This window comes from Styela clava, chromosome 8 (genome assembly GCF_964204865.1).
Source record: "Styela clava chromosome 8, kaStyClav1.hap1.2, whole genome shotgun sequence".
NCBI lineage: Eukaryota > Metazoa > Chordata > Ascidiacea > Stolidobranchia > Styelidae > Styela > Styela clava.
This window is the reverse complement of record NC_135257.1, coordinates 21,698,859-21,826,017: the sequence shown is the minus strand read 5'-3', so window position 1 is coordinate 21,826,017 and position 127,159 is coordinate 21,698,859. Positions and strand designations below refer to the sequence as shown.

The 127,159-nt window shown below is 36.6% G+C and overlaps 6 protein-coding genes and 2 long non-coding RNA genes across 8 annotated transcripts; 7 read left to right on the top strand and 1 right to left on the bottom strand.

Moving 5' to 3' along the window:
* Positions 1-16,713: 16,713 nt before the first annotated feature.
* On the bottom strand, positions 16,714-24,123 carry LOC120345562 (uncharacterized). The gene is made up of 4 exons (XM_039415053.2): positions 23,785-24,123; positions 20,324-20,416; positions 18,507-18,733; positions 16,714-17,769 (listed from the first exon to the last, which is right to left on the bottom strand). The coding sequence occupies exons 1-4, from the start codon at positions 24,062-24,064 to the stop codon at positions 17,602-17,604; spliced, it is 768 nt and encodes a 255-aa protein (XP_039270987.2). The 5' UTR covers positions 24,065-24,123; the 3' UTR covers positions 16,714-17,601.
* Positions 24,124-32,530: 8,407 nt separating this feature from the next.
* Positions 32,531-44,396, top strand: LOC144425865 (uncharacterized). The gene is made up of 7 exons (XM_078115615.1): positions 32,531-32,654; positions 34,122-34,192; positions 34,550-34,586; positions 35,037-35,165; positions 42,207-42,395; positions 42,907-43,121; positions 43,867-44,396. The coding sequence occupies exons 1-7, from the start codon at positions 32,585-32,587 to the stop codon at positions 44,062-44,064; spliced, it is 909 nt and encodes a 302-aa protein (XP_077971741.1). The 5' UTR covers positions 32,531-32,584; the 3' UTR covers positions 44,065-44,396.
* Positions 44,397-53,019: 8,623 nt separating this feature from the next.
* LOC120348409 (uncharacterized) lies at positions 53,020-63,520 on the top strand. Its single transcript, XM_039418525.2, has 2 exons — positions 53,020-53,352; positions 56,287-63,520. Exons 1-2 carry the CDS (start codon positions 53,108-53,110, stop codon positions 58,373-58,375), a joined length of 2,334 nt encoding a protein of 777 aa, XP_039274459.2. The 5' UTR covers positions 53,020-53,107; the 3' UTR covers positions 58,376-63,520.
* LOC120348419 (uncharacterized) lies at positions 63,507-67,587 on the top strand. The gene has a single exon (XM_039418536.2). The coding sequence runs from the start codon at positions 63,640-63,642 to the stop codon at positions 64,567-64,569; it is 930 nt and encodes a 309-aa protein (XP_039274470.2). The 5' UTR covers positions 63,507-63,639; the 3' UTR covers positions 64,570-67,587.
* An 11,722-nt stretch (positions 67,588-79,309) lies between these two features.
* On the top strand, positions 79,310-84,301 carry LOC144425884 (uncharacterized). The gene has a single exon (XM_078115654.1). It carries the CDS (start codon positions 79,310-79,312, stop codon positions 84,299-84,301), a length of 4,992 nt encoding a protein of 1,663 aa, XP_077971780.1.
* Positions 84,302-90,875: 6,574 nt separating this feature from the next.
* Positions 90,876-93,351, top strand: LOC144425883 (uncharacterized). The gene has a single exon (XM_078115653.1). It carries the CDS (start codon positions 90,883-90,885, stop codon positions 93,349-93,351), a length of 2,469 nt encoding a protein of 822 aa, XP_077971779.1. The 5' UTR covers positions 90,876-90,882.
* A 5,913-nt stretch (positions 93,352-99,264) lies between these two features.
* On the top strand, positions 99,265-108,920 carry LOC120325392 (uncharacterized). The gene is made up of 6 exons (XR_013477684.1): positions 99,265-99,367; positions 99,710-99,798; positions 104,938-105,059; positions 106,797-106,906; positions 107,086-107,180; positions 108,071-108,920. It is a non-coding gene; the product is annotated as an uncharacterized LOC120325392 (long non-coding RNA).
* A 6,073-nt stretch (positions 108,921-114,993) lies between these two features.
* Positions 114,994-117,614, top strand: LOC144425822 (uncharacterized). The gene is made up of 4 exons (XR_013477678.1): positions 114,994-115,408; positions 115,706-115,883; positions 116,645-116,867; positions 117,344-117,614. It is a non-coding gene; the product is annotated as an uncharacterized LOC144425822 (long non-coding RNA).
* The last annotated feature ends 9,545 nt before the right edge of the window (positions 117,615-127,159 follow it).

The following is a 127,159-nucleotide window of genomic DNA, read 5'->3' as shown; positions in this document are numbered from 1 at the left end:
AATAACCATGTTATTGTGATTGGTATCTGAGATCCTACAAAACGAGTTCGATTGTTACGACGAACTTTGACCTTTCTAAACTATGAATTGGTTGCAATAAGGAAGTGGTACTGTTTTTTATTTGTTCCACTCCAGAGAGTATATCACTTATTGGGTCTAGCGGCAGTTCTAACTAATTTAAATAATTCTGTATTTAATAAAGTTATCGGCTATCATATAGCGACTGCTGTTAACATGATCGGGAAGGAAATTTGTTATGTATTTGCGATATTCTTTAGTTCTATATTAATACTATAATACTTATTTATGCACACATTATAAACTATACTTAAACTGTACAAAAGTTAGGATGCGACTTGCGCGTATCACTGGCTAAGAATCCTTTAAAGATTGAATAAATAAAGTACTTTTTATGCATGGTGGGGAATGATTAAAGGGGAATTTAAAGAAAAAGGTTGGAAATACTGTTCTATTAGTGTGTTGGGCCTTATTATATAAGTAATAGATTCTAGGCCATGGTTTATTAATTTGATTTTTAAAGAAAAAACTTTGCTGAAAGAGATCGTGTATGAAACCCCACACTGCAAGAGAGCATTGCTCTAAATGCAGACACAAAGGTAAAATGACTATCGAGATGCAAGGTGAATTTTATCCAAATTTTAAAGGATTGTAGTAAATGTCATATGAAGGAATGGACCAGATGTCATAGAAAGGTGTGCCTGTCAATCGTGGAAAAACAGCAAAATTTTGCGTAAAATATCGAGCCTCGTGTCAAAAATGAAAGTAGTAACCTTGTAGCGAATTCTTCCCATCTTAGAATACAGAAAATTTGTAATCGATTAGTATATTAGCTGCGGTGACTATCAATTTTTCCCAAGAACAACACTTCGTGTCACCTGTGTTCACTGATATGGCCCGTTCATCGCGATGTTAGGCGAACTCGTTGAGCGCTTCAGACCTGCGCAGCGTAGCATGATATCAATTTACCCCGACCTACAAAGCTGTTCAATAGCGCCATGCAGTGTTATATTCAGTGAGGAAAAATTATCGTCAAAATATGTCAGTACGAAATGTGCTATTACATTTTGTTTTATGACACCTTAATTTTCCAGATATAGTTTCACAGATATTGTTACGTAAACTATAATATAGTTTGTGGATATAGAATATTTCCGGTTCTGCATAATATACCCTACTAAATTTTATTAAACTCTGGATGTGGTGTTACCGTGTTATGTATTTATTCGTTGATGCAAGGGGGAAAAACCAAAAAAAAATAAATTTACCTTTGATCTGCGATTTATTAATTATGAATTGAAAAATTTACTGCTAAATTTTATTAGTTTCTGGATGTGATTTATGTATTTATTCACTATCATGTAGGTTTACAGGTGTGAACTTTTAAAATCATATTTGATATGCGATTGATTATGTCTGACGAGTATGAAATACTGTAAGTGCTCATGATACAGAATTCAAAGCACGAGCAATATTAATACATATGGGGAAAATACACGTTTACATAGATATATTTGAATTCCTATTATTCTTTCAATAATTAAAAAAGGCGAATGGCCATAACTAAATAATGTGCTCTAAATGTATCGGCTCCTAATGTATATTGAAGTCAAAATATATTTAGGCTACAACGACAGAAGTATTCCTAGCCTTTCAACCATGACCCCAAATAACCCTCAATTTCCTCCTGAATCAATGATACAAAAATTTCCGGATCGTTCGGGTCGAATGAACAGAACATACAAAAACATTTGGTTTGCTGGCAACAGAGAGACTTTCAAAAAAGAGCCGACATTTTGTGAAATCTTACGCCATTATAGACATAACTGTGTTTAGATCGTTTGCACAAGGATCAGTAATAATCAGTAATAATAAAATATCCAGTCGGGTCGGAAATAATTTGGAAATCTGAATTTCAAGCGCAATCTACACCACTAAACCCTAACTGGATAAATACTCATCAAGTCATCATATATAACAAGTTATAACACATTATTATAAGCCGTCAAGTTTGGAGCCGATAGTTTCTCTCTCTGACTGAACTAGTGAAATGAGTTGCGAATCAGGGGTAAAAAAACGATTTCAAACAGAAAAATATTTATGACTGCCATAATGCATAATCGGTACATTTAGTTCATCGGCCGGGACGATTGCTAAAATCGATACTGTCCCGCTAAACCGGGACGTATGGTAAACATAGTTATTGGGCACCGTCCAAGCTGCGTGTGGAGCTGCCGAGCACACTGGCGCCCCGGGTACATCGTGCGATGCATATTGCACGCTTCTATCGCGCCACCCGACACGCTAGGAAGTTCATAATTTTGCTAGAAGTTGAGTCTAGTTTAATTTTGTGTGACCTTACTCTGGCAGGATTCTCTCGAAAAACACCAACGAATTTGTTAGATTCCTGTCAGAGACATCATCTAGTAACGTCTAGTATTCACAAAAAATAGTTCAAACATTTTCATCCATAAGCCGAAAACTACATATAACAATTTGTTATTCTATTGTTCCAATTTTAATTCCACAGTCGCGGTTTTTACGCAGTCAAATTCAACATAGCAAGCAGAAAAACACTCAATAAAATGAAACCTCGTTTATATTTTCCAAATTTATTTGTATGCTTTGTGTCAGTCATTTCAATGTTTTGTTGCTGGTCCGCGAGACCATTTTATTTGATGTAGCCCGTCCGCCGAGGTAAAAAGGTTGGGAAGCACTGATCTAATCACTGATCACGGAAGAGTCATCAGGCATTATTCTCGAAGTGTCAATAAAATCGGCACCTTCATCCACAGGCTAATACTTTACCTTTGAATAATTGTGCGCCAATGGGGCTACCTATGATCGTAAATCATGATATTCAGTCCCGTTGCTAGTCCATTTTGGATATGTAAATGAAAAGGGACTGTTTTCGACTAAAAGCGGTGAAACAAACGTTGGTGGGAAAATAATGCCTCGTTAACATTCCGATTATTCAATTGGTAAAAATTATTGGAGCGTGACTGGTCAGAATAATTTCATTCTAACATATTAGAGCTGGTGCTGCTTTGTTATTTCTCAAGATACCAAAGTTTGAGATCGCAACATACTTAGATTACGTAGACCAGAATGGCTTTTAGTTATATTTACGCCTTTGGCATTTTGTATCCACGCGGAAACATATTATACAGACAACAAGAAAAAACCTACTCACAGAGTGCAGGCCTCCATAACAGGAAATCTTCCAGATCTGCAATGTAACTTTAGACTGTAGCGTAGCCTACGCCTGTTTCCTGGCATTGCCGAGCCTATTGATCTAATGCATTGTCTTCTTCAACGCTACACCATGTTTGCGACAGTTATAAAGTATACAAAACATCTGCGAAAATTAACAGAACGACGTTAACTTTGCTTTAAAACACAGATGAATATTAGTTATTTCCAGACTCGCTGAGCCTGGCGAACCGTGCTTCACGGTTGATTGAACATCTGACAACCGTGTAATGTCATAATAAATTTATTCGATAGCATTGTTTGATCATAATCAATTTTTAGTGTCACTCGATTGTTTGCGTTTCTGGTTTAAATCCTTCAGGTTTTGTCCCCAAACACTTGATTTTTTAGGAAAAATCGTTTTTTATTCGAGAAATCGCTTCAACAACACTCTTTTAGGTTTGAATCAAAGGTATTGCGGTTTTCTGCTGTTGCCATAACAGAGGTTTTGCCCTAAAACCTCTTTGACTGCGGAAATATTAGGTTTAAGCAGATGCATCGAGACTAAGCCAGACGAAATTACTTTATTCTAGCATATAACAAAATATAGCACATTTGGTTGAAAATAAACAAAACACTGCGTACAAAAATGTCTTTAAATAGCCCCGTTAAACATTAACTTCTGGACCAATGTGCTACACACGAATTAACAGAAAATAGAGTGGGAGGAAGACATTTGAATTGTCCTAAAAAAACGTCAAGGGCACTTGGTATATTCAACATAATCCTGCATGATTTCAGTCGCTCTCGGCATTTGAGAGATCGCCCGTAACTTTGCTCGGTGATGAGTCTCGTTTACTTCTTTGTAAGTGTTTGTAACTTTGCTCTGGGATAAGTATCGTTTACTTCTTTGTGAGTGTGCCATTCATTATATCTCCTATAAATATTGAGTAGCTCTCTCAGCAACAAAACTATGGAGAGTCTTTGTAAACGAAGCTGTGGAGCCTAAAAGTTCAGAAACCACTTGCTAAGTGTCGAGGGTGTGCCAAACTTTTTCTTCTGCCCGGAATGATGACCCTTATACTTAACATAAAAAATAATTCGGGCGGTAAGCAAATTATGGATGTTAAAGGTCAGGTAAGTGTCAAATGTTTGGATTATTAATAAAATCATTTAACTAGGCAAAAAAATCACACGTATAAGATCAAGCTAATTTATTAATAAAATACCCCATACAACGTGCTGCCCGGGGCGACTGCCTTGATGGCCCTCCACTCGCTACACCACTGTGTACGGACCCATTATCGATCAAAGAATTAATTAAATTACAGGCAAAGATGTGAAGCAACTTTACACCAATTTCTAAATTTAGCAATAATCACAACCGGCTCCCACGGATAAAACCCGCAACACATGTATATATATACAAAACACCTGTCCATGTCGGGAGGTTTAAAATGATTGTATCTCTACCTAAGGCTTATCAAGTGTTAGGCTTAACGTAACACAGCTTTTAATCGGTGACAGTTATGGTGACGGATGCCTGCTACAAGACACGCAGACGTGAAACAAAATTCATCTTTAGTAGAATGGAATTCGAGTGTGTGATTATCACTAGAGCTGGGAATAGTTAACTGGTTACCCGTTCAGTAACTATTGTGCCCTCTATTTTTCAAAAAAATATGTAGTTCTATAAAATACCTAATAATGTTAATGGGTTTCATAAGTTATTCTATAATTGCATTTGATAAATAATACCAATGAACGTAAATGAAAGAATAAATGCATTGCAGTCAAAATATAAAACAAATCATATATTCGATCCGGACCGCACCTGATTCTATATGTTGAAGCATTGGCCCCGTTAAGTTAGGATATATGTAAGTTTCCTTCTAATAAATTTTTTTTTTTTTTAATTTTGGAAGTTATGTTATTATTTGCACCAAACTTATATGAAAAGAATTCTGACGCCGCAACATTTAGAATAGCGTTGTCTGGATTAATAAACAATCACAAGCCGGAAACTAAGTTATGAATGTTCGAGTTTTTGCCCAGTTTCCCACGAATCGATTTTATGCTCGAACCCAGGGGTGGCAAAGTTTTTTAACTAGGGGCCAAAAATTTTGATCACCTAGACTGGCGGGCCATGTAAGTGTGACGTAAAAATTTACATTTTATGAACAATGTTACAAAAGCAACAGTAAACAAGAGAGCTATGCTCAAATATATGGACACGTAGCGCCACCCAATGGCAATAATTTTGATGACGTCATAGCAAAAAAAAAAGTAATAGCCTTCTGGAGAAAAATTTTATCTTCAACCACTGAAAATTTCAAAGCAATTGGTCCAGTATTCGAAGAGAAAAGCGACTTTTTAAAAACGTGTCAAAGAACAACAACAACAACATAATATTGAAACGATCGTTATGTCCACTACGTGTCCAAAAACAATAAGCTTCGTGCCTAAACTAAATGTAACCGCAATCTCAAAAAATTCCTTTGAGTTATTTTTTGCTGAAACATCAAAATTTTATTTCAGTTTGGTTGTGACAGCATCAGGCGGGCCAGATTGAATCACCCAACGGGCCGGATTTGGCCCGCGGGCCGTACTTTGCCCATGTCTGCTCTAACCTCAAAGTTAAGCGCACCGTGAAATAAATTTTCTGGAAAGACCGGACGCCAATAATTATAAAATTATGTATGAAGATCTCCGGTTAAAGTAGTTGAGTAGCTCTGCCCTAGGTTTCGATAGCTGACGTGAGTAAACTCGTTTTTTAATGTACATTACACCAAAAAATGTAACAAATAATCGAAAAATTGATAGTCACACCGCGCTGGAAAATTTAAGATCAGATTCCAGTCAGAATATATTGCCATGCTTACATACGATATCGTTATATGCTGTGCCTTTTGCACCAACGGCGGTCAACCGGTAATTGTTTTTTGGCTAATGATTAAAGTTTCGCTCTATATAAAAATCTACGAATGTCCCGAAATTTATTCTTTCTGTCCGATGGTATCTTGCTCTAACTTCTTCCACTCTAAATTAAAGTCTTTTAATCTCTGACAATCATTGTGACGCATAATTAGCCGAACAATGGCTGAGACAACGCAGACGAAAAGCTTATTTGTTCAGCACTTAGATTGTTGTTATTGTGTGAATGAAATCGGAGTTTGACCGAAGCAAGGGTTCTCAACCGAGGGAAATTAATCGCCAGGGGTGGAGTTCGCAGGGAAATAGTTCACACTATTGTCTATTACAGTATATGCGAATAATTACTACACCGGTTACATTTTTTATTTCATAAAAATATATACCATAAGCTCTTCGCAGTAAATGCATTTTGTGCAAAACGAATTCATCACATTTTTAATATTTTACATTTACATTTCAGTACATGACCAAATATAGATGTTGATCACATAGCACAGTGGTTACCAACTGTCTTCAATACATTCCTCATCGCCTATTTTGGCTCTTTATTCTTCTCACACTATGTATAAAAACGCCCGCGCTTTCAGTCTTTTACTCAATTTGATTTAGTTAAATAGCTTGAAATATTATTAATACTCCACCTAATGCAAGAAAAAGGTATGACTCATTCGCAAAAACGGGTGTCACTTTATTCCCTACTAGAAACGGGTATATTGATGTTGCGTTGTTGAGACCCTGACCTACTTGAGATTCTCAACTAGATTGTAAATAATTTTATAAATACAAAGCTCATTCACGATTATTGATATCTAGCGATATGTGAGGAGCGATTACTCTTTTCACATAGACCGGAATCTTTTCATTCCGACATTTCCAACTCAAGATATTACACTCAGGGTAAGATGATGAGCATGAGAGTTCAGTCCGATATTTTAACATGCTATGCCAACACTGCTAAGTTATATTCGATCAATGTTGGAAACATTCTAATTCGGATATTTTGTACAAAGAAACCCCCCATCCCCCCTCCCAAAAATAAAACGACACCGCTCAGAATGATAATAAAAAAATTGTTGATTATCCAGTTAAAGCTAGGCATGCAAGTTGCGATGGGAATTCAAATTATTCCTAGCTCGAACCCTATACCTTGATAACTACTATTTTGAGCAATGGCGGCGGTGTTTTTTCTTTGGAGGTGTTTTTGTACAAAATATCCGAATTTGAATGTTTCCAACGGGGGAATTTTTCTCAAATCTCACATTAATTCAATTCATGGTCCGTATCAAATAACACACACAAATCAATAATCACAGGAAATTAGAAAAATGCATTATGCATCAGTGGCAGGGGCTTTGTACAAAAGACCTTCAAATTCAAATATTGTCAAGACAAAGCGATTAATCATCCTAGGACATTCATGACACTGTCATTTACAAAACATTATATTGACATAGCTGTAATATGACCACCATGGAATACTTGTAATATGAGACCCTGGATACTTGAAATTATCACGTATAAACGAAATGAGGTCACGACTCGTGGAGGGAAAAAGGGGTGTCCGAACGAATCAATACATTTCAATTGGAAATTTTTTTTATCCGATCATATGAAAAAATTAAATTTTTCATTTTGTGCCCTTGACATATCTTGGCCGGCAAATATAAACTGTTTTCGGATTTATTGTTACTGAATTAGAATTTTTACGAATTTGTGACAATGTGTTGAGAGAAAATAACCCAATTCAGAATAAATTCGTACTCGTACCGATAATACTATTTCAGAATGTATTCGAAAACACTATCACTTATACACGCGAGCAGATTTTTAAGTGCGAATTTACAATATGTTGTTTGGCGAATATAACCCAATTTCGAATGGATTCATGTTCGAAAATATTAATTGTGTATGATTTCGGAAAAGATGTACACGGCTCTGATACTTATATTTTATTACGCAATGCGATTTCGCAATGAATATTTGGAGAAGTAAACTACGCGGACGCTGTAATGCAACGACTCGTGCAAGGCGGCGCTATTTTTATTCATTTTGCAAACCGTGGAGCACGTACATATTCAGTTACAAATATGTCATTTATGCTACCGCTAATGGTGACCAGATGTTTTAAAAATGTTTACACAGTAGGCTGTGGTTCAGATATCTGTGTTAGATTAGGATCAGCTGATGGAACAGTCGGATTGCGAAACGTTTGCGCAATTTTTATTACGGCAGTGAACCGCGATCACGAAGGCGGTTCTGCCTAGGTTAAGGTATAGTCCAGTGTTTCTTAACCTGGGTTGGATTGAACCCCTGGTGCTCGGTAGAGTTGCTCAAGGTATTTGTTGAAAGTCCTCTAAAACATTTGTATATCATTAAGTTATTTTTATTATCCAGCTTAATCCGATGACCATGTGGAGTTAATAGTTCTTTTGTTGCAATTGGGGGGCTGCGTTCGCGGTATTCCTGATCATAAACGAGGCAATTTTTGCCGAGTTGCATGAATGGATGAGCTTTTAAGGTCGGGTTCGGGAATGAGTCTAAAATCATTGTCAGAATGACTTTAAAATACCATATTTAGTCTTTTATCACTCACTATCCAATGACATATCTGTCTCACGTACAAACGAATATATGCTTCTTATACCAATCCACGCCCGTCCGCCCTTTGGCCGAGGTTAAATTCCGACTCTTCCGCCTGTCTGCGCGTAATGTATTATACTCATGTATTAAACCTAACTTATTTTTTCTAAGCCATGAAAAAAACTTTAGATTCTTTTTATGTCGAATATAAAAAAGTCATCATATTCATGGCATCCTCATTAGCGACTTCGAGGATAAGCTAACCAGTTGGGCCTTAATTAACTGCATGATCTCTGCTTGCCATGACAATGCTTGCAGTTTGTGCACAAGAGAGCCATCTCGAGAAGATGACGACATTACATTACGTCACTTTTAGAAAGCGGCCGTACCGGTTTTGGTGTTTTTTGAAAACGAATATTTCAGCATTATTTCATCTCGGTGAAAAGGACCCGATTTGATTGCCCACTCATATAACAAAATCGGCTACCAGTCTGTCAGGGCACGGGAAAGCTGACTTTGTGGATTACAGATGCAAGGAATTTGCTTGCCACGGCGATGTCATTTTATCAAAAGCTTTTTCTCTGAGAAGATGGCGACGCTGTGCTACGTCACTTTCACGTAGCCATATAATAAATGATCACAGAGAATATACCCGCGTTCCCGAAGAAAAGAAAGTTGATAAAATGGCTGAACCATATGGCAAACCCACTGTCGTTCGTACGGAGTTACCAGTTTGCAAGGAATGAATAATGTAACTTTGAAGATCTTAAATGCACAGATTTGGCTTGCCATGACGATGCTCGTAGCTTGAGAAAAACATAACCTTTCTCGACAACATGGCGGCGCTAATATAACCCGGAAATAACTCCAACGCTTTCATAAAGTGGTTATGGCGACGTTTATTTCCGCATAGACACGCTATGTTTGATTTCAGGGCGCGGAAAATTAACAGCCTCTTGGGAGCCATAAGTAGAACGGTTTTTCGTGATGTCTCGCACATTTTCTCTCTGACTAAGGCTCTGGACTAGCAGTTTTTTTTTTTGCTCCAAAAAGCATTGAAAAATCTGAGTGAAACGTACGCTTATATGTTTTTGAAGAAAACGTTTGGTTTCAGAGCGCGGAAAATTTGATGTTAGACTCTTGTGACGTTTGAATAAGTCTTTAAGACAGAAATTTCTGATATGTAACAGGCTTTAACATTTTTGAAGGATATTTTCCTAGCAATACGAAGCCCACGCAAATTATTCCATCCATGTTAAAACTGGCATGGAGGTTTGAAACCGAGATTTCAACTTGTTACGTCATCCTAACTACACCCAGTGTGGTAACCAATTCACTAAGATAAGGAATGTCGCGAAATATCAAATCCTTTTTTAAGATGGTATATTTTTATCCGTCCACATTCAAAACTTGACATAAAATTGTGAAAATCAATATACAGAGTGAAGTCACGTTCACGTACGTAAAACAAGGACACACATCAAATTCAATAAATATATTTGCATTTAAAGAACTCTTGCTTGGTATAATATTAAAAAAATTAAAATCTTTCCGATTCATAGTGACTTGTATTGCAGAAATAAATGCGCCGTGAGTTTGAAAAAGTTGGATACCTCCATTTCAAGACAATCACATTATAATTATTAAATTCAATATTATTGGACACGAAGTGACATATGGATGTTTTTGTTATTATGTTGGTATTCTTATTGGTATTTTTTCTTGTTCTTAAGGGAAAATCGCTTTTCTCATTAAATACTGGATCAATTGCTGTGAAATTTTCATTGGTAAAAGATTGTATTTTTCGCTGGGAGGCTATTACTTTTATTTATTCCCTGACCTTCCTGTGGGCTTTATGTGATTCGTTTTTCACTCCGAAAATATGTGTGTTACCTCTTCAAAATCAATAGAAATCATTTGTAGCGGTTCACTGACCTCCTTCACCGTGCTACGCAAAAGTCGTGACGTTTTTGAGTGTATCGTACAGTAGAGTAGGTAAGCTACTGTAAAAGGTAATGTATTGTAGACTACATCTCTGTTTTGGTCTTCGTGCCCTTATATTTGAGCATCGCTCTCTTGTCTTATCTCAACTTTCTCTGTCTGTGTATAATTAAACTCAAAGGTTTCAGGAATTTAGGACGTTTTGCACAAAAGCATCCGTGTACTCGAGAATCTATTCGAAATAGCAGAAAACACAGGGTGGAGATCCACGGCTTCCACTCACAGGTAAATCGCATTAACTTTACCACATTTTTTGTGATTCAAATTTCTCCTTAATGTGTGGTCTGAGTTCTTGATTTCCGATTCCACTTTCTCTTATGAAAACAATTTTCCTAACGTTACATGATTTTGCTCACCCGTGACGCCCTGGCACAAGCGAAATAGGGTTTATGTGACCGATTTCAATGTGTTTAGTTTCCTTTACAAGAATATTGGGTATTGTTAGTTTATGCCAGTGATTTTCAACCTGGATCTATATTATTGTCGTGGTCTATCACCGAGATTTTATATTATTACATATATATTGTACCTGTATTATATAATCATGTAATAGGTGCGTTTCGCCAGTGTTCTGTTGAAGACCTTCAAGCGTTCTGCGTGAAATTGTTGTTTGACATTTATTTGATCAGCATATTTTATGATAACAAATATAATCAAATATTCTAATAATCAATTACACACAGGATTCTCAAGCTTCTGGAATATTTATTGAGGTTCCGCCACATCTGGTATATAAAAAGGCAATATATTTTAACGTAATATTGTTGGATTAGGATATTCAAATTGCTCTGAGAGAAGAGGAACGCTGATAAGATAAAACCTCCTAATCTTATGGCGATTCATTGTCCTTGGTCCGTTTACCGGTTGGGTATGAAAACGACCGTTACATGACACAGGGCAAGTGTTGAAATTTCGAAAAAAAAAAGACTTGGATAAAATTTTTCTATTTGTCACACCAGTGATAAATTAAAACTTGTTTATCACTACTCTTCTAATTTCAGTTCAGGGCTTGCTTCAGTTGTTACATTGCTTTAGCAAAACTTGTACAAAATTGCAATGGCAATGAAATCTAACCCCTTTGCGGACAGATTCTCATACATTAGGCGTTGTTTGCGGCGCCAAGGACGACACTGAGTAAATAACGGCGAGATAACAACACAGACACACATATTGTCCTTGGAACTGATAATGGAAAACGATTTATACTTATTGGAATGATATAATCCAACTTTTCATGTGAATCTGTTCAAAGTAAGGTCTTGCAAGATGTAGCTAAAATAGAAGAATTACTGATAAATGAGTTGAAACGATAAAATGGGTTTCAAGTTACACATAGACAGTAAAGGCGACAAAGATGTTGACATTTCCGACTGGATTTACTTGTTAAATCCAAGATTTTTAAACTGAGTTGTAAACAAGACTAGAACGCGGTAATTACTGAATACAGATTTGATATTACAGTATCAAAATTAGGCAAAAAAAAAATATTCGATTTTGGTTGTAGATCCCTCGCTCGAATTATTTCATCAGATTTTGTCTTGCTCTCTGGCGCCAAAGCGCGGATTGGTTCAATTTGTTACTAATAGCAACACACTGAATATGACATCATAATACGATTTGTTGTTGTCATTAACCACCAACAAATGTGCGAAAAAAATGATATATTTTTTGTCTCTAGTTGGCGATGGCGGGCCGTATAAATAAAATTTATATATCGAAGCGCTTTTTGGCCTTAGGCGTCTTATCGAAAAAACGTGATTAAAGATTATGCGTCTTGTTGTAAAGTTAGAACGTTCTGTTAAAAATATTCCTGACGCGTTTAGTGGTAAGTTTATTCACATTATATTGATCAGAATGACAGAGGCTCGAACCCAGTTGCAGGTGATCGAAACTAGACGAGCATAATTTGGAATTATTTGCTGAATTGCCGTTGAGAATCGTCTTCTCTACAACTAATCGACCAACTGATTTTGAATTTTCAGTAATTAAAGAAGTCATTGAAATGCTGTCACTCATTTGCAAATTTTTATCTGAGTCGTAAACTACCCGATATTCCGCCCAAAAAAGTTGCAAAAACAAAAGGGAAGTTTTGGATCTTATTTACAAAGTCCCCGGGAAACAATCAATCAATCAATCGTTTATTTTGTCATCACAAAAAAACACGTTCAAACATAAAGTGACACAATGAATAAATTACAGTACTAATCATGTTTTTGCGTGACCGGAGTCGCGAGGGACTCCACTCCACTCCAATTCTAAAATTAGTAATTATCCAGTTAGGGTTAGGAATGCTAATTGCGCTGAAAATTCAAATCATTCCTGTTTGTTTTAGACGTTTATTCTCTTTTGGCTCATTTTCGTTGCACAAAACATTCTGTGACCACACTTTTCTCTCATTCTAAAATTATATGTGAAAATTCTTACCAATCCCCCCGTTTTTTTGAATGACTAATATTCTCTTGGTGGCGCGGCGGTGTGGCTCAACGGGCTAAGCGTTAGGAATACGCTCGCCACCGCACCTCTAATTACTCTGCGTGGGTTCGCAGGTTCGAATCCCATGCAGGGATGGTTATGTGCGAGAGGATTGCTGGACTCCTCGCCGTCGTTGGGTGGTTCACGTAACCGCTGGTCGGTTACGGCTTCCTCCACCACCAAGTCCATGCTTCCGAAAACAAACAATACAGTAAAACTAATCCCATACCCGACTTGGAATGGTAACCGGACGAGAGGCCGTGGTTCGCCATATGGATAAGCCGTCTTATCGGCTTTCCTCTCCCTCGGGATAAATATGTAAATCCTATCCTATCCTCTTCAGTTGCCTTTTTTATTATTTCAATTTTTGACTCATTTCAAATGATGGTGTCGTGGACTTATGATGACCACTTCTAGTCCTTGTGATGAAAGCCACATGTTGCCAATTGCGATGAAATCTTTTGCTGTATTGTATAATAAGCTGTGCCTTGAATTTGTGTATGGTTTCTTGCATGACGAAATAAACGTAGATAAAAAAAATTAATCGCTGCAATTGTACAGAAGGACAGCTCATTAATGTGGTGGAATAATTTTAAAATTTTAGTGTATAAATTGAATTTTCTCGACTTATATTTTTCTCTATCTCTCAAATGCTACCGTATATGAAGATTTATATCATTCCCTGCTTTGTTGGTAATTATTTGAATGTTTTTTTTTTTGTATTTATTGCTTCCTTTTATCGCAATTTTTAATTTTGACTTGTCTCAAATCTATGTGTCGCTGACTTATGATGACCATTTCTGGTCCTTTGCGACTTCCTATCAATGGATCTTTCCCCGAGCATCGACTTCCTTGTTTACTTTGTGACATTGGCCAATCAGCAAGATGCAAAAAGTGACGTAACAATGCCCCCTTTTGGCTTCCGCTCAGACACTTTTCTCACTCAGACAGATTTTCAAGCGTGGTTGTAAACATTACCTCGTTTTCGCGTTTTTGAACTCTATTCTTTAGTTTTCAGTTGTGTATCGGAAACTTAAATAAAAATCAGATAATTTAATGATCACTCTGTCTTCCTGGGAGTTTTAATTAAATTGCAGTAATAAAAATGAGTGGAGAAATAGCTGTGATAGACTAGCCTGAAACTCTTTACCGGTACTTTTAAAAAACAGATTGTTGTGTGCGATGAATCATAATGATGGTTTGAAACACATACCCCATTTCACAGGCACCAACTCGCAAAAGCACTCCTAAAATAGCCTTGAAAATTTTGCAATGGTAAAGTATAGGAAGAATTTTCCGGGGGTCAAAGGTCGGGGAAAGGTCCATTGCAATGAAATTTGTTATTGTAATACATGATTTTTTTTTATCTGTTGTGAATTTGTGTTGTGATTTCTTGCACGGCGAAATAAACGTATTGTCTATTATTAACGTTTTCAGGCGAGGGGAAAAGCAAATTCTTCCACTTTAATAATTACAATGAAAATTACTATTTAGTAGCAAAAAAACATTCATTTCCAATACAGTCAAATTTAACTAATTCATCAATAACAATTTTTAATAACCCACCTAAAAATGTTTCTGTGGGGATAGCCCATTGGTTGAGAACCGGTGTTTTTGTAGAAGAAATTTTGAATTTGTATAATTGTGTATAATATTACTAATATTCGTGACTTATTTGACATAACTGTTATTTATATTCATGCACACATGATGAGCAATTGGAACTGCACGAAATACAGAAATTTGCGAATGATCAATCAATCAATGACTGAACAGTAAACGGAAACAACCTTTTCATGCATAGTGACGTAATAAAATAACTATGAAAGCAGTTTATGCCTGTCTCGACCACTGGAATACAATTCAATGAAAATTTTGGTTTAGTGTTTGCTAAATAGGACTACATGTAAAACGAGACATGCAAAACAACAAAATTTGTTGTTGATTCCTCACTCTGACTGTGTATACGCATGGCCGTGCTACCACGTTACCCCACCATCAATGTTGAAAAAGTGCCGATAAAGACATTGATGTTAATGTTTTGTTGAAGTACAAAACGTAATCTTTTATAAAATTGTCCCAATTGCCACACGAGTCCACTTGTCCATTGGGAAATAAATGGTATGCTGTTCCATCCCATCCGATGGACAAGCCCGACAAACTTAATTTCCATCATTAGAAATTCAATTAGATATTGAACTTTGGGTATCGTTGCTCGATAACCATTCTTGGTTCCTTGTGGCTTCCCTTCCCCAGTAAAATGTGTGTTCAATTTTATTTTTTTGTCAATTTCGTTTATTATTTACTGAATGGAAAAAATAAAATTGACTATGACATCCTTGGTATCGTTGCCGACGTGGTGGGATCTTTCAACTGTGACGCTAACATAATTAAGTCCAACGCTCTAGCGCTAGCCACTAAGGGGTTCCCAACCTTTTCTCTATATTAATCATTCCGTTGCTCATTTTGCGATATCTGCATTCCCCCCTGCCCTAGTGTTACACTCAACTCGCACACGGTTATCGACATGATAAAGTCCAACGTTTTTCTTTCGCCAAAATAGATTGATTGCTTAAATCATGACAAGGAAAATTTTTGTGACATATGCACATTCAATCAATGCGATGCATGAGCTTGTCCTGCCTATAAACTATCATACTGTGGCTGTCGTACTTCTTTTTCAGCGTTAAATTTAACAGATTTGATTATTGGACACGGAGTGAACCTACGGATCGTTTGGTATTTTAGTTCGCATTGAAACTGAATTATGAAGAATGGATCAGCTCCCCGGGACCTGGAAAAGCTATGACAGTTCCTTTACCGTCACGGTACCCCGATGATGATAAAATATTTTGTTTTGCCCTCTGTGTCCCCATATTTGAGGATAGTTCTCTTATTTTTTTTTTGGACACGTTTGGTGGACATAACGATCGTTTTGTTGTTATGTTGTTCTTTGACACGTTTTGAAGAAATCGCTTTTCTCTTTGATTGCTGGACCAATTGCTTTGAAATTTTCAGTGGTTAAAGATAAAAATATTCTTCAGAAGGCTATTACTTTTTTTGCTATGACGTCATCAAAATTATTGCCATTAGGTGGCGCTACGTGTCCATATATTTGAGCATAGCTCTTTTGTTCAAGTTCTAATCGTAGGCAGATGAGAACCAATGTTTTAGTAAATGAATTCTAATTCGCGATGCACTCGAAGTCGTCTTGCAAACCTGTTTTGTACACATAAACGATCAAAACGAGGATGTTCAATATAGTACCATTTCAATGTTCCAATTCAATAAGATTAAATCATTTTATGTTAAATTCTGAATATAAAGTAAACAAAAGCTAATAAAAAGTCTTTTTTTTAGGAAATAATATTTGATAATTAGATTCGTCCGGTTGGGAACCACTGATCGGTAAACGAGAATATCGGTCGGAGACCGAAGACTTATCGATCGAAACTGCGGTTTCGATTCATGACCTTATAGTGACACCGCGTGTCCCATCACTAATTAATTAATAACTCGCTAATTATACGTTATAATTAATTCAAAATCAATAGGCTTCTGGTCCGAGATATGATGATTGCACATGCAAAATTTGGAGCAGATTCAACCACGCATTCGTGAGATATCGCGTGCATCTAACAGACAGACAGACAAACAGACAAATACCTATCAACATACTTACCGATCGAAAGATCGATAAGTAAAAAAGTAAAAAAAAATTTCAGTAATAATATGCAATTTATTAAAACGATCAATACTTTCAGTCCCGACAAGTGGAGAAAGTAAAAATGGAAAATGCATATTTTTATAATTTTCTCAAATCAGATTTTTCAAATTTTGCTATTTTGGATTAAAACCGCTCTCAATATATGGATATTATATTTTATTCATCCGACGTGTGGATTGAATATCAACACATTGGGGCCATGTTCACAACACAACGTAAGTATCTTCTAATTGGCGTGGCACAACCATTTTTGCACATGTTATTCTTAATCACAACCTGACTACGTCATTCAAAAATACGTCACTACGACGTCACAGTAACGTAAAAAGGCCCTCCAACCTATACTTACTATCATCCAAGACGCGCAGACGATCACCCGAAATCGAGCATACTATTTCTCTCGTTTTCTCATCGTAACGATCCCGATACGAGAGAGATCGCTGGCGTTAGGGTGAGTTCGTTATCGTTGGTGAAGATGCCATTTCGGGCGATCGTAGCTATACTTTGGCAAGCTATTTGACGTGATTGTGAGGTCGTAGTGACGTAATTTTTGGATGACGTAACCAAGTGGGAGTGACAAATAACATGTGCAAAAATGGTTGTGCCACGCCTAATAGAAGTACTTACGTCGCTTAGTGAACATGTACCACACATTGTATGTGACCCAGCCGAGGTGACTAATTTCCTATAAATTTGCAAATAACGTCGCTGAAGGCGGCTGAGTTTGGGTGGTTTCTCATCCCTTGTTTAGAGTCTTTCTTGTCTTTCCTGATGCGGATCGAGATATTTGGCGATTCAGAGCGATCAGACGGGTACTTGGGATACCAGTTCCAGAATGTGATTCCCTGTGAATGTGGAAAATAAATGTTTATATATCGAAGTGATTAGATAGAAAATTTAGGTCGGAATGTAATAAGTTTTAGTAAATCAGTAATTCTAAGTTTTAATAGTTTAAGTGTTTTTTCAACACCGAAATTATTATCATCATTAATCGAAGTTACGATTCAAAATTCTGATTGTCACAGGAGTTCGGAAATACGACTCCGGCTCCAATACTACCAAGCTTCGAGTACAGATTTATGATATCTCATAAACCAGGGTTGTGCAACCTGCGACCACAAGAAAAAATTGTGCGGCGCGCGGAGAAGTGTTAACTTTGAATGCTGTGCCCGCGAAACGAGTTTACAGTTTAGTTTAATGAGGTACGTGCGAGCAATTTCAATCCATTTGTGTCGCAAAGTCTATACATGAGTGCCACTGTCATATTGGCAAAACGCTAGTAAAATACACGATGTCATAAAATGTATTTCTCACTGAATTCGTTTAAAGTGGTGTTATAATATCAATTTGAATAGCAGTTTCCATCAGGAATTTATGCGTCTTAATTAACTCATCATTTTTACGAGGACCCCTAAGAATGCCGTAAGATCAATAACAAAAAGAAACAACTTTCTGTACCTGCACCTACTAGAGAGTTTATGTTAAATAAAGATGCTTCTCGTGGCTTCACACAGTTATTTGTATCTGGTTCTTCTGTATTAAAGGTAGCACACAAATGTGACACAAACAACTATTTACTTACAGTCTGATCCAGCTGTGTACCGATCCATACATCAACAGATGAGCGGTTTTTCGGCAATATAGATCGAACTTTTTCCATTAGTAAAGTGTAGTGATCTTCGTCCAATATGTCAGCTATCGAGGAGTGTCTTTCTTCACAAAAAGTAGAGGCTTGATTAATATCCATAGACCGGGTGCCGAGGTAAATCCAATAACAAGAATTCTGGTATTCAACATTGCAAAACCCGTCTGAATATAAACAAGAAGGCGGTGCTTAAATATATGGACACGAATTGATCAAGGTGTTCCCGAATGATGTGCACCAAAATGGCGCACAACCTGAACATAGTGTGTGTACCAGGTTACGGTTCAGGTCGTGCGCCATCTTGATGATAAGGGTATGCAATTTGTCACAGTTAGGGATGCCACTTTTGGACTTACGAATCGGATCGATTCGAATCGCATCTTTTCCGAATCGATTTGAATTAGATTTACGCGATTCGGAAAAAGAGAACGATTTACCGAAAATAAAACATTGAACGTTTGTTAAATCGTTGTTTTCGGCGGCTTTAAATCTGCCGAATGAGTTTATGCGGCACTCCAAATAACACCAAGTTACGGGACTAAAAAAAAACATTGAACGTTTGTAATCGTTGTTTTCGGCGGCGTTAAAACTGTCAAATGCGTTTATGCGCACTCCAAATAACACCAAATTACGGGACCGAGAGAAAAAACATTGAAGGTTGGTTAATCGTTGTTTTCGGCGGCGTTAAAACTGCCGAATGCGTTTATGCGGCACTCCAAATTACGGGACCGAAAGAAAAAACATTGAACGTTTGTTAATCGTTGTTTTCGGCGGCGTTAAAACTGCCGAATGCGTTTACGCGGCACTCCAAATAACACCAAATTACCGGACGGAAATGAATGAAAATGAATTTTTCGTGATTGACTATTTTCATTATCTGCCGTCATTTGTTTCAAGTTCGGCACAACACACTCTTTTACGCATCACTCGAAATAATGTGTGGCGTAATTTCCACCGAACTGCGAGTTCAGTTTTCCACCGAATGGTCTAGGTTTCTATTATGCGCAAATTTAAATGGATCGTATACCTGAAAATTCGTGACACAAAGATACTTTCGCCGTTTCCCCTAAACCAGAGCGTATGCTACATTTTATGTATGTGGGCCATATGACCAACTTCGGGCATCCAGCCGGGCCACACATAAAATTCAGTTTTCCGTGCGCGAAAGGCAAGAGAAGACAAGAGAGCTGTGCTCAAATATATGGACACGTCACAAGGCGTTGCTATTTTTTATTCTGACACATAAAAAACGAATCTCTTGAAGTCCGCAGAAATTTTCGATATAAGTAAAAGTAATAGCCTTCTGGCAAAAAAAATCAATCTTAAACCACTGGAAATTCCAAAGCAATTGGTCTAGTATTCGAAAAGAAAAGCAATTTCATCATGACGAAAGAGAAGAATAATAACAAGAACAATAATATAATATTGAAACGATCGTTATGTACACTGACGTGTCCAAAAATGCGGGTATCGCTCAGTCTTACAGTAATGAACGCACCGGGCAAATCAACGAATGATTTAACACAGCGACAACGGCAAAAAACATTTGTATTTTTATCCACATGAGCGACTTTTTAAACACGAATGTCGGTTTAGGATTTTATGCTTGATGGGGAAAATCTGAGAGTTGACAATGGCCCCACTGAATGTCTTGGTACACACCCCTGTCCTAAACAGATTTCTCGAGTTTTCCCATTTGGTTGAATTTCTTAATATTAAATACATATTTTCTGGAGGCAAAGAACAAAACTTACCTATTTTGGCTTTAAGGATTTTATTCTCCTGTAGTAACTTGTCTTCAATCTTTTTCATGTCTCGTTTCATTTCTGACCGGACTTTGCGAATTGCTGAAAAAGAGAAGACAGCTTTACTCAGGCTTGATCCAAACCATTGCTTTAATTAGATATAAGTTTTACCGCGTTTCAGAAAAATTTGCAAATGTACAGTGATAACGATATTCTTCATAAGTTTTAAAAAAAAAGAATTCGACAAATTCTTATACCTAATTCAAGGTAAGACCAACAATTCGTAAGCTGGATCTTCGTACTTGGTATCGCATAATGAAGTTGAACATGAAAACGAGACATAACAACACAAAATGTGCTGCTATATAGTTACAATTAAACCTAGACTTACCATAATTTCTTGGGCATAATCCGGGACAAAATCAAAACTATGAATGAAATAAATGGACGAAAGGCCGAAGGCCTGAGCCTGGCAACTTTTTATTCCATATTTATATTTATAAGCTTTAATATTGCATTACTCTACAGAATCCCAAGTTCTATATTACTTGCAGTATAACATGACTCGAACAAAACCAAACGAAAGTTATTATGCCTTCTCCAACTCCAAGCATACCTAAAATGGCTTCTAATGCAGCAATTGCTGTAGTTTCATTGAAGTCAATAGAATAACGACGCAATAAACGTCACTCATTATTCCCTAACTAAAGAATTTCTCAAGCTATGCGCGATATTTTACTCAACCTAATAAGCTAAAAAAATTAAGATATTAAAATATGCCTCGAGTTAAAGCAAAGTTATGCCTTTTGGGACGGAATTATTTCATAACTTTGCATCAGGTTGGAGTTAATTTTGATAATTTCGCTAAAGTAAAATTCTGGGACATTGTGCGAACCGGGACAGACGTTTAAACCGGGACTGTCCCGGCCAAACCGGGACGTATTGTAGGTCTAATTCACTGGTTCTCAACCAGTGGGCCATGGCCCACTGCTGGGCCATAGAGACATTTTCAAGTGGGCCACAAGTCTATTAAAAACTACTATGGTTATTGAAAAGTTTGGTTTCATTTGTGTCATTATAGTCAAATTTTTATGGTAGTAGCATTGAATGATGCTGCTGCTTTTCATTCTAATTCTTAAAGTGAAAGAATTTATTTTTGCAAAAAGAGTCTTGTTTTTCTTGTAGTTTTTTCCTTGCATGAGAAAGTTAGTGGGCCACCGAATTTTTATGCAACGAAAGCGGGCCACGAAAGAAAAAAGGTTGAGAACCACTGGTCTAATTAAACCTTGCAAAAGGTGTAGGCAGGGGCGTAGACAGCAATTTTTTAAATTTCCAATTGCCAAATAAGGCCGTATCAGCTGGCGGAAAACATGTCTTTTTCAAGAGTCTGGAGGGTCTAAAAAGCGTTTCAAGCTACGGAAAATTGCTATGTATGATACAGAAAAATATACAGAAACGGAGGTTGGGAGTATGACCCTCAATTAGCTGGCTATGCCCCGGAAAGTATGTAAGCATGCCGAACCGACTTTCCTTCAAAAAGATATGGCCTTTACATATCAATTTATGTATATACAAAGACTCGTTCAGAAAAAAAAATGCAAGCAAAACGGCGTGTAGGAACTAAATATAATAACCTCGGGCGCTTTAATATTATGTAACTATTAAGTAAATTGTCAGTGCGGCAAACATGAGAGATCTGCATGATGTTGCGATGCTGCATAATAAATACTTCATATGGCTCTAACCGAATAACGTATGAAACGTCATACAAACAGTGAAGTTCTAGGCCCAGCAAATTTGCCTGACACATAGGCAGACGTTGACTAAACCATGTGTTGCACAGGATTTAAATTCGACATGTTAGGATGGCAATTTCAATATAATATAGCAGGTGCTGATAAAATCGCCTTTTGACTATTCTACCGTGTTTATTTGAAATAAGTCCTCCCCTCAATACAAGCCCTGGTCAATAACGCGAATTTTTCGACCTAGTCGATAGGATGAAATCTCCCCTATACGTTTTAAAATTTAAATGATTATTATTCTATGTTTTGCAGTTATTTTAAATAAAAGCATATTATTTATACGTAAATGGATATCGGTTTTTATATTTCGTATATTTGAAAATCTCGTAATTCTCTACAACAGGGGTCTCAAACTCAATTTACTTGGGGGCCGCTGATGCAGAGTCTGGATGAGTCCGGGCCGCATCAGGTTTTCCACAATAAAAGCTTAGCAACTCGTTTAAATTGTATTCCTTGTGCACTGCATTTAACTGTGTAGATAAAACATGTCGGGATGCTCCTATGCTCAACAAAGAAATATTGCATTTCCCAGTTTTTTGAAATTGTCTGTGCTCATCACCAACCTTTCTGTTTACTGAAACTTCACTTCCAACGACACGTTTAGGGATGTGCGAAATTATAAAATTTCCATCTTGTAATAACTGTTGCGCTGATGTTTCAATCAAGCATTTAGCCGATGGACAGTGATGTTTCGCCACATAGGAAACATGATTACAATGTATCGAGATAAGCGTTAGTGATTGTGACGTCAAAAATCATGGAATACTGTTTTAAAATTATTTCAGGCGGTCCCGCGATCAAATATTAGGCTTACAGTTATGGTACTGGTAGGTTACCGCACCGCATATTCCTTTCAGGGGATAGGTGGTAAAATATTTCGTTTTGCCCTACGTGACTATATCTTATATTACGGAGTTTCCCTTTTTCGGCCACGGAACACTTACACTTTTTATATCACCTCGCGGAACACCAAAAATTAAAGGGTTAAATTGATAAAGAAAAACGGTGCAATGTAGGGGTTCCCAATGGTGGCGAGTTGAAAATGCGCGACAAACTACAGCATTTCGAAGTAAAACCAGGTAGAGATGGAGGAAGAACGGTTGACTTTGTGCGTTTATTCTTTAGAATTACTTGTTTGTCTTTACCAAAACAAAAAGAAGTAATGTAAATTTGATAATGAAATTAACAGTCAAAAAGCTAAACCGACGGTTAACGAAAATGCCACTACCCTAACTCAGTTAGTCCACTTTAGGCCGACGTTAACGAGATTTTAAACGGTCAGTTGGGCAACAACTTCATGATTCTCAGATCGCCATGGCGACCAATTTAGATGTATTTTTGATTCTTTTTCCAAGCAACACTCGGAAGATGCTCGCGGAACATTAGTGTTCAGCGGAACACAATTTGGGAAGCGCTGTTATATTGAAAGCATTAATCATGCTAACTGAGCTAAGTGACTTGCGGGCCGCAATAACATTAATACCAAGGCGGGGGCCACAAACTATCATCCTGCGGGCCGCTATTGGCCCGCGGGCCGCGAGTTTGAGACCCCTGCTCTACATTGTAATTTTGTTTTTGGAAATATAAGCCCTGGTGTTATTTTTCGGAGGAAAATTGAAATAGACCCGGTCTTATTTTCGGGAAGACAGGGTAGCATGCGCCTACCTGCGTTAATCTTTTCGTCCATCACAAGATATTTCTTCTCATAATCGACATTTCCAGGCGGCCCTTTCGGGCCACGATTACCGGGTGGCCCAGCATCCCCTTTTGGTCCCTTTTTCCCAGGAGCTCCGTACACTCTTTGCAGTTGCTCTTGTTGGTTTGAAGGTCGTTCCAAGAAGTCGTTATTCTCTATATTTACGCAGAGCCGTTGAGAGCTGAGCGCTGCTCGCGGAGAAAATGTCATTAGCAACAGCGACGTGGCCAAAGCGGTTAGAAATGACATTTTGATTTATGAACAATAAAACTTACTCGAGATATGTGTTTGCTAAATGCACAGTTGAAGTTAATTTAATTAATAGCTTTGATAAACAATAAAAAAATATATTTCTGTAACGTTTTATCGGACTGAGGTCTCAAACAAACATAATTTAACTATAGTATACAGCAGTGCTTTCCAACCTTTTTCAGTTCGCGACCCACTTTTGTTGCTATGTTTTTATGTGCGATTCATAATGAGATGTCAATATTTGATCAAAGAAACAATGTATTCCCGTGCAATTTACTATTAATAGGAATTGCATATATCAGATCAATTCTAATAACGACGCATAATTCGGATTGTTACATTGTTACTTATCGATTTTTAATCGGTAAGTATGTTGATAATTATTTGTCTGTCTGTTTGTGTGTATGTCTGTTAGACGCACGCGATATCTCACGAAAGCGAGATTGTATCTGCTCCAGATTTTGCATGTGCATTCATCATATTTCGGACCAAAAGCCTACTGATTTTGGGTAAATCATGTCGTATAATTAGCAAGGTAAAAATTAATTAGTGATGGGACACAAGGTGTCACTATGGAGTAAGAGCGCTGTTTTGGGATCCTAACTTTCGATCGATAAGTCTTCGGTCTCTGACCGATATTCTCGTTACATAATTGTTACGTAATGATAATGCCACAATTTACCGATCTAATCGAAAACTGTATGTAACATTTTGAAATAATTCGCGACCGACTTTGAATAGCTTCGGGGGCAGCTAATAGGACTGGGAAGCACTGATATACTGTATTTGCGTCAACGGCAGCAAGAGAATTTTAACTTGTGAAATACTGCGACTTTGAAATATTTGTTTGATGATGATCAATATATATATAAAATAATTAATCCAAAAGTCTTTCTGCTCACTAACGCTGATATAATTCTGTAACGTTTTTGTCAAAGTAAAACAATAAATTACGTTTACCTGCGGAAATATGACTTTGGTCAGACGAGGCGTTACATAAATAAATTTGTGTTATTGTGCAGGTAGACTATTCAATCACTATAATACATAGTACAAATAGTTTACTATATACTTCAAAGTTTTCCAAGAGTTTTGCTGACGACTAACTGAAATCTATTTCTGTAGCGTTCTGTCTGGCCAAGGTTAGACTTCCCTATACACGCAAAATTCGACGCTCAGAAATATTGTCTTTATTCTTGCTGCAGTGTCATTGCATTATACATACACGGATCTAAGGATAATTATAGTTAGTCACTTAGAAACCCAATCGAATGCACAGTAGACTGTTGGACTTGCAGTTTTCGCATATATTTTGGCGCATTTGGTAAACTATACCTAACAACCGCCTGAACTCAATGCGTTGTTCAATAAAACACATTGGATTATAAATTATGATTGTTTGCCTTCCCGCCATCGCCACCCACGAATACCAAAAAAATGACGACCCGGTTATAAAACACCCACCCCCTTCTTTTCACTGAACGCAGAATTATTTTAAATCGCATTTTCGTGGAACAAAGTATTATTTTAAACACTCGCCTCCACATAAAATATTAATTGTTATGATTAAAGGACCACTCCTTTACAGTATTACAGTATTTAGACAATAACTACGCAGCATTTTTGCAAGTTTTATAAGCTTTCTCTCTCGTGTGGGCGGATTGGTCGAATGCTATCGTACTTTGTCAAATTTGAAAACCAAAAATATAAATAGTGGCTTATAGACCAAGGGTATGCAACAGGCACCCCGCGGGCCACAATCCGGCCCGAATAGCCCAAATTTTGGCGCTCCAGAAGTGTGTGTATCAATATGGAGGTAACTATTTTTGTTCGCCTACTTTACATCAAGTTGTGTGAAGAAACTGAAACCTATGAGCGGAGGTATATTCACTTGACTAACACAGACAGTCCCCGAACTCGTAATAGAACTAAAATAAGGAAAAAAATCTGAATAAAATTATGGCCTGACCCAAACCTGGTACACACACTACTAATCCGACGGTTTATGTTGACATGGTTAGGAATAGATGTTTTTTGCTCCTAAATCTTGCCCGCTGCGTTAAATCTTTCGCCGTTTCGCCCGGTGCCTTTATTACCTTAATTTTATTTATTTAATTCGTTTTATCATTCAATTAGGGAAAAATTCATTAGCGGGCTAAAACTAAAGATTGCAAGTCATATATTTTTAGAAAGTTAAAAACCGACGGAATGGCCAATGAATCACATTTTTTCACACAGATTTCAGTTAAATTTCAAGCAGCGCGCGAAGACTGATCATTTGAATATTTTCTGCGTCATTAAACCATTTGCACTCAGCATCAACTTTTTTACGTTCTGTTGTCATTTGTCTAATTATAGGCTCATTAAACGAGTGATTGTGAATTATATACTTTTAGGTTATAATATAATTTAGTGTCTCAAAACAAATTCTGTTACGTAAAGAATATAATCGTCAATACAGTTGTTTTGTGAATATAATTAGTGAAGCGTCGCGGGCCGGGTTATATTGTCTCGCGAGCCGGATCTGGTCCGCGGGCCGTAGTTTGCCGATCCCTGTTCCCACTCTTCTATTACTACCTTTACACTTCTAATACCGGCCCTGCTTCGAGCAAAATTCTATGTAACAAAACATGCGAACTTGAAGAATGCTTATCATTGTTTACATCATTCACTAGTTAGTGATAAAAATTCGCTAAAAATAATGATTATAAAATTGTAGTAAAATTGATGCAATTTCTCACAGTAGCGTGGGTTATCGGATGATCGTGACATTTATAGAAATAGTCAGTAACTTTAACTATATTTTGCATGTAAATAAAAAATCAAATAAAACTTGATAATATACGACGTAGTAGAAGTGATATCTTATTGTGATAACTATTCGGTGCTCCCGAAATATTCGTACCAAAATGGCGCACAACCTGAACAAAGTATGTGTATCAAGTCATGGTCCAGGTTGTGCGTTATTTTGGTACAAATACTTCCGGAGCGCCAACTTTCATTAGGAATATAACTGCATATTTGGTCTAAATCGTCCAGCGTAAAGGGCTATTTGGCTACCATATAGGCACAGACTGGAAATAGGGATGGATATGCTGCAGTGGCGTAGCCAGGGGAGTGGTTTTGCGGGTCGAACCCCACTTTTGAAATGTAAATAAAATAAAATCACTTTTCTGTATCATAGATAGCAATTTCCGTAGCTTGAAATGCTTTTTAGACCCCAAGACTAATAAAAACACGCGTATTCCAGCGTTCGATCGGACCCGCTAGCAGTTTCGATCTAACTTAGCAAAAAATAATTTCAGAACCCCGCTATCGCTATTTAAATGACCTCGTCTATAGAGAGCTGTTGGGCAATATAGTTAGCAGGATTTGGAAGGCATACTCCGTGGGGTAAATCTGAAAATCAAGGTAATTCCGCTCCCAATCGGAAAATCTAGAACTATTCTGTAAAACGGCGAAAATCAAGTTAATTTTACATGCTTATTTACAGTTAGGTGTAGCAGATTGAATCGCGATCTTATCTCGGAATGCGTTGGTGGCGTTCGGGTGTATTATCTGGGAAATCAGTATATAATACTACGCGCAAATATTTTCCTAGCGAAACGAATTGAGCATCAGTTATAGCTATCATTCATTATTACACCACCACTACCGTGTTTCCCCGAAAATAAGACCTAGCCCAAATTTTATTAATGATTTTCATATAAGCCCTTCACTAAAAAAAGACCTAGTCGATAGCGCGAAATAATTTTTTTGTCCAGTCGATAGCAAGAAATCACTCCTACACGTTTTAAATCAGGGGTTCCCGAACCGCGGCACGATTTAAAATGGCCCGCCGAGCTTGAATGAAATAGTGTGCAACAGATTTTGTTTCACCTTTTTGCATTCTAGATAGCGACAAGTGTTACGCCATTATCAAACTTTAAGGACGTGTTTATCGTAACAATTCAATTAAAGCGTTATCTCAATTATTCGTACCGGTATTATGAATACATAGGGCAGTAATTTAGTTATGAACCATAAGAGCTTAGACTTGTCACGCGCTTTCAGGCACTACACTCTTCCGGCCCGCGAACATCCCTCCGATTCAAGTTTTAGCCCGCGGCCAATAAAGTTTGGGAACCCCTGTTAATTAAATGATAAATCTAAAACGCGTGAGAGAGGGAAAGGTTAATTTTAAGTAAATGGATATCGGTTTTCAAATTTTGTATATTTGAAAATCTCGTAATTCTCTACTTCTTCTTGATAAATGAAAATAAAATACATCCCACCAAAATAAGCCCCGTGGTTATTTTTCGAAAGAAAATTGAAAGAGACATTGTCTTATTTTTGGGAAAACATGGTAATGTAATTTCGTCGCCAAATACAGTTCGTCCCAGCAGTACAGTTCATATTTCTTTATATATTTACTGCCATGTTTCGGTAATTGATATATATCTTCTAGTATAGTTGAAACCCACAGATTGATATCTTGTCAAAGTTAAAACTAGTAAATACAGCGATATCTGTCCCAACATGTATTTTAATATTTGATTCCCAGTGAGGATAGTTTAAGAAAAATTATTATTGAAAAAAACATTACATTTTTCGGCGCTCCAGAAGTGTGTTTACCAATATGGAGGTATCTAATTTTGTTCGCCTACATCAAGTTATGTAAGAGGACTGAGGGCGATGGGCAGGTGATATATTCACTTAGCTAACACAGACAGTTCTTGAACTCGAAACAAAACTAAAATAAGGAAAATTGGAATAAAATTATGGCCTAACCCTAACCTGGTACACATACTACGTTTTGGTGTCCGCCATCAAAGTGCAAATACACATAGTAAGAATTAACACGTAGTCATGGCCATTTTATTTTTTCCATCTAGTGAAAAATAACATGCAAAGTTCAAAGAAATAATGTTGAATACAAATTTCACTGAGAAAGGGAAGCTGTGAATAACCAAATCTGGTTATCTAGAAGCGACACTCAAGGGTCGAGTATCTAATTAAACATTTTAAATATCAGACATTTCGATTGACATTCAACATTTGATTATCATAGTACATATGTTATTGTTGAGCGAGCCTTTGGTAGAGGGTCCTGTCCTTTGAGTTATCAGTAAAGAATGTGTGTTAGAGGTAGGCTTACCATAGGTCCTGTTTTAGGCCGGGTACTTTTTAACGTCTTGTCCCGGCTGGTCAGAGAAAAGTCCCGCTTTGGCGTTTAGCCAGCCATGAACATTACCATTTATTAGCATGTTATCGTTACTGTTGTTGCTGTGTAACCTACTTAATGAAAGTGAATATGTGATTTCGTTTGTTTCGTTGTTTTCCGCTTACAATGTTACAATTGCTACATTTGGTTACGTGAATGCCCTGTACGCCAACCACTTTTGTAGTAACCTGGTAGGTGTAAAGTACAAGGTAACATGTTATCAGATTAGGCTTGCGGTGCTGTGGGCAAAGTGATTGTTTTGTATCGTTAACGTCAATTCCTTTCTATTTTTCGAGCTTAAACCGATATTTAGACGGAGAATATGCTCAATATGGCCAATAAAGACAGCCGGAATTGCATTAAATGTAGGTCTATGTGGTAAATTTGGAAATGTGAAGTTAAAAAAATAATAGATAAGGGGTCTTGGTCTTTGGAGGCGTCCCGCTTTGCAGTCACAAAAACATGATATGAACTCTAGTAAGAGGCCATGCGTTAATATAGACATCTGGGGAAATGTTGCAGAAAGACCTAATCCTGTGTTCTCAAACCTTTTTCCTACATGGCCGATAATAAGTTTGTGTGGACCCGTTGGGCGGGAAAAATTGAGTAAATGAACATGGTTGAAAATTCGGTGCTCCCGAAGTATGCGAACCAAGATGGCGGACATCGGAACGTAACATGGGTAACAGGTTAGGGTTAGGCTATAATTGTTTTCCAATTTTCCCTATTTTAGTCCTATTATCAGTTCGAAGACTAGCCAAGAGCCTCCCGTAGTATTTATACCTAAAATTATGGCCTAGCCCTAACCTAGTACACATATTACATTCCGATGTCCGCCATCTTGGTTCGCATACTTCGGGAGCCCCGAAAATTCAGTACTCCTGTAGTATGTGAACCAAGATGGATGACACCGGAACGTAGTATGTGTACCAGGTTAGAGTTGGGTCATGATTTCATTCCAATTTTTGCTTATTTTATTTAAATTACGAGTACAGGGACTAGTCAGGTGACTCTCGTAGTATTTGTACCTGAAATTATGGCCTAACCTGGTACACGTACTACGTTCCGTTCCGAACCGAGGTTGTGGATGAACTTTGTTCAATATTTTGAACTTCCGTAAACTCGTTCAGTGATTATGAATGTCTACGTAAATTCGTAGTTTTAAAAAATGATACCAGGCGACGTGTATCGTATCATATGTGAACAATATAACGGAAGTGTGCTAAGCACTTTGGGAGTTTGAAGGAAGCATTCATGACTGTTTGTTCCATATGTGCTATCAAAATATACAATACAAACACTAAATTCACCTTTTATAAAAAGTTTTGGATGTCCTTACTCAACTCGTAATATAACTAAAATAAGGAAAATCGGAATAAAAGTATGCCCTAGACCAGACATGGGCAAACTACGGCCCGCGGGCCAAATCCAGCCCGTTGGGTAAGGTAATCTTACCCACTTAATACGTCACACTTACATGGTCCCTGATTGGTCAAAATTTTCGGCCCCCGGTTCAAAAATCCCACCCCTGCCCTAAACTACGGGAGTATCAAAAGGTCGATACATCTCTGACTTTATATTGACTTCTCACTTTTTGACATCCTGATTCAAGTGGCAGGAATGGAATTTTAAACCAAAGAATTATATACCAAATGCGATATGGCTGTCCTATGGAATTTCAAAACAGGGTACTCCGTAGTATGTGTACCAGGTTAGGATTGGGCCGTAATTTTATTTTGATTTTCCTTATTTTAGTTTTATTACGAGTTCCGGGATTATCTGTGTTAGCTAAGTGAATATCCCCCTGCTCACAGGTTTCAGTCCCTTTTACACAACTTGATGTAAATTAGGCGAACAAAATTAGTTACCTCCATATTGGTACACATACTCACAGAGCGCCCAAAACTCATACATCGCGGTTATGTGTCGATCTCATCAATACTTCGCCTGCTGATCTCAGGATAACATCAAATTAGGAAAGAACAATGTCCTACTCAGATTTCCCTTCATCTTTAATGTTGAACCATGTTCAAAATGTTCTCGATTTTTCAATACAAGATGAAAAACTCTGTATCAGTTCAAATAGTTTAATGTCGCCCAACAGATAGTATTGCAGTGCTTGCATCATAGAACTCATAGCACAATTAGTCTTATACCTCATCCCAAGGCCTAAAAGGAATTCCTCCCGATGATGGAATTTTGTTTTTGGGAGGGAAATGCTCCCGAAGTATGTGCACCAAGATGGCGCACAACCTGAACATAGTATGTGTACCAGGTAAAGATTATCAGGTTGTGCGCCATCTTGGTGCACATACTTCTGGAGCGCCGAAAAGGTGCTCCTGAAGCATTCGTATCAAGATGGCGCACAACCTTAACATAGTATGTGTCCTCGGTCAGGGTTGTTCAGGTTGCGCGTCATCTTGGTACGAATACTTCCAAAGCGCCGTTCTTTATATATCTTGACCACGTATATTTATTTAAATCCGTGTTATTTCTTGTTTTTAAGACTTTATGAATACCCTGTGTTAGCGAATTAAAATTTATATATGCTATGTGTTATACTTAGTGAGTGTTATTGTTACAACTACGAATTTTGCATCGAGGGAAGAACGAATAAATCTAGAAATTTGAATATACAGTATTCCCATCTCTATTCTAATTTCCCCGTACATTGTTTCGATTTTCTATAATAAATTACCGATGTATTAGCACAGTGGACCCCAACCGGGGGCTCATAGCCCACTCATACTAGAAAAGTTCTCGTTCCTCCTAGTTTCATTGCTAACTTATTTTACAGTGTGTTTTCCCTTTGTTGTTTAGCACGAATTGCTTGAATATAATGGGATTTGGAATCTACAAATTAAAATAACATAATACATACCACTGGAATGATAAGCAGGGGGCGACGAGTACTGGAAGCCTCCGGAGAGGGGTCACGAGATATGAAAAGTTGGGAATCACTGTATTAGCATTTACAAATTCGTAAAAAATATTCATGGTAGCGACAATATTCTATATTGTGCCAAACGTTTATTAAACTTTCACCCGATTCTTTGTACGTGCGGAAATAAAGCATCAATCCCTGTGCTGTTTCATTGAGATAGAAAGCGAGACGCGTCCACTAATTTCTCTCTTTTGTTTCGCGACAAATTACGTTTTATCATTTTTTAAAAGAGAGAAAAATAAATCTTTTCTCTTCCGGTGACTAAGCTCGTTTAAAATATAATGCGATGCAAACAGTGTTAAGTATCACTCTATATAGCAAACTGTAAAAGGATCGACATTCAGGCAAAAAAAGGTTGGCAGACTTCAAAATGGAAATTCCTCTACGCGTACTTTTAACCAGACTTCTTCTGATTATCGAAGCTTTTTCATTGATTAAAGGTTGGTACTATTACAATTATAACGTGAATCATTTTTAATCTGGATTTTTAGAATATTGTATATTGGACTGCAAGTCTTGTGATTTCTTAATACTTCGGATTCATGGGTGGCCGTATGATTTAACGCTGACATGGGCAAACTACGGCCCGCGGGCTAAATTCGGCCCGTTTGGTAATTCAATCGGGCCAGCCTGTTGCTGCCAAAACCAAATTAAAACCAATCTTGATGTTTTATCCAAAAAATTGCTCGGGGAATTCAATGGGCTTGCGATTAATTTAATTGTGGCATCTATCCCATTTCGTTTTGTAACATTGTAAATATTGTTCATAAAATGTAACATTTTACGTCACACTTACATGGCCCGTTAGTCTAGATGGGCTAAACTTTTGGCCCATGGTCATGAAATCTTGTGCACCCCTGATTTAATGAGTTGGTATGAAGGTTTTAAATAAAATAAAATTCTTTTTTTGGGGACGAAATACCAAGTATATTGTTAAGCTTTCGATCATAGTGTACAGCAGGGATGGCCGGCCGATCGCCAAGTCTCGAGTAATCGATCGCGTCTGATGTTGAGTGAATTTAAGAACATGCCTCCAGAAATTAACTTGAACCGATTTCATACAGCGCTTGTTTTGTGTTTTAAAACAGAAAGAGCACAGTACTGTAGCATACACGTGCAAAATATGATATAAACATACCGTATTTAAGTCTGGGCAATCCCCATGAAGCATATTATTATTATTGCATAACAAATGCGAGTTTTGCCGCTGTGAGAGATCAACGTATTAAACTTGGCCAATTTGTAAATGCACCGTAAATCGCAGAATTTGCACTCAGTAGACAGACGGAAGCAACCCACTTGCTGTGTCAAACCTGGCCTACAAAGATTACATATTTGACCTATCAGCGACATACTACGCTTGATTGGTAGATAATGCATCATTGTCGAATATATCGAAAACAAACACGAATCGTTTTATTACAATCAGTTGTCATTCATTCTTGCATTTAAGCACTATAACTACGTCGCATCAGCAAGGAATTGAATATCAGATTCCGGCTATTGTCGTTTAGCTAAACATTCTTTATTACTGCAACGACCAATCTTTTCCTAGTTATTTGATAAGAATGTCATGGGTCATTTAACATCAATCATGACGTCACGTGACATGACCCCGCATTTGACCGACTCAGATTTAAGGCCAGCCCATCGTTTCAAGTTACGCTTCGCATTTGGCAGCGCCTTCAACAGTCATCAGGTCAAAGGGCGTCATTTACAATTACGTTTATTTCTTATGCAGCTATTACGTCACAGCTATAAGGAAGTAGGGAAATCGAACGATCGCGTACTATTAAAATATTTGTAAAATTACCTCCTTTTCACTATTAATATTTTGTTACATTTCTATGGCAAAGAATGTTCTTGATTTGTCGTTGTTCATCTAACTATACATCTTTCTTCAACAGGAGAGAAATGCTGGGCGCCAATGCTGTGTAACAATATACCTATGTGGAAAGTATTCCGGGAATGCGAAATGGTAAGATATTCATGGTAGCACCATATCACAGATTTATTTGTTTTTAAAAAAAGGTATGACTGGCGACATTGATAATATATTTAAAATTTATTTGCTTCACTTTGTTTATTTGAAAAACCGGTTCTCCTGAAGTATGCGCACCAAAACGTCGCACAACCTGAACCCTAACCTGGTACACATACTATGTTCAGGTTGTGCGCCATCATGGTGCGCATACTTCAGGAGGTCCAAAAATCCTATAAACATTATGCGCTCAACGACATTATGTTATCACATAATTTTTAAATTTTTCGCAAATTTACGAAGTCCCGGATAATTCATTTTCATTTGTCACTCTATAATCCTTTATGTTTTAAGAATGAGGAATTGAGGAACAGAGAAAAATCTTTGGAAGGTTCGTAACATAAAATACACTTTAACGATTTACCTGTGATCCCCATCGAAATTGGTTATTTTATATTTCTTCAAATTAGGTTGCCTGATTTATCAAACTAGGATCAGCACCTGTTGCGTAAAAAATATTTTTCCCAGAATTGTAGTCTGCCACGTTTGGTTACTTTATTGTTTTAATAACAAAATATTTTAAATCTTGAAGTTTTCTATTTTATTTATTCATATAATTGAAATAATTTAACATTTTAATTTCGTCGAATTGGCAACTTTAACAATAAAATAGTTTTAAATTAAGTTTCAATTTTGAGACCAAATATATTCAGTTTAAAATACATCATATTTGGATTTTTCTAAAAAAAAATTTGTTAATATAACGACTGACCAATGGATGATTAAATTAAAACGGATATATAAAAAGTTTGATAGTTAAATAATTCCTATTTATTTATAGAGCAAATCAACAAGTTGGCAAGCATGATAACCCTTCTAGAAGAAAAACTGAAAACCACCACAGCAAGAACAAAAAACAACGTAATACACACCTCTGTCACAGATGTAAAAGAAACGACCAAGCCACAGGGTAAACAAAACTTTTTTTTTTTTCATTTTCAGTTGTTTGTAGCCAGGGGTGTAGACTGTAGAGCATTATTTGTCGGTATGTAACCTTACCAAATTTAGATTTTTCATATGTACACGAATTAAAAAATTAATTCCAAACTAATTGAATGATAAAACGAATTAAAAAAATAAACTTACAGTAATAAGGGCACCGGGTGAAACATTTAACGCAGCGACAAAATCATATCAAGTATTTTACTCACGTTTACAAAGGCCACACTGAATTTCGAATTTACTCTTAATTTTCGCCAATTTATCGTAAACCAAGACGAAAATTAAAATTCCAGGAACGCTACCTCCTGCGGAAGCCTTGGGGATATTAGTGAACATTATTTCGATTATTGGCGTCAGTATATCACTCACGCGCGAACTTCAACGTAACGCGCAGTGCTCAAAATGAACTGGTAGTTCCGGTAACCCACTCACTTAAAATAACGCTGTTTTAGACCACTGTGAAGCTAGCAGCACTTTCAGCCAGAATATTTTTACACATTGAATATAGGTTCCACGCGCATATAGTGTTCACTTATAGTTACATATGAAAATTGAAAAGGCTGATCAAAATATAATTTTAGCACGGAAATACATGAAAAATCTTTAAACTGAATGAATACATTGAATTTAGCAAGAAAATAGTGTTTAAAAAAAGACTAACTGAGCGAAAATGAATTTTCAGGTATTCCTCAAATGCAAAGTTTCGAAAAATTATCCTTTTTGGAACCTCGATTCCTCGAAAACCGCCAATAAAGGCAGCACCACGACACATTTGAAGAAAAGCAGATACCCTATCAATTCGATTTTTTTTATAACAGAACAGTAGCAGCACGTTTTGGCTTGACCATATATGTTACCAAACATATCGTGTAATGTAAATTTTACAAACGGCATGGACGTAACAAATTTGAAATTGATTTTGTATTTCAACTAAATTTGCTAGATAATTGATCAAATATCTTTTTCTCTTTGTCGCACATCAATACTGTACGTCTATCAAACTTAGAATAAGTTTCAGAAAGTATAAAGTAATAATAAAAAAAATTTTGCGCATCCTCGTGAATTAGTTTGCGCACCTCAAAAATTATCGTTTTTGAAGTGGTGATTTCTCAAAAACCGCCAATAAAGGCAGCATCACGACACATTCAGAGTAAAGCACATACCTTATAGATTCGACTTCACTATACCGTAACAGTAGCAGCACGTTTTGACTTGGCCATTTATGATACCAAACATAGCGTATATTCTGAATTATTTAAATAGCGTAGATGTTCACATATTTTAAAAAGGTTTGGTATTTTAAATAAACTCACCTAATAACGTAATATTTCGTTTTCTTACTTTTTTAAACACCGATACTGTGTGTTAATTAAACTTGGAATAAGTTGCAAATTGTATAAAACAATGAAAAATGTCATACAACCTATATCAATTTTTTTTTTTTCAATTTCCCAAACATGCCGTTTTTGGTGTGACGATTTCTCGAAATCTGCCAAAGAGGCAACAATACGACACTTTCGGCGAATAGCAGATACATTAAAGATTCGATTTCACCAAACCAGAACAGTAGCAGCACGTTTCGATTTGGCCATATTTAATACTAAACATAGCGTGTATTCTAAATTCTATAAACAATGTGGGCGAAACAAATTTTAAAAGGGTTTATATTTCAACAAAATTTGCTACATAATTGATCAAATATCTTTTTCTCTTTGTCACACATTCATACTGTACGTCGGGTAGACTTGGAATACGTTACGAGAAGTATAAAACAACAAAAAAACATTTCCGACCTCTAGTGGATTCTTTCAAACATTTCAACCAAATATCGTTTACAAAATGGCTATTTCTCGAAAACTGCCAATAAAGGCAGCACTGCGACACATTCGGAGAAAATAAGATACCTTATAGATTCTATTACACTATACCAAAACAGTAGCAGGTCAAAACACGTTTTGACTTGACCATATATAATAACAAAAATAGCGTGTTTTTTCAAAATTTTACACTAACATGGACGTAACAAATTTCAAAAGATGTTGCACTTCAACTAAATTTGCTGGATAATTGATAAAATATATTTTCTTTTTGTCACAAATTAATACTGCACATCTATTAAACTAAGAATTAATTCGGAAAGTATAAAATACAGAAAAAACATTTTATGCCCTCTAGTGGACTATTTTCAAAATTTCCAAAAATTATCGTTTTTAAAAGGGCGATTTCTCGAAAACCGCCAATAAAGGCAGCACTACGACACATTCGAAGAAACGCAGATACCTTTTATATTCGATGTTATTATGTTAGAACCGTAGCAGCACGTTTTGACTTGGCCATATATAATACCAAATATAGCGCATATTCTCAATTATTTAAATAGCGTAGATGTTCACATATTTTAAAAAGATTTGGTATTTCAAGTAAATTCCCTAATAACGTATTATTCCGTTTTCTTACTTTTTCAAACACACACAAACTTGGAATAAGTTGCAAATTGTTAATATCAGATAAATTGAAGATTCGATTTGACTGAACCAGAACAGTAGCAGCTCGTTTTGATTTGACCATATATAATACCAAACATAGCGTGTATTCAAAATTTCAAAAAACAATGCAGACATAACATATTTAAAAAGAGTTTTATATTTAAACTAAATTTACTAGATAATTTATCAAACTTTCTTTGTCTTGCTAACACATCAATACTGTACGTTCATTAAAGTTGGAATAAGTTGCGGAAAGTATAAAATATCGAAATATTATTTTACGCCCTCTTGTGGATTATTTTCAAAATTTTGAAAATTATCGTTTTTGGAGTGGCTATTTTTCGAAAACTGCCAATAAAGGCAGAACCACGACACATATGGAGAAAATCATATACCTTACATATTCGACTTTACTATACCAGAACAGTAACAGCACGTTTTGACTTGGTCATATATATTACCAAACATAGCGTGTTTTTAAAATTTTACATCAAAATGGACGTAACGAATTTAAAAAGTTTGTATTTCAACTTAATTTGCTGGATAATTGATCAAATATATTTTTCGCCTTGTCCAGTATTGATGTGTGACTGAGAAAAAATTATATTTGAACAAGTATTCAGTAAATTCGTTTAAAATACGACAGCTTTTTGAATTTTTAACGTTAGCACTATTCAAAAATTGAAGAATATACTCTATGTTTGATGTTATATATGGCCAAATCAATTTGCAAATTATTCCAAGTATAATTAACACACAGTATCGGTGTTTGATAGAGTAAGCAAATGAAATAGGTGAATTTATTTGAAATACCGAACCTTTTTAGAATATGTGAACATCTACGCTATTTAAATGATTGGGAATATACGCTATGTTTGGCATTATATATGGCCAAGTCAAAACGTGCTTCTACTGTTCTGGTATAGTGAAATCGAATCTACAAGGAATTTGCTTTTATCCGAATGTGTCGTAGTGCTGCCTTTATTGGCGGTTTTCGAGAAATCGCTATTTCAAACACGATTAATTTTTTGAAAGTAAAAAAAATCCACCAGAGGGCTTAAATGAGTTTTGGTATTTTATTCTTTCCGCCACCCATTCCAAGTTTAGACGTACAGTAATAATGTGCGACAAAGAAAAAAAAAGGATATTTGATTAATTATCCAGCAAATTTGGTTGAAACTCAAACCCTTTTCAAATTGTTATACTTTTACGTTGTTTATAAAATTGAAGAATATAAGCTAAGTTTGGTGTTATATAGGACCAAGTCAAAACGTGCTGCTACTGTTCTGACATGATAAAATCGAATCTATAAGGTATGTGCTTTTCTCCGAATGTGTCGTGATGTTGCCTTTATTGACGGTTTTCGAGAAATCGCCACTCCATAAACCATAATTTTCGAAATTTTAAAACAAATTCACGAGGATGCGTAAAATGTTTTTTATTATTTTATACTTTCTGAAACTTATTCTAAGTTTAATGGACATATTGATGTTCGACAAGGAGAAAAATATATTTGATAATAATTCAGCAAATTTAGTTGAAATACAACCCCTTTTTAAATATGTTACGTCTGCATTGTTTATAACATTTTGAATACACGCTATGTTTGGTATTATATATGGCCGAGTCAAAACGTGCTGCTACTGTTCTGACACAATAAAATCAAATCTATAATGTATCTGATTTTCTCGGAATATATCGTGATGTTGCCTTTATTGGCGGTTTTCGAGAAATCGCCCCTTCAAAAACGATATATTTTTGAAATTCTGAAATTATCCACAAGAGGGCTTAAAATCATGATTTGTTATTTTAAGATTTGCCCACTTATTCCAAGTTTATTGAACGTACAATTTTGGTGTATGATCAAGAGATAAAAGTATTTGATGAATTATTTCGTAAATTTAGTTGAAATGCAAAGCACTTTCAAAAATGTTACGTCTGCATTGTTTATGAAATTTTGAATTCACGCTATGTTTGATATTATATTTGGTCAAGTCAAAACGTGCTGCTATTGTTCTGACATAATGAAATCAAAACTATAAGGTATCTGCTTTTCTCCGAATGTGTCGTAGTGCTGCCTTTATTGACGGTTTTTGAGAAATCGCCCTTTTAAAAACGGGAATTTTTTTGAAATTTTCAAAAGATCCACGACAGGACGTAAATGTTGTTTTGGTATTTTAGACTTTCCACAACTTATTCCAAGTTTAATAAAGTACATTATTGTTGTGTGGCGAAGAAAAAAATCTTTGATGAATTATCCAGGAAATTTAGTTGAAATACAAAATCAATTTTAGATTTGTTTGGTCTACATTGCTTTTAAAATTGAATAATATACGCTACGTTTGGTATTATTTATGGCCAATTCAAAACGTGCTGCTACTGTTCTGACATATTGAAATCAAATCCAACTGGTATCTGCTTTTTTCCGAATGTGTTGTAATGCTGCCTTTATTGGCGGTTTTCGGGAAATCTCTCTTTCAAAAACGATATTTTTATGAAATTATGAAAAGAAACCACAACATGACATAAAATGAATTCTATTATTTTATACTTGCCGCAACTTATTCTAAGTCCAATAAACGTACAGTATTGATGTGTGACAACGAGAAAAAAATATTTGATAAATTTTCTAGTAAATTTAGTTAAATACAAAACCCTCTTTAAATATGTTACTTGTACATAGTTCATAAAATTGAAAATTGTACGCTATGTTTGGTATTATATATGGCCAAGGCAAAACGTGCTGTTATTTGTCTGACATAATGAAATCGAATCTATAATGTATCTGCTTTTCTACGAATGTGTCGTAGTGCTGACTTTATTGGCGGTTTTCGAGAAATCGCCCTTTAAAAGCGATAATTTTTCGAAAGTTTGAAAATAATCCACAAGAGGGCTTAAAATGATTTCTTGGTATTTCATATTTTCCGCAACTTATTCCAAGTTTAATGAACGTAGAGTACTGATGTATATCCAATAGAAAAAGATGTTTGATGAACTATCTAGTAAATTTAGTTGAAATACAAAGCACTTTTTAAATATGTTACGTCTGCATTGTTTATGAAATTTTGAATTCACGCTATGTTTGGTATTATATATGGCCAAGTCAAAACGTGCTGCTATTGTTCTGATAAAATGAAATAAAAGCTATAAGGTATCTGCTTTTCTCCGAATGTGTCGTAGTGCTGCCTTTATTAGCGGTTTTTGAGAAATCGCTGTTTCAAAAAGGATAATTTTTCTCAAAAATTTGAAAATAATCAACAAGAGGGCGTAAAATGATTATTTCAATATTTCATACTTTCCGCAACTCATTCCAAGTTTAATGGACGTACAGTAGTACAGTATATATGTATGCCAAAAGAAAAAGATGTTTGATCATTTATCTAGTAAATTTAGTTGAAATACCAAACGTTTTTTTGAATATGTTACTTCTGCATTGTTTATACCATTTTGAATACACGCTATGTTTGGTATTATATATGGCCAAGTCAAAACGTGCTGCTACTGTTCTGACATAATGAAATCAAATCTATAAGGTATCTGCTTTTTTCCGAATGTGTCGTAGTGCTGCCTTTATTGGCGGTTTTTGAAAAATCGCCCTTTCAAAAACGATAATTTCGTGAAATTTATTAAAGAATCCACAAGGTAGCGTAATTTTTTTTTGGTATTTTAGACTTTCCTCAACTTATTCTAAGTTTAATGAAGTGCATTATTGTTGTGTGACAAAAAGAAAAATATCTTCTTTGATGAACTATCCAGTAAATTTAGTTGAAACACAAAATTAGTTTTAAATTTGTTGTATATACATTGTGCATACAATTGAAAATTATACGCTATGTTTACTATTATATATGGCCAAGTCAAAACGTGCTGAGACTGTTCTGACATAATGAAATCGAATCTTTGAGGTTTCTACTTTTTACCAATGGTGTTGCAATGCTGCCTTTATTGGAGGTTTTCATGAATCGACCGTCTTAATCGAGAAAATTCGGTCATTTTTAAACAACTCTCAAAAAAGTATAAAAAAATTTTATGCACTGTACCAGTCGCTTTAGCTTGTTTACTATGTATTAACAATACGAGGAGTGTAGTTAATGATTGTTTTGCTTTATTTGCTATTGTGAAACTAATCAAAATGTACACTTTCTTTTAAAAACCATTGGGAACTTTTAATTTTACGCGTGGGTATTTTCTGCGATTCTGTCAGTCACAATTTCGTGTTTTGCTGCTAGCTTCACAGAGGTCTGTTTTAGATACACAAGTTTCTGTGGGTAGTAACCGGTCGCCTGTGTGAGGGTCTCAACTATCAGCTGAGATCCTGGGCGCCTGTCGGCTCGTAAATATATTTCTTCCAGCTATAATAAGGAATAATACGTAGAGACACTGAATAAGTCGTTCGTTAATGATTGTGTAAAACAGAGAAATTTTGAATTTAATATTGCCGCCTTCGTACGAAAATCCGAAAAGTGCATAATAGTTTTACAACCTAGTTTTTGAAATGAATTCTATAATCTATTTTCACACAGAATTCAACAGCGTGGAGACTTCTTTAGTCCCCGCTCTGAATACGCCTGCAAAGTCTCCTTGGACAACTCGCACGGCGTTCTTTTCTACTGTAAACATAATAAAGACTCCTGATGAACCTCCTACTGTGAGACCACAAACTACATCTGAGCCATCCGTTCCAACAATTTTGCCTGGAATTACTGAACAAGGTCTGTTGCGTTAAGTAAATCTTTATGTCTAATTTCGTCTTGTAAGATTTTGTATTCAAGCGTATATAATAGAAATGGGCAAAGTACGTCCCGCGGGCCAAATTCGGCCCATCAGGTATTGCAATCTGGCCCGCCTGATACTGCCACAACCAAACCGAAATCAAATTTTGACGTTTTAGCTAAAAATAGCTCAAGGAATTTGTTGAGATTACGATCAAATTCAGATTGGCACGAGGCTTATTGTTTTTCACCTTTGCTTTGTAACGCTGTGAATATTGTTCATGAAATGTTATTTTTTACGTCACACTTCCATGGCCCGCCAGTCTAGGTGGGCAAAATATTTGGCCCCGGTTTCAAAAATCTTGCCCACCCCTGGTATATATATAACCCCCGATTTTTTTTTAATAAACTACAAACCGCAATCAGAAATGCAAATGTAGATGACACACTTAGATCAATCCTTATGATTTACCAATTGCTTATTATTTTTACCAATTGCTTATTATTACAGATATTGTGAGTTATGACGGACGTATATTCATACCATTGGCATCTGAAGAGGTTAATAAAGCATCAGCGATCGCCAAATGTCAACAGCTGGGCAGTAAATTGGCGAATATATACAGCCAAGAGCACATGGACAAGATAATGACATTCATTCGCGACAACAAGTTGGACGGGCAAGGATGGAAAAACTTCTACCTCGGCATGACATACGACCCTATCGTAAGTTGAAAATAAAAGAATTGTCGGTACTCATGTGGTATGTAAACCAAGATGGCGGACATCGGAACGTAGTATGTGTACCAGGTTAGGGTTAGGCCATAATTTCAGATACAAATACTACTGGAGTCATTTGGCTAGCCCCCGAACACGTAATAGAACTAAAATAAGGAAAATTAGAATCAAATTATGTCCTAACCCTAACCTGGTACACATACCACATTCCGGTGTCCACCATCTTGGTGCACATACTGCGGGGGTGCCGAATTGTCAGTATTTCTCCTAACTGCACATATCGTTTATCTATATTGTTTTTAAATTTAAAAAGGGAAGTTGAAACGTCATAATATCATACAGTTTGCAATTTTATGAGAATTTTTCATTGTCGCTTCTTATAAGGCATTTCATAAAACTTTAACTCAAACGTGAGGAGATTGGTAGAGCCGTCATCATTCAGATCGGACGTTTGTTTTGTTTATTTAATACTGGTTGAGATAACTTGATAAACCATGACTCGAAACCAAGATCTCCGACAAATAATACCAGTATAGTAAGGGGAAAATTAAGAGAATACATGAAATTGATTATATATATATATTTTATTAATAATTAACTTCCTACTTTTAGCATTCGTATTCTACGCTATCTTTGACATGGAACGGGAAAAGTTTTAATAAATTCCATAACTTTCGAATATAATCAAATTGTTCTAATAACTACTCAATATTGTTCCCCTTCCTTGTTTTAGAACCAGATTCTTCGTTTCCGCAATGGAACTGAGACATCACTCAGTGGTTTCAAATGGTACTTTGAGTCTCCATACAATGGACAGGGTTATTCTGATTGGACAAACATGTGTCTCGGGATTCGTGTAGAACCAGAAGTCGCACATCAATACATTTACAACTACCCAGATCGTAACAGATCCGTCTTGTGTGAAATTTAAACTTTCATCTAACTGTTATAGCAAACTCTCAGATAGAAAAATAAGATGGAGAAACTTTTTTCGTGTAATTAATGATATCAATATGAACTATCAACTATATATGTTTGTCAACTATGTTGGGAAATTAATGCAAAAATTCCTGCCAAAATCGTAAAAATGGAGAATACGTATTTCAGTTTAAAAATTTGTGGAATTTTTGTGAAAACATAATAATAATAAGCCACCCCGAAAGCCGTAATTGTTGTCGCTTCATTTCTTAACAATGCTTTGCCGAAGCTGTAACTCATACGTAGAAAAATAGAAATCCTCGTTCATTCAGCAAGAATACTCTGCTAGACCAGGGGTCACCAAACTACGGCCCGCGGCGTCATTTTATCCGGCCCGCGATAACACGCAAAAAGGGCGAAATATTTTTCCAAAGGAAATTTTCCCGAGCATCGTCTTCCTTGTTTATTTCGTAAAATTGGCCAATCAGCAAGATGCAAAAGAGTGACGTGTAATAGGCCTTTTCGCATTCGCTCAGACACTTTTGTCACCCTGACAGATTTTCAGTCGTGGTTGTGAACAATACTTTGTTAGTTTTAGGTTGTGTTTGGGAAATTTAAGTATGAATGAAACTAATTAAGTCAGTCATCATTTGCCTCCTTATGAGTTATAGTTTTATTAGTAGTAATGAAAAATTAGTCTAGAATTAGCAGTGACAAAATAGGTTTAAATTTTCTACCAGTATGCAACGTTTTCTGCGAAAGATACATTCGTACACTCGTGACGCGTGCTTTCGACGAAACTGTTTACGTTTCTTGTGCTAAAATGAACGTCGAATGTGCATTTTGCGCTAACAGTACTGTAATCCCTCGCGTACTGCTACAATTTTAAAAGTCACACTAATTTTTGTACTGCTTAAATGCGGATATTCATGTACGTATGTTACAAAAAAATTAATAGTTCATCCGATTTAAATGAAAACTGCACAATTAGATATATCTGAGTGAAAATAAGAAAATAATACCAAGCTTGTAAAAAACGGTCAAGAAATATTGGAATTTTAGTACCGCCCGACAGGCCAATTTTTTTCATAAGGATTGTATTACTTTTCTGATAAGAACTGTAATAAATACGAAAAAAAAACATATCAATCACTAATCTTTCGATCTGCGTCACATCTATGGAATATTGAGACTATTTCAGGATTTTATTCTGGCAATGGTGTTTTACACCGCCGAAAGATCGTGGCAAATAAACGCTGGAGTTGTGCATGTTAGTTTGTCAGTGGTTCATTGGTAAATTGGTAAGTATCAAGATAGGTAAGAAATACACACGTCTACATAAATTTTATTGGTGTCTATAGACAATACCATTAATTTGCACTAAGTATAACTTGAGCGTAATTTTTGAAAGTTCTGAATGATGGGAAATTTATGCGCTAATGAAAAAAATCAAATACCAGATAATAGTTGTTTATTTTATCTAAATTATGTCAAAATTTTATGGAATTCTATGCTACAGCAAGCAGTCCGTAGTCGTTGTTATGAGCGGTATTCCGACACGGCGTAACGGTACTTAGCAGACGTGATGCGGACATTTTTTGGCGCAAAAAGGCGAATTTTGTAACATTCCTAATTCATGACTGCAACGTTTTGATAACAGCTAAACTCAGGATAGTTGTCAAGATATGAAAATCTTGTATAATTGTTTTCCTAGGATGTTTGCGATCTATATCCTGCGATATAGATAGAATTTAAAATTCAAGTCTTCAGAAATGTAGAATATATATCGTTACCAAATTGAATGGATTTCCCAACTTTTGTGAATTTATTGTAGCCATATTGCATTGACAAAAATATTTGTCCGGCCCGTTTCAACATAGTTTGAGTCATACCCGGCCCGCGGTCAAAAAAGTTTGGTGACCCCTGTGCTAGACTAACCAGGGACACTTAATACACGATAGCAGCGTTAAATGGCACGAAGTACGGTCTTTTCGGCTTTTAATCCGCGGACTTCTTCAAATCCCTGTACATTTTAATCCGTCAATATGCATCCGCTTCCCCATTTTTACGATTTTAGATAACTGATTTTGTATAATTACTATTTATTATTTTGTTAATTCTACTCTTTAGTTGCGGAGAAAATTGCATATTTATGTCTGAAAAAGAAAAGCCGCTGCTGGAGATAACATGTTTGTTTATAAATTTCCGCGGATCTCCACTGAATTTACACTTTGATTACTTATTCTGTTTCTTAGATGTGTTCAACAAATCATTAATTTCTCAATTTTCTCCTCTATATAAGAACGAATAAATAAAATTAATAAAAAAACTCTTAAAAATATTACGTTAACATTGAGCATAATAATATATTCGATATTGTGTTTCCTTAAAGTTCATCAGATAATTTTTAAACTTTCTTGTAGAGTAAATTGGGTAAGCAAACTAGTGGGATTCTGGTCTCTGTCGAAATATTAACTGCTCCTGTATGAGTGCCTGCTTATACATCACTTAGAGTGAAAGTGTGAAAATATTCAATTTGACTTTATTCTCGATATAACTTATCCGCAAATTCAGTGTAATTTTACGTTTCGTTTTATAGTAGATATTCACATGACTCGACAACATTCATTGATTCGTTTCCTTCAGTTTTTATTATCGTATTCGGTATTGAATTCAGCGCTTGTTTTTTTTTCTTCAAAATACCATTAATCACCTGAAATTTCCCTCGATATAAATCTGAAATACCCACCTATTCTATGCAAAGCCATCACCCCTATGAAAGAACCTTCTTGCTATTTAAAATTGGGGGAAATTTGAAGTTGGATTTTAGTATTAGTCTCTGAAAATCCAAGTTTATTTGTGTCGCTGTTTGGTAGTTGAAACTGACAGAAAATTTTTGAATTGCCTTTCTCTCTTTATCTGTCGAAACAAGTTGAACATCTCTTTTATATTTTAGTTTTATCGAGTGAGAATCAATGTAATATATGATTTCTTTGTTTATTGTTTTCACCAGATAATTAAATTTTATGTCCTAGATGTGTTTAACAAATATTAATCATTTGGGGAAGATTGTCACAATCATTGGTGGAGCTTTTTTAGCAGCATAAGTAAGACGAACCCGTAAACAGTCACAGGGATGCAATAGAGTTACACCTCCGAAACAGTCTGGAAAGTCAGAACGCGGATGCGGATCAATTGTTGCATAGAACTGCACATACAGTGACCCTACCAGCCAGCCTTGCCAACATCTTCCGATAGCGCGGTCGCTCCCTGTGATAATCTTAGACTGAGATAAGTCAAGCTAGGTTATTGCCATAGACTCTAATTTTTGCTGACCTTATAAAAACACAAGAGAGCGATGCTCAAATATACGGACACGCAGGTCATAACGAAGTAGTACGAGTGTGCAAACTATCACAGCAGATTACCAGAAGTCTTCACGACCTTGCCTGACCACAAGATCACACGAGACACTAATTTATTTTAATATGAGCGGAATAAAAATATGGTCAGAATGGTGTCGTATCTTTGTGCAAATAATATGATATTACGTTTTTGACCGTGGTTTATTGCGATTTCGGGTTGTCCACATTTATACAATATTTCTAACATACTAGGCTTACCATATATATAAAACAAAAACCAGAACAGCGGGGAATTGACAAACCGTGGTCCGATTCCTAGTCTTAGTAATATTTAAGTTATGGAGAAACGTGCACTTTTTTGCATAGTAGTTCTCTCTCTCTCTCACTGAATTAGTGAGGTGAGTTGCAAATTAGTGATAAATGGACTACCCCCAATAACAAAAATTTTGTGTTGATATTGAAAAAAAATAAATATTTATGACTGCCATACTACATGACCGGGACATTTAAGTCTATGGGCTTGTCAAAACAGGGACTCTCCCGGATAACCGGGACGTATGGTGAGCCTAAAAAACATACCTAATTGTAAAAGAAAACACTAAATATATCTTGCCTTTTACTTTAATAATAATCAATTCCAAAGATTCAGGATTTTCTGATGCCCCACTTTTGTAAAACTATAAGTCGAACAGTTATATTTTAGTCGCTCTGGCATGAAACCAGAAGCAACCTAATAACAACGAACGGACAAACGCAATGAAAGATTACTTGGAAGGCCAATGCAACTTAGAATAAAGTTAATAGGGGTACACGGCCGTCCGCAGTAATAACACAGGGTAAAATATGACACATACAGTATATGAAATTAGCAATAAATCATCGATCTTTGAAATCATCGAAATAACGACAAAAAGGAAGGGTTTGGCTCAAAATATACGTCTTACCTTATTTGTCAGATGTTATGGGATAATACACGACAGTAATCAAGAGAAAGAAAGTTGCGTTCAATTATCAAGTGGGTAACGTGAACGAAGTATACAAAAAAGACGAAAGACTGCGTGATACTGAGGGGCCTGCCAAACTTTTCTGCTGTCTGGGGCGAGTTTCAGATAATTCTGATTATACCTAACTTCGAAAACAAATCGAAGGTTAAACAAATTATAGATGTTCTTATACTCGAGAATGATTAAACTCAAAGGTTAGGTAATAGTGGATGTTTGTATTATAACCACGGCTACCCGTGGTGATACCAACACTATCGTACGTTCAGCATAGCCGATTACCGCCCGTATCGTAAAGTGAATATTCAGAGTCGGTAAAGATATGTAAACGAATACGTAAGTTCGCCAGAACCTGGATCGATAACGTGGCTACCTACTTTAATTTCAGGAGCAGAGTAAAATAAGTTTTCCAGATATGCGGAGTTGAATTTTCTGTCAATTCGCCGTAACGTATTCAGAAGGCGAATATGAAGTTAAACTAACACAACTCACGAAAAATCAGCGTTTTTCAGTGTCAATGCTCACAGTTCAGTGCGTAATAAAGATGTCAAATGCCACAAAAAACAAGCCAAAAGTAAAATTGGTTTACTACCGACTACCGTGTTTCGCCGAAAATAACAAAAAAGATCTTATTTCAATTTCCCTTCGAAAAGTAACACTAGGGCTTATTTTGGTGTATGTCATTTATTTTCATTCATCAAAAACAAAATTACAAAGTAGAGAATTACGAGTTTTTCAAATATACAAAAAGTGAAACCGATATCTTTTTACTTATAAATAACACGGTTTTATTTAGAAGAAAAAAAAGTGCTAAACATAGATCATTCAAAAATGACCAATTTGTAGGAGAAACGTGTTCCTGTCGACTATGTAAAAAATAAGTGTTGCACTATCGAATAGGTCTTATTTTGAGCGGAGGGCTTATATTCGAATATTTAAAATTTAGGCTAGGTCTTATTTTCGGGGGAACACAGTAGTTACTAAAAAAGTAGCTACTAACATGGTGGTTTCCAGCTTTTTTGGATAAAATTCCCATTGCTTATTTCGGATCTTAATTTCTCCCTGGTTATGCATAAAAATTCCGTTTTCAATATTTGTTCAATTCATAAACGATGCTCAGCTGGTGTTACGCGTAGCTCACACTTAGGGTCTTAGTGAAACCACCGTGAATACAAAGTAATATTAACCGAATCTCCTCACCCAAAATAACAAAATTCCCCACCCGTTGCAAAACGCTGTACCGACATAATACCAAGAACTAAAGGAACCAACTATTTAACTAAATAATCTAACCTCCAACGGCTTCTTGTGATCTTTATATTTTCTCGTACTTTCCAACAGATTATGACTCTCGCCGGCTAGCTGTTTCGTTTATTAGAATGTTGATATTACATTGGGTTCGTAGTATCCAATTAGTCTTGCTGGCCAACGACTGCATTTTACCTTACTTATACTATGCTTGAATAAACAACTTTTATTATGCGGTGGCATTCATGAAATCTGACCTAGTCTTACTAACAAAAATTAAAAGTAAGGCGGTGAAGTGCACTGTTATGAATACGCTCACCATCGCAAAAATTAATGAAGGAAATCTGAATATATTTGTTGAAATTACACTTGGATCTTCCACTAATCGACACATGAAACATATTCATTTACTTGTGCTGGATATTTGGCACCGTTTTGTAGCGGTGAGAGATTCGATGTTTGGCTTCATTTTGCGTTGATTTGCTAGTCTTAAGACAGCATACAAACTCTAGTCCGTTAGTCGTATGCGAAAGGCTGTTGTTAACATTCATTGTTAAAACGAATTGCAGCTAATTACTTCACAAGCCTTCAACATACACTCTTTAATAACGTTTTCTTCAACAAAAGGGCACTTGCTTTCACCGAATCTTCACAAGTTTTATTCACGTCTGGGAAAAATATTCTCTGTTTCATCTGAATCTGAAATTTTAATTGCGACAACTTTTTGTGACGAATTGTTTCAGTAAAGACATGGTATTTTCCCTGTGTACTGGTAAAATGAGCCGTAATGTCGTGGGGTGTTGTATTATTTTCGAACAGCAATAATTGCAGAACATATGAGACACTCAACCTTGTTATTGTAATTTCACACAAAATACAGATCTTCTCACTTCTCATATAATATTCTGTGCTTTTTTTCTTGAAAAATCTCAGCCACGACGCTCAGTTTTTTGCGGGCCGCGTGTTGGAAACTCCTGCCCTATGATTGAACCGTCTTGTCGGCTTTCTTTTCCACGGGGATAAATATGTAAATTGTGTCCTTATGCCTCTATTTTCTTATTGGCCGAGATACGTATCAGTTCACGGTCGCACAAGTGTTAATCGTCGAACGGTCTCATCATCACAATTCTGATTACTCTACGCGGATTCGCAGAATCCAATTTCGTGGAAGAAAGAACTCCTAGCTCTGACAGAAAGTTTCTGGTAAGCGCTGGCGCATTTCCGAAAAAAATACCGGAGTCTGCTCAACTAATAGTAATACAGTGCCCGGCTTGAACTGATACCATTGACAGGGAGAAAAGTATTCTCTGCTTTTATTCTTAACGACGCATACCAGGCTAGCCGCCACAGTACTTCATCTGACTCGACTAAGATTTCAAATAATTATCGTAAACTCTTTAAAAATACCATTACACAGTCATGCGAGTAACGTTTTGCTCCATTCGAAACGGATATGGCCACTTGCTTGGATTTATTCTATTATGACATCAAAATGCATCCCTTTTTCCTTTCGTTTGTGACGCATGGATTAAGATTAATTGAAATTACATTATGCCATATGTAATTTATATTTCTTTGTGCTAAAATAGTTATTTTATCGCTGGATTGAACATAATTCTCCTAAATCAGTAAATATTAAAATTTTTTGATTTATTTTAAATGTTTCCAGTCGTTAAATTTCCGCAATTTAGTATGACCACTGAGTGTTTTGCAAATGAATCATTGGCATTTCCTCAAGGCGGCGAACAAACGAGGGCTAATTTACGGGTCGTTTCTCTTAACTAGTCTGGTTTAGGATTTTTCTTGGTTTGTTTTGTGGCTTAATTTCCTGGTAGTTATAGAGTTGTGGTTAATTTGTGTTTTGAAGTGCTTTATACCGGTTGTTATAATTCATATCGTACGGTAACATAATATCGGTAGCTTCAGTTATACCGGTACCTTCAGACCACTATTTTTATACCGTACCGGTACCGGTACCGTACTGGTAGTCAAGTACCGTACCGTAGACTAAATAGGTAGGGTACGATACCTCTGAATACCGTACCGGTATATTAAAAGTAAAATCAAGGCATGTTGAAATTCTGAAGGGTCAAAATCCACAAAAGCGATGTTATGATGAAAGTTTACATTCTGACATTTGACGCTGAAGATTTTTGGTTTATCGCAATATCACAAAATAAACATTAAATTAACAGCGCGTACGGTATTGCTGGCATATTCTGTGCATATTGAATTGGTCATTATTACTGCAATAGCTAAGGTGTTTCAAAAGTCAGAAAGTATACGGTAACAGCCCAGAAGTTCAATACATTCGAGTACCGGTATCTTTCGTTTGATTATTTCTTGCCCAAGCCTTGTTTAACTATGTTTGTGTTTTTTGTAATATATTTGTGTGTGTGTGTGTGCTGGTGGGCGGGCAAATGATATCTCTCATGTTTTAAACTTTTTTAAAGGTTTTGCTCGCCCTCCAGAATTCTCCATTTTAAATTTGTGTATATTATGGAGTATTCGAATAAACTATATCTATGAATGACCACATCTCTAAATCTGAAGCCAAATCGATACCGGTACAACGGTTTTTAAAATATCTGCTTTTTTTTAACATTTTATTATTCCACTAACTTATTAAAAATTGCCATCTGCTTTTTTTATTCTCTACACTTTCAATAGTTCACAGTTTCAAGACTAGCAACATGCCGTACCTCGATAACTGTCAATGTTTTCTGTGACATCCTTTGCTTATGGAATTTTATTTTTTATGAATAAATAATGTTCATTTTCTCACTTTATCACATCATGATGAAATAATTATTACATATATTATTATTTTATGTGTTTGAACTGTTTATGGACGCTAGATGCTTCCAGTCACTTCTTTCCGGTTTTTTATTGACCTTTGCCACTGCCTTGGTGTCTTACACATTCCTGGATTTTTCAGAGTTTTATTTAAATCTTTCTGTCTATTCAAAGTATTGGTTTGAGCAAATTTCCCTAAGGATAAAAATGTGCCGATTGTGTTACAAAACCTAGTGTTGTTCTTGTTGATCAATCGAAAAAATTCAAATCATATCAAATACCAACCCTTGAAGTATCATATCATAGTGGACTAGTGCTGTAGTGTTTTGGGCGAAAGTAACCTTAGTGCACCAGTGTAACACACATTTTTTTCACAAAAGCTGGGAACAAAATAAGTTTTTTTGTTACACAGTGTGTTATCAGTACCGTTTTGCTTTTCTTTGTGTATATATTCATTGGTATTTGTTATTCACCATATACTTTCTTTTCATACAGTGGGTAAATTATTGTTCAAGTAAATGAATTGTGATTTATGCTTAACTACGGTCTAAGCTTGTTATGTTTTTTCAGAAATATGGCTAACAATATTTCATTTAAGTAGTTTAGTTACATTCACTGTTTCTGGATATACTTGACCGGACCAAACATGAAGCCGAACGCTAAAAAACTGAAGCTCAAGCGCAAAACAGCTAGATCTAAACGAGAAGCAAAAGCTAAGCGGTTACATCAAGTTTCCTCTGATGAGCAAGAAGCACATGGGAAAGTTAGAAAGCGTCGAAAACTGAGACGTAAAAGACGGAAAGTTAAAACAAAACCTGCTCAAATTGTTCCCAAATTGGAACCTAAGACCAAGATCATTGATGCTGATGAAGATATAATAGATGGGTTCAGGTTGGATTCAAATTTTTCTGTTTTTCAATTTCATATAATTCTTGCTTGTCTTAGACTTGAGTTTTTATGGTCTCATTTCAACATAATTTGGACCAATATTGGTATAGTTAGTTTTGTAAAGAAATTTTTATAGAATTTGCACTACCAGCCTATGGCTAAATATTGTAAGATACCAACTTATTTCAATGTAGTTAGAAGCTTAGAACTAAAATTAAACAATGTAAAATAATTGAATTTTATCCTTTTGTGATGGAATTTTTATCGGATTCTGCATGCTAAGCCAAGGATAGATTTCTCCAATTGCAAAACATTCAAAATAGTTTGAACAAAAACTGCTACTTGAATAGCCCCTACCATTGAAACTAACTCATCCTGACCTACAACACAATGCAAAAGAATACCATTTCTAAATTTACGATTTGTGATATGTCATATAAATCTGGCTTGTATCTAGAAATAAAAGTATTTTATAGCAGAGTGGTTCCAAGGTTGTCAACAACTAAGGCCACAAAATTATTTTTGTAATGTTTGCGAGCCACACCTAGTGCAAGAATAGGTGAACAGCTCACCATAAAATGAAAATCTTTTTTGTACAAACAAATTTGGGGGCTCCCGAAGTATGCGAACCAAGATGGCAGACATCGGAATGTAATATGTGTAGTGTACTAGGTAAGGGTTTGGCCATAATTTTAAGTATAAATACTACGGGAGGCTCTTGGCTAGTCTTCGAACTGATAATAGGACTAAAATAAGGAAAATTGAAAAAAAATTATCGCCTAACCCTAACCTGTTACCCATGTTACGTTTCGATGTCCGCCATCTTGGTTCGCATACTTCGGGAGCACCCAAATTTGATTAGTGCGAATATCTGGTTGATTTGGTCGTGTTCAAAAAATACCTTACAAATCACTGCTAATGCATTGATTTCTGAATTTAGCCAAATGTGAGGTACAGGATGGTAATTACTACATACAATTTTCCTACAGCATTTTTTGTGTTGCTGTTCGGTGTTCAGGCTGGTTGTAAAAGACAGGGAGTATATTGTTATGCCATAATATATACCTACCTAACCTAGGATTATAGATTCCTCATTCTATTTTTAGTTTTTTATGAAGGCTATTGAAATATTGTTAACGGATATTAGTGACCGGTAAGGTAGAAATCAAGTTAACAATAACAACTCGGGAAATTGTGCTATGCTAACAATATTGTCTAGCAAAGCACACTATTCATTTTTGCTGGTTGCCTCGACTAGTCATTACACTAAGGGTTCTGAACCTTTTTTCTTTCGTGGCCCACTTTCGTTGCATAATAATACTGCGACCCACTAACTTTCTCGTGCAAGGGGAAAACTACAAGAAAATCATGATTTTTTTTTGCAAAAATGGGTACTTTTACTTTAATAATTAGAATGAAAAGCAGCAGCATCATTCATTGCTTAGTTACAATGAAAATTTGACTATAATGACACAAATGAAACTAAACTTTTCCATAACCATAGTAATTTTTAATAAGCTTGCGGCCCACTTGAAAATGCCCTAATGGCCCACCAGTGCACTAAGGAATTCAATGACATTAGTGATGTGGCAATGTCTCAAGTGATGAGGTATTTTTAAAACGAAACAACACCAAATGAGATCTTTGATTACTCTTCAGCAAATGTGACGCAGGCCACAGATAATGATGCTGCAGGTGTTGGTCTGGACCACTAAAAATTTTGACTAATTTTATAGTAATGACAATTGTCAGTTTAAATAAATTTTATTGTATGACAAATGAAAACGACATGCACACTAAGCAATTTTTAATTAACTTATTACTATAAAATCTGGCTGTGTGTTTTGGACACCCAGTATATGTCATTCTATTTCAAAAAAGTTCATCAAACACAAAATTATTCACTTTAATATGATTTTATCTCTTTCTGACCTGTAATACTCAAATTTCTTCTCACATTGTTTTTGTATCAAATTTCCAATTTCTAGGCCATGGCTTATTCTGTAATCCCAATTTATTCGAAAACATCAAACATAAAGTTGTGTATTTTAGCAAAATTTTCTCTCCACCTGACCGATGAAACAATTTAAAACAGTGGTTCCCAAACCGTGGCCCGCGGATCAATTACGGCCCACTTAACGATTTAATTTGGCCTGGCCTAACACTTTATGTTTAATATTGTTGTTACGTCACTATCACAGTTTAAGCATGTGTGTATTCGCAACAACTCAATTCGATATCTTAATTATATGTTCCGGTATTGGTATTAGAGTCCTGCGAGTGGTCCCTTCTCCTGGCCCGCAGATATTCTTCAGCTTCTAATTTTGGCCACCGGTCAATCAACTTTGGGAAACACTGATGATTGGAAATTAAAAATTCATGAGGGAATTGTTCATCAAATCCTGTTCGAATGTATGCTTGGTGTCGAAAAACAAACACTGATTAAAAAAAAAACTGGATATACTGCCAAATAATTTCATAACAAACTGAAATTATGAACAACTATTTTTAGGCGGCCTGTCAGAATTCACTGCATATAAGCAGACCCCCTGAAAACAACCCTAAAACAGTGACTTTTTAAAAATTTAAATGTAAGATGCCCTCTGCCCATAGGTTTCAGTCCCTTTACACAACTTGATTATTCGATATTGGCCATTCCGAAGTGCATTTGTTATTTCAGTTCAAATGTATATTTTATAAATGTCCATTTCAATAATCAAAGCAACCCATTAGCCACACTAACTGTACTGGGCACTCGACTCCAGAGAGCATTTGGTCACTTCAGCTTCACAGCTGGTTGGTCATACCATCACAGATCATGCTCAGCCATCTGGGAAAATGCTAGTTGCCAGAAGTACAATAAATATACATTTAACAAATACTATGTACAAAAAAAAAAATTACATTCGTCTCTAACTTTGCACCTTAATTTTTCAGTATTCGAAGTTTTTCAACCATGGAGGATATGCAGCTGGCTTTCAACTCATCTACTGCAAACGTTTGCGTCAACTCTTCTTCCTCCTCAAACATAGATACAAGGATTCCTAATTCAAGTAATGAATCTACTAACGGTGCTAGAGCACATACGAAGCGCAGCAGTTCTCGCGAGAGCGTTACGTCGCGATCAAGTGCCGGGGATGGCTATCTTGGCGAATCAGAAGTCAGTGAAGGGCCTGATCTGGAGAATTCTGATATGGATTTATTCAGGCCGGCTCCGAAAATATTTTTGAAGCCGAAAAACCAGACTTTCGCTGCATCATTACCTGGGTCAAGTAATAAACATTTACCTATTACATCTCAAAGGGTAGAAATATCTCGCCCACCCCCACCATTAGTGCAAGCTCCGCCACTTAGCAGTACGCAGCCAGCTCAACGCCATATACCTCAAGATGTAAAGCATGCTGTGCGGCACCACCAACAGCAAGCCCCACTACATCGCCACACTGGTTCAACTACCACTTATCCATCCCGTGACCCTACCCATACTGGTAAAATACCAAGCGCAATCTATGGAAGGCCGGTTACAGAAACACCAGATCGTGGTCGCCCTAGACTTAGTCCTCATTCTGGCAGAATATACCCTCGCAACAACTCAACTCCTCAACAGTCAACTCATAGCAGTAGTGGGAAACTGCGCAGCCCTCCGTCAAAATCATTACAACTCTATAACCCAATTGGTGCTCATGACCAACAGAACTATTTACGTGCGGAATTAAACAGTCGTTTCTTGGCATCAGCGAAAGGGGGTGAGTCGCCTCAGCCAGCTACAGTGCGTGCTGAGATACATCAACACCAACACACGCACCAGCATACCCACCAACATACAATTACTGCCCAGCCTTACCCAGAACAGCAACAATACCCATCCACGCCTTCCTACCCCAGTAGAGCCCCACAGTATCAACAAACATCATCTTTCCGTCCAGGACACGCCCTTCCCACACCCTACCACCATTTATTCAATCCACCTGTATACGGCCAACACGCACCTGCCCCATTTGTAGATCCTATGATGGCTCTCCCGTCCGCCGGTCCTAATTTGGGGTACCAAAATCTTGGAATTCCCCCATTTAACCCTCTTCTTAACCCTGGTACCTTTACCTCTAATTTGCATGGTGCGTTCCAGCCAAAACAGCTTGCCCCTCCACCTTTAATTAAAGCCCCAACAAGTTCGCTGTTTCGTCGACCGAATAAAGGTCGTTGGTGTGCTGCACATGCAGTTGTGGCTTGGCAGATCCTCAAGCACCAAAGGAGGCAAAGTAGTGATCCCTCTCAAAAATTGGATCTCGTGGCTCGTGGTGCTAATTCCTCACAGCGTACCGCGTTTCAATCTCACCCACAAGGTGGGAGTAAAGATCAGTCTTCTTCTAGCAAGTACGCAGCTTTCGGAGGTCTCGGACAATCTTCTCAAAGCGAGCATTGGGACAGGAAGAGGACGCATACAGAAGATAGGGACCGATACAGAGAAGTTCCAAGTTTGCGGGGGCGTTCTCCAACTAGTCATCGTTCGAGGAGTCCAGTTCAAGGTCATCCCCATGGTGATAGAGGTCATCAACAAAGCGACAGAAATCGCAGTCGTAGCCCGATGCGACGGCAAACGCAATCCATCCATGGTCATCATTCATCTCATGTTCCAAGTGTACAGCCTTCGTCATTACTCCCAAGTGGACACTCGATGTCACACTTACCGGGACATTCAAAGTTACCCCCACACCCAACTGCCCCACATATCCCTAGTGGGGCTGTACCCCACCCATTATCTGGATACCTGCAAGAACAATTACAGCCTCAGCACTCAAGAATGACCGAGCTTTCACGTCCACCTGACTTTTTACTCCCCGGGTTAGCAGCAGCGGCTTCTCCCTACACCCGCCCTCCAGTTATGTTCCCCCCTGACCATTTAGCTGCTGCTCTGTACCAGCAGCCCTTATATCGCTCTGGGCTTTATACTCACCAAGCCCCCATGTACCCCGGTTTTCCCCCTCAAATGGCGTTACATAACCCCTATCGCCCCGCAAACCCTTAGGAATTCACCCTATTAATTGAGGATTTGAGGTAATTGATTTTAAAATATGAAAAGTAAAATATAGTTTAAGGCAAGTCATTTATTACTCTAGAAGTATATTCAAAACACAAATAAATATATATAAAAACAAGAGGGTAAATATAAATGCGCAAAGCCAGTAAACCATTAAAAAATAGCAGAATTATAATTATGGCCCATATTTATAACTATTTAAATATGATCACCAGTTTTTCTCTAAAATAATATCACATATTTTAAATCTTTAAACTTGTTCAATGAGCCGTGTAATTATGGCACATTTTTGAAAACTGTTCAGCTATCAAATACAATTACAGTCGGAAAAAAAGTTGCCAATTTTTCGAATGAAACGTTTAAAACATGAGCCCAAAATGTGGCAGTAATTTCAAAACTTTGAACCTAACAATTATATTTGGGAATAAGGAAGTCCAACATAATTTGTTCTATTCTCAAAAAAAAAACTATTACTATTTTAATGTCATGGAGTAGTTTTTTTTGTTAAACTTGCCTTTTTTAATAAAATTATGAATTATTTTGTTTCTAAAAACTAAAATTGGCATTTTTTTAACTTTGTGAGAAATGTTCCATTCCGAATATCATTATATCAATTTTAATTGAGAATAAGGTCCTGAATACTAAATTCATAGATCTGATTCGGGTAGGAGTCCTCGAACTGAACCCTTGGTTAAGTTCAAGTCACACGTAATACAAGATTGGGTCTCAAGGTCATCCCCATGCTGATAGAGGTCATCAACAAAGCGACAGAAATCGCAGCCATAGCCCGATGCGACGGCAAACGAACGTAAAACATTCGTACATTTTCAACTCATGTATACTCTTCTGTCTATATTTTAACATAACATTAAGACTGCAGGCGTTTCTAAGAGCAGGGAACTCTCTGTGATATAAAGATACACATAGATGGGTGACTTGGAGACCTTTTCTGTAAGACAGGGGTGCACAACACAGGGCATGCGAACCAAATTTGGCACTTCATACTCTCAAACGTGGCACACGAACGGTTTTGTAACAAAAAATTATTTATGATATACATTAAAATCAGCAGTTTTTCAGTGCATTAAATTTTTTCAATATATAGATATTCGTTATTAAGTATTGTTATTGAAATTTCTTTAATGCGTGTTTTACAGGAGTTAATTTACAATACCAATGATTGTGCGTGGCACGCGACAAGATTATCTTGAAATATTTGGCACGAAACCTTATTTGAGTTGTGCACCCCTGCTGTAATATATCCGCAAATTTTGAATCCTGCATACTTACTATTTGTCTATAATCTAACATTAGGTCTGCATTATCTCTGGGAGCATCCGTAATTCTCTTTGAACCCCTTTCATAGTGATATAACTGCATATAGATGGGGGGGGGGGGGGGGGGGGGGCTAGATCTTCTTCATAAGCACACACTCAACTCTTGCATTCTTATGCTCTTATATCTATATTCAAACACTGAATCTACATAGCTCTCTGGGATCCCTCTAAGTGATATTTCTATAAATGAGCGGTCCTAAACCTTTTTTATTCGCATAAAGATGAGAGGCCTTGGATCTTTTTTTATGACCAATTCGCACACTCTATTCTTTTATGCTTATGCCCAGGGATGTTAAATTCAACATTCAAATATTGCTTTTCGTGTTTATAAGAATACCAAATATCGCGCACATGAATACAGAATATTACACACACATTCTAGAGCCGCCGCATGAAAACATTTTACAATTATTTAATGCATGTGCCCCTGGATTTTAAAACTGTGAATTCAATTTATGTAGGGGGTGTTAGAATGTAGTCAAGTATTCGGTTATGGCCATCCCAGCCTATGTCCGCTGCGTCAATAATTCATTATTAGCTCTAACTTTCATGTCTGGGAGCATCTTGTGCCCCTCTATCAGTTATATTCCCGCATATAGGGGGAAGGTTTTGACCTCTCCCATAAGAAATCCACTCTTGCATATTTATGCCTTTGTGTCTTAATTCAACCAACTATATTCAGCCATCTGTATACATTTTTAGAAACATCAATAGTTTCTTGGAACCCCCCTGATATTTCCACATATAGATGAGTTGTTTTGACTTTTCTATATGTAATTCACACACGCTCCTGCATACCTATGCCCTTGTGTAATCAGGAGTTTATTTTTGTTCACCAAACTGAAAGCACACAAGATGAACAAATTACAATAGAATATGAAAAAGCATTTCAGGGTGAAGGGGAGCCGTGGAAAATGAATTTTGGTTATTATTGAGTCCTAATGTGTCCCATGTGTCTTAATACAGCCTTACTTTATTCAACTATCCTTATACATTTTGAGGAGCATCAATAGTTCTTCTGGGGGCCTATATAAGTGATATTTTCCGCAAATAGATGAAGGAATGGACCATTTCTATAAGCAATCAAAAATACAATATAAGAACTGTTCCTTTTTCAACTTTAATCTGCTTAGTTTGTGTTTTAAATATTTTAAAGAACTATTTTTTCCTCATTTAATAATTCCGCAATGATCTTTCTTGTATATATTTTTTCACTATTTCCCTGTTTTTATTTGTTATTTCATAATCATTTTCACTTGTAAAGCTATGTTTGTTTATAATGGTATTCGATTCACAATCTTCGGTGGTGCATGAATGTAACCTCCCAGACACTCGAGGTTATATTTTAGTTGTTTATATTGTATAAACTAAAAATATATATGAAATCAAATCTAATGCCCTGGCAAACAGTTTATTAATAGTGGCAAATCTAATAGATATTTCATCATACAGAGTGTCTATAAAGTCCCTATACAATTTCAATTTTTTTATTATATCAGTTCTCAAAATATCTTAACCAGGTTTGTTGTTTTCAGTAATTGTTTAAATATTTTATTTCATTCAATACATCTGTGAGGGCCAAAACAATATATGGTATCGATAAATTCCCTTTGCAGTTTTAAATAATTTTGAGACTTAATGGACACCCTTTATTATAACAATATACATATAATAATATAGAATCCCTGATTGAAATGGAAATTGGAGAATCTGTTGACTGCACTGGCGAAACTCTCGAATTTGGAAGCTTGTTTAAAAACTACTCTTTTGGAAGAATATTAGGAGCTCGATTTATTCCATTTAGATGATGGGAGTCACTTTGTGAGTCTGATAGTTGCCACTGAGTTTTTTTTATTAGATTGGCTGATTGTCATTTTATTAATGAATTTTTTGAGTCTCTGCCAGTGCTGCCTCACCATTTTAAGAGATTAATTACGCACATTTGAAAATGAACTTTTTTGTTTGTGTATTTTTATGCTGAATATTTATGAAATGAACTCATGGACACTCTGGTAATTTCATTTTTTGCGATGAAGTTTTATCTTTATAGTTTTGGGTACTCTTGTAGTATGTGCACCGGTTGTTCTATTACATGTTGGGGACTTCCTGTTTTAGCCAAGTATACCCCCTGCCCATAGGTTTTAGTCCCTTTACACAACTTGATGTAAAATAGGAGAACAAAATTAGTTACCTCCATGGTACACATACTTCTGGAGCGCCTAATTTTGTCTTTATTCTCGATATATGTGAATGCCATTTTCAAGTAGTTCTGGATTCCAGACCAAAAATTTTGCAAATTTTCAATTAATATTGTGGATTATACCAAATCTAATTCTCAAAATTCGAGAGATATATTATTTTCATCAAAAATGCTATAATAATTTTAGAAAATTTTTGCTTTTTGCAATGAAATGTCATTTCTGAGATCTGGTTTTGTATTTGAGAACTAGGGTCTTGGATACTTTTTTTTTTCATTTGAAGTTATGAATTGTACCGAATCTTACTTTAAAAAATACCAGATATATTGTTTTTATTGAAAATGCGCAAATAATTTGAAAATTTTTATTTTTTGCAATGAAATGTCATATTTAAAATTTTGTAATTAAATTTGTCATTCATTTGTTTCTTATAATAGAAATGGATTTTTTCTTCGAAATCAAAGATATGAATTATACCAATTATCATTCTGAAAATTTGACAGTTATATTGTTTTCATTATAAATTTTTGAAAAATTAATTTTTAAGTTCTGTATCTATTTTGATATGGTCTGGGTAAATGAAATGGATTGAATATTCATTGATGATATGAAATATCCCAATATCGCTTGAAAAAAATTTAACGGATAAAAAAAATTTTGAATATTGAAGTAGAACCTCTTCTCAAATTGCATAAATTCCCTATAATGTCCTTACTATATTTGCCGAATGTAAATCAGAATGAATTCAAAATTATAAGATGTTTTTATATCTAACCTTGGTTTTCTTGTCTAGTTATGGAATAATTGAAATAATTTTTATTCCTTTTTGACTTGTAAAATGACTTATTATCAATTTATTCCTGATGTTACTGATACGTTCGTTACTTTATTGCTGCTTTTATTGAATATGCTCTAACCTTGACTAAATACTGATTGAAGATTTGGCTAGGATTGGTATATCTTTACATATAGGCAGAGTTTAAAACGCAAATTGCAAAACTCTGTTGGCACTAAAAATTCAGCTATATGCCTAAGCTATTGCTTGGTATTCGTTGATTACTTCTCATAATGTGTAATGGACTGAAAGCTTATTAAATCTCAAATCCTGGTTCCTTAGCCCAGTTCATAATAAATGGGCACTCCCGAAGTATGTGTACCAGATTAGGGTTAGGCCATAATTTTATTCCAATTTTTCTTATTTTAGTTCTATTACGAGTTAAGGGACTAGCCGAGTGACTCCCGTAGTATTTGTACCTGAAATTATAACTAACACTAACCTGATACACATACTATGCTCCGGTGTTCGCCATCTTCGTTCAAATACATCTGAAGTACCAATAAATTCGGTGGGTTATGCCAGAACATGAAGCTTTCGGTCCTTCCAAAATATAGTAGTTCCCTACTTAGCATTACAGATATCAGTAGATACATCCCAGTAAAGGGCATTGCTCAAAGCAAAGGCTTGAATACAGATTGTATAAAATACCATATGGTAATATTTGATGGTGTGTGGTTTTTTTATGATCAATAATTTTTTATTCTCGTTTTTATTCTTATTATTGTTTATGTTAATCGGAATATTTATGATTGTTTGCAGATATTAGGTTAAATAGTATTTTTAATAAGACTGAAAGTTCCCGGTTCTCCATCAATTGATAAGCCTCATTTTAATGGTATAAATTGAACAGTTTGGATCTTAGAGTTGCAGTGTTCAAACATGGAACTCAGTGATGTCGGTGAGGGGGTATTTGCTGCAGAAATGTTGATGCGAAAAAGGATTAAAAAAGGACGTGTCGAATACTTGGTAAAATGGAAAGGATGGCCGGCTAAATTTAACACATGGGAGCCGAGAGAGAATATTCTAGATACAAGACTGTTGCAAATCTTCAAAAAGCAGGAAGAAGAGGGGGAGACAGGCCCAAAAAAGCGAGGGGCGAAACCGAAGCGATTGTTAACACAGGATGTATCAAAATCAGACACAGATAAAGTTCAAGAAGACATTAACATGGAAAGTGATCATGCACAAGATGACATTGACAAGGGTTCGAATCTCGTCCAGACTGAGGAAAATATTGAAGATGTGGATTCAAATAATGAACTAGACTTAACAGAAACTGATTTAGCTCAAAATGAAGCTGAAAATGAATCAAAATCAACTGGTTTCACTGTCTGTACGGAGACTGTTTCTAATGCTATCACGAAAAGGAAATCTGGTCGCCTATCACAGAGTAAAAATAAATATCGTCTGGATGATTTCGCTGAAATTTCTACAGTTTCAAAATTTAAGAAAATAAGACGTATACGAGGTCGCGGTCGTGGAATCAATATTGCATCTGGTTCACTCGGATTTACAAGACGTACTTTAAACCCAACAGGAGTTTTGGGGAGGAGAAAGTTCATACGAAAACCTGGAATGCGAAGTATGTTTGGGTCAAGTGTCAGAGGTCGTGGTAGGGGTCGAATTCCTGCAAAAATAAGGAAATGGAAAGATAATTTATTGAATGACAATAACGAAGTTCTCACTACAAAATCTGACCCAAACTGGACAGAAAATGAGATTGTAATAACTGATATAACAACAAAATCTTCAACTATAACTTTTACCGAATGCAAACAACCTGCAGGTTTTTTTAAAAAGCGGTCATAAATGTTTTAATATAAGTTTGCTCAGAGCAAGGTTGCGTGTTTTACGTTTATTAAATTGAATCATGTTTTTTATTATTAAGTTTTTATGCGAATATAAAACAATAACACAGTTTTCAAAAATACTGATAAAGGTGCCCAGTGGGATTCAAAACTCCAGGTACGGGTTTTTCTTGGTATTGAATATACTAAAAACAGATTTCCTAATTTCAAAGAACTTTCAGCTCTAAGAAACGAGTTTGTTGATCATCATGGCATTCACAGAATGGGTTGGTACCGATCCCGAAGTGTCGATAACAAAATAAGAGATTAGTGTTAAATTTCATAGGTTAACCCAGCGGTTCCCAGAAGGTGCGCCGCAGGTTGCCGAGTGCGTTGTGAAAATTAACAGAATTGTGTTAAACATAACTAAAATTGAATGTTTTACGTATTGTATTTATTATAAATGTTTAATTGTTTCTTATTTTGAATGCTGTGTACATGAATTCTTTCAGCATTTCGAAAAAAAAGGCTGAACCGAGGAGAAAGAGTTGACATTTTGCCTTTATTTCTCGGGCCTACATGTTCACGATTTTCAAAAGGCATAAAGTACACATTAACGATAACAAAAATGAGTTTTATATGAAAGCAGCATTTTTTGTGTAGGTCGAGATTTTTCCCTGATAATTTTGTGCCGCATGATCAAGTTTGGGACCCGCTGGGTCTGTCATTTGAATTTTATGACTTGTGGAGGAAGCTGTAACAAACCGTCCCACAATGGCAGGGAGTTGAGCATATTTCTATCGATTCATATTTATCCATTTTAAAGTTGTTGATAAGACCTTTTCGGCGCTCCTGAAGTATGAGCAAAAAAGGCGCACAACCTGAACCATAACCTGGTACAACTACTAAGTTCAGGTTGTGCGCCATCTTGGTGCACATACTTCTGGAGGTCCCGTTTTTCACATGTTATTCCAAACGACTTATGACTGGAGATAAAAAAAAATTTACATTCAAACTAAAAATTTCCTGTGACTCTGAAACTGATGATGACTGATGCGGACTTGTGCCCAACACTTCTATCATTACAATGCTGTTTATGAATCTACTTTTACTTTTTATTACCAACAGTACCGACTTGACTTGGTGAATTTTGTGTACAGTACTAGTCTTCGTACTCGAACTCAAAAGTTGCCTCTGATTTGTGACTGACTCAGATGCTTGTGTCCGACACAGGTATTATTTAATGTTAAGATTTAGAGTAGGATTTACATCTTCGTTCCGGGAAGAGAAACGTCGATAAGACCACCGACTTTTGTCCAGTTACCAGTCCATATCGGGTTTGTGGTTACCAATACATAGCCAGTTATTTGTTTCAGGTGCATCGACTTGTTGGGTTACAATAATAAGTTCAATGTTGTTTATGAAATGTACTATAACTAGACTCAGGACTAGGGCTGGGCGTTCGAAACACTGTTTCGATACGCTTCGAAACACTGATATGTCGAAACGGCGCTGTTTCGACTTCCGAAACGGATATTATGACGTCATAGCAAATGCAATCAGAAATCAGTCAAGGTATTATTCAGCGATGTCCAATTCGGAGTTAATATCCGAATTTTTTCGAATATTGCGACTCTCAAATATCGTTTTTAGTGTTTATAAGAATATTGAATATCGCGCACAAGTCCTAGCGCCGCCGTCCACGTTCTGATTGAAAACATTTTACAATTATTTCATTTTTTGTTTTATCGTAATCGGAGACACTCTTTGCGACGCGCAATAAATGACTGCCGACATGAAATGATCACGTCGGGGAAGTTTTTTAGTTGAAAATATTTTACAATTCTTATCGTATATTTCAACATTGTGGAGATAGTCTGTGTTATCGCGGCAATAAATATAAAATCAAATTTTGTCGTAAATAATCTACACGATTTCCAGTCTTAATTCTCCGTCATTGGCGGATGGAAATTTGTGAATCGGGTCCACTCCTTTGATTACGACGATGATCGCGTTATAAGCAAAATGAAAATCAATTCCCCCCCAGTAGCACAACAGTCAATATTTGTGGGAAGGGATAATTGTGGCGGAATTTAGTTGAACGATGTCGATGTCACGCTGACGATAAACAGTCAATGAGTTAATGTTAATTTTACTGTATAATTTAAAACATTTCTCTGAGCGCCTAGTTGTTCTTTTTTCTGTGCTTGTCAAGATAGGCCACAATTCATAACTACTGTAATGATTATTAAGTCCATTTCCCTAGAGCAAAAATAACTAATTTCACTCAATGATAATATCATAAAAGCCAATTTCCTACGTTCCTGGAGTTTAGAATGTATTCGGAATTCAGATTTAAAAATATTTTTTACAATGTACTGGATCACGAGGATCTGTGGCGTCGGATAAAATAGAAAATAAGCATTGATACGTTGAGAGCCCCATATGCCATGCTGCTTGTGAGCCCCATCTCTAACAATGACGTAATTCGTGTTATTCTGGTGCCATTTGGTCACTGCTTTGTCATTGAGCAGAAACCTTCGTGGAATTATCATTATCGGTTCATGCTCACGAATTAGCCACCAGTGCTTCCTTTTTGTGGTTTTAATTCTGGAAAATATGTGCCATTGTCCATTACATATACATTAAATTCGTTGGGTAATATTGGTGACATGTTTTACTGTCTGTGACAAACGTGTGTTTCGTTTTGAAGGCAAAATTTCGTTTCGATTTCGAAACACCAGTGTTTGCCCAGCCCTACTTCGGACTCTGAGAGTACTTTATTTTACTCAAAACTAGAACTAAAAAAATCCTACGATTGACCATTGCAGAATTGTGTTGATATTTGAATGTCGTTTATGAAATATACTGTGACTTAAGACTTGGCTGTGTGTACAGCGCTAACTTCATGTGACAATACTGCTCAGCAATATATTAGTATCAATTTGCTCTGATCTGTATTTAACACGTCGTTTTTGAATTACTATTATGATGAAAGTGCACTTTTATAACCGATCACAAAAGAATATCTTTCAAGCAATGCTAGCATTCATATGTGTCGTATAATAGGAGAATTGTTCAGAATGTAGCTTTAGGGCGCATGCAGTAGATTACATCATTCCCATTAATCATTGTCCCACCTGATCCCATCCTTGCTGTTTGTTGGGTACCGTAGTATTTGCACCAGGTCAGGGTTCGTCCACAATTTTATTCCGATTTTTCTTATTTTAGTTCTATTACGACTGTCGGTGTTAGCCAGGTGAATATACCCACTACCCATAGGTTATGAAGTAGGATATATCAGTCCCATTAATCATTGAGCCACTTGATCTCATACCTTGCTGTTTGTTATACATTAGTCTTTATGCTAGTCTTTTTGTAAATACACCAAGCCTTCGGCAGTATTTCCCCCAGCTTTTTATTTTAAGGGGGTGCTCCCAAATTTAGGGGGTGGTATATATTTTGCTATTAGTGGTAAAACCGTTGTAGCTTATAAAATGTGTTATGTATTCAACTAATTCAATGCACTGGCATATGGCCAATTTCTGAATATTCAAACATTGTACTTGTGGTATGAGTTGAAGTACGGTGTCACAACTGATATTAGGGGAGGGGGGAGTGTTTTATTTATTTTAGGGGGGGGGGGGGGGATATCACTGCTTCCGGCCCAGTAGCCAATTCAATTTTCTTGAACTTTCCCACTCAGGAAAGTAATTGGCCACCCCTTTGGTAATCCTTCATCATATGATGAGCCACAACCCTTTTATGGGCATAGGAATGGGGAATTTTTTCAGGTTTATGAATTTAGATGGTAACATAAAATCACCAGTGACCGCATGAAACATCCCTATATAATATGATTATATCTCCCTCACATGATTCGAACCTGGCTAGTTGTAATGGAAACCCCAAACTATTGATTCGCAATTTTGCTGTTTAGTTTAGACTTGAACTCAGAATATGAGGATACTTAATGTGCTAGAGCGGGGGTGGGAAACCTTGAATACAGAAGAGAGACAAGTAACTGGGTGAAGCCGCGGGTCAAGTCAAGTTTATTTTCTCCAACCAGCAAAAAAAAAATCACCGGCACAAATTACGAGAAAAGAATAATTACACCGTCAGGCGACCAAAGCTGGCTATCAAGCAGCGACGACCGACGTACCACTGTTATTATTAAATGAGCAATAAGATGAACAATAAAAACAAATACGTTAGGCAGGGGGGGGGGGAGCAACATTTTTTTAATATATTCTTCCATAAGTACTAAGTAGTGTTTGTTATTGAGGTCCTTGCAGAAATAGTAAGTTAAAACGCATAAATTTCTAAACAAAACTGCTATTCAAACTTTCGAAGGAACAAATTACACACTAACGATCACAAAATTCCCTTTTTTTTTTTGAAAGCAGCATTTTTTTTCGATCAAGTGCGCTGTGAATTTTTTCTCAGATAATTTGGCACAACATGAACAAAAAGTTTGGGCAAGTGCAACCACAGTGGTTCCCAATCCCAACCTTTCTACCCAGGCGGACCAGTAAAATTAAATAAAATGTACTCGAGGACCGGCAAAAAATTAACAGAAAATAACAGTGGCGGCGCGTGGTCATTTTGACAACCGGGGCAAGCTACTGCGGGACCAAGTCACCCCCATCTACGGGGACAGGATGAGCGCTGTAGGTTCTCCCATCATTTTATGAGTATAAAAACCATTCCATCGGTAACAACCAATAGGCAAAAGCGACAATTTTTAACGATAAGAAAGTGTCTTTAAAACCGGTCCAAGTCAAGGGATTAATAAATATAGACATAGTTTATTTTGAAACCTCTTTCAAAAGGAAAGGCAATATTTACCCAGATAAATACAATGACATATTAACAGAAACTTCGGGAAAGCAGACAAAACCAAAAATAAGGTTTAAAACGTTACTACAAAGAAAGGAAAGGTAATGCAAAGATAAGGACATGCGTCGCTCACTCACAGATATATATGCTGCTAGACTTCTACTGCTTGAACATATATGCAACACGCCGCGGTTTCTTGGAAGCAAAATGCTCAATAACGCGCTGATTAGAGTCATGCATCCCAGAAATAACGTCTCTGTGAATGGATAAAACAGCCAAGGAATTTAATCTATCTTGCTTCATTGTGTTTCTGAGATACGTTTTAATACGCCTCAGCGTGCTGAATGTTCGCTCTGCGTCGGCGGAAGAAATAGGCGTCGTCAAAATGATGTCCAGAAATTTTGCAGACGCCGCAAAGGTAGTTACTAGAGTGTTATCTATGAGGAACCCATAGAGCGCGCAAGTTGATGTGATGTTCAAAAAAGATTTGATTGGTGTATATACATCGCAATTCATTTTCCAATTTACCCACGTTTATTATGGGGTAAAATTTGGAGACAGTAGCCAACAAATGGATGGGAAATTGACGTGCAAATTTTGAAAAAATTTTGGGGTTCATCAAAGAGAACGCGGCAAGGTGTTCAGAGCGCAGACGATCGCCTATTTGATTCACCAGAATGTCACAGCCTTCCTTTACAGACAAAATCAAACGCAGCGTTGTTTGCCCGCGGCGTAAAGAAGCACTCCATGTGTCGTGAAAACTCACCATCTTCTAGCAGACGCTTTAGACCTGCCGCCTCCCTCACAGAGCGTTCGTCCCAAACCGGAGAGCTCTGAATGCCATTGAAACACTCAATGAGCTTAGACCTAATTTCGGACACGCCCTGCACCACGCGTGATTGGAAGTTCCGTGTTGGTGCACAAGCTGGGAGACGGCGGCTACATATCTGGCGAAGGAGGTCAGAGCGCTTCGCCGAAACGGAAAAAAAATGAAGAAAACCCCGAAACATTTGCAAAAAAGGTGACCGTAAATTTGAGCCCACGTACATTTGAACCCATGTGTATATCCACGGGTTCAATCTATATGCGGGTGCTAAAACCCATGGGTTAGGGTTAGTGTGGGTTCAACTATCCGAAAAACAAAAAAAATTCCATAGGTGCAATAGTATACAGGTGCAATTGCCATGGGTTCAAATGTACGTGGGTTCAAATGTAATGGAACCGCAAAAAATATACGGACGAGAGGGGTATCAAGACACATATTTTTAAAAACGAGGTTAAATTGGTGTGCATAACAATGTAAAAAATGCGCATGAGGATAATCTTCTTTTATATCAACTTGAACACCATGTTTCGACCCACTCATGACTGCCGCGCCGTCATAAGTTTGAGCCATCAATTTTGACTTCGCGTTGTAAGGCTGTAACACTTCTTTTAGTACAGCCGATATCCCGCAAGCCGTGCGATCAACGATTGGTACAAAGCTGTGAAATCTCTCGGTAGGTTTACCACCTTTCAAAAACCGAAAAATCACAGCCAGTTGGGAAACGCACGTGATGTCAGTTGTCTCGTCAGACTGAATCGAAAGGAACTGGCAATTCTCAATTTCCAGAGCCAAATGTTGTAAATAAATTTTATACATTGAGTCGAGCAAATCATTTTGGATATCCTTAGATATCCCTTTCGAAACAGTTGCGGCATCAAGATGATCTCTCAATACTGTATCTAGGGATGCGGTGTATTCCACCATATCCAAAAATACCCCTCAATTAGAAGAGCCAGCCCGTTCATCGTGCCCACGGAGGGACAGCTCGTGACAACCAATGAACTTCAAAACATCTATCAATCGACCAAGAACGTGGCGGTTTTTCTCGACGTTTTGGTTGTGCCGACGAATAGAAACCGCGCGTCCTTCATCCAACTGTGCTGCAATATTAACATTTCCGAATGTTCGGTATTTTACTGCATTGTCCAGATGCTCCATAGAAGATTGATGATCCCTGGCACGCTCGGAAAGATGTTTAAAATCTCTAAAACCAAATTTACACCAACGTGAGTCACGGGCAGTAGCAAAAAGTAGGCAATAAAAACAAAAAAGTGCATTTTTGTCCTCGCTGTAACACAACCATTCGTGTTTTTTATACCAAGTTTCTGCGCAGAATGTACGCCGACGCTTTCCTCCGTCATGGGATTGTTCCAGTGAACAATTCTTTGGTTGATAAGGCCCAAGACGTTGTACCTCTAATTTTTGTTCCAGGGCAGCTGCGAAAACGGAGTGCGAAGTAGTGCATCAACCTTATTCATTATGAGGTCTAAAGCTAAGAAATGTGAAGCCGGAAAGAAGTGAGGAGCTCAAAAGGAATGTGGAAAATCGAAAGCAAATGGACTAACGGTCTCTAACTGATTCAAATAGCGAAACAAGCGACAAAAACGAAGGCGAGGAAACTATCAACTCTTCAAGCAACCAACGATCGAGAAGGAATGCGTGAATATGTCAACACGTTGTTGTAAGAAACGTCGGCATTGTGTCGTCATAATTTCGGGGCTAGCCCCGATGATTTAGTAAAAGAAACAGAAAACAAACGAGACAAACGCGGCGAGTGGAAGATAAAAGAGAGAAAACGATATACAATGAGCAACCGGGGCAAAATCGGCGTCGCCCCGTCGACGTTCGGCGAAGGTTTTGCGAGCGAAAAATGAACCATGTCGGGAGCGAAAAATGAACCATGTCGGGAGAATATGGCTAGTGTAGACAGTCTGTGCAACCGATATTGAGCTATTTTTCGAATATTTTTTATTATACCGAAAAAACAACCGGGGCATTGCCCCGGTTGGCCCTATTGACGCGCCGCCACTGGAAAATAATAACATATATTTGCATAATTTAATACAATGCCCGACACTCGCTATGATTCTAGCAATGACATTAAACAACATGATGCGCAACTCCGGCATTTTTGTCCGAAGATCGTATTCGATAGCACGCTCCAATGCACATACTTGACGAGACGAAAACGAGCGGATGTGTGCTGCTTTCAGTAGCACGAATGGTGTTCGTGCCTGCTTTGACAGTTGTTGTCGATTTTAATGATATTTTGGAAACTTAAGGTAAAAAGAAATCGGAAAAAGGTAAGGTAATCACTATTGTTGTATATCACGCCCGGGCATCGCACTGTTAAGTACATGTGGGAAAGCCAACTTTTGTCAAACACTACGAGGTTATTAATTCAGTACGGTACGTAGTTGCCCATTTGCCGAAATTACATATTTACTTACCCCTTATGGTTTCAAATAGTTCATGCACCTCCAGTTCGATTTTTTTAATCAGTGAGGATATATACTCATTGTTGATTGCTGCTCATTGTAACATACTATTGCGCATTCACTTTTATTTCCGTATTGAATCAAAGTGTTAACAAGTTCACCGAACATTTCACTCATACCGGTCTATATTGTATAGTCTGATCTCTCAAGCATTTGGAGCCACGAATGCTTGTAATTTTCTGACTAAACCCTTTTATTAGTTGGTTTATATACCTAATTCAGTAAAATATTTTTTACATAAAACATGAGATATTGGATTTATTAGCTTTTCCAATCTAAATCATATAGACTGCTTTATTTATTCTTAAACAAAAATTAATAAATCTCCTCTCTTTCTTCAGATGTGAAAGTTGTGGACAAACCTGTCTAAGCATTGTGAGACTCTTGCAGCACAAGAGGCAATAGCAGAAATAGTAAGTATATCAATCAAGAAATTAAGCCGACAGAAAGCAAAACTTTCAACTATTCGTCTAATCTCAATTTCCTATTATTTATTCACAGGACAACTATAGCAGAAGGGGAGATATCAGAAGTCTGGCGACATATCAGTGACAGTGTGATTCCAAGAAATATAATTAGAGTACTCCATAAATGTTTGCAATAGAAAAACAACCTATGGAGGCATGCAAAGACATTTGACCCTCCGGTAGAGTTGTGTATGGCCCCCACATCCTGCAGGGCTTGAGGAAAATAACTAAAAATTCCAAAGCGTAAGATTGCATAAGCGGTCTTATTTGTAAAAAGGCACAAAACACGCCAGACAAACTTAAAACAGCTTTGGAAAATGAGGATTACGGGTAACTCACTGCACCTGTGTTATATTTGGTTCATCAATTTTTGGTAGTACTATAGAAGAAATTCCGGAAGGGGTATAATCATCATTCATGATAAAATACTATCATATATTTTTGGACAACTTCAATCTAGACCAGGGATCTCAAACTCGCGGCCCCAGAGAACTTCCAGTGCGGCCCTCGAACGCTTAACAATAATTGTAATAGTATTTTGGAAGTTTTTTTTTTATCTAAATGTAATAGATTTTTCAAATCTTTCAAAGTGAAATTGATTATTCACACAGAAAACAATTTACTGAAAGTAGTTTTGGAATATTAATTTTTTTTGTTCACATTTTGACCCAATTAAGAAACACATCAAGCTAGCAAAAGAATACTTGAATAAAACACTTGAGTGATTGAATTAAACGCAAATTACATGAAGAAGGTGGCATTTTCGAAGAAAATGAGAGTTGCAGCATTTCTGCTTTTTACAAAATTCTGAAGCACATTGTTTAATTTGTCATATTTCCATCAATACAGTAAAAAAACACAATAAGCTCAGCAGTCAATATGACAAATTCGAAGACCAACTTCGAACAGAAAATTTCCATGTGTTTGTATATTAATATAATTATACAACGACTTGGTAACTGAAAATCAGTATCAATAATAATTCAAGCAATCCTATGCCACGCAATGTGGTGCAAAATGTCTTGTCGAAAAAATCTGTCATTTGTTTTTTTACTGATCTATACATTAAATGATAAAAGTAACTTTTTTGCATTAATGGAATTAATTAAACATTTGCAAAGATCCAGATTAACCCATGATCATGTGGCCTCGTTAGTTAGAGTTGGTACTATAAATTCATTTCAGCCTGGCCTTAGTATGCTGGTGACACAAAAAAGATGCCAAACGTCAGGACAAATGGAATTATCAAAAAATTTAGTTTATACTGTAGTATTTTTGTTAATTTTAGGTTTATATATTTAGAATAAGTTATTTTTAGTGTATGTATTATTCTTTCCTTATTCAAAGCTTGTTCAAAAATGATTTTGACGGTTGTACATAGAATTTTATGATTTTTTATAATAAAATTATTTTTATAAATAAATTTTTTATAATAAAAATACAGTAACTTGCAAATGTTGCAATAATAGTGGAATGCAAGTATTATTATGTAATTGCATTTGAAATTGGAGAAAATAATAAAACTTAATCCAACTGTTTAGTTGCATCACAATATATGTCACAAACTAAAACTATCTTAAAAATATCTTCTAAGTATACATTATCAAAAACTGTTTGCGGCTCTTTTTACAATTTCCAAAATGCAATGCCGCTCTCGAAAACCCACGAGTTTGACACCACTGATTTATTCTAGACGATTCCAGCATTGGTTTGGGAAATAATATCACTTCAATTAAATTGAAATAATCTCGCTATAATAAATACAAAATCGTTGCTATCATAAAGGTAAACCAATTCAGCCACTCGAAATATATTGGCCTTCACAAAGCAATGGAGGCAAAATTGAGAGTTCATGAGCTATGAACATTTGTTCTTTTCTTTGTCTATGTGATGGCCATACATAACTTTAACTTGTATTTTCTGTCATGATGTATTATCTCAATGTGCCAAACTATTAATTAGTGGCATATTTTGCTTCCAGATGACATAAATGTATTGTCTTGTTTATTACCTCAGTAATAAGTAGTATTGACAAGAAAAAAGTGTCAGTAAATTAGGTAGAAAAATTTTTAACTCTTTGTTATAATCAGAATTCACAATCAATAGGAATTATAAACATCCAACAATCAATGAGAATTATATGCGAAATCCCTCAGAATAAATTTGTCTAAAATCGGAGGAAGGCAAAAAATATAGGTAGTTTCCATCCACACAAGCATTTCAAGAAGACTTGCTCGAGCCAAACTAAATGAGCATCGTCAGGTGATCGGTAAGGCTGCAGGTTGAAATCAGCCCTGCAACCTCCTGCATAAAAGATAATAATAATTGGTGGGCTATGAGCTAAATTCCTAAATTTAAACAAACCTATCTACGATGCATTATGTACCAGCAATGTTACTGTACGATTAACTGAATATGTAATATGTCTAATAAATTCACCTGCAAAAGCAAGTTCGATAGGTGCAAACTTTGTGTTATGGAATTGTATCACAGCACAGTTTTGTATGACACCCTCTTTAAATGAAATTTCAATGATTAAGCGCAAACATTAAAATTACTAACTTTGAACTTTGTCATTATCTGCAAAATGTTCCACATAAATCTTTCCGCTATCGCGTTTGTAATCTTCTCTGATAAAAAAACGTCTATAATGTCCAGAATTGCTCTTTACAGCTTTCCAAGTGAGCAAAACTTCTTAGATATAGAGATTATTTTGTTCCGTTACAGGCGCAAAAAGGCAGGTACTACACGTAAAAAAGACGCCGAGTAGCAAAAGCGAGCGGAAAACGGACGCGAAAAGCGGCAAGAAATATGTGCATTGGAGCGTATCAGGAAATACAATATTTTGCCTGTAGTCTTATGGAGTGACGTCAGAGTTGCCTATCATGTTGTTCCATGTCATTGATTCTAGATAAAAAGGCACACTTGAAAACATTTTCAAGCGATTACGTACCGATGGGCATACGTTATCAAGAGATATACAGAATCGTGACAGTGATTCTTTTGAAATATGGACTGTAAAGTAGAATAACAATTTCAATCAAGATTTTTCTCTTACATCGGGTCCATCATATCAATCCCCATGCAGTTCATCGACGCCTCGGACAAAATTAATTCATATTACAAATTCATTATACATTAATTCATAAGGACAAACTCGTCGGTAACTTGGCACCAGGCTCAAAATCCTGCTGTGCATCACCTGGAAAAGCTCTCACCTTTTATTTGGATTGTCATATTAATCAAGAAAAGCACGCGTGCCGATTTTCAGATTTCTGAATCTTGCGAGATTTGAAGGAGCGCTTTCGCGATAAATCGGAAGCGAAAAGTGTGATTACTAGGCGACAAGACGTAACCGGGCCATTAATACCGCACTTATTCACAGCACAACAGCAATATGACGGCGGAAGAGAATTTTCCTAAATGAACCAATTCAACTTCGTCTTTTCGCCTTCGGTAAAGCATTTGAGACAGCGAAAACAACAATAATTTCTCACGGACCGGCAACGGTCCGCGGACCAGCAGCTGGGTACCACTGTGGTAGAGGTTTTCTGAACGAGATATCGTGGTTCGTCTCTTGATCAAGCCATTCGACTTTTCTCGCACTTGGGATAAACTTGAAAATCCTGTTCTGTCTATACAAGGACTGGTAACCGGCCGTGGTTTTCCATTAGTTAGGCTTTCTTATCGACTAAACTCTCTGAAACAAAATATGAAAATCCTCCTCGATGTTAAAAGTGCGCACTTGTTTCTCCCGCGTTATGGATTCAAACATTCTGTTACATTGTCGTCCACAAACAAAACGAATTTAATATTTATTAGACCAATTATGACGTCGATCGCCGAAATGTTTGTAGTGTTGATCGTATGCATTTGTCTTGTTTGTACCAACGGCCAACCAACTTGCCTAATGTTAAACAAGTTCATGGACGCCAATTTTCGTCGTGTTGTTGTACCGAATCGAATAAGTCAGCTGTTATAAGGGCTAGAATGAAACTGAAGGGGGGATTTTGAACTTTAAGATATATGCTATCTAAATTGTAATGGACGCAGGTCGCATTTTGGTAGTTCTTGTTTATTTCTTTATCGTATTCGAGAGAGTGGGAATAGTAGCTATGTCGCAATATGTTTGTCTTGCACGCTATTGGCTGAGGCAATCGACCGACGACGACTCTTGTTCTATAGTTAGTTTCTTGTATTGCTCTCGGTTCTGCGTGAGCGGAGACGAGCTGTGATGGTGCAATCTGCAGTCATATGCTTTGCCGGTGTTTTAGGATTTAGTTGAGTGTGTTTTGTAGTTAGTAGATTTTGCTATGTTTATAATGTAGCTAGGGAATCATTATGTTAGGATATAGGATAGTCAGGGATTTATTGTGTATTAATGTTTACTAATTATTCTGTATTTTATTTAGTTATTTAATCCCGGAATCTATCAATATTTGTAATCAAACTCAGACTCTGACACAAACCCAGTGCTCAGTGTGTTAATCACAAACTCATACAAACTCTGTGCGTGTATTATTGAAATTCAAACTTTAGTTGAGCCACAAACTCTATGTGCATTGTGAATGCTATTGCCGTATTCTGTCGTGATTTCAAGCGGAATATTACAACAAAGTTCTTCCAATTCGTGTGATCTTCTGAGGTGTTGGGTTCAAAAGTTCAAGACTGTGAGTGGGGACTTAATGTTACGAGTTTGCATTGCAAATTGTAGGAGAACCGGGACGTGGTACTTGACAGTGGTTGGGTATAAACGTAGCGCAGTTTGAGTATCCAATTCCGGGCGTTACACAATTACAAATAAAGATTCGTCTCCTACGTTTTACGTAGAGAATTTCAAATACATAGTTATTCTACAATTTCGAAGAATAATTGCATTCTATCGTGGACAATTTCATAACGGAATAAAGCTATTCATATTGCGAGATGTCTGATGAAGATGGTATTGTTTCTGAACTGCGAATGAAAAAGAAAAGATCTCGTGCGGGATATGAAAGCCACTTTACAAAGCTTCTGAAAACCATTGAGGATCTAATGCTGGACCCACAGAAATACAAAGAGGTTGTGGGTGCAAAAGAAGCTGTGGATGCTGCATTTGAGAACTGTATTAATGCTTGTGAAGACTTTCGAAATTCTGTCAATACCGGTCTGGAGATGGACAAGCTTGAGTTTGAAGAAGCGACTGTAAAGTGTGATGAAATTTTCAGAAAGAAAGCGGTATGTGATAAATTATATGGGGAATATTTGCAGCGATACAATGCTGCCGCCAGCAAAAATAACTCTGTGTCTAGTAAATCAAGAAAAACAAGTGTTGCTTCTCATAGAAGTAAATCTTCAAATAAATCATCTGTGAGATCATCAGTAGCTGCCAGAGCTCGTTTGGATGCCAAGCTAGCTGATCTTCAAGCTAAACGTGAACGTGAACAAGCTACTTTGGAAAAGGAGAAATTGAACATTGAAAAAAGAGCTTTGGATGCGGAATATCTTGCAGATGAAGCGAAATTGATAGCTGAGAGTTTCGAAGAAACTGAAGGATCTATCATGAGTTCTAATTTGGATAGCAATCAATTGGAGTATACAAGTTGTGCCTCTGAAAACTTGGTCAGTGGGATAGAGCCATTGACAAAACCTAAATTTGTGAAAATTTATGATCCTAAATCTAATGTGCCTTTTGTAAAGACTGAACCCTCATCATTTGAGTTGCAGCCGATTCCTGAAAGAAAAATAGAGAACATTCCTATATCAAGTCCTGCTGTGGTTTCCCCTGTAAAGACAAACTTTTCTGATGTTCGTGTGCCATTGATGACGTCAACATTGACTAATGCTATAAACATGTCTAATCCTGGACTGCAGAGATCGTCCGAAGTTCCTGTCACATCGTTTGTACAATCTGGACATTGTGTTTACAATCCGGTAATGAGTGGCATGCCGGTGTCGAGTTATGCCCCGGCCACAGGTGGTGTGTCGGTGGCGAGCCAATTCCCAGTCACGAGTGGCGTGTCTGGAATGGGTGAATATCATCGTGTGAGCAGTGTTCCTGTCCAGAATGTCTACGGTTCGAGTGTAGCAGTGACATCTTTGAGCTCTCCTGCAATTCCTGTGTATCCGGTGGTTCCTACATGTCCAGCATCAATGGGTGAACATCTGAAAGTTGATCTACCTGAGTTCGATGGTGATCCACTGAGGTATCCAGAGTTTCTGAGTGAATTTACAGCAGCAGTGGATGTGGAAAATATTCCAGCAAATCGTAAGCTTATTATTCTTTTAAAATGTACGAAGGGCATTGCCAGAGAGGCAATTCGGTCATGTGTAATTACTAAACCATGGGAAAGGGGTTACAAGCGGGCCCTAGACATTCTCAATGAGAGGTTTGGCAAAAAACATATGATTATAGATTCCTTTATGAAAGAATTGATTGAAGGAAAACCTCTTCGTGATAATAACTCTGCTGACTTGCATAAGTTAGTAACATTAATGGATAATTGTGAGATTGTTTTTGACCAATGGGATTGTATGGATAATCTTAATAATAGTGTTAATTTGAAAAAGATTTTTTCCAGGTTGCCTGAAGATTTGCAGTCTGGCTATGCTAAGATTGCAAGCGGCATTTATGAGGTGGGGAGGGAACCAATGTTTTCCGATTTAAAGGATTATGTTATGCAAATTGCTCGTGGTGCTTCTACCATGTATGGGGAGATTGTCTGTTCGAATAGGGAACAGAAAAAGTCGAGAAGTCCTAAACGAGGGACTGTTCCCAAGACTAGGGATAGGGTGTCCTCCTTTGTGACCGATTCCAATGCTATACCTAGTAGGGGGGCCATTGCAAAGTTTGATTGTCCTTTTTGTGGGTCAGGTAATCAACATCCATTATGGAAATGCCTGAAGTTTAAGAAAATGACTCCTAAAGAAAGATCATTGTGGGTGGGCAGAAATGAATTGTGTTATAATTGCCTTTTGAGTGGTCACAAAGCAAATGAGTGTACCCGCAATGTGTTATGCAATGTTGATGGATGTGGCAAAAAGCACAATGTGCTGCTGCATTTCCCACCTCGGCAAAAGCCGGGTGGTTCTACTAATCCTGTAAGTTCTTGTTCAGGAAAAGAGACGAGTGCTCCGGTCAGTGGGGCCGGTGAGAAAGCTACATGTGGAGCAACTTCCTGTAGCGTGGAGGCTACGGGAGGGGTTGGGAATGTTAGACTCAAAGTGTTGCCAGTCACGGTCAGGGGTAAGGCCATAGGAGGTAGGGAGATATCAACCTATGCCCTGTTAGACCCGGGATCTACGGTGTCCCTTTGTACTAGTGGGCTCATGAGGGAGCTAGGTATAAGTGGGGTTAAAACCAATTTTTCTGTGCAGACTGTGACTGGTCATAAAATCCAAGAGGGGTTTGAGGTAGCGTTGACTGCAACGGGTGCAGGCAACTCCCTAGTGCTGGATAGAGTTCTAACTGTTGAGCGTTTGCCAAACTTAAAATCGAGTATTCCCAGTGTGCGTGATACTGAATTGTATTCACATTTTTCCCATGTTGATATTTCTGATAATACGGATAGGGAGGTCAAGCTTCTTATAGGCTCAAATGTCCCAGATGCCCATGATGTGTTAGAGGTTAAACGCGGGAAAAGGGGACAGCCCAGAGCGGTGAAAACCTTGTTGGGGTGGACACTGTTTGGCCCAGAGAGTGTTTCTAATTGTGATAATAATTTTGTGAATTTTATTCATTGTGATGATAATATTTTACATCGCCAATTGTGTCAAATTTATGAGCATGATTTTAATGATAATGCATGTGAATCTGCATCCTCACTGTCTGTTGAAGACAAGCGGGCATTGTCTATCATGGAAAAAACTGTTTGTAAAGTTAATGGACATTATGAAGTGGGACTCCCATGGAAGAATAAAGAGGTAAAACTTCCTAATAATCGTACCATGGTTGAGAAACAATTAATGTACCAAAGGAGAAAATTTATTCGAGACCCAGAATTGTTTGAGTGTTATAAGAGCGTGATAAATGATTACTTGGACAATGGGTATGCGAGAAAAATACCTAATGATGAATTGGTGACTAGTGACAAAACTTTTTATTTGGGGCATCATAGTACGAAACAATCAAAATTCCGTGTAGTTTTCAATGGGGCCGGAACTTTTCGTGGGGTTTCCTTAAACGATAATTTATTACAAGGACCAGATTATGCGAATAATTTGGCTGGAGTTCTCTTGAGATTTCGACAAGAAAGAATTGGTGTGATGGCAGATATCAAGGCTATGTTCCATCAGGTGAGAGTGAGGCCAGAAGATTGTGACTCGCTTCGGTTTTTGTGGTGGCCGAATGATGATTTGTCATCTCAAGCAAGTGACTATTCCATGTTGGTACACATATTTGGAAGCCGTTCAAGTCCATCAGTTGCAGGTTTCGCCTTGAGGAAATGTGCTTCAGATAATGAGCCGGGTGTTGAACAATCGGTAGTTGATACTGTGCTGAAGAATTTTTATGTTGACGATTTGTTGAAATCCTTAGCAAAGAGTGGTGACGCTATAAACTTGGTTAAGCAATTGTCTGTTCTACTGGAAAGTGGTGGATTCCATCTGACGAAATTTATCAGCAATTGTCGAGAGGTGCTTGAGCAAATTCCAGAAAGTGAGCGAGCAAAGACTTTGGTGAATTTGGATCTTGATAATCTACCGGTGGAACGAGCCCTGGGGTTATATTGGGATACTGATTTGGATAAATTCGTGACCAAGGTGAATGTGAAAGACAAACCAACTACAAGAAGGGGTATGCTTTCTACCATGAGCCAGATATTTGATCCGATTGGATTTCTGCAGCCATTTATTTTGCCTATGAAGAAAATTCTGCAGAAATTATGTAAACAAGATTTGGGGTGGGACGATGAAATTCCTGATGGTGAAAAGGCTTGCTGGATGAACTGGTTGCAAGATTTACCGCATCTGGAAAGTGTTTCTATTCCTCGTTGTTTGAAATCATCAGATATGAATGACCCTAGTGAAATTCAAATGCATATTTTTTGTGATGCAAGTGAAACCGGATATGGATGTGCATGCTATATGCGAATGTTGAACAAGTCTGATGGAACCGTGCATTGCAGTTTTGTTATGGGAAAGTCAAGAGTGACACCTTCAAAACCAGTGACTATACCAAGGCTAGAGTTGACTGCGGCAGTGGTAGCAGTGAAGTTGGGTCAGTTTGTGAAGACTCAGCTGGAGTACAAAATTGATAGAGTAATTTATTGGACCGACTCAATGTCAGTGTTGCAGTATATCACTAATACGACAAGACGCTTTCATACTTTTGTGGCGAATCGTCTTGCTGTTATTCATGAGGGATCAGAGCCTTCGCAGTGGAGACATATTGACACGAAATGTAACCCGGCTGATATTGCATCTCGAGGTTTGAAACCGTATCAGTTGGACAAGGCAAAGATTTGGTTTGAGGGACCTGTTTTTTTGATGAGAGAAGAAAGCCTATGGCCAAAATCAAAACCTATTCGTGGCATATTAAATAATGACCCTGAATTGAAGCAAGATTTATCTGTGTATTGTGTCAAAGATAACTTGAAGGAAAATCCAATCAAGCATTTGCTTTCGAGATACTCTACTTTGGAGAAACTTCAGAGATCGACAGCTTGGCTTTTGAGATATCGATCTTATCTCAGATGGAAGGTGGCTAAATCTCGAGGTGATGGAGATGTCGGTCAGCTGAAAACAGGACATTTTGAGATTTGTGAATTACACTGTGCAATTGATTGCATAGTAAGATTTGTGCAAAGAGAGCAGTTTGGAAAACAAATCGATGCTTTGCATAATCATTCATCTTTGGAAGAAAAGATTGTCAGGACGCCAAAGAAGTCATTATCAAGAAATGAGCAGATGAGATCAATACAGAAACTGAATCCTATTGTTGTGGATGGGATCTTGAGAGTTGGTGGTCGTCTTGATCGTTCACATTTGCCATTGGAAAGTAGATATCCAGTAATTTTGCCGAGTGATAGTTATGTTACTAATTTGGTGATTGACATGTATCATGAAAGAGAAGGTCACAGTGGTACTTTGCATGTTTTATCTGCAATTCGTGAGAAATTTTGGATTATTAAGGGACATGCAACTGTGCGTCGAAGATTGAGCAAATGTTTTACTTGCTGTCGATGGAACTCTAAGGTGGGGGAGCAAGTGATGGCACCGTTACCAAAGGTTCGAGTGACACCTAGTGATCATGCCTTTATGGAAACTGCCTGTGATTATTTTGGACCAATATTAGTGAAGAGAGGCAGGAGTGAGGAGAAAAGATATGGATGTATGTTCAGTTGTATGGCCACACGAGCGGTTCATATCGAGATTGCTAAGTCACTGGATACTTCATCGTTCATAAATGTGTTTCAGAGATTTATAAACAGACGTGGACGACCAAGGAAAATGTACAGTGATAATGGAACAAACTTCATTGGTGCTGAGAGAGAACTTCGTGAAGGGATTCAAAATTGGAATCAAAATCAAATTTCTAAAGTTATGCAACAGCAAAACATTGAATGGTGTTTTTCTGTACCTTTGGCTTCACATACAAATGGAGCATGGGAAAGAATGATAAGATCTTTTCGAAAATTGATGAGAGCAATTGCTGGGGAGAGATTATTAGATGATGATGCTCTGCATACATTTACAACACAGTGTGAAAGCATTTTAAATGGGAGACCAATTTGTCCGATTGGAGATAGCCCGGATGATCTCGCAACTTTGAGTCCTAATATGTTGTTACTTGGTAGGCCTAATCCGAATCTACCTCCTGATCAATTCATGAAAGCAGATGGATATAAGAAGTCGTGGCGCCAGGTACAATTAATGACAGATTGTTTCTGGAAGAGGTGGTTGAAAGAATATTTGCCAACATTGCAGTTGAGGCAAAAGTGGCACAAGCCTGTGAGAAACTTTGCCATTGGAGATATTGTTCTCATTGTGGATGAAAAGACTAAGAGAGGATTCTGGCCGAAAGGGTTAATCGAGGAAGTATTTCCTGATTCAGATGGGCATGTCCGCAGTGTACGTGTGAGGACTGCGGATTCTTGTTACATGCGAGACATTCGTAAATTGTGTTTGTTAGAGGGAGTTGTGTAATTTTTGTATATATTGTTTTTCATGTTTTCATTTCGTGAAAATGAGACATGCGTCCTTTTGGTGGTCGGTAATAACCGTGGGATGTAGACGGTTCTTAGGGGCCGGTGTAATGGACGCAGGTCGCATTTTGGTAGTTCTTGTTTATTTCTTTATCGTATTCGAGAGAGTGGGAATAGTAGCTATGTCGCAATATGTTTGTCTTGCACGCTATTGGCTGAGGCAATCGACCGACGACGACTCTTGTTCTATAGTTAGTTTCTTGTATTGCTCTCGGTTCTGCGTGAGCGGAGACGAGCTGTGATGGTGCAATCTGCAGTCATATGCTTTGCCGGTGTTTTAGGATTTAGTTGAGTGTGTTTTGTAGTTAGTAGATTTTGCTATGTTTATAATGTAGCTAGGGAATCATTATGTTAGGATATAGGATAGTCAGGGATTTATTGTGTATTAATGTTTACTAATTATTCTGTATTTTATTTAGTTATTTAATCCCGGAATCTATCAATATTTGTAATCAAACTCAGACTCTGACACAAACCCAGTGCTCAGTGTGTTAATCACAAACTCATACAAACTCTGTGCGTGTATTATTGAAATTCAAACTTTAGTTGAGCCACAAACTCTATGTGCATTGTGAATGCTATTGCCGTATTCTGTCGTGATTTCAAGCGGAATATTACAACAAAGTTCTTCCAATTCGTGTGATCTTCTGAGGTGTTGGGTTCAAAAGTTCAAGACTGTGAGTGGGGACTTAATGTTACGAGTTTGCATTGCAAATTGTAGGAGAACCGGGACGTGGTACTTGACAGTGGTTGGGTATAAACGTAGCGCAGTTTGAGTATCCAATTCCGGGCGTTACATAAATATAAAACGTAATTAGGAATAAAAATCTATATAATGCGTTAAATTTGCCCACAAACACAGCGTAGAACCATTTTTGGTCATTTTTACAAAGATTTTATGGTGATACGCCAATTTGAGGCTGTAAAATGTCTCCGCAACAATCCTACAATGTTATTTGTTCTCCTAGCGCAGCTTGGAGCTGAGCAGTAGGGCATTATGGAGCTTTACGAACGAAAAATGTTAGCCGTTGAAGCAAAATTGGGTCGGCCGGTAATTTCGACGAATAAATACAACTTTTCATCTGTAACGTCATAAGGAACGCCATTGTCAAATGGTTAATTATGACGATTAGAATGGCCAATTTACTTCGGAAGCAACTCGGAACCGGTATACTTGTCTTCAAAGACAATTTAATGTACTATAAATGTAATTTGGACAACATGAAAGGATATAAGCATGTACGGCTAAGATTCTACTTCAAAACGCGACATTCAAAATTTTTCTACTTAAAATATTAGTGAAAATAATAGGTATGTTTCAATGATTTTGTGCGAACTTCTCATAAGGCGCCGTGTTAAATTGCCGAGAACAATAGGCTCAAGATGGCGTCCATTGTCTGAGCGTTGCCTTGCTTATATTATATATACGCTTTGGTTTGTACCACAGTTGGGCAGATAAGATTTAGGATCCTGCCTTCGGTAGGGTGGTTTGCGTAACCGCTGGTCGGTTACGGCTTTCTTCACTATCTAGGTTTGACTTGAAGGCGAAGCGAAGGAATGCTCGGTTGCGTGAACCGCTCTGTCGCTGATAGGAGAAAATACCGTACGGTACCGTAGGATGTCGCTAAAAAAGGGGAAGTGACGCTAAAGTCATTCGTCGAACTTTTGTTACTTGACTTCCCTGCTGTCGAAATTTGGAAATCGTGCGGTAATTCTGCAATGTATTACCGGTATGGTACATTTATGAAAACGTAGGACAGGCTATTTATATTTATCCAAGGAGAAGGGGAGAGGGAAAACGATACATGAAGACCAAATTTTCACCTGTATTTATTCCAGACCTGTTTAATTTTGGAGAAAGTAATTTGGCTGATTTTCATTTCTCTATCATATTAAATTAAACTTTCAATAATAGGAAATCAACACTTTTTTTTATATATATTTAATGCTCGTTACTGGACTTCTATCTACTGATCTAAAACAATGGATATTACAGAATGAAGCAACCTGGGATTAGTTTGTTTTGGAGCATTTGTTTTGGATAATTTCTAGTTGGATTTGTACTTTTCAGATTTTAATTTTGAAAAAAAAGGACCGCCCAGCAGTCTGGTACCGGTATGGATATCTCTTCATTTTACCATTTGAATATGCCTGTTGTTTTTAGTGCCGCACCTAATATTTGACCAGTAGTTCTGTACCGGTAGATCAGCCTAGGATAGCGATAATACAGTAATAGACTTAGATATGGTACATTTGGACTTTCCTACTTCAGTACTTCATTTAATCTGAGGTATTATGCATATTTCCATGTAGTACCAGGCTTGGCGGTGTGGTGCATTGTCAGATTGTGCTAAGGTCAAGCAATACGCTTGCCACCGCACACCTCATTATATGGTATTGATTCGCAGGTTCGAATCCCATGTGGGGAATTCTGTGCGAGAGGATTGCTGGACTACTCGCCTTCATGGAGTGGCTCATGTGACCACTGTTTAGTTAGGGCTTCCTCCACCATTAAGTTCATGCATCTGAAAACAAATAACTAGCTAACTAATCCAATACCCGACATGGACTGATAGCTTAATTTGATACAAGGCCATATTTAGTTGCAAATATTTTGTCAGAAAAATGTTTTTTTCATCATATTTGAAAATGTTCCCTTTTTTTTACAATGATCTCGTGTTTTTAATGTCAATGAAATGACCTGTGGGTCAGCAATGTTAAAGTTAGGTGATAATGAAAGTTAGATATCTTGTTTATAATTTGTAGAAGCTTGGTTGAGATGAGTAGGCAAGAAGAATAAGTTCGAGCACTGTCCTGTGGACTATTTTAGGTTAAGTTGGGATAATTTGGGGTGTGCTCGTATTTCTTTTACATAATTGAATAGAGAAACATAGGATGTGAAGTCTTTTCAGATCATGCTGCAAATAAGTCATTGAAAATACAATAAGTTTTAGGTTTGCTTTAAGCTTAATTTGTCTCCACATACCATAGTTGGGCCAATCCATACGTGAAATTAAGATTAAAATCTTGTTATCACAATTTTGTATATTGTTATATATCAGTGGATAATTGTGCAGGACGTTATTTAGGAAAAGGAGGTAAATGTAGAATAACTTGTATCGTCTAGCAGTCGCTAAATTTTTATCTTTTTTATTGGTATGTATATCACATGATGTGGCAAATAGATCAATTAATTATTGCTAAATATATAGGCCTATCACTGTTTTTCATTTGTTTGTTTTTACATAGTAACGATATACCGGTATATTATATATCATGTGTCTCCAATAAGTCTCGCGAGCAATGAATGAACGATTGGAAGACGCATTTACTGATGTTGTGAAAAAGTTTGCCACAACTCCAGATTTTGTATCATTTGCACAATCTGGGAACGGACTCTCACTCAGTGCTCAAGATGTCACTACAATCATTGAAAACCACAGATTCTCTGTTGAAGAACAGAAAAGGGAAATGCTTTGGCTTTGGGTTGAAAGAAACGGAGCGAATGCAACTCCACATGGAATAAGAAATCTTGTTACACAATATTATGCAGCAGAATGTCAACCAGTCGTGGCGCCTGTTGAAAAAATCGAAGATGTTTTCCAGCATATTAATCGACGATTTACATCTGAGCAATTCAAGCAGTTTGCAAGATCAGGGCAGGGATTATCTCTTACTGAGCATGAAGTTGACACTATCACAGAAAATAATAGATTCTCAGTTGAAGAACGCAACCTTAAATTACTGTGGAAATGGAGACATTCCAGATATCCAATCACTGATGATGCAGCTGTGATAGAAAGAATAGGAGCAGTGGTTGGGCTTTATGTTCAGGATGCAAATCAAGTCGAGGAAGAGCAGATTATCCAAGAGCAAAATCAGGCAGGAAACGAACAATCAAGGGTGGCTGTGGGATCTACATCGAAAATATCTAAAAGTTTGAAGAAATCAACGACACCTGCAACATCTGTTAAAGCAACGGGGAATATAAAGAGTATTGGAAATATGGATGATTATATGAAGCAGATATTGGAATCAGTAGAAAAACTTTCAGTGAAACCAGCTGACCCAACTAGAGTTGCAGAAGCAAAAGAGTTTCTTGAAGTTGTGGAGAATTCTATGAAGCAGATGTTGGAATCTAGATTGAAATCTGTCAAAGAAAAAACAAAAATGGATGATTTTATATTTCCCAAGGTGACTGAGTTCAAGGAATCGCAATTCAACAAACAGACTAGTCTGCAATCAGTGGATATTTCAGAGATTTATTCTGATATCTTAGTCAACCGTGTCATGTTGCTAGGCGATACAGGTTCTGGTAAAACAATCTTTTTAGTGTTGCTAGTCGATACAGGTTCTGGTAAAACAATCTTTCCCATGAAATATGCCTTGTCAGCGCTGGAGAGGAAAGTGAGAATTTCAGAGGAAATTAAGATGATCTATTTTGTAGATGTTTCTAAATTGCAATCGGATGAGAGATTGACCGCTTTTGATCTACTGTTTATCCAACAACTTGGATTAAAACTTCCAAAACGCCTACATGAGATTGGACAAGAATGGTTTGAGCAAAATTCAAAACATAGCGTACTTGTACTTCATGGCTTAGGTCAAATTAAAAAACCTTTTGAAAATGAATATCCAAGAATTGGACCTGAAACACTTTCAGAAACGAACACCATTATTGCCAATATTTTATCAGACCATCACTATCCAGGAATTATTATTTTGTCAACGTCAGGCTGGAATATGTTTTGGAAGTTGCCTCCAGATCTCAAAGCCTCTTTAAATCTGACCCTGGGGGGATGGAATGATGAAACACTAAATCTTCTTTCGGAGAGGTTGTTTACTCCTCATGCAAAAAAGACATTTGATGCTCTGAGATATTAAGCATCAGGTCTTGTTTCAAACCCAATGATTTTCCAAGAGCAAAATCAGGCAGGAAACGAACAAGCAAGGGAGGCTGTGGGATCTGCATCGGGAATATCTGAAAATTTGATGAAACCTGAAATTTCAGAAGTAAAAGAGTTTCTTGAAGTCGTGGAGAATTCTATGAAGCAGATGTTGGAATCTAGATTGAAATCTGTCAAAGAAAAAACAAAAATGGATGATTTTATACTTCCAAAGGTGAATGAGTTCAAGGAATCCGAACCCAACAAACAGACTAGTTTGCAATCAGTGGATATTACTAAGATTCATTCTGATAGCTCAGTCAACCATGTCATGTTGCTAGGCGACCCAGGTTCTGGGAAAACAACATTTTCTATGCAATATGCCTTGTCAGCACTGGAGAGAAAATTGGAGTTTTCAGAGGAAATAAAAATGTTCTATTTTGTAGATGTTTCCAAATTACAAGGGGGCGAGAGATCGACTGCTTTTGATCTTCTATTCGTTCAACAACTTGGATCAAAACTTCCAAAACGCCTCCACAAAATTGGACAAGAATGGTTTGAGCAAAATTCAAAACATATCTTACTTGTAGTTGATGGCTCAGATCAAATTAAAAAGCCTTTTGAAAATAAATATCCGAGAATTGAACCTGAAACACTTTCAGAAACGAACACCATTATCGCCAATATTTTATCTGACCATCTCTATCCAGGAATGATGATTTTGTCAACGTCACGCTGGAATATATTTTGGAAGTTGCCTCCAGATCTCAAAGCCAATTTAAATCTCGCCCTAGGGGGATGGAATGATGAAACACTAATTCTTCTTTCGGAGAGGTTGTTTACTCCTGGTGTGAAAGAGGCATTTGATGCTTTTGAGGCCTGAAGCCCCAGGTCTTGTTTCAAACCCAATGTTCTTTTTCTACTTGGTTCGAGTGCTGAGAAATTCCAAAGAAGGAAATGTCGCCACTTTAACAAGTCTGATGGTTTCTGTTTTCAGATGTTTTTCAGGATCTCGTCATGGAGAAACTGTCAAAAGTGCGCAAAAACTTATGAAGTTAGCTTTCCATGGAATGAAAGATAATTTATTTGTTTTCCAAGCAAGCTATGTTGGGTCACTCAAGCTAGATATGAATGACATGTGTGGTCTTGTTGAGATGGATGCTGACACTCGATTTGTTGAGTATGTTGCGGATGATGATGACATGAGATTGAGATTCTATCATCAGAGTATGCAAGAGGTTCTTGCTTCCCTGTATGCCTGTGCTCTTGATTTGGATGAATTCAAAAAGTTTATTGGGGATTATTATGAGAAACCTGGAATGGAGATGGTTATAACTTATAAAACATATTTTTGGAATTGTTCTCAACAAATCAACGTCTGAAAAAGCAGCAAAATATCTTCCTGATTGTGAATGTTTTGGTCTGATTACTTTACCAGACACTTGTAATCATTGTGCCATTACTTGTTGTTATTGAGTAATTATTACTTGTTTACATGTGTGCATGTGAGGGTGTTACTTTGGTGATGGTTCTTTCTAGTTTTATGACAGGCCTGGATAAGGACCTGTGTATGTGTATCTGCCTTGAGGGCAAATAAACTTTACATGGTAGCAGAGGATGGTTACTGCTCTTTGAGATGGCTTCATCAGTAACAAGACAAAACCCTCCTAAATTTAAGGATGATATACCTTATAGTGCATGGAGGAATAAAGTTGAAATGTGGCAAATGGTCACACCTATTGATTCGAAAGAGCAAGCTATTGTAGTTGTCCTAAGACTAAGTTCTCTTGAAGGAAATCAAAGAGCTGAAAAGGCTGCATCTGAGTTAACAGCTGGTCAACTTCATAGCAATGATGGTATGACAACCTTGTTAGAGAGCTTGGACAGGGTTTTCAAATCTGATAAAGTAGATGATGCTTACACTGCTTTCAACTCATTCAATAAATCTTTCAATATGGATATGAAAGATTACATTATAGAATTTGAACACCTGTATCATAAAATATCCGAGTTTGATATGAAACTACCTGATGCTATATTAACATTCAAAATATTGGATGGTGCAAATCTATCTCAATCAGAAAGACAATTAGCTTTAACTGTGGCTAGTGACCTGAAATTTGAAGGAATGAAATCAGCGTTAAAGCGGGTTTTCACGAAAACATCAGATGGTGGTGTTACGGATGACAGTGTACCTGCTTCCATTAAAGAAGAAGCCTTTGTTTCAAAATTAACTCATTATCGTCAAAGAAAATCTATTCAAAGGCAACAAGGTAGAAAAAATACAATGAATCCCTTAAATAAATTTGGGCAGGTTTCAAGGTGTGCCATTTGTGATTCAAAGATGCATTGGGCTAATAAATGCCCACATAACAGAAACAAAGTAAATATGGCAGAAGGTGAAATTGGAAGTTTCAGTGACAAAGAAACAGAAGATGAAGTTGTTAATTTTGTTTTCATGATAAAAAGCTCTGATTGTGAAGCTTTGATTTGTGAAACAGTTGGATCAGCAATAATTGACACAGCTTGTACTAAAACTGTATGTGGACAGAAGTGGTTGAATAACTACATTGCCAGATTACCTGAAAATTTGAGAAAGACTGTCGAGTTTTCACAAGGAGGTACAGGATTCAAATTTGGTGATGGAAGAAGAGTCATGTCGACTCAAAGTGTAATAATTCCTGCTAGAGTTGCTGGAAAAAATTGTCAAATTCGAACAGAGGTTGTCGAGGACAATATACCCTTGCTACTAAGTAAGTCATCACTCAAACGAGCGGGAACAGTTCTTGACATGGAAAATGATGTGGTTACAATCTTTGGTATTACAGTCGATCTTCAATTTACTGAAAGTGGACATTATTGCATAGCAATAACACCACAGAAGATGTGCAAGACTTATGATGAAAGTGTACTTGTACTTAAAGATATGACAATTAATGATCAGAAAGTTGCTATCAAAAAGCTTCATAAACAATTCGGCCATGCGTCTGAAGAAAACATGAAGAGATTGCTTGGAAATGCAAATATTACGAATAATAAATTATCTGATATTGTACAAGACGTAGTGAAAAAATGTGAAACTTGTTCTGTGCTTAAGAAATCTCCACCACGACCTGCTGTAGGTTTACCAAGAGCATCAAGATTTATTGAGTCTGTAGCAATTGATTTGCATCAATTAGAATCTAACCTTTGGTACATGCACATGGTGGATGAATTCACCAGATTCAGCAATGCTGTTATTGTGAGGTCTAAATCTTCATCCATAATTGCAAACAAGTTTTTACTTCGTTGGATAAGTATTTTTGGATCTCCACAAAAGGTGTTTACTGATAATGGAAGAGAATTCAATAATCATGAGTTTTTGGACATGTGTGATAATTTTAATATTATTGTTAATACTTCACCCGCATACTCTCCTTGGAGTAACGGAGTTTGTGAACGACATAACCAAGTATTGACAAATATGCTTCACAAGATTAGAAATGATGTGCGTACTGATTGGGGAGTCTCCATTGCATGGGCCGTAAGTGCAAAAAATTCCTTGATGAACAATAAAGGATTCAGTCCAGCTCAACTTGTTTTCGGTCAGAATGTCAATCTTCCCTCAGTTTTAGTGAATGAACTACCTGCATTGGAGGGAAAGACTGAAAGCTTGGAAGTTGGTCAACATATATCAGCTCTCCATGCTGCAAGACGAGCATTTATTGCCTGTGAATCTTCTGAGAGAATTCAGAGAGCGCTGCGAAAACAAACCAGACAATCTTCTTTTAATTTCACAACGGGAGATCGAGTTTATTACAAAAGACCAGATAGTCATAAATGGCGTGGACCAGGAAAAGTGATTGGACAAGACGGCGTGATGGTTTTTGTTAGACATGGTGGTCAAGTGATCAGAGTCCACACATGTAGATTGCATTTAATTAATTCAAGTGATGGTGAAAATTCTCCCATGCAATTGAAGCCGGAAGATGCTGAATATTCTAACAGTGATATCAAAACTGAGGAGAATATATCTGATATTGAGGAGTTTGAAACTGAACCTGAAGCTATGAACGATGATTCTCCTGACCATAGAACTGATTTAACTGATTCGGAGCAGATTTAAAAATTGGTATAACGTGCAGTATGAATCACCACAGTCTTTGAAAGGCCAGCAAAAATCTATAGACTTTGATGCTGTCGATATTCTTAATGAAAACGATCCCATTTCAGAATCTGAACAAACAAAAACAGCTACTCTATCTGGTCAAACGGTTGATTGTGACGTTTTTGTTGCAGATTCAGTGGATTTTTCTCTAGCGAAAAATAGAGAACTCCAAAGCTGAATACAAAATGGCGTATATGAATAATGTCCATTTTATAATCAGAAATGTATTTCTGTAAGATGGGTTTGCACAATGAAACAAAATGGTGATAAAATGTTCCCAAAAGCTAGACTTGTTGCTCGTGGTTTTGAAGAGAGTAATTTAGAAAATATTGAAAAAGAATCACCAACATGTTGTAAAGACTCAATGCGAACTGTCATAGCTATTGTGCAATAAAAACGATGGCAATTAAAGTGTATTGACATTAAAACTGCATTTCTACAAGGGGAGGAGCTTAAGCGAAATGTGTATCTTATGCCACCTAAAGAAGCAAATTGTAAAGAGGGAATTATATGGAAATTAAGAAAATGTGTATATGGACTGACTGATGCTTCACTGAAATGGTACGACAGAGTTCGAAATTTTATGTTGGAAAATGGATGCAAGACTACTCTTGCAGATCCTGCCGTTTTTTATTGGCATAATGGCATTGAGCTGGAAGGAATTTTCACTGTACACGTTGATGACTTTATGTGGTCTGGCAGTCAAACATTTGAAAAGAAGATTATCACGAAATTACGAGAAACATTCCAAGTGGGAAATGAAGAAACATCGTGTTTCAAGTATGTGGGTCTTCAAATCAACGAACATAAAGATAGAGTCTCATTAAATCAAAATGAATACATTTCATCTTTGAATCCTATTCATTTGTCTCACCAGCGTAAGACTGATTTTGACGCAAGACTAACTCATCTTGAAAGTGAAGCCCTTCAGTCCAAAATAGGTCAACTATTGTGGATCAGTACTCAATCACGGCCTGATATCTCATTCGATACTTGTGTATTGGCCACAAATTTCAAATCTGCAACTGTGAAAGATCTCCTCAGAGTTAACAAAGTGATTAGTAAACTAAAATCAAATTCAGTGGATTTGAACCTCTGTAATTTGGGCTCTGACATGAATCTGAAACTTGTCTGTTTCGTCGATGCATCCTTTGGTAATTTGACTGATGGTGGTAGCCAAGCTGCAAGCCTCATATTTCTTGTAGGAGAACATCAAAGATGCAATCTCATCAGCTGGCAAAGCAAACGGATAAAAAGAGTTGTTAAAAGTTCTTTGGCTGCGGAAACACTTGCTATGTCGGCTGGCGTAGATATGGCAAGCTTTGTTAGCTCATTGTATACAGAAATCATGCATGGAGCTATCAATCTTGAAAAACTGCCCATCGAAATTGTAACTGATAATCGCTCTCTTCACGATGCTATAAAGTCTAGCAAGTACAAGATAGACGACTGAGAATAGAAGTAGCAATGTTGAAAGAGATGATGTCCAACAAAGAGATTACCAGAATCCGATGGTGTAACAGCGAACAACAGCTTGCAGATAACTTGACTAAAAAAGGTTCATCATCGTCAAGTTTGCTGGACATTATACAATGCAATGAACTTAAAAACTTTTAAATATTCATTTTATTAAATAATGGGGAATTTGTGAATGTATTGGTCTGATTACTTTACCAGACACTTGTAATCATTGTGCCATTACTTGTTGTTATTGAGTAATTATTACTTGTTTACATGTGTGCATGTGAGGGTGTTACTTTGGTGATGGTTCTTTCTAGTTTTATGACAGGCCTGGATAAGGACCTGTGTATGTGTATCTGCCTTGAGGGCAAATAAACTTTACACTGATAACTTGCATAAAAAGGCTGAATACCTGGTTGAATACTTTGGTAAATTATTGGATCAAAAGGTGGTTTCTGACGAACGAATAGTTCCCATATTGCATGAATGTGGCCCAGATGTCTTTAAACAATTCACAACAAATACAGAAAAGTTTCATTTTACAAAATCTCATCTGCGCTCTGAAGAACAAAATACATTGTTGTCCATTGCACATCATGCTGTGTCAATGAAGTTTATTAAAATACCAAATTTTGTTCTTCGCTTGGAAAATTTGCCATTAATGATATCAGTGCTCGGTCGTAATATTAGATTCATGATTAATTTTCTTGTAATTGTTGATCTGGATTGCAAAAACCTTCAAGAATTAAGTACGGCTATCAGTAATGGTGTATTAACTGCTCATACAGTTCATTTATTGAATACAACAATACTGGAACCGGCAGCATATTCCTTTTTTGGCCAAGTGCTTCACTTTTGTGGATCTCGTTCTCTTATTTTGACTGCCAATAACTTAAGTTCTGAAAAGATAGCAGAACTGAACAATGCAGTTGTGGAATATAATGTGACAATGAATGATTTACAAATTTCCGGTTATTTTATGACAAATTCAGCAGAATATGAGCTTCTTGCAGAGCTACTGAGAAACGCCAAAACCAGGGTATTTGAATTTGAAAGATCCTGCGTAACGTATAATTCTTTGTCATCATTTTGCACTGCTCTGCAGAAAAAACAGGTCACATTATCTCGCTTGTCCATCAAGAGAATGGCGTCAATGTTCCCGACTGATGATGACATCATTGAGATTTCGAGGTTAGCTCAAACAGTTTACCAGTACTTCAGTTTGAGCCCACTGAAACTGAGTGGATCAAAAAAAATTATTTTGCTCAAAGAGATTGGAAAATTGTCGAGAGATCGATTGGCTTTTTCACTCGATCAAATCTTCGAAAATTTTGCTATAATCTGGTCAAGAACGAATGAGATAGACGCTGATAAGCCTTTGGTCAAAGAAATTGGACCAGACGGTGGATTCATGTGGCTTTATGACTGCAAGCTCCTTGTGCCACCAGGTGCTGTTAAAACAAAGACTAAATTTTCCATTTCGGTCAATAATTTCTTTGATGATTTCCCAGATGATTTGCTTCCTATCACACCTATCATTGAATGCAACCCTTCTATAACATTTGAAACCTCGGTTACTTTGACGATGAAAACAAATTTCTACAGTAAAGATAACTGTGAAATTCCAGTTCAAATTCTGTACAGTGAAAAAGACGGGAAATGGACAATGATTAAAGACTACAAGTTGAAAACCGAAAGTGAAATTGTGTTCGAAGTAGACCACTTCTGCAAATATTGCATTGGGAGTGCACAAGGCATATGTGAAAATGGAATATTTACTTTTATTAACGATCTCTACATGCGAAAACAGACAGCACAAATTGTATCTGTTTTAACAAGAAATCGTTCCGACCACGAAAGTAAATGGTTGTCTTTGGAAAAACAAAATTTTGTTGGAATTTTGCCTCTTGAGGAACAATTAGACGTTGGTCTCAAATCGAAGATTGAAATAAAAATTGTTCAAATAGGCAGTTCAACTTGCCTATATTCAGCCCCATAGGATTTTAGAAGTCACAAGGGAGATTGTGAGACATGGATTTTCTCGTTTCTATTTTAACCCAAGTGGTGATTCGATTTGTGACAAACAAGGACTAATTCGCATCAATTATTCAATAGGCTACTGCGAAGGAATCATACAAGTACCTCTAATTATAGTCTGGCCTATTGAAGAGAGCAAACCAGAAAACATCAAGGTGCACACTGAAATATATACAGGACCACACACGACTGGAACTGTGATCAGGGGCAATGCACATGCAGAAATACAAGAACATGGGTCGAGTCATTCTATAATAGCAGGTGTAACACCACAATGAGTTTTCCATTTTCATTTGTTCTAATGAGTTTTCTCCAGAAATGTGTTTCATTATGAAAGAGGCTCTAGATAAAATTCACTATTCTTATGAGTGCTTATCTATTGGTTTACCATATAGCCCTTAGCAATTTAGCCCATAGCCCTTAGCAATGGGTTTCCATCAATTATTTTAATTTTAATGAAACCAAAGGTAAAAATTACATTCAATGAATTACACATCTTTTTACAAACATTACTTTTCACTTTTTATGGCAACAGTATCTTTGGCCATGTCCGCTCCATTGCCTATTAAGGGGAAGGTCTGAGTTTTAGAAACATGCATTAGATGTGCTTGCACATTTTTGCACAAAAGATCGAATCTTGGTTCATTTTCGATAATGGTGACTGGTGGGTCTCAGTACTGGTTTCAAATATTTCAAATTTGATCGAGATTTCGTTTTAACATAATTTAGTGCTGAAAAAAACTCCTCCACATCCACCATTGAACTCTTTCTCGACCCACTGGAGTGGGGTTAATTCAAAATGAGGAATTAGGTGCGGTCCGAATCAAATATTCGAAAGGTCCGAGTCCGGACCGCAGTCTGCTAGTTGAGTTAGCCCTGCACTAAACATCACCCTATTGCCCATCAAAGCTTAAATTGTTTAAACATTACCGATCTTCAATAAATGATTTATAGTTATGAAAAAAGCTCAAACTTTTAATAACTCTCAACCCAAAGACATAGATTAAGCAGAAAGAGAAAAAAATATTAGTTTTGACCCCAATAATATCAATTTGTAAAAATCCATCCACCTGTCCTGACTTGGACCAATTGTTTTTCGCGAGTACAGTCCAGGGGTTTCACAAGTTGTCATTCGAATCCGACAGCCAAGTATCTTGTTTGAATATATTCCAATATCTCTTAGGTTTGCCAGTAATATTATGCTTTCTACACTTTTTGTTTTCCCAATATTAGGTTGAAAAAATTTATTGAGCATGGGTTTCCTTAATCCTACTACTCATATATGTATATTGTGTAAATATAATCCAATATCTATTACGTTTGCCCTTAATATTATGCTTTCTACACTTTAAAATCTATTTTGTTTTGCCAATATCATGTTTGCTTTTATCTATATTTACAGTTTATACAATCCAGTTAATAATTATTCAGTTATTGTGCAGGGCTTTTGCTGGGCCTCTGGAATATTTCATTGGTTTCCCACCCAAACAAAATGGTTGATAATCACTAGCTTGAACTTTTGGTCAATTCTTTTATATTTAAATTTTCGGCGCTCCAGAAGTTTGTGTACCAATATGGAGGTAAGTTGCCTACTTTACATCAAGTGGCGCGTCGGTGTGGCTCATCGTGCTAAGCATTAGGAATATGCTCGCCACCGTATCTCTGATTGGACAGGGGGTATATTTATTTGGCTAACACAGACAGTCCCCGTACTCGTAACAGAACTAAAATAAGTAAAATTGGAATAAAAGTATGGCCTAACCTTTATGTGGTACACACACTCCGAGAGTACCAAATTTTATTTGTAATTTGAGGGAAAATGTCTTTCACTTCATATTTATCTGAAAAACTACTTGTAACAAGAAAGAAAAACAATGTAATGAAAACAGTTTGGCTCAAATATTTAAAATAAACTCTGTGTGTATTGTAATTTATAGTCATGTTTTCAATTTTGGCAAGTCATGGCCAAGAATACAACAGTTTTGTGTGAAGTGAAAACGAAGTCCAAATAAAATAGCAAACATCGCACGATTTATATTTTATATAGTGTTCATATTTTAGAATAGGTAATTATTTCTTCAAGTGTTGTGTATTCTTGCATAGCTTTTTATATTTATATGAAGAATGAGATAAAAGTGTTGTTATGGCATAAATGCTGATATTGCGACTTTTTATATATTAGTGGCATCTAGTGGATATGTTATCCTTCGATGTTTCTATGAACTTTGACTCTTGCCTATATCATATCAATTTACCAAGTACAGTAAATTAAGCCATTTTCTAACCATTCAAATTCCACTGTAAGCCTTTATGCAAGTTAACTTGCCCCACCTAATTCGTATATTGTATAGCATATGTATACGTTTTTGTGTTTTTAGACCAGAATTAAATTAGCTTAAATTAAATTAGGGATTTAAAATTAGACTTTTTCGATGTTTCTGAAGCAAGCAAGAAGAAAGTTTAGAAGAAAAACCAGGTGATTTTTTATGCCTTCGCTCTAACATGGTTTGAAATAAATGTTACCCAGTCAGGTGAAAATTTTGTTTTGTATTTTTTGCAGTATTACTAATATTCTTTACTGTATATTATTACTTCAATACTTATTTATTTATACATACATTCAACAAGTGAAAACACCCTGTGAAATAACCTTATCAAACAAATGAAACTAGGAAGAGCGGGGACTTCTTGTAAAGGGAAATATAAATTCAGTTTTGAGTCTAGTACTGTGGCCCCCTCCAACTCTTCTGTGGCCCTTTTGATGGGTCACAGGCCCCTGGTTGGATACTGCTGCTTTAGAAGGTATCTTTATTTTCAGGTTCTTCAATTAAAAAGAGAGTTTGGTTTATCATCAGGAACTCAAGAAAGCCTAAGCAAAGGAGACAAAAATACAAAAGAATCTCCGAAGTATGTCCAAAAATAGCCAGCATCGAATGGGATAGGAGATACTTTTCATCAATTTTTGATCAATTAGAATTTATTATTATCAAATATATTATTTCTGTTTCATATCAAATTACGGTAGTGTTTGACTGACCCAATTCAAATGTAGCATGTTATATAACTTTCTCGCAGATTATCCCGATACATCTTGGTAGTTTTGTGCACTATGGTGGCCCATCGTTGTCACACATGAAATTGAAAAAAAAATTAGAGAATAAAATAAAAAACTTAAAATAAAAGTAAAATAAAAAAAATAGTTGTGAAAAACATAAAAAAAAATTAAAAACAAAAGTGAAGAAAAATTTAAAAAAAGGCAAAAAAAAAATTAAAAATAGAAACAGAATAAAAAAAAGCAAAATAAAAAATTAAAAAAAAAAAACGTCTATAGAAAGAAGTAAAAAGATTGCCGCGTGAGGCGGCCCATCGTTGTCACGCGTTTTCATTTTGAGAAAATTTGCTTCTGCTTGGGACTAAGGATGTCAAGTATGAGTACTTACAACGTTACAAGTATTCGATTCTTATCCGATTCCTAAATTTCCGATTCCGAATCTCGATACCTCGACATATCTTACCGAAAAAACATACCCACCTAAGCAATACCATACGAAATCAAACAAGAGCACGATGTTTCAAATTCTGGACGGAAAAGAAGGCCGAAAGAAACTAAGTAGTATGGGTATCCAATCTGTCACTGGAGACAAAATCACACAATAAAAACGAATCCTTCAGAACCCACAGAGATTTTTAAAATAAATAAACGTTAAAGCCTTCTAGCGAAATATATATATATATATATATAGTATATATAGTGAAGTTTGCGGCATCGTAGCAACTCAACATAGCAGTAAAGCAGTTTATACATATATGTGAAGGAATTGCCACAAAATGTTACATATTGTTTGCAATCCAAGTTTCAAACTCGAGAATTGATTCCAGTGCATCGGAATCGATTCTAGTAGATTCCACGAAGAATCGATTCTGTAATCGAATCCAGACTCGATTTCGCCGTCCCTACTTGGGACCAACTTTGTCATGCATAATCCTACGCGCACAAACGATGTTCCCTGGGTTCTAACTCACTACTGATTTTCTTGAGCAATATTCAATAAATTCAAAACGAAATTGTTCTATAAATTCTCCATGCTACAAGTTCAACTAAAAGTACGGTAATATATTTATTTAATGATAAGAGAATATAGAATTGAGTATGAAAATTCGGGAAATTTGTTTTTACGTGTAGAAGGTAATTGAATTGGAGAATGCTGCTCAACTGCTCAGTTGACCGGACACTCTTGCGATACCGGTACTGTCTGACTGTACCTGTACCCATGCAATCACTCATGAAACGAATGTGAGATACGGATAGTCTAGCTAGTAGAACAGCGTTTCCAAACCTTTTTTGGTCGCGGACTATTTTCTCACCGGCGAAAACCTTTGCGGACTCAAGGTGCATTTATTGCAACCGTACTATGTGTGAAGAAGTAAATGAAACCAAACACAACAGATTTTGAACGGTACAATATTCAATCCATGACAACGACGAGAATTTAAAATGTCTTTCTACTTTATTTTAATTGTGTTCATGGTAGAACTCGCGGTTGAGTCGACGGGTTACGACAGGATAAAAGCATTACTTCTTTAAATGCCACGTCAATCTGCGAACATAATAATGTGAGAATATATTGCCCGATTTTATTTAATTTTGATACATATTTTTTTGCGATCTTGCGAATTTGTTATCGCCGTTAGAAAAATCCTACTATCTGCTATAAATTTTCAGAAAGTACAACTTATTAAGAATATATTTAAAGTATATATATTAGTAAATCAAAAATACATATTCATCGCCTTGCTTTATTATTAATTTTATGTGATCTTTTTAATCTGCTGTTTGTCTGAACGAAATAAAAGCAATACTACTCAGAAAATATCATGACAATCCGTGAACATAAAAATGCGTGGCAAATTGCCCGATTATATTTTGTTTTATTTCTTATTTTTGTGAATTCGACAAACCTGAGCTGTTCGTACAACACTTACGGCGGTTACTGTACGTACCAAATTACCAATGTGGAGAGAGTAAAGAAAATAATCCTAAGGGAAAAAAATTATGGTGTTCCCCGTTTTATTTTAAGTATTTTGTATTGCTGCTTTTCAATTTAGAAAATTTGGGTTGCCACAATTGACACCTGCCAGAAAAAAAATTCTTACTCGTTGTTCGAACTCGCGAAAAACACCATCTATCCCGTTACGTGTGCAGACTTGTGTTTTCGTCGGAAATCCGCAAGTGATTCCCATCGTTTGATTAAGCGATGCGCAAGTGAACTGCTGCGTCACCTGTTACCAAATTTTCGAATAGTAAATTGTTATTCTAATAGTTGAATATTCGAATATATGCCCAGGCTTACTCATTATCCAGTAAATATTAACTCGATTAATGTTATGTGAATAAACTTGCTTTTTATGTAAATTCCAACGTAAATCGTAACTGCTGATAGTTAAATTTCGCAAAAACGTTCGTGGCCCGCAGGGAATTTCTGGCTCGTTGCGGACTCATTCAAATGCTCTGCCGACTTATTTGAGACCACGAACTCGGGTTGGGAAACACTGTAGTAGAATATAGTGAATTGAGGGATGGATTAAGCGCAGCCAGTTACAGGTTGTACAGCAAATTAATTACCAGCATGGTACCGGTTATTGTAATTGTCATGGCGGTACGGTGTTAACTGTACGCTACCGGTACAGCCAATGGTTCGTCCAACTTTTTTGCTGATAATGGTGCTCCTTAAACCTAACTTTAAAATAAATTTTTGGGGATAAATAAATTATAAGTTAGATGTTGTTATAGACAGATTGACCATATTCTACTAGACCAGGGGTCACCGACGCGTTGCCCGCGGGCACCAAGTCGCCCGTGAAGACCCTATGAGTCGCCCGCAGGTCTTTTACAAACTAAGCTTAGTAACGTAAGCTACATCAATTAAATTTTGTCTTGCTATTCTTGTATAAATCACACTTATATGGGAATCGAGAATGGCACTATATTAATTATTGTAGCCATCAACCTGATTTTTATTTGACTTCAGTAATGTGACGGGTCAATTAACACTCTTCCAATTATGACATCACACTGATATTACTTACTATGGACCCGCGGTGTTTCTTGTCCGTTGGTTTGTGGAGCAGCAATAATATAAATATTGATTCCAAAGAAAAATGGCAGAAAAACGATGAAAAACCCACCATTTTCACGATGAATGGGGGTGGATATATTTTTACCACCATGAAAACAGCATGCGCCTGTCTCATTTGTGGGCGAATGTAGCGACGGCAAAGCGAAAAGATATTTCATGGCTTGTCATGCAATCTACCGCGCTAACTATCCACTGGTCAGCGCAGTACGGGCAGAAAAAGCTCGCGATTCAAATCATACAGCAATTCTATTTTACGAGACCATTGTTTCGTTCAACCTATCTTTGTGAATAAACATTTTTGACATAAACTCAGGATAGGATGGATTTACATATTTATCCCGGGGAAGAAGATAGCCGATAAGACGGCTTAATCATATGGCGAACCATGGCCTCTCGTCCGGCTACCATTTCATCCCGGGTATGGGATTAGTTAGTTCAGGGTGGTCCAACCCCACATGTGGCCCGCCGCTTCATTATCTGTGGCCCGCGTCCCATTTGCGCGAGGGGTAAACAAAAAGTCGTATTTGGTGTTGTTTTTATTTTAAATATTTATCTGGCTGTTCCTGTTTTTGGTCGGGAATATATGCTAACAAAATAGGCTTCATAGAAAACTGAAAATCGAATGAGGAATCTATTCGCCTAGGTTGGCTATGCCTGATAACTAAATATTAATGCCGGGTGTTTTTTTGTAACCAGCCTAAACAGTATTACAAAAAAGCTGCCTATATGTCAGAAAATTGAGTAATTACCCTCCTGTATCTCAAATTTGGTACAATTCGGTAATCAATCAATCTGCAGTTACGTTAAAGTTATTTTGTAAACATGAGTTTAAAAATAAAGCTGACCAATTTAAACATATTTTTGACTGGGTGTGGGAGGGAAAATACCACTATGCTTGCTTGATAGGTCCGCAAGTTGTGTCGGTGACAATTTAATATAGCAGTTTCTCTTTTTGATACTTTCTCCGTTATGAAAAGTTTGAAATCTTACACTAAGTGTAGATATAGTAGGATTTTTGCACGTTTTAGTGAGGTTTTTTTGTGGTTTATTCATGCTTCAGCTTGAAAAAAGTCAAATAATGATCAATGTATTTGACAATAAAAGCGTTTGTTTTGTATTGCACTGTTTACATATTCTTGGCACTATTGTGGCCCGTGAACAATACAAAAATAATAGTGTGGCCCGCGAGGTCGACAACCTTGGACCACCCTGAGTTAGTTATTTGTTTTCGTAAGCATGGACTTGATGGCAAAGGAACCATCCCAACGGCAGCAAGGGGTCCAGCAATCCTCTTGCACATAACTATCCTCGCATGGGATTCTAACCTGCGATTTTAATGCTTAGCACACTAACGATGGCCACATAGCCGCCATTTTTTAGAAGTGTACATTGAATTGGTAGCCCGCGGCTTGATCTGTACCCAGAAAGTAGCCCTCGGCCTCGAAAAGGTTGGTGACCCCTGTACTAGACTATCTGTATCTCCCACTCGTTTCATGAGTGACTGTATGCTGGGTACCGGGTACAATCAGACGGTATCGGTATCGCACGAGTGTCTGAAAAACTGAGCATTTAAGCAGCATTCTCCAATTCAATTACCTTCCACAGGTAAAAACAAATTTCTCGAATTTTCGTATTCAATTCTATATTCTCTTATCATAATTTTAAATATATATATTACTTCTAGTTGAACTTGTATCATAGAGAATTTATAGAACATTTGTATTTTAAATTTAAATTTTGCTTTTTCTTTATTCCGTTTTTATTTTCGTTTAATTTTTAATTTTTTCATTTTACTTTTATTTTGAGTTTTTTATTTTTTTTTTTTTTTCAATTTTACACGTGACAACGCTGGGCCACCATAGTGCACCTATGCAAACTTCAATGAAAAAAAATCATCTTTTATACTCAGAACACTTCAAGATGAAATCTACAACTGGTTTCCAATGTAAAATGTCTTGATACTGCTTGAGAAGTTTCATCATGAACGATGAACAGGTTTCCTAGGTTGGACTTCGTACTGTCAAAAATAAGGTAAAGTTGAGTTAAATTTTTCACATTCCAAGATTCAATTTCCCCTTTAAGACTCGCTCGTTCAGAGATGCTCTTTTAATTATCTCATATTGAGTATATCCTTAGTAACCAATTCATTCCAAATTTATTCATGCCTTCCACTCTGAACAAGGCTCTGTACAAGCATTCACTGACATGTTAGGAGATTCTATATTTTTTAATGATTGAAATCTTTACGGTTTAGCGTTGTCGATTTAATTTATTACACCCAGGGTGAGGTGGTGGCTTGAGGTTTGAACTTTGAGGTTTCAATATAATTAGGTCCAACACAACACTTAACCCCAGAGGTGTGAAACATTTTATGTCATTGGGCCATATAACCAACTTCACACATCTAGCTGAGCCACACACAAAAAAGTTTTTCCACAACAAATTTGAAAATTGACAGCAACAGGAGCAAAAATCCTTATGTATTTTTCCCCCTTTTTTTTTAAAGATAAAGTGTCAGATTAGGATTTTATGCTTGATGGGGAACTCAGGTAGCCAAGCTCAAATTCTTATTTTGGTTTTTTAAAATAAAATAATAAAGTCTTATGATATTTTACATTTAGTAAATAATTGACTAAAAGGTGACATGAGATGATAATTTAATGTCTTGCTGGGACCGGTTTGAACTGGCATGTATAAGTCCGTCGTGTTGGCTGTGAAGTATTTCATCAGTTAGGCCAAAATTGAATAATTTACTATTCCAACACTTTCTGCATTGTCACTAGGGTTTTCACAAATCTAATCATTTACTATTAAAAAAGAAAAGAGCCAGTAAGATGGCCTAACTATAATCTAAATCAGGGGTGTGCAACAGGCGGCCAGCATACTATTTTATTGTGCAGTAGTTGAAGGACCCCTGTATGTGCCACTTAAGTTACTCAATGTAACACTGTAGATCCATGCCAATAATTTGCATGTGTATGTGACCCTACAGGACGTGACACTACGGGGAATTTTTCCACTTTGAAAAAGCAGCCTCTATCTATATCAAAATTTCTACATTTCAGGCCACTTTGTGTATATTCTCAAAAACATGGGTGAAATTTTAACTTTTTTGGTGGAATAATTGCAGTCTAATAAAATTCAAGTGTCGTTTGATATGAAAAATACAAAACAATTACTGTCACTACACTTTTAAAAAAATTGGTGAACTTGAACAGTTGCTTGGAATGCCCCACTTAATGATTTCGACTTGGTTGTGCATTTTTCTAAAACCTGCAAAATTCAGTAGAAAATAACTCAAGTACTAGAGAGTCCTGATGAAGTATGGGGACCATGTTGGCATCAGAGGTTGAAGATTCTAGTTCACACCTCACCAATTGGGTAGGAAATTCGAAACCAGCTGGAATAATTAAAGTTTTTCCAAAAATAGTAGCCCCAATATGTTAGTGGCTGCTTCTACAGTCTTGTTCAGAGCAAAGGCGTGAAAAGTTTGGATGAAAAAATTGAAAAATATGAATAGCTGTCTGAGAGACTCTTCCATGGCTTTTGATTTCAGTCATTTAATTTTAAACTTAATAGCAAGCGTGAGGCTATTACTGTGTAAAGATAGGAATACTTTTTAAGGCATGCCCAGTCGCTGCCGTATTTCTTCTAACAATGGCTAAGGGCCATGTTTGACTGACATGATTGCCAACCCATTGTGCATCCCTCTTAGTGGTTTTCAATATGAGTACTCTTTAATGAATAAAAATCATCTCTTATATACAGGAACTTCAAGATGAAATCTACAACTGGTTTCCAATGTAAAATGTCTTGGCAGTTTCATCATGAACGATGGACATGTCTCCTAGGTTAGACTTCGTACCGTCAAAAATAAGGTAAAGTTGAGTTTAATTGCCAGATTCCAAGATTCGGTCGCCATTTTGAGACTTCGTATATTCATTAATTAAGAAGACTGAAATCTTTTTGGCTCAGCATTGCAGTTAAAACAGCTTTGGTGATTGCTTTTGTAATGCCTTGTTCAGAGTGGACTTGAAATATCTTTTCCTATCCACAGGCTATTTGAAGATGTTATCAATCAGCAATTTTGTTCCTGTATTATAAAATTTCAAACTGCCACGAAGAAGTCTCCTGGATTGCCTAACATAAGAGGTGGATGCTTTTGTTATTTAATTTTGGGAAAAAGTTGATGAGATCGTTTGTCTGGTTTGTGTCAAAGCTCTTTATGGAAATAGCTAACCAGCTAATTCAATGTAGGATAGGATATGATTTACATATGTATCCCACGGTCCCGACCTGCGGTTACGTGAACCACCCTACGGCGGCGATCAGTCCAGCAACCCTCTCGCACATAACTATCGCCGCATGGGATACGGACCTGCGAGCCCACGCAGAGTAATCAGAGGTGCGGTGGCGAGTGTATTCCTAACGCTTAGCACGATGAGCCACACCGCCGTACCGGTCAAAGTCCTAGGTTTTAATTTTTTGCTTCTTTCAAAATGTCTACTCATCTCCATGAATTGATAAATATTTCTCATTTGGCCTCAAAACACATTTTCTGGGCCTAAATAATTCATTTTTGGATTTCAGTTAAAAATTCGACTCTTACTTCGCACGATCGGGCCCAAAAATTCCAGCCCGGTCCGACCCAGACTAATTAACTGGATTTGCAGGCCCGAGCCCAAAGCAAACCTGAAATTTCATATTTTGTTTAGGAGTTTTTTGAATTGTCATTGCAGAGTTTAGTACAGTATGTTTTGATGAGGCAACTTTTTGCTCTCATGGTCAAAACATGACTGAAACGCCTCATTTAAAAAAAAAGGGCAGCGATAGAGAAGCCCAACTCGACCCAAACGTACTGATTGACATTTGTGGCTTGGACTTTAGATCTTAGCTCTAATTTATTACACCCTGGGCTAGGTAAAGGGCAAAGAATTTATCTCATGACTTCACTCAAATAAATGTTGAAATAAAATCCACCATATTTGCGAGATATAAAACATGTATCATCTCTTGTACTATCCATACACTTTCTATTACAGAATCTGTCATCTCCAGTAAAGTAGACAAATCACTCAAAAACAGACATCAACCAAGATTAGCTAAATATTTTCATTATTCACATGGATCATATTGACGGCACCAATCAGTAATGATAGTGATACATATTTTTGGAAGGATCAGAATATTCAAAATTGCCCTTAAATCACACTTCATTGGGATGATGGGTGTGGGGTTTAACCAAAGATCTTTACCTACGACATAATTATAGTTTGTTTTGAACCACTCCACAGAACAAAAGAATTTAACGTAAATTCCACCCAATTTTTGAACTTTGTTTTTCACCTATTGTCAAGTTGGGTTGCTGTGAGTTTCTCAAAATCCTGAGGATTCATATGAAGGTATTGATCTCTAGTTATCTATTGAGTTAGCAAATTAATTTTAATTATATTTTCAAATTCCTAAAATCTGTACGCTTTAAATCTTACTTGAGGTTTCGTTTGCTTTTCGGATTCTTTTTTCAGTTTTTTTATTTTGTTTTTATTAATTATTTTATCGTCTATCGCTGATTATGGAGTTAAAATAAACCTATACTTCCGCAATAAGTAATAAAATGTATTAAACTTGTGGTGGTAACTGCTAATCGTAAATTATGGTTGGAGAGCAAACAAACTTTTGGTTGGGTTGAAAAAAAAAACAGATTGAAAGAATAAATCTGAATATTTAGCCATTTTTCAAGCGGTTTCATATTGTACCTCGATTTGCCCCTTTCAACAAGGCTTTTAGAAGAAACAACATTCTTCAGGTTTTTAGTTGAGTTGCTACGTGCTATTGGAAGAATTTGTTTTTCTTGGATTAGGATGAATCAGTCTATGTTGAGTTTTTGTTCAACCTTTTGTGTTTTTGATTTCAATACATTTGTGCTTTATACTCTTGTTTCATTTTGGTGGTGGGGCAGTAACAGGTATTTAGACATCCATTAACTAGGCTTACAATATTTCTGAAGCAAAAAACCGGGACGCTGCGAATGGACAAACCAACCTTGGTTCGATTCCAGGGGTTAGTAGATTACAAGCATCAAAATTAGCTGTGAATCGCATTGAAAAAATTCCTTGTCTTTGCTTCAAATAAAAGAAATGTTTCAACTCATCAGAAAACTTGCGTTTTGTTTCCGGCATTTTTATGATTAAACGACAATACAGTTGGGTGTTAAATTAACGCATGGTTCATGCTTCATATCATTACTATGATATACCAATTTTTCTTTCTGTCTGAACTAAAAAAGTGAGACGCAATGTGGTTGTAAATCGGCTGCATCCGTTAAAAAAACAATTTTGCAATGGTATTAAATGGGAAAATCATTTATGACTGTCGTACTGCAATGTCGGGACATTTAAGTCTAACGCCGGGACGACTGAAAAACATGCTGAAACAGGGATTGTCCCGGCTCAACCGGGAGCGAGAGTTTTGATATTCGTCAACCAGAGAAACAAGCATTGCAACAAAAATAATAAAAATTCGGTATAGACTGGGGGGTGCGATACGTCCAAAGGGTCATCAGAGTCAGCTCCCCCCATATACACTATTTCATATGGCGCGGCGGTGTGGCTCAACGGAATACGCTCGCCACCGCACCTCTAATTACTCTGCATGGGTCCGCAGGTTCGAATCCCATGCAGGGATGGTTATGTCCGAGAGGATTGCTGGACTCCTCGCCGTCGTTGGGTGGTTCACGTAACCGCTGGTCAGTTACGGCTTCCTCCACCACCAAGTCCATGCTTCCGAAAATAAACAATATAACTAATCCCTTACCCGACTTGGAATGGTAACCGGACGAGAGGCCGTGGTTCGCCATATGGATAAGCCGTCTTATCGGCTTTCCTCTCCCCCGGGATAAATATGTAAATCCTATCATATTCTAAACCCACTCGGGAGTCCGGGACGTATGGTAAGCCTACCCTTAACTACACCACAAAGTTGTCGGAAATGCTTTATATCTAATACGTTGTACACAAATCAATAAAATTTTATTTGTCAAATACAAAATCGCCCATGATGAATATTCATGCTGTAAGATTTCAGTTATTTATTTCGCGTGGTTCTTTTTTTAAATTTGAGGTCATTCTGTCAATCATTTTACTCACGTGACCAACTTCCAACAACGAGATCTCCTGATTTGTGACGTCAATAATAATGTTGTATAGGTTGACCGAAGAAGATTACATTTATTGTCAACTAATGACTTGTTTGCAAAATGTTCGCGGAGTCGATCGCTGACTGATGCTTTGGTCTGGCTTGCAATGGACCTTTCCCCGACCTTTGACCCCCGAAAAATTCTTCCATACTTTACCATTGCAAAATTTTCGGGGCTATTCTAAGAGTGCTTTTGCGAGTTGGCGCCTGTGAAATGGGGTATGTGTTTCAAACCATCATTATGATTTATTGCATACAACAATCTGTTTTCTAAAAGTACCGTTAAAGAATTTCAGCCTAATCTATCACAGCTATTTCTACACAAATTTTTATTACTGCAAATAAATTAAAACTCCTAGGAAAACAGGGTGACCATTGAATTATCTGACTTACATTTAAGTTTCCAAAACACAACTGAAAACTAACAAATAGAGTTCAAAAATGCAAAAAAGAGGTAATGTTTATGACCACGCTTGGAAATCTGTCTGAGTGAGAAAAGCAATTTGCTGATTGGCTAATGTCACGAAGTAAACAAGGAAGTCGATGCTCGGGGAAAGGTCCTGTTGATTCGTTTGCGATCAGGTTATCGCTAGAGGGAGAAAAGCGTTGTTACCAAGGGAACGTCAGTTGTCAAACTGCTGAACCGTAGGGTAATTTTGTAATGCACTTTCAGGCCGATGCTATGCCTTAAGACTGCGTGATACCAGTATGTCTTATGGTACCAGTAAGTTCTAGGAAAGTAAGACTGGCATAATTTGATCAATTACTTCTTAGTAATAGCACATTATCTCGGGTACCGGTATTCTGTATTCTTTGATTCCTTCAGGTTCAGGATAGGTCTGTAGGTTAGGTATGATATGGCCCGGTATATCCATGCTAACCAAGACAAACCATAAAAAATTGTTCACAACAGCAGGAATCAGGATAGTGTGATACCAGTGTGGATCCCAAAATGTTTTGTTTTTCTGATTTTTGGTTTACATGTATGCTCAAACAGCCAAATGAATTAGTTATGCTTCTTTAGTTTACACACGGGTAACTTGTGCGAATAACACGATTGTGTTATTTTCTCTAAAACGAAAATTTTCCACAAATTTGTTCCACGATAACGATAACATTTATTTTATTTTTGTACGCACACGGAATTGTGAATCTGGTAAATACGTTCATTGGCGGCGAGTTTCTAAAGACAACGCAACTTTTTGATTGAAAAGCGGTAAATTAAAATACTGAAAATAAAAAAGTTTTATTGAGGCCTGCGAAAATTTAAAAAACGCTTTTCTAGGCAGTGAAAATCGCAAAATTTAGTGTGTCTCTGGCACACATTATGTTTTGTCGGCGTTTAGAAACATATCGTCACTAATTGAGGGCGGGATTTGCCTGATTATCCATTACTTTAAATTGCCGTCGTATATTTTCGTGTTAACACGATACAAGGTTTGAAACGCGACTTTTTCCCGGGTTGTGAGGATGTATATAATATAATTAATCTAAATTATATTCAATCAATTTTATTGTGATGAAATAAATTTTACTCTGAGATATTACAGCATATTTATGAATTTTTCGAACGGTTTTATCTAAAAATAATCAGAGTGGCAGCATTTCGATAGAGCGGAGTCACTGTTAACAAGTACATCTAAATGTTTGCCGAATTCGCAAAATACGGATCAAAACAATATTTAATCGAACAGTTTACCTCACGTTTTTATTTTTATGACCGCGGATTGCAATGGTATATGAGAGTGGTGAGGATTTTATTTTGTCGACACACACCGCAGGTTAAATTGAAGACAATTAAATTAATAAAGCAAGACATTTTAAATATGCCCGTGTCGGTCACGAATTCATCACTTTGCACAACAGAAAAATATATATTCGTTGTTATTTTATTTGTTGTAAAAGTAGACTCTTTTAACAGGTGGCATAATCGCGGCGATGAATAGTATTTTATAGTATTTTAATTCACTGCTAAACTTTATATATATGTATATTCATTGTATGAAATGAATTATACTCTACACTTAACAGGATTTTATATAATTATATGAGATTGTTCTAACGGCGATAACGAGTTGGTAAGATTGCAGAATTACGTATTGAAATTAAATACATCAGGCAGTTTATCTCGTAATTTTAGGTCACAGATCGCCGTGGACCGAATAGTAATGTTTTTTTTTTTTTTGACGTAAGAAGAAGCAACCGCGAGTTACGTTGGACACATTAAATTAATATATAAAGATATTTTAGAATCTCGTAGTTGTCATGGATTGAATCTTTTACGTAACAGAATGATCATTATACGCTGAAAAGACGGCTCATTTAACGAGCGCGAAATCGCGGTGGGTGTTACAGGCGGCAATGGGAATTTCCGATTTCGAAAATCCTGGCTGCGCTGGCAGTGGTGGTCATCTATTCTCTACTAATTTATTTCTAATTCCAAACACAACAATATGTTACACATAATAACAATATGGTTCACATAAATTAATATACAAATATACTGGTAGGTAGTAGAATACCTCAGGCTTAAATATTAGAAATTCTAAAGGCATAATGGATTTTCGATTGTTGTTGCCTGTATTGCCAATAAATTTTATTACTCTCAGAAAATATACACAATTATCTGAATACAAGTAGTATTTTTGTCAATAGACTTAGAACTCCTTGGCTATCTTTTCATATGGTCATTTGTACAAAGTGAATAATTTTAATAAACTGACTGTGTCACAAGTTGCTATTATTTTTTATTGATAGCTATAAACTATCAATTTACTTTGTGTACATATACTGTTGGTTTGTGGCTTCATTCTGATATTTCTATTGAAGCTTATTTCCTAATTTACTGGGTTTTAATAAACTAAAACAAAAATGTGTTATTTTCGATTTTAGAATGTATTCGGAATTCCAGATTCGAAAACATTATTTTAGAATGTATTCGGAATAGTTTAGTATCCGGAAATGGCCATCCCTGCTGGTATGGGTACCTGCTCATTTTACAAATTTGAATATGTCTGTTGTTTGCCAGTAATTCTGTAAATGAGCTTAGCATATTGAATGTACCAGTCTATGATGAATATAATTTGAAATTTCAGTAATTCTAAGATGTGCTAAAGTAGATAAAATGGGAACCCAATGGAGAGAGAGAAAGAGATTTATTTCGTCAACCAGAAAAAAAACAGTCATAATAATAAATAAATAATGGCTATAAAAAAAAATACACTTTTTTTCGGTATAGACTGGAAGGAGCGATATGACCATGCGGTCATCGAAGTCAGTCCCCTCCAAGTTTACGCTGATAAGTTCACAGTAAAATATGACTATTAGAAATGGTTAAAGCTCACGAAATAAAATTTGAAAAAACACACAAACGAAAAATGAAGTAAATTGAAGTAAATAATTTTTTTTTCTGTAAAAGCAGTTTTTGAATGATGAGATTTGTGAAATGGAACAGTTTGGGCAAATAATCAACTATTACACTATTATTTGAAAGTGAGCAGTAAGCCCCACAACTAAAAAACAGTTTTGGCTATTGGACTACTATACTCAAATGTAAATTTGGACACATAACAATTGTTCGAATCTGCAAGGAGCCAGCCTTACATGTACGAATAAATTTCAGGAGATAAACAACATGGTACTCATGTAAAAACAATTGTTTAATTTAAAGAGAGGAATCAGCCTTACAACAAAAAAGATTTTTGGCAAATGGGTGACTAAAAAACTATTATATATAAGAAACAATTTTGGTAAACATACGATCAATGGTCATATATATAAATACAATTTAGGTTGTATAACTATTATTTGAAGCAGTGAGGGAGTAAGCCTTTCAAACAAGACAACAACTGTGGCATATGAAAAACTAAAATCAAATATTCAAATTGGTAAACGATGACTATTATTTGGAGCAGCAATAAATCAGCCTGGCAAATAAAAGGCAGTTTTTGCAAATATACAATTAGCCCTCATCTATAAGTGGAAATTTGAATAAATAAACATTATTTGAAGTAGCGAGGGTCGGCCTCTCAAATAAACGAAAGATTTTGCAAATGCACAAAATAGTTCTCAATATAAAAAATATGGATGAATGAATGATGTGAAGGTAAGGCAGTTTTTGCAAATACACAAATAGTACTCAATATATGAATAAGGATAAATAAACTATAATTCAATTCAGCAAGGGTTCAGCCTCAAAATTGGATGGCAGTTATTGCAAATAGTACTCATTATATGAATAAACTATTATTCAATTCAGCAAGGGTTCAGCCTCAATTAGATGGCAGTTGTTGCAAATACACAAATAGTACTCAATATATAAATATGGATAAATAAACTATTATTCATATCAGCAGCCTCAATATTAGATGGCAGTTATTGCAAATAGACAAAATAGTACTCAATATATGAATATGGATGGATAAACTATTATTCAAATCAGCAAGGGTTCAGCCTTAATATCAGATGGCAGTTATTGCAAATACACAACAAGTACTCAATATATAAATATGGATAAATAAACTATTATTCAAATCCACAACGGTTCAGCCTCAAAATTAAGGCAGTCAGTTATTGCAAATAGTCAGTCAGTCAGTCGTTTATTTTTCACCAAAATGAAACATACACGTAATGCGAACAAAAATTAGAAAAAACATAAATAAAGGCATTTCATGGTGAAGGGTGACGCGAAAAAACCAATGTTGGTTATCTAGCAGCGACACCTGGGATAAATGTCTAACTTTGATACAAGTAGAATAGAATAAATCGAACACATTTAAGCAGTGAAGGAAAGAATGTCCAAGAAAATCCAAAACCGTAACAAAAAAAAGAGACTCCAGGCACAACCAGGGTAATCATGGGCAACAGTATAGTAATATAACAGCAGTCCGACCACAGTCAGCGTCATGGAACCCTACAAGAATATTGCTTTTGAGGCCGCGCGGTATGATAGTGGCCATGTACGCCGGGATACGTAATTAAGGCAGTTAGTTATTAGGAAATATATTTTGAAATATAAGCACATCTTGATGGTTACAATTATCTTAAATATGGGAGCAAGTTCAAGAAAGTATTGGCACTGTGGTATGGTTTCCAGAACTGGAGTCATTGGAAAATTTGAGGAAGGAATTGGTATTGGATGAAAATACAATCCAATTCACGTAAACAGAGAAATGGAAAATTAACAGGTAAATACATCATTCAATTCTATGTTGTGAACTAAGAAATGCAAAAAGTTGAAAATACCAGACAACACAATTAGAATATAAAATATAGAGACACTAGTTTTTAAGAACCAAATAACAATATAAATAAATCAATATTAATTCAGAAAGCAGGATCACTAAATCAAAAAGACCCTTATCATAGAAACCAGAACAAAATATGACCCATGAATTATTCGATTATATCCTTAGGTAGGCATAATCTCACCCTTTAAGGTTTAGTGAGGTAATCAATTACTGGGTACATTTTTGCATATACAGCGAAGGGCAAAACTGGGGGGATTATGGAAGAGAATCACTAAAATCGGATCCTTCACAACAGCCTTGATCCAGGTTCTGGGGGACACTTTTATAGGCTGTGGATCTGAACAAGTATTGAACTAACAATGGCAAGGCAAATGCTGATAGCACATCAAATCAAGGTGCTGGCAGGAGACGGGTAAGAAGAAAGTAAAAATTTTTTATACTTTACTTTGAATGTGGCATAGGTGAGGTCACGCAAACCATTGGGAATACTATTCCAGGTTATAACGCCTTTATATTTCAAGGAGTTCTGAGTTTTGCCCGTTGAAAAGCGGGGTACAAATAAATTGGATCTTGTCGAAGAGCGCGTATTATGTTCATGTGCGTTACTAAGCTTAACAAAATAATCGTCAAAAGCTGCAGGCAACTGGTGGTTGTGAAATAGATGCATTACTTTAGAGATTTCTAGTTTGTGGATGTCGGATAGTTTTAACACCTTGGTCTTATGGTATAGGGTGTTTATGTTTGAACGAAAAGGCGCCCTAGAGAGAACTCTAACGGCCCTATTCTGGAGAACCTCTAATTTACGCAAATTTGTCTGGGTAGCAGAGCCCCATGCAGCTATGGCATATTGGATGTGTGACTGGAATATGGCAAAATATACGGTTCGCAGGTTAATATCATGGACGTAATGCCGAAGCTTGCCCAGAATTCCCACAGATCTTGACAGTTTCTTATGGATTTCAGTGATATGAGTGTTCCATTTTAGATGACTGTCAATATGGAGTCCGAGATATTTATGAGAAGGGACAACTTCAAGCGAAATACCATTAATTTTAACAGTAAAGTTGGCAAGTCTAGTGCGAGTTTTGGGACAGAATATCATCACCTTCGATTTATCAACATTCACTGTGAACTTATTACAAATCATCCAATCATGAACTTTGTTTATTTCAGTGTTCACTTTGGTTTGGAGCGAAGTTAAGTCTTTTGCACTGTGAAGCAGGCACGCATCGTCGGCAAAGAGTTTGGTCAAAAAATTTGAACTGTTAGAGAAGTCATTAATTGCGATCAAGAATCCAAGTGGTCCTAGTACACTACCTTGAGGAATTCCGCAATAGATGGGGAACACTGGAGACCTGTGAGAATCCACCTCCACAAATTGCGAACGACCGGACAGGTAATTAAATAATAGATTGCCTGCAGCACCTCGGAAACCATAATGTCTAAGCTTATGGGATAGAATTCTATGATTGACGGTATCAAAAGCTTTCTTCAAATCGAGAAAGATACAACAGACAAATTCTCCTTTGTCCAGTTTATCGAAAATGAAAGAGGTTAAATCAAGAATAGCGTGACTGGTGGAAGTATTAGTTTGAAATTTGTACAAAATTTAAGGATTCTCTTATATAATAATTTTTCTAAAATTATACCTATAGAGGGTAGAATGGAAATGGGCCTGTAATTTGATGGATCATTTTTTTTACCACTTTTAAATATGGGAACCACTCTAGCAATCTTTAAAGAAGAAGGGAAAATGCCTAATGTAAAGGCTGAATTAAAAAAGTGGGTTAGTGTAGGTGATATTATATCGGCAACTGTTCCTAGAAAGTGGGATGGAACACCATCGGGCCTAACTGCTTTACTCTTTTTCAGATTTAAAATTATTTGGATAATCTCCGTGGAAGAAGTGGGTTCGAGAAAAAAGGAGTTTTGCATTGGAGCACCCAAGAAGTCGGCGAATGATTTTGAGATATGTGGGATTTTATCTGCAAGATTCTTTCCGATTGTCGAGAAGTATTTATTAAAAACACTGGCAATCGTAACTGGGTCGGTCACTGAAGTACCGTTTTCGAGTTCCAATTCTGAGATGGATGTATTATCTATGGACTTGATCTTAATAATGTCGTTAATGGTTTGCCATGTGCGTTTAAATAATAATCAATAAATAATAATAATCAATAAATAAATGGTTTTTGTGTTGAATTAGAAAAACAGTGATTAGTCTTAAATATGTGGTTCATATATTTTATTTCTGACTGACAGTGGCTTTACATAATGATTAATGGAGTGTGACTGGTCAGAATAATCTCATCATAATGTGGTAAAAGCAAATGCTGCTATTTCAAGCACGACTGATTTCTGGTTAATAATTCAACCAAATCAAAGCAGACCACACAAATTTTTTTGAGTATGCTTTTCAGGATTTATTTTGTTCTATTTGATCTCGGAAAACTGGTAAACATGATATGGCGCAAATGTCTAGTGAGAGTTGGATTCCATCTAAAACCAGATGAGACAGCTGCAATAAAAGTCGTTGCACAAATGTAAAAACCCTAGTTATTACAGTAATACAGTTCATTAGGCTTTTAATAATTGCGGTTATCATACAAATATACTGATAAACATTATTTTTCGGTTTCTTTAGTTTTATGGTGAGGGTGATTGTCACTTGTCTCACGTAGGAAATTTCAATTCAGACCATTTATCCAAATATGATATATGGCACATTTATTAGATAGTGCCAGTAAACAGTTCAGGAAGCCCATTAGAAGTAGCTTTTAGTTTTAGTCGCTTGTACTGATATACAACGTTTTAAACTTCTATTTAGACCAGATGTGACGAACCAAGAAGTTTCGTGCGACCAGCGTTTAGTAAAGCGAAAAAGTTTCCAAAAATCTCAATGAGCAAAATATTCATTGATGTTTCTTTTCTATTTATTACTGCAATATATAGGTAAAAAATAACATCAGCTGTATGGATGCAGATGTTAGTTTTGTTGATGGAAATCAAGTAGACTAAAAAGTTGTACAAGCCCGCTCACTCAGCGGTGACTGATAAAATGGTCCGAGACAGTTCGATTTAGACCATATTATATATTTAGGTTGTCTATTCTGTTTTAACATTTTGGTTGAACATTTAAAATGCATGTACACTTCCGGTTACAAAGTCCTTAATCTTATTATTTATGTCTCTTCCCCCATTTAAATAGTGTAGTTTGCGATACAGAAATAATATAGTAGTTTCTCCAAGTATCTGAAATATGAGTGACCGACTAGAAGATGTAATCAGAGGATGTGTGAAACAATTTGCTTCAACTTCAGATTTCACAACCTTTGCACAATCTGGGAATGGACTCTCGCTCAGTATGCAAAATGTCACAACGATCATTGAAAACCACAGATTCTCTGTTGAAGAACAGAAGAAGAAATTGTTCTGGCTTTGGGTTGATAGGAACAGAGCGAATGCAACTCCACAAAGAATGAAAAATCTTGTGAGGCAATATTATACAGCAGAACAAGCCGCTCCTTCTGAACTTATTAGAAGACTTGAAGATGTTTTTCAAGAATGTATAAAGCGATTTACACCCAAGGAATTCAAAGAGTTCGCAAGATCAAGGCAGGGGTTATCTCTTACTGAGCATGAAGTTGACACTATCACAGAAAATAATAGATTCCCAGTGGAGGATTGCAACCTTAAATTGCTGTGGAAATGGAGACATTCCAGATATCTGAATACTGATGATGCAGCTGTGATAGAAAGAATAAGAGCAGTGGTTGGGCTTTATGTTCAAGATGCAAATCAAGTTGGGGAAGAGCAGATTATCCAAGAAGAGGGAGACAGAATGTTGAAATCATTCAAAAAACTTTCAGTGAAACCAACTGAAGTCTCAGAAGAAAAAGAGTTTCTTGATGTAGTGAAGGATTATACAAAGAATATGTTGGAATCTAGATTGAAACCTGTCAAAGAAAAAACAAAAATGGATGATTTTATATTTCCCAAGGTAACCGAGCTAACGGAAGTAAGATCCGACAAACAGACCAATTTACAATCAGTAGATTTTACAAAGATTCACTCAACAGTCAACCATGTTATGTTGCTAGGAGACACAGGTTTTGGGAAAACAACATATTCAATGAGATATGCGTCATCAGCATTGGAGAATAAATTGAACTTTTCAGAAGAAATCAAGATGGTTTATTTTGTTGATGTTTCTAAATTACAAGGTGATTATCCATCAACTGCTTTTGATCTTTTATTTGTTCAACAACTTGGATCAAAACTTCTAAGGAGGCTCCATGAAATTGGGCAAGAATGGTTGGAACGAAATTCAAAACATATTTTACTTATAGTTGATGGCTTGGATGAAATGAAAAAGCCTTTTGGAAATGAATATCCAATAGTTGGACCTGAAACACTTTCAGAAACGAACATCATTATTGCCAATATTTTATCCGGCCACATCTATCCAGGAATGAAGATTTTATCAACGTCACGCTGGCACGTTTATTGGAAGTTGCCTTCGGATCTCAAAGCAATGAAAACTCTCACCTTATGGGGATTGGATGATAAAACACTAAATCTTCTTGCTGGAAAATTATTCGGTTCTCGAGCAAAAACAGTCATTGCTGTGCTGAGACAGAAAGCACCAGGTCTTGTTTCAAACCCAATGTTCTTTTACTACATGGTTCTAGTTTGGAAAGATTCCCAGGAAAGAAATGTTGACACTTCAACAAATCTGATGGTTTCTGTTCTGAGATGTTTTTTAAAATTTTGTCATGGTGAAAGTGTCAAAAGAGTGCAAAAACTCATGAAGTTGGCTTTCCATGGAATGAAAGATAATTTATCTGTTTTTACAGCAAGCTATGTTGAGTCACTCAACCTAGATATGAAGAGCATACGTGGTCTTGTGGAGATGGATGCTGACATTCGATTTGTTGAGTACGTTGCGGATGACAATGACACGAAAATACGTTTTCCAAATAAGACTTTACAAGAGATACTTGCTTCCTTGTATGCCTGCACTCTTGATTTGGATGAATTTAAAAAGTTTATTGAAGATAATTATGAGAAACCAGAAATGGAAGTCGTTATAAAACATATTTTTGGAATTATTCTCAACAAATCAACTTCAGAAAAAGCTGCAGAATATCTTCCTGATAACTTACACGGCAAATCTGAATATGTGATGGGTTACTTGGAAAAATTATTGGAAGGAAAAGCCATTACGGATAAACGAGTCATAACCTTGTTACATGAATGTGGTCCTGGTGTGATCAAGAAAGTTTGCTCACATATAGAAATGATGGTAAATTATAGTTTTACAAAACCTTGGGACTTGAGAGAACAACATGCAGCGATTTTTGTTGCAGAGAACATTGGCTCACTTGGCACTTTGGTGCTCTCTGACTTGAATATGCATCCTGAAAATTACTCTTTTCTACAATGTGTTCTTGGTTCTGCACAGAAAGTGTATGTGGAACTGTTCAACCTTATGAATTGTGATCCTGATGCTAAGAAACTACAAATCGTGAATGAAGCTATAATGAAGGGAAATATTAAGATTGATTATCTGGCAATAACAGACAGTGTAGCCTTGGAACCCACAGGATATTATAATGTAATTGAGATTGCTCACCACGGTGGTGCAAAAGGGATTGGACTGATTAGCTGTGAGCTGGATGCAGATAAAATAAGTAAGATGAATCAAGCAGTGGTTAATTGCGATGCCAAGTTAGATTACGTGGATATTAATGATGATCCCAACATGGATGCAGAAGCGTTCCAGGAATTTTCTCAGTTATTGGGAAATGCAAAGACCAGAAAGCTCAAACTAATTGGCTGTGACTTTGATGCAAAGAAAATAAGTAAGATGAATGAAGTAGTGAGAAAATATAATATCAAGTTGGAATCATTGAAAATTGATGGGAATCCGAACATGAATGCAATAGCATTTCAGCAATTGACTCAATTATTAGGGAATGCAAAGACTAAAGTACTTGAACTGAATGGCTGTGACCTGAATACAGAAACAATTAATAAGATGAATCAATCAGTCATTGAATACGGTGTCAAGTTGAATTCGTTGGATATTGATGGAAATCCTAACATGAATACGGAGGCATTCCGAGAATTGGCAAACTTACTTAGAAATACTGGGGTGAAGGATCTGTCCGCAAAATATTGTACTTTAACAAGTGAGCAGTTGTACGCTTTATGTGAAAGCTTAGAAAATGCAAATATCAAATTATCTTTATTAAATCTGCAAAGACCAGCTACAGAATCTCAAACTGACGATGAATTGCTGATTGTTTCTAGATTAGTTCAAAGAGTGAGTTGGCTAAACTTCTTTGCGCAAGTGCCGAATGAATTACAGATCAAGCTTCTAACTGATGAAACAACGAGACTTTGCCCAAGTTCAGAGATAGAATATAGATCATGGGGATTTATTATGAGAGATGGACCTGTTGAAACTTCAAGCGATGAATCAATTGTCTGAGATGAATCTGCGATCTGAGAGTTTCGCAATATTAGAGCAAGAATAAATATTTGATCATTGTTTTTTATTTTTATAATATCCATATTTTTGATTGACTAACATTTAAGCAATATTATTCAATTAATTGGAGTCATAAATTATACAAATTGCCATTTTTTGTCGCAAAACTACTTTTTATTCATTAGGTTTGCTTGTATATGGATTTCAAATTTTTCAAGTTCGTTTTATTTAAAGTATATTATTTTTCTGTCAAATTTGAGCCGAAGAATTTCGAAGGCTTAATCAGCACTACTCAGAAACTTTACTTTCATATAATCTTTATTTATTTTGCAATTATTCCGAATAGCATTTGTATTGAATGAAAAGGTTCAACAGGTTTTCGTCCAGTTTTTCCATATACACTGACGTAAGGGATATTTCCGTTTTGTGCATTTGCAAAGTATTTTCTTTACGAATTGCAGTTCTGAGTCTTTTTAAATCGCCTGTCATCAATATTTAAGGTGAAGCTCTATAGAATTTCTCTTTTCTGTTATAAGATTCTATACATGAAACGTAGCTTGTTTTATTATCCGCGAAATACATTTTATTTAATACATTATCATTATTTTGGGCATTGGGGCTAAGGATACACCTTTATATCCAATGATATAGCGTTGATACCTTTGTTTAAGACACGTCAGCGATGATAAAACGAAGAGATGTAAAACAGAACAAATGGTACTCTTGAGAAGGAAAGGGCGAGAATTCGTTGATACCAAGCGGAGAATTTAGCGATAAGTGTTGTTTATTCGTTCAATGCACTCGTGATGTTTGGGGACAACATCGAGTTTTTTAAATTTTAGCCTTGTAGTTTCCGCTTTCGCAAATTAGTTAATTTCGACTTTCCTATCACTACAATATTTTTTCAAGACCAGCAGAAATCTCCAGGGCTTTCTATCGAGACCCCAGCAAACGGCTGGGGTTCATGTAATCTTCCACGCTGGAACCACATCTGGACAAAGGGTACCATGTCTATTTCGATAGATTATACAATTCTTTGGAACTGACTGACCATTTGTTCCAGAGGAACACGTACGTCACAGGGACATTGATGGTCAATAGAAAAGGTGTCCCACCAGTAATAAAACAAAAATCAAAACAATTCAAAGCCGTTTGGTGCAAAGAAATTGTACTACAGAATTAGTATGATAAGCGTGTTGTGACAGCAATATCCACCTACTGCAGAGGAGATCAAACAATTGAAAGTGAAAATTGATTAGCTTTTCAATGATGTACATCAGTCATCGGAATGGATTAATTGTAATCCGTAATTGATGTAATTAATTAGTTTTTCATATAGTTGTAATGTAATGGAGGCATTTTCATTCTGTGTATTTCTCACTGTAATTTGCTAAAATTTTGGCTCAAATACACTTTCAATTAGACTAAATCTTGTATTTCGAAAATGAACGAACATCAAACAAACTCTCCCGAAACCTTCGTGGAACCCTTTTCTGCATCATTGTCAGAGTTTTTTAAATCTCTGAGCAGCACTGAGGCATGCTGTAACAACCGCAAAAACTAACTTAAGTTATCAACCAAGGCTTCGCCAAACTTGACCACTCACTTGAAGAGATGTTCTCTCCATCTTTATTAGGGTTAGCGACGTGAAGTAAGAAGAATAGATCTTAGGTACGTTCAAAAATCACCATGTGAAATGCAAAAAAAAACGGCTTGGCAAGGTGAGGCCAAGTGCAAATAACCATTTTGGCATGAAAAGGGGTTTAAACAGCAATGAAGATGCTGTATACAATGCATCCGAGATAATGGTGCGAGGCCAGCTACACGGACGAATGCAACTTCTGGTCCCACACTGAAATAGATACACAAGAAACCGATGACGAAGCACCCATTTTTATGCCCTGTTCATAGATAACTTTAAATGTATATACATTTATGTCATGCCATTAGTAACAGAAAAGTATGATAGAAGAGGTGTGTAAACAAATTGTATAATATGTTTCGATCTAATGCTCATTCTCTTATCGCCTTTTTGCGTATATTAAATTATACTGGCTTTGTTAATCTAGAGTGCCAAATCGTTTTATTACGCAAATGGAAACGAAACTACATGACTTTTAAGTTCGAAAATATTGTAATATGGCACATACAGTAATTGTTATGGCAAGTTTTAATTCAAGCCAGAAAAAGAGTTTTAATCTTCATTTGAAAGATTTCAAAAATTTGCGTCCGAACGAGTGGCTGATCGGAAAGAATATAGTGTAGTATAAAATGCTGATCCTTTTTTCATTATGTTTCCGAGATTTTCAAATAAATATGTTATTTTCACGAATAAATAAAATTATTGCGTTATTCGAAAACAGCAAATTCGCAAGTTGCGTACTAAAATAGCACGGTCTATGATCACTTTGAACAATAGTGGAAGATTGAAAGACATTTCCAGTTTTAAATAAAGCAAGTTTCCGTTCTCGAAACAATGAACAAGAAAATCGGTTTGAAACCGAAGACTTATCGATTGATAGTTAGGGGATCCCCCAAAACAGAAACTGCAGTTTCGATTCATCCGCTCTTGTAACTTGCGCACAGCGCATCGCACACACACACTCGGCGGGTCTCAAAATTCTCACGCTTTACAAAAATCTAGATCACTATATCAATAATTGATTGATAGTTCGCTAATTATACGACATAATTCGCCCAAAATCAATAGGCTTCTGGTCCGAGATAAGATGAATGCACATGCAAAATCTGGAGCAGATTCAATCTCGCTTTCGTGAGATATCGCGTGCATCTAACAGACAAATACCTATCAACATACTTACCGATTAAAATCGATAAGTAATCATCATTTCGTTGTTACTGTTTCATACGGACAACAGTAACTTCCTCCACATGATTCCTAATGTTGAAAATGAATATAAAAGTCTAATTATTCAATCACGAGCTATTGTATAATTTTCATGATGACAGGAGATCGCTATGATGTTTACGTCATAGACAGCTGTAATGCTGGTTGGATTTTTGGACACGTAGTGGACATAACGATCGTTTCAATATTATGTTGTTCTTGTTATTTGACACGTTTTTAAAAAGTCGCCTTTCTCTTTGATTACTGGACTAATTGCTTTGAAATTTTCAGTGGTTGAAGATGAAATTTTTCTCCAGAAGGCTATTACTTTTATTTATTTCAAATATTTCTGTTAGCTCTGTAAGATTTGTTTTTGTTTCCTATGACCCCACCAAACGTTCTGCGGATATCGGACGCCATTTTGTGTCCAACGGACCATCTTGCAATTTCAATTCACGCTGTCACAAGACAGGAGTTCTGGTACCGTAACACAGCGCGGTGACACTGAACTAACTCGTAGCTGTCAAAAGCTTGAAAATCCATACAAATATGAGAAATAAAAAGATGAAACTTGGCAAGTGGGTAGAGTTGTGTTTCTTTTAACCATATTTGAAAGTTTCGCGTTTCTATATTTGAAGGAGGGGGAATAGGGGGTGTGCATTTCCGATACGTCGATAATATCTTTGTCAACCAATTTACGGCCACCGTGTTTTCGTCTGTTTGATTGCTGTGATGTGGTGCTTTGTTTATAATTTAACGAGTTTTGTTCGAAATAACCGTGTTCTTGAAATATATGACGGTCAGAAATGCAATTAGAAGCCCAATGTTTTCACGCTGTCACAAGACCAACAATTGTCAACCAATTTGCGACCACCGTGTTTTGTCTGTTTGATTGCTGTATGGCTGCGTATGCGATAGTCTCGACGCAGCATAATCGATGATCAAGGCTTGAAATCCGTGGTCGCACACTGGTCGTTCGGTCGCAAATACGTCTTTCGAGTGCCGTACTTTGGGGATTTGTATAGCTTCAACCCTTCGTCGTAGAAAGTTAATACGAGGTTTAGCGCGTAGAATAAATGCCGCCAATGCACCCACGGTGAAAAATTAACGGGTTAGATATATTGGTTTTTGTTTTATAGCGGTTTGAATGAAATTGTCCGCAGACTGGCTACACCACCCTAGGCCTGGTGAGTTGTACGTGTAGTCGAATTGTCCATCAGCCCTAAACGGCTATGACAGTCACTGTACCAAAAATTGTACCCCGATTCGGCTGGTGTTAAGTTGACGCATGTTATTTAGTAACGTTTTTATCTGAAATGTTTGACTGTGGTTCGGTACCTGATCCGATAATACGGTACATAATTGACTCATATCACGAGATATTTCAACTGATGTTTCAATTGTCACAGGACCTAAAATATCTATGACAGTCCCTGTACCGTCACGGTACCCCGATACAGGTACTGGTAAGTCACCGCCGGTATGTTAGTCGTTGGTCACCGCATATGATTTTTGGGTAATTGTTCTGCGTGTCCACATATAATTGAGCATTGCTCTCTTGTTCATCAACATAATACCATGCATCAATATCTAATTCAGTGGTTCCCATCCGCCTCTGAGGGGCCCATAGCGTTTGGAACGAGAACACAATTCTAGGCGCAAAACTGATTTTTCTATCCCTTACAAGAAACTCTCCGTTCTGGTGGCAAGATTGCCGTAATCCTCCTGGAGCGGGCCATGGTCTATGAAAGGTTGCAACCACTGATCTAATTCATTATGCGATTTGGTTTAGATCACACTTTTTCCAATCTTATGCTAATCGTGTGTGACCCGACTGAGTTTTGACCATTAAACTTAAGAATTTTGGCGGTTTAGACCAGTGGTGTTCAACCCTTCTGGTAAAGAAGAACCACCAATAAAAATATCTGAGGGGCGCAGCCAGGATTTTTTCAACGGGGGGTTACGGTGAGACAAGAACTTGCGTTCATAGGTCTGCCGATGATGGCAAAACAACGGCACGTGCAGCGCCGTGCCTTATTTGCCTTTCTTGGCCTGTCCCATTTTCAGTTATCGCTGACTATTGCCCCCTGGTCAGGACGATCACATTTTCATGCGTCGTTAACTATAATACTGAAAGTCAATTCGTCGCGGATTTGAAATCCCGTGATATCTGCACGTAACGCTTTCTTACTTTTAGCGGTGATTTTTACCATATTATTTTGAGGGAACTGAAAGAAATTGAATTGAAACTGACGATATTTATTACAGTCGCGATCAAATCTTACAGTTAGTGAATGTCCAGCAAAACAAGCTAAATTATCAAGTTATTTTTTTCAGGCAAATC

What these genes read in the sequence shown, in the direction of transcription:
- LOC144425883 (XM_078115653.1), top strand. Translation starts at nt 90,883, where the DNA reads ATGGCTTCATCAGTAACAAGACAAAACCCTCCTAAATTTAAGGATGAT.
- LOC120348409 (XM_039418525.2), top strand. Translation starts at nt 53,108, where the DNA reads ATGAAGCCGAACGCTAAAAAACTGAAGCTCAAGCGCAAAACAGCTAGA. An exon ending in GATATAATAGATGGGTTCAG is followed by an intron (nt 53,353 to 56,286) that starts GTTGGATTCAAA and finishes TTAATTTTTCAG; the next exon opens with TATTCGAAGTTTTTCAACCA.
- LOC120345562 (XM_039415053.2), bottom strand. Translation starts at nt 24,064, where the DNA reads ATGTCATTTCTAACCGCTTTGGCCACGTCGCTGTTGCTAATGACATTT. An exon ending in AATCCTTAAAGCCAAAATAG is followed by an intron (nt 18,734 to 20,323) that starts GTAAGTTTTGTT and finishes GTTTATATTCAG; the next exon opens with ACGGGTTTTGCAATGTTGAA. An exon ending in GTACACAGCTGGATCAGACT is followed by an intron (nt 17,770 to 18,506) that starts GTAAGTAAATAG and finishes CCACATTCACAG; the next exon opens with GGAATCACATTCTGGAACTG.
- LOC120348419 (XM_039418536.2), top strand. Translation starts at nt 63,640, where the DNA reads ATGGAACTCAGTGATGTCGGTGAGGGGGTATTTGCTGCAGAAATGTTG.
- LOC144425865 (XM_078115615.1), top strand. Translation starts at nt 32,585, where the DNA reads ATGGAAATTCCTCTACGCGTACTTTTAACCAGACTTCTTCTGATTATC. An exon ending in TATTCCGGGAATGCGAAATG is followed by an intron (nt 34,193 to 34,549) that starts GTAAGATATTCA and finishes TTATGTTTTAAG; the next exon opens with AATGAGGAATTGAGGAACAG. An exon ending in CAGAGAAAAATCTTTGGAAG is followed by an intron (nt 34,587 to 35,036) that starts GTTCGTAACATA and finishes ATTTATTTATAG; the next exon opens with AGCAAATCAACAAGTTGGCA.
- LOC144425884 (XM_078115654.1), top strand. Translation starts at nt 79,310, where the DNA reads ATGGGTGAACATCTGAAAGTTGATCTACCTGAGTTCGATGGTGATCCA.